The sequence below is a fragment of the Notechis scutatus genome, chromosome 2 (genome assembly GCF_049901735.1).
Source record: "Notechis scutatus isolate UNSWTSFEM ecotype Mainland chromosome 2, rNotScu1.2, whole genome shotgun sequence".
Classification (NCBI taxonomy): Eukaryota; Metazoa; Chordata; class Lepidosauria; order Squamata; family Elapidae; genus Notechis; species Notechis scutatus.
In genome coordinates this window covers 90549012-90693190 of record NC_142010.1, presented here as the reverse complement: position 1 = coordinate 90693190, position 144179 = coordinate 90549012, and the positions used below count along the sequence as shown (strand labels likewise).

General features: G+C 39.2%; 1 protein-coding gene across 2 annotated transcripts; it reads left to right on the top strand.

Moving 5' to 3' along the window:
• Window positions 1-55062: 55062 nt before the first annotated feature.
• Window positions 55063-140235, top strand: UBTD2 (ubiquitin domain containing 2). 2 transcript variants are annotated; one of them, XM_087955443.1, is made up of 3 exons: window positions 55063-55180; window positions 115113-115349; window positions 134406-140235. In XM_087955443.1, the coding sequence occupies exons 2-3, from the start codon at window positions 115136-115138 to the stop codon at window positions 134801-134803; spliced, it is 612 nt and encodes a 203-aa protein (XP_087811569.1). In that variant the 5' UTR covers window positions 55063-55180; window positions 115113-115135; the 3' UTR covers window positions 134804-140235. The 2 variants fall into 2 exon arrangements, with proteins under 2 accessions (XP_087811569.1, XP_026544061.1); XM_026688276.2 differs by lacking the exon at window positions 55063-55180 and adding an exon at window positions 55677-55888.
• Window positions 140236-144179: the final 3944 nt, after the last annotated feature.

Below are 144179 nucleotides of genomic sequence, written 5' to 3'. Positions count from 1 at the left end.
AGGAAAGGAAAACACCAATTCAAATTATCAAATGGCTGCAACAAGGTTTAAGGAAGCTGACAGCACTTCAGGATCTTTAGTTGATAAAATTAGAGGAATTCTAGAAAATGTGTTTGTAAAATAATGCATTGTGTTTTAAGTGGAAAGGAGAGGGGATGTTTCCTGCTTCTTCTGCAGTACTTGAAAGGGGGCACCAGGAGCATTCAATTCTAATTGTTGAAGCTTCTCCAAATTAAATTTAAATGTAAGGATTGAAAACATTTTCTCATTTGCATCCATAAATCTTACCTTGAGACTTAGATTCTAGAATTCTGAAGCAGAAGGTACACTGACAGCTATCAACAGTTGACTTCAAAAATAGATTAGAGAATCCATCAAAGAATAGAGTTATCCATAGCAGATATCATTATGGTTATAAATTGTATCCAGGGGGCTTCTAAATATACAGTTGTTGTAATAAAACAGCTATTGTAAACTTGTCAGTTTCTTAGGTTTCCTAAAGGCATCTGTGTCCATTGTAAACAAAATGATGAACTGCTTTGGACTGCAGGCTTTTGCTTAAATTCTTTATCTTCTTATAAGACTGACACTGTAAGGAGAAAAATACAGAGGAAGAAAATCTCCAAGAGCATGGACTCTGTAAGGAAGACAAGGGTCAGTTCCTCTCATTCACTTGTGCTATTTACTCTTACAATGGTACCCATATTTCCTTATAAATCATTGAGGCAGAACTACATTTAAGCAAATACGCCTTAGTATTTGTTTTAATGTTTCCAAGTAACCAAAGAAGGCACAAAAAGTCAGCTTATCTGAGTGTCTACGTAGCAATTTGACTCAACAATCCTGCTACCAAACAGAGTGCCTTGCTGCTGAAAATGTCATTCATGCTCTACCTGAGCCATATTGTAAATATCTTAGATCTGACCCGATTCCTATTCTGCTCGTAGGCAGCTTTGCTGATCTCATTTGATTATCTACCATCAAGTTGATATCAACTCTGAGTGAACACATACATTTTCTCATTTAAGATGTGGACTGACTTATAGTGCCCCACCCTTTAAACATGGTTCCATTTTTATATTAGTATAATATCGTAGATAACAGAACCTTCTGAGTAACATTTGCTGGAAATGGATGACTATTTGCCCATAGACCACAAATGGTTCTATGAAGCCCATTTATTCTTCTCGTTGAGTCTGCTTCTCAACAAAGCATAGCCAAAACAAAGTTAGGTGCTGTTTTCATTTTACAATCTTTTCATTTTGCTTTTTGTTGTTTTTTTAATCTCATTGCTTTTGAGCTTATCTAAATTGATGCAAGATTTACACTTTTGTTCGATTTCTCCCCTTTTCTAGCTCTGAACTTGCTCACTTCTGAAGTGCTTGAACAGGCCAGATAACATTACTGATACTAATGTCTAGCATCTACTTAAACTAGCCTTAGCTTTGCTTCCAATAAATAATCTGAAAGATGGAGCTGGTTACTTCAGTTAGAGCACTTGAGAAGGGACAAGAACAAAACAGTCTTCAGGAAGAAGGAAAGATGAGTCCCCACTTTACTTCATGAGCCTATGAATCAGAGGTGGTATTCAGCAGGTTCTGACCAGTTCTGAAGAACCGGTAGCAGAAATTTTGAGTAGTTCAGAGAACCAGCAAATACCACCTCTGACTGGAGATTTTACAGTATCTTTCCCCTGCCACGCCCACCAAGCCACGCCCACAGAGCCTGTAGTAAAAAAAAATTGAATCCCACCACTGCTATGAATGTGCTTGTGTGCCTATTTCTATCCTCTTAAACTAGACCATTCATAAATGAGAATGCAATTATTTCCATCTGTTCAAAAGGAGACACCTGTACTCCTGATCAGGCTTCACCTCACCTGACTCTGGCCTTGTTGCTCTCACTGCAATTACTGTTGTTATTATACACAGACCCTGATGAAACTCCACCTCAGTGCCCTGTTTTGGCTGTTCAACACAAGCTTCCTGTCAAGGTCTCTGTATTCAGCACGTTCTGACTAACTGGTACAAACTGTACTGTCTGCATGGGGGGGGGTGCTCCTTCAGATTTGTAGCTATCTGTTCTTTCCCTACTCACCTGTTTGCATTTAAAGTGTCTGGAAATCCTCCCTAGCTAAAGTTTTTGAACCTAATTTACCCAATCTTATATATATCTTATATTTTTAATATATATATTATCTTATATTTTTCAAATGCAAATGCTTGTTGGACTGAAGCTAAGCACTATTCTGTGACATTTTTTTTCTGTCAATAACCAGAGGCTCTGTTATGGCTGTATTATAGGCTCAGATCTCCATTGACCTGTCATTCACAACAGGTCTTCTGAAGGGTGGTCTACCTACTTAATATTGTCTATTTGAGAAAAGTGTATAACTGAAAAGTTCTTTCCAACTTTTCAATATTCCAAAAGTAGTCGCTTGGCCCACAAATATATATATATGCAGGTCTTAGCATGTTCGGGTCTTTTCCCGTGTAAGATTGAGAGCATCTTGGCAACGTTTCAACGAGGTCCCACTCGCCATCTTCAGGCTGGTGTTTTCGGCTTCGTGCTTCTGTGAGCAAAGCGTGATCGGAGCTGCCGTCTCCCTATATATACTGGTGGGGAGGTTGGCTGTGTTGTCATTTCTTGATTGGTTGATGGAGTTGATGTTTGCAGATTGGCTGGCTTTTTTGTAAGAACATGTGTGGCTGAGGTATTGGCTGTGTGTCTATCAGCCTCCTGTGTTGTAACGACCTGGATAATGGGCTGTGTGATGACCTTCTGAGTTCTATTGTTGTGACATCCTGAGGTTTTGTGGTGTAACCTCCTGAGTTCTGTGATGTGATATCCTGATCGGGTGGTTGTGATGTGATGTTCTGGGTTTTGGTTTGGCTCCGAGTTAGAGGCCTGGATATGTGTTCATGGCGTGTGTCCTAACACACCTAAACAGCACACACCCCAAAATCAAATTCACCATGGAAACGGAAACAAACAAACAACTACCATTCCTAGATGTACTAATCTACAAAAAAAAATGAGATGGCACACAAAGACACACCATATACCAGAAGAAAACACACACCAACCACTACCTCAATGCCCAATCCCACCACCACCCAGCACAGATAAACTCCATGGCCAAAACACTAATTGCCAGAACCAAATGCCTGGTAGACAAGACACACATACAGACTGAACTATGCACCCTGACTAAAGTACCGACAGCCAATGGCTTCCACAAAAGCAAAATCACAGGCCTGATCCACAAAAACACACTGAGACATAATGGAGACCTAGAAGATGAACAGACCTATGGAACAGCTGTCCTGCCCTACATAAGAGGTACTACAGACAAAATCAGTAAGATACTACACATCAAGACTGCCTTCAAAACAGACAGAAAAATAGCAGCCATCCTAAGAACCCCCAAAGATAAAATTGACCTGGAAAATCAAGGCATATATGAAGTCCCCTGCGAATCATGCCCTGCCACATACATCGGACAGACCAATAGAAGAATAAGGACCCGCCTGGATGAACACAAAAATGTAATAAAAAAGTTGGAACACACTTCCTCACTAGTCCAACACATGAAAGCAACAGGCCATAGCATCGACTTCAATGGCACCAAAACCCTAGCCACTATAGAAAACCCCAGCTACAGAATTATCAGAGAAGCCATAGAGATTGAAAAAAGACCTGAAAGCATGAATAGAAGAGATGACTCCACCAGACTGTCAATTATCTGGAAGCCTGCACTCACAAACAAAAAAATCTTGCCAAATGAGGTATATTAAAGGCATATGTCAGCAATATTGGCTAAATGAGTAATTAATAAATGAAAAAGTTATAAAAAGAAACACAATATGCATTAAGCAAACACAATATGCTTAATATGCTTAAAATCAGTGCTATAGTTCAGAACATCTTTTCTTTCTGGATTTAAAAGACAGTCTAGCTAAAGTAGTGACTTGACTGCTAACAGACAGAATCGGGTCCACAAGAAGGTAATTCAATTGTTCTACATCCAGCACTTTAAGGTTATTTGTTTCCTCCTGAGGTCATCATAGACAGGGCAGTAGAGGATAATAGCAAACAATGTCCACAGGAACACAGGTATGTCCAGGGGTGGGATTCAAAAATTTTAACAAACAATTCTGTGGGCATGGCTTAGTTGGTGGGCGTGGCTTGGTGGTCATGTGACTGGGTGGACATGGCTTGGTGGTCATGTTACTGGCTGGCCGTGGCCAATTCAACATCACTCACATCAAGGCACACATCTCCTCGCCTGGCCTCTCGTAACTGTGGGGATGCTGCAACAGTCGTAAGTGTGAAAAATGGTCATAAGTCACCTTTTTCAATGGTCACTCCACACAAGCAAAGTACCAGCAAAGGAGGGGGGGGGGAAATTCCAGAGAAGTTCCAGAGACAGGAAGTCTAGTCCTGCCATGCATGTAATAATGGTTAACGGAGAGGCAGTTTCTGTAAGCAACCCCAGAATGTTTCCTTCCTACCTTCCTTACAGGAATAGGCCAATAATTTCTTCTAACAACTGGTTCTCCGAACTGCTTAGAATGTTAATAACCGGTTCTAGCGAATAGGTGCGAACAGGTAGAATCCCACCCCTAGGTATGTCCCATTGTGCATTTACAAAATCTTCCCTTGAGCTATACCAAAGGCACAGGCTATTAGTGAAGGGATGGAAATACCTTTCTCAGTGGGGTACTGGTACTGATATTTAACCAGACACTGGGCCAGGTCTCTATGTTGTTTATAATGGTGGTATCAGAATGGAGGGGGGTGAAGACTGTACTGCAATGACCTCTCCACTGGTATCTATTCAAAGAACTTATCTCTAATGTTTTCTTCAAGAATGTGGGTGATGTACATTGCTTTCAGGTCACATGACAGTATAAGTAGTACATGCTCATCTGACTGTCTGGCTGTTTACCCAACCATATAATCAGGCAAACTGTAGCTCATTACACAGTTCAGCAAACTGAGTGATTGATGCTATAGCATCACAATCCTTTTCCATTTTATTCACTGTAATAGATCTCAGATTTCATCCACTTGTCAGCCTGTTCAGGATGAAAGTGGAGAAAAACTTTGCTGAGTTCATTTTTTTAAAGCCACCCATTTCTGCATTTCATTATAATAGAAAGAGCTTGACATTAGATCTACATAGGTTTGTAGATGAATAAAGCAATTGTTTTAAAGCAAAAAGAAATTTGAATTTGGGTCATGGATGCACAAGCTGCAGCAGGCAGCGTTATAATAGCTCTTTTTTTTTTTCAAAAACAGAAACATGCATCTATTGGACATTTTATTAACTAATTTAAGAGTGGTGCCTTTTTAATCACTTAGGAAATGAAGCAAGTAAGGCATCAGGTAACTTACGGTATTAATATTTTTCAGGGTTGTTCTACTGTAAATTTTACCAAGAAACTTCTGAAGAAACGTCCCTAGGATTGGGCTTCAAAGCCTGAAACTATGATGATAGAAAAGTATATCTCAAAGTAGGCTTTTATTCTAACTTTGAACTGGGTTCTGCTAAGGCAAGCTTTTCTGCGTGTCACAGATATGGTGTTTTTCAGAGGGATATAAGATAATTGGAGTTATCATTTCTTCAAGTTAGTTACAAATTCACCGTCAGCCTGAAGCACTTGAAACTTTTAAAATGAATTAGTGAAAGGTCACTATAGATTTGAAATTCAGGCACATAGGCTAGTTCTAAAAAGGTTGATTCTGAGTGCTGCAGATCAAAAGACATTAGCAGCAATTCTGCCTCTATTTCCAGGATACAGGTAAGAGAAAGGATAGAAAAAAATGTGGGGGAAATAGGGACAGTTCGAAGCAGAAGGCAACAGACATCATTTTTCTGTCAACTTTCATTTGGCCCATTCTTTTCATTGCTTTGCTTTCCTGAACATTGGATAAAATATTGGAAGAGTTATAATTAGGTTGCAGAATTCCAAATGACCTGTAGATGGAAGCAAAAAATTGAAGTCTCATCTTAATATTTGCAAGATATAGTTGCTCAAGCCATAAAGTTGTTAATGGGTGATATATTTAAAGCCAGAACCCATAAACATATTTATACTTTAAACTATAGTTTCACAGATTATACACAGACTGTACCTATAAAATTAATGATGGTCTTCATTACAACTCTTTCTATAGAACTATTAATTGAATATAATTACGGTACATTGATTTTGACTTGAACTTTAATTGAATTGATTCTGTTCATATGTACTCTATTTTGTATCTTGCTTTAATTATTGTAAGTGTATATCAACAGAAGATGGAGCATGAAATCAATAACAAATACAAAATAAGATGAAAAAGTTACAATCTTGAACCACAAGGCTAGATATTGCAACAGCAAACTTCAAGCAAAAGGCTGGCAGCAGCTGAGCCAGGCTAATCATAACATTTCACAACACATACAGACCGAGATTGCTAGCATTTTTCCAAACATTGTCACTCATTATTGTTTCTACCAAACTTTTTTTAGCAATTAATCAAGAGACCATCAACAGATTGTGGAAAGAGCACTTCTTTGCTTATCTCAACTACTGCTGTAACTTTTTCAGATTGTTTTAGCAGGGATGGAAAAGGTTTAAACACATCACCAAACCTTGATGCCCAATGAGTCCATCCTTTCCACCTAAAATTTGGAAAAGAATTGAAAACATTATCAAGAAATCTTATAGAATGGATCCTTGCCCATTTTTTCTAGCAAAAATGGATAAACATAAAAATATATTTTATTTCTTTTGTTAACTGCCAGATTTATCAATGAAAACATAAGAAAAGTAAAATATATCTTTTCTTGGATCAACAGTATTTGAAAATGTGTGAAATTGCTCTAGCTGAAAAATTAAAATAATGACAAAAACGTCTGAAAAACTACACTGTAAATATACATTTACTCAAATCTGAACACTGTTTAGGAGCTATATCAACAAAGTTTTCCTCTAACAGATTACCTTCATTTCTATAAATGCCATTATGGATACAAACACTAACATGTAAAATGTTTGTATTTTTAAAAATATAGATGTAGATATATGTGTATATCTCTAACTTTTTGATTTTCAGTTGTTTCTATTAATTTTCTTTTCAATTCTATATTATTATTATTTTTTGTGTGTGTGTGTGTGAGTGTGTGTGTGTGTGTGTGTGTGCGTATGTTTTCGTAGATTTTCACGGGTACAGGTATGCAGGTCTTGATACATTCAGGTCTTTTCCCGTGTAAGATTGAGAGCTCTCACAGGAAAAGACTTGAACACACCAAGACCTGCATGCATATATATGTTTGGATATTTTCCCACGTCATTATAGTTGTGCTTTTAAAGTTGTAGCAACGTTTCGGCAGAATGTCATCTGCCATCATCAGGCTTCTATATAGTATTTGTCTGTGAGTCAGACTTTCACAGCCATTTCTGTTTTAAATTTGGTGCTAGCCTTGTGCTGTGTTAGAATGTTTTTTTCTTCATCCTGAGGAGGTGTGTTCCAGCTTTTTTACTGCATTTTTGTGTTCATCTAGGTGGGTACTTATTCTTCTATTGGTCTGTCCAATGTATGTGGCAGGGCATGATGCACAGGGGACTTCGTATATGGAACAGCTGTCCTGCCCTACATAAGAGGTACTACAGACAAAATCAGTAAGATACTACACAGGCATCACATCAAGACTGCCTTCAAAACAGACAGAAAAATAGCAGCCATCCTAAGAAACCCCAAAGATAAAATTGACCTGGAAAACCAAGGCATATATAAAGTCTCTGTGCATCATGCCCTGCCACATACATTGGACAGACCAATAGAAGAATAAGTACCTGCCTAGATGAACACAAAAATGCAGTAAAAAAGCTGGAACACACTTCCTCACTAGTCCAACACATGAAAGCCACAGGTCATAGCATCGACTTCAATGGCACCAAAACTCTAGCCACTATACAAAACCCCAGCTACAGAATTATCAGAGAAGCCATAGAGATTGAAAAAAAGACCTGTAAGTATGAATAGAAGAGATGACTCCACCAGACTGTCAATTATCTGGAAGCCTGCACTCGCAAACAAAAAAATCTCCACACCACAAGCCAGGCAAACACCTGGGCACAAACAGACTCCCTCTGATACCCCCAGCTCAAACACACCCCAACCAGGCACCCAGATGAAACCTAGCTTCCTAATAAATGATAGCCATCCATTTACTCGGAGCCAAGCCACACTAAAAGCCTCCAATACAGGAAACACAATGTTGCCAGCCAATCAAGACAAAAAAATGCTACAAAACAGACAGAAGATATTAGAAACACCAATCAAGCAGAACACATCAAACTCCAAGACCAATAAACACAGACCAAGACTCCCAACCAATCAGGATGAAGAAAAAACCATTCTGGCACAGCAGTAGGCTAGCCCCAAATTTAAAACAGAAATGGCTGTGAAAGTCTGACTCACAGACGAACACAATACAGAAACCTGATAATGGCAGATGAGATTCTGCCGAAACGTTGCTACAACTTTAAAAGCACAACTATAATGACGTGGGAAAATACCCAGACAAAGCTGAATACCATACATACATACATACATACATACATACACACACACACACACACACACACACACACATATATATACCAATATTTCCATTTTGTAAAACTTCAATGAGAGATATTACACTACTGTTTATAAGATAGCAATTCTTTATTCATATCAATATAATTAGAGGTACATTTGCTGCCTATTTGGGGGGTGATCTTTGCTGCTGGCTTAGCAATAGAAGCTATCTTTCATTGCTTGAATTCTTCCCCACTTTTAAAGTTGTTCCTGAAACTAAAATATCTGAAACCAAATAGAGGGTTGGACTAGATGACCTCCAATATCCCTTCCAACTCTTTTATTCTAAGACAGAGGTATAAAAGTCATGGTGTCACATTGTTGCTATGTGGTGTGTCATGACTTTTTCCCCCTTCACTAAACTGAGAGTGGGCGTGGCCTGTGCATGACACATCCAGCCCAAGGGCTGCGAGTTTGACACCCCTGTTTTAAGATGTCTCCTGGGTAAGATCATCAGGATGGATAAATATCCTTTTCTCCCTTGAGTTACAAAATCTGAGAAGCAAAAATGTTTTGTCAGAACCCATGGGCTTCAACCACTAATGTCGTTCTCCAGCGAATCATATGCATGAGCAGCCAGAATCCAGCATATCCTACTAAGCTGGTTAGTCATCCAAAGCTACCAACTGTATGCCTGATGCCTGTGGGCCGTCCTGCTATTTCTGCCTAACTAACATTTCAACTAATGTACTTATTTATATTTTGTAAAAGAGCTTGCTAATAAGCATCTGAGTATTTTCATGCAAGAAAAGAGTTGGGCATATACATGTTTTGTGGTCTTCTAGACCTAGAATTCTTCTGCATCCTGTATCAACCCTCACTATTTTCTGGTTTCCAACTTGTAACCAATAGGGTTATATTTTTTCACAACCTATTTCTTTTATGCTTAATACTGTTTCCGCGTCTTTTCTTCTATTTACTACCTGGACAATTTTCATCCTCTGATATAAGCTTTTGTTTTCTTTATGAACATGGTTTTTCTACACAAGGTGAAGAATAAAATTGCATGCACTTGCCTCATACTATTCTGGCACACCCACAGATTTAGCATTAAACTTTTCCCAAATCTCAGCAGCAGTTTAGGAGGGGGGACTGGGAAACCTCACACAAAAAGCTCAATCAAGCTGCATAAATCATTTTAAGATGTTTTCTTTACATTTGAAGATATACAAACAAGTTGAAGTGGAGCGTGATCAACAGCCCTTAAAATAAAATGTTGCTTTAGAATCACCCACATTAATTATATAGACACTTTATAGCATGACTTGACAAGTGTGCGCACTCATTTTTTTTGTTCAGAAAGCCTAATGAATGCCACTATTGGCAAGTGCATAAACACCTTTGGAGTTAAAGTGAAAAGTATTGCGAGGTTGGGAACATTCTGAACTCAGGTTTAAGTGTAAGACGTATACAAAATCAAGAAGGGAGTCAGCATGCAATCAGCTAGTGGATACAATGAGACATCGCAAACAATAAAATAATTCCTTTGATGCCTTTTTTTTCCCTTACCGTTTGCATGACAGCTCCAAATATTCTTTATCTTGAAGGCCTTTTCAACAATAGGTAGGCTGGAAAGAGGATTCTAAATAAAGCCAAGTACTATTGTGTTTGCTATAAAGAGGTTATGGGTGAAAAGCAAAGAAGTAATCAGCAGAAGAGACTGAACCCTGAGTATTTGTGAGGCAACATATTTATCTCCTAAGTGGCTGGTAACCATCATAAAAGAAACCTCTTTGCCAGTATTCTGCCATTTTGACAGCAATTAGAAACTGAAATTGTTGCCTCAACTTCATGAATCATATTATTAATCTTCAGGTTTTGAAGACTTTCTACATTCCTAGTTCATCCTATAAACATAAGGTATGATTAAAACCCAATCAGGCCATTATAAATACTGTCTTTCTAATGGCATGAAGAGAGACATTTTAGGTTAACATCTAAGATAATTCTGCGCACTTACTAGATTACTAGATTTTTTTTATTCCACCTTCTTTATATATAACTCAAAGTGGCAAACATACCTAATACTAACACGAATAAATAATAATAATTAAACAATGCTAAGACTAATATTAATACTAATATTAAGTATGACTCCACAGAATGCAAATGAAAAATATCTCAGTTTATAAAGTTAATGCTAATAATGCTAACAATGAGAAGAATCAATCCAGCACAACATAGGAAAAAAGAAATTATCTTACCGATAATGCAAGATTGGTAGACTGGGAAATATTTGGCAATGAAAAAGTGGACGGTATACATTAGTAGAAGAAGTCCAACCAAACTAAAGCAAGAATGGCTTCCTTATATACAACATATCACAAGTAAGGTTGACTAAAATACTCAGAATAAGATTTTAGAAGAAGAAATAAATATGTTTAAAAATAATTAAATCATTCCAAAGAGAAATGAGCACAAATCACAGATATTTTATCCACCTATTGAGTCACTCTCAAGGTCTTAGGATAAAGCAGATATTGTTGTTTGATGATATTTCAATATAATGTCATAGGATGTAGGCTCTTATTATTTAAAGGGCTTCAGTTGCACTAATTCGCATGGTAAATATGACTCTCTTGTATTTTATTGCAATAAATAATCACCTGACCAAACTCTAGATCATACCAAGTTGATCAGTACTGTTTCTTTCACAGAGATGAAAGGGGCAAAAAAGGGGGGGTGGCATTTTGGTCTAGTGATTTAAGGCATCAGGCTAGAAACTGGGAGACTGTGAGTTCTAGTTTTTCTTCAAGTACAAAGCCAGTTGGACAACTTTGAGCTGATCATTGTCCAGCAACCCTTGATTAGCAGGCAATGGCAACCTTGAAATCTTGCCAGGACTTGAATGTGCTAAAATAAAATTTAAAAATAGGGGAAAGTGATGCCACACTCTAGTGCAGTCTATAAAACACAGTGTGTGTGTGTGTGTGTGTGTGTGTGTGTGTGTGTGTTCCAGATGACAAAAGAAGAGCCCAAATGATTCATGCCAAAATGTTAAGCAATTTCCATTTCTTACCTGTTCCGCTATAAATTTTGGGTGGGATTCTCTAGTTTCTTTTAAAAGTTTCAAAAAAAATTATGCCTCTTTCAGGGTGAGAAAAAATTCCCACAGACTTACAGAGCAGGATTTGAGGTAATATAATGTGGTTTTCTTTTCAAATTATTTCCAGTCCAGGTTCCAACATCTATGCTTGTATCCTTTGAAAAAGGCAATAACAACAGATGCCATTTGCTCTTATATGACTAACAGAGGCACCTAGAATATTGTAACATCAAGAAGCATTTTGCAGGGAAACAAGTGGTACTTGAGTCACAGTACATCCACTAAGTTTGCATGATTTCCCAGTAGAAATCCTAGTCTGCTTGTCTTCTACATTTATGTTACCTGCTGCAGGCTGCAATCTGTAAGGTAAGAGTCAAGGAGCATCGGAGGAAACCAGAGTCTCGAACAAAAATCACAGGGTGAGATACATTGTTATGGAAGCATGTTCCAATAAACAAGTATATGTGTAAGTGAATGTTACAGACATATTTCCCAGCATTTGCTGAGCAATGTGATTGCTCTGACACCTCAGATCAACAACATAGAATGCTTGTGGAATATATTTGGGAAAGTAAATTTTTTCTTCACATGTAATAGGATTTACCACCAGCTTCTTCTGCTGATCCATGTAGTGTTAGATTGTGTGGAAAGGGAATTTCACAAAAAACAGGAAAAGCCCAAGGGGAACATCAGGTCAGCCAGAAAACAAACTTACATAGGAAAAGGAATCAAATAAAAAGTATTAAAGAATCCCTATAGACAAAAGCCTAAGTAATTAAGAAAACTAGACAAATAGGAAAAGGAAACAAAAGATAATTTAGAAAACCCTTACAAACACAGGACATACCAAATAAGCAAAACAAACAGACAAAAGACACAAAATATAAATTACAAAAGGGACAGACAGGAGATTGCTGCAGAACAAATATGAAAAACTATCTTAAAGCTAAAAGAGATTACAGAAAACCATTAATACAATCTGGCCACCCCGCAGAGTTTGCCCTCCGGCGGAAATAAAGACAAATTCAAACAGGATTTGAAACATTAGGCACAAATACAAACACTCACACAAAATCAACTTACAAAGGGAGAAAAGGGTATAAAAAACCAGGAAAAAAAATAAGAAGCTAGCTAGCCCAGGAACGCAGACTTCTCGTTGTTCTCCGCCTTCCTGAAAAATAAAAAGATTCAGCTTTCAAGCCGTTGTCCGTATCCTTGCGCTGGAACTCTCCCAGCGGGAAAATCGAATCCTCGAAAGAAAGGCATTTTGACACCTTTCAACATGTGCACATTCAAATATTTGCAGGATAGGTAATTTGCCATGGACAGAGAAAGCTTCAATGCTGTGGGAAGCTGATTTCTTCTTGCTTTGGCATCTTTCTGCTCCTAAAATAAAGTTAGAAGCCTGGCAGGCTGAAAGGGGAGCAAAGGGACAAGGAGTCAGGAATGAAAAGGAAAGCAATCTGATGAAGCCTCTCTGAAAGAGGAATATTGACTTAATAAATAATATCCTATTAAGGCAAATTCCAGAGGCAGAAGTGATGACATGCTCTGTGAGCAGGGATGAATAATTATTGGATATGTTTGAAAGGACACAGTTCTCTCCAGCTAAGGATAATCAAAGGGAAAATAACCTTAGTGCTAATCAGGACAGTCAGGCAAGAAAATCTGACCTACGTATTGTAGAGGAATCTGCAAAAGAGTGAATACAAATGGGCCCTTAATAGAATGGTTATGACAAGGAATTCTGCATTTATGACATATCTGGGTGAGAGGGCAAGCATTTTCATGTTTATAAATACTTTTATATAATCACTTAGTATATTTTGTACAGTAGGACGAAATGTAAAACTTAATAATGTTTTTAACTGGTTGAATTTTTAATATTTATTTTTCTTTTTTCACAAGATCATCTACATTTATTTTACATAATGATAATGTCCATATAGACATTAATGTTTAGAATTTTCTAGCCATTTACATTTATTTTTCAAGTTCAAGAGTTTAATTTTATGTATTTTATAATTGTTATTAAAGATTTTAATTACAAAAGTAAAACAAATATAAATTAAGCTCAGAGAAAGGAAAAATAGAAAGAATAAAAATGCAGAGAAAGAAAAAGAAGAAAAAGTAACATAAAGGAAAAGGAGATAAATATATAAAGAAATTACTTCCAATCTTCATCACAAGTGTAAACATTGATAACTCTTCATCCCTGATAAGGTTACAAATATCTCTTCTTCCAATAACCTGTCCATCTATTTATGAATCCATAAATCATCAACTTTTCAGTCATCAGTCAGATATTAGCAAAAAGTCTCTTACCACAGTTTTGTTTGTCCATGGTTAAAATAAAACTGTGGTAACAGACATGTTGCCGACTTTGTAAACTGCTTAGAGGGTGTTATAAAGCACTATGAAGCAGTATATGAGTCTGTGCTATAGCTATCAAGATTGTCAAAGACAAAAGAAAAGAATAAACAGTTGGTTTGTTTCTCCATGGTTAAAATAAGACAGTTCTATAAATCAACTTTTTATTCTTTTCTTTTGTCTTTGACAATCTTGATAGCAATAGCACAGGCTTATATACTGCTTCATAGTGCTTTGTAACACTCTCTAAGCACTTTACAGAGTCGGCATATTGCCCCAACAATCTGGGTCCTCATTTTACCAACCTTAGAAGGATGGAAGGCTGAATCAACCTTGAGCCAGTGAAGACTGAACTTCTGGCAGTTAGCAGAATTATCCTGCAATACTGCATTCCAACCACTGCACCCACAACAAATCTTTCATTCATTCATATTTTCACATAGGATTAGGTCTGCCTTCTATTTCAAAGGCTTCTTTGAAGCTTTATCAAATATTTTTTGTAAATACAGAAAAAAGTCATTATCTAGGTTTTTCTCTTAAGTTTATTTGTAATTCTATTTTGATTTTCAAACCTTTAGCCAACTTCTTTTGTTTATCCAGTACAAAAGAAATGATACAGGGTCTCCCACTTGAGCAGGGTGTTGGACTAGAAGACCCCCAAGTTCCCTTCCAGCTCTATTTTGAATTGAATTGAATTTAAAGTCCTGGTCCTGGTTCTTTTTTTGGCTTGTCATTTTTGTTTCAACCTTAGCTGCATTGTCCATAAACCATACATTTTTTAATTATCCAGTATTTCTGTTCTACTCTTTCTGCATTGGGCACATTTTGTTTCACGTCTATTACTGTTGTTGCTGATATTGTATCAATTTTTTGCCCCATTCTTCAAAAATCTCCTTGACTCTTTCAAATGCTATAACAGTGCTGGCTAACCTTTTTGGGCTTCTGTGCCAAAAATTGTGTCCGCACTGGCACTCGTGTACTCGCATACCAGCACCCAGAAGGCAATGCGTGCCTCCCACACTCCCTCTGCATGTGCGCACAATCCTCCGCCCCCCCCCCTTACCTGCACTGCACCTCACAGCTTATTTTCAGCTGGTTTGAGGCCTTTTTCGGTCTTCCAGAGGCTTGAAAAAAGCCTCTACAGCAGGGGTCCCCAACCACCGGTCCCCGGACCGGTACCGGTCCGCGGAACAAGTCTTACCGGGCCGCTGGTTGCTGGGGCGCCGCCATCTTTTTGATAAAAAGTGCTTCCGGTGAGCTTTTCCGGGTAGAAAGCTCACCGGAAGCACTTTTTCATCAAAAAGATGGCGGCGCTACGCTCGTGAGCTTTTCCGGGTAGAAAGCCATTTCTGCCGAAAAGCTCACAGGAAGCGCTGGCGCCACCATCTTTTTGATGAAAAGTGCTTCCGGTGAGGTCACCGGAAGCACTTTTTCGTGAAAAGATGGCGGCGCCAGTTGATGCTGGTACCGGCCGCGGCGCCCAGCTGATGCCGGTACCGGGCCCTGGTTCAAAAAAGGTTGGGGGCCACTGCTCTACAGGGTGAATAGGCCCATTTTGTCAGTTCCAGTATTAACAGGAAGTGACAAAATGGGCCTATTCGGCCTGCAGAGGCTTTTTTCAAGCCTCTGGGAGACCGAAAAAGGCCTCAAACCAGCCAAAAATCAGTTGCGAGGCACTCGCATGTGCAGTTTGCTTGCAGTTCATGTGCTGGCACAAAGGGCTCTGCATGCCACCTGTGGCACGCGTGCTATAGGTTCGCCATCATGGTGCAATAATGTTTTGTGGCATTTTGCAAATCCCTACACAAACTAAAGACACTTTTTATTTCCCTTTTCCGCCTGGAATCTTTAGTCCCTCTAATGTCCAATTACTGAAATAATAATGTCTCAAATCTCAGTTATGGGTTAAGATTGACAAAACAATTTGGTCCCTTTGAACACCACCTCATGCATGAAGAGCATGATTCATTGTCATTATTATTTTTGGTCTTCTTATCCAGTGCTTCTAGTTCTGCTTGAGTCTGGTGCATTACATTTCAGTTGTGTATCTAATGACTTGAATTGCCCAGATGTTAATTGTTTCTTAGATGGTATTTCCTCCACTGAGTTTAGACTTTAAGATCTCTTTCACTCATAATGAATGGTAAGATAATCACCAAATGACTGCAAAGAATCCATTCCTCACCAGTTAGTTAGAACTTTTATTTATTTGTTTAACTAATCTAAACTCACAATGATTTATACATATTGGTTTATTTGTTTTAGGTAGCTAGAGAGGAAAAAAAATAGTGCCAGAAAATCTGAACTTCCAACATGGGAGGTAGGATTGTAAGTAGGTCTACTCTGCAAGTTATTTTTAGACCTCATGAGAACTTTTCCTTTGGAGTCTAATTGAAGTTTGCTAATTCAAATTATTTCTGTAAATAGGCAGCCTACCCTGGACCAAATGTCTAGAGTTTGATTTAGCTTCTTCTGAGGCAATGTGAGACAATCACTGCCATTCCATTATTTAATGGACTTTATAAAATCTCTTCTGGTTCTTTTCATCATAGCTTTTTTGTTATACCTAAATGGCTATTTGTTGTCGAGTGCATTAGTTTCCAGGGAGCCTAAGATTTGCTATTGACACATCAGGCTATTTAAGCAGGAAAGCCTGATAAAGCCTAATTACCTGTCCGGTGAATATTTGGAATCTTTGGTATTGTGCTTAGGAGAAAGGAGTCACATCTGCCAATCTCTCCAAAATGTTCTATCCAATTTTGTGCGGGAAGCAATACAGGAAGAGGGTTATGTATCTTTGTCTTCAGCTCCTGAAAAAAGGCAAGATTTAAATCTATGAAAGAAGTAAGCAGTGAAATATCTGTGTCTGATATTAAATTGAATTGAATTGAACTTTATTTGTCCAGGTGTGATTAGACATACAAGTAATTTGTCTCATGTGCTGAACCACTCAGTGTATATGCAATGCAACAGAATAACAATAACAACTGAAACGTACAATTAGTATCACTGTACCAGGAGACACCAGTCTAAGAAAAAGAACTTGAAAAAATCATGAAATATCACAACCTGGCCATTGAAACTACACGATTATGGCTGAAACATGTAACAGTGATACCCATTGTCATCGGGGCACTTGGTACCATATCCAAGTACATTAAGAGGAGATTACATGAATGGGAGGGATCAATTCCCCCTATTTTTGCATGTAAGCACAGCTATGCAAGGCGTGCACAAAGAAGTGAGGAATGAGTCAGTTCCTTCCTATTTGTATTCTGCCCGTTGCCATGCAGAAAGATTGTTTAGTTGCAAGTTGCTTGGCAGGGGTAGCAGGTGGGGTGGGGTGACTCTCTTCGACCAAGTATTTCCATTAGGAGTGTAGTAAAATTACTATTGTATCCAGTTCATCCTGTGCAATAATGGTAACAACAAATTGCTGCATCCTTGCTTCTCCTTTAGTATGTCAAGTGGCCATGTGTCTTAATTCATAAAGGAAGGTCTTCTGAAGAAGCACCCTCTGTTTTAAGGGCTCCAACTCTGAGAATCTTAAGAAAGGAGAGCACGACTCTAGATATTGGTTAGCAACAATGACCAGGTGGGTGGCAGAATGAGCCTCAGATCGCTCCCTCATATAATGAGAAGTAAGTTGTATTTCTGTTTAATTATCTTTATATGTAAAAAGAGAGCACTGCTGCATGTATGTGTGTGAGTGTAGGAAGGCCTAGGAAGGAGGGAAGTACTGGGTGCATGTGCATGTGTGAGTGCAGGGAGATCGGGAAAGACTAGTGGGTGTATGTATGTGGCCGTAGGGGGAAGGAAGTTAAGGTACGTGTGAGCAAAGAAAGATGGAGACTAACCTGAGCGATTGGTGACCAGGCTTGCCCATTGATTTCTATGTCTGGTCATAAGTAAGAGTTGGTTGCCAAGCATCTGTATTTCGGTCTTGTGACTGTAGGGGTTCTGCAATGGCTGAAGCTTTGAGGACCAAGCATAAGTCCCTTTGTTCAGCACCATTGTAACTTCAAATGGTTGCTGAACAAATGGTCATAACTGGGATTATCTAGTAATTACACAGTACTTGTTCTGGTTGGGATTGGTAGAGTCCTGTCAGTTCCATCATCTTTCATGACTCAGATTTTGAGAATTCATACCATTATATAGTCTAATAATGGGAATAAAAAAATATTGTAACTTGTGAAGTCACGAGAAACCATGGTTATAAGAGGAGAAAGCAAAACCCAGGCCTAATTTTCCAAGCCAAAGGGACTTCCAGAAAAGGTTTACAGAAGGAAAACCATACGATCAAGCAAAGGCAAGTTTTAGAATTCGGTTGACCTACTTTAATGATCTGTGTGAGAAGGAGAGTGGAAAAAAGTGGCGGTAGGACTTTTAACCACTTTTTGCAAATCATTGTATGCCAATTTAATTGAATTCAATTTTCTATCTCTTAAACTCCTTTGGAATATGCTAATGTATGTGATAAAATGATAAAATAACTTTACCAATCTATAATATAATATACTGTAGTACAATACAATGCAATGCAACACAACACAACACAATATTTCTCATAGTGTTGTCTAATGTCTATATAACAGCCAATGTAGTTTGGCTGTTATTATTATTATTTATCCTTCTTAAATTATTAATTCCCCCTTTTACTGTTACTACTACTACTACTACTACTACTACTACTACTACTACTACTATAAAACTTTTATTCATTAAACATGAAAGTCAGTCAACTGAACAGTTAAAAATATATCACAAATGTATCACAAATATCATTGACTGCCTCTGATAGTTGATATGGGTTGCTGCCAGCATTCTAGGTATCAACCAAGTATCTTCTTAAAATGTATATTGTTCTGAGTAGCGCAGTCTTTTGCAGCTTCACTGGCACTACAGCAGGAAGCTGCAACCTCTTGATGTCTTTTGCAAAATTCTTGGACATGGTACCAAGTGCCCCGATGACAATGGGTACATGTTCCAGCTATAATCATGTAGTTTCGATGGCCAGGTTGCGATATTTCATGATTTTTTCAAGTTCTTTTTCTTAGACTCTGCTATCTCCTGGTACAGTGATATTAATTGTATGTTTCAGTTGTTATTGTTATTCTGTTGCATTGCATATACACTGAGTGCTTCAGCACAGGAGACAAATTACTTGTATGTCTAATCACACCTGGACAAATAAAGTTCAGTTCAATTCAACTCAATATCAAACACAGATTCTCAGAGTTGGAGCCCTTAAAACAGAGGATGCTTCTTCAGAAGACCTTCCTTTATGAATTAAGACACATGGCCACTTGACATACTAAAGGAGAAGCAAGGATGCAGCAATTTGTTATTACCATTATTTCACAGGATTAACTGGATATAATAATAATTTTACTACACTCCTAATGGAAATACTTGGTCAAAGAGAGTCACCCACCCCACCTGCTACCCCTGCCAAGCAACTTGCAGCTAAACAATCATTCTGCATGGCAACGGGCAGAATACAAATGGGTACAAATAATCATTTTGTATTGGAAAGGAACTGACTCATCCATCACTTCTTTGTGCACGCCTTGCATAGCTGTGCTTACATGCAAAAATAGGGGGAATTGATCCCTCCCATTCATGTAATCTCCTCAGTATTTCAAATATTCATTCATTACCCTTCCGTGGTGACGCATGATCAGTATCATGTTCCATTTTGATCGTTGCCATTCTGTTGGATTAGACATTAGCCCTTACAGATGACTGCCTGTTTCCACAAAAGAGTCTGCTCAGGAGCAAACCAGTAAGCATGCCAGGCACTGAGGGAGCATACAGAGCTACCTGACTTTGTCACCCAGTGCCAAAAGAACAAGATGGTTCCAAGATAACAGATGGCAGAGACCTTTCAGTCCAGGAAATAAGATACCACATGGCTGTAAAGACCCAGAATTAGAACCTTGGCATGGACATATATATAAAAGGAAGGATTCTTAACTGTTTTAGATGGAGAACACCTTATATGTATGACATCTTTTTTTTCTTTTTCTTTTTCTTTTTCTTTTTTTGCTATAATTCTGTTGAATCTGCATAAGGAGCATGAAATGGGGGGAATGTTTTCATTTTTCACTTTAAGGACTCTCTCATCATTCTCTTGGTATAAAAAGGTAATTGTGTGCCGCTTAATCAATAGAGTCACATTTGAAGAAGAGACATCTGTCTGCAAAGAAGAGCCAGTGTGGAAATCATGTCCTAAAGAACTGGTGGATGGAGACACGAACTGTTAAGAGAAAGGGACTTAACTCTTCTGACGTTCCCACCTGATTTTTCCATCACACTCCTTATGCTGTCTTCAAATACAGCTCGGGCTGGTATAGTTGCTAGCCAGGAAACAGGTAAATGCTTGCCTGCTTGTATAGCATCCTATCCTAATTTTATGTAGTCACTTGAGCAGAAGATGAGAACCAAACAAAATGTTTCAGCTTCTCCTGGGACAGTTGGAGAGAAAGATGCCTACTTGCTTTTCATCTCTGAATTTTGATTTCACAAACTCTGTTGTCTGCAGGTGGCTAGGGAATATGTTTTCCTGTCAAATCATTTCCTGCTAGGTTCATCAGATGCCAAAAGATAGCCAACAGTTTGCTAAAGTATTTGTTTTCTTTTTCCAAGGACTCATACTCATTTTAAGTATCATTTCTCTCTGGATGTTCATATTAGCTTACATGCAGGTGGAGAAACTAGCTGAAGAAATAGTGGGATTGTAGTTGTTGGAAATTTTTTTAAAAAATGAAAGTATAAAGCAAGGAAATACTATACTCAAGCTCTTTATTTTTCTTGTACTAAGTTGTAATCCAGATATTTAAAATCAGAAAAGTCTTCTTGTAGAATGCTGGGAAATCTAATAACCCTTGATAGTTAACTCTTACTGCTACTCAGAATAGTTCTTTGTTCTTTGTTGAGTTCCATTTTCAAAAGCTCTCAAATTCTACTTTGCATCTGCCAGGTACTTCCTCCAAATTACAGTTGACATCCTAGGCATCAGAAAATTGAGAAGAACAGAAATAGGCCACTTTTCAGTGAGAAGATCACACATGCTGCTATTCCAAATATGAAAAACGAAGAAGAAATGGCATTGCTTTTATGGGATGGAATAGAGCAAGAACAGTACTTGGTTACAATGCAATCAATGATCAAATAATATTGAGTAGTCTTCATGGAGAACCCTTTAATATGACAAATCATTCAAGTTTATGGTCCAACCATCAGTGCAGAAGCATGATGACTTTTATTATCAAATTCAATTTGAGATCAACAGAACATGCAAGCAAGATGTTCTGCTTATGATTGGAGACTTGGAGAGTAGGCTGCCAAACTTGGAAAGAGGAAAGAAGAAAATATAGTTGGATTGTATGCTTTAGAAAACCAAAAATAAGCAGGGGACCAATGTATCAATCACTCCAATGAAGTATTTGTAACTGACACTATTTTCAAACAGTCAAAACAATGCCTCTATACATGGGCATCACCTGATGGGGTATATAGAAATAAAATTGATTATGTTGTTGCTAAAATGAGGTGGAGAACTCATCAATGACATGGCCAGGTGCTGACTGTGGAAAAGATCATGAAATTCTCATGTGGAAGACTCTTAAGCAGGGGTGGGATTCTACCAGTTCGCACCTATTCGCTAGAACCAGTTGTTAACATTCTAAGCAGTTTGGAGAACCAGTTGTTAGAAGAAATTACTGGCCTAATCCTGTAAGGAAGGCAGGAAGGAAACATTCTGGTGTTGCTTACAGAAACTGCCTCTCCGTTAACCCTTATTACATTCTTGGCAGGACTAGTCTTCCTATCTCAGGAACTTCTCTGGAGTTTTTTCCCCTCCTTTGCTGGTACCATTCAAAGTTACAATGGCACTGAAGAAAGTGACTTATAACCATTTTTCACTATTGCAGCATCCCCACAGTCACAAGAGGCCAGACAAGGAGATGCGTGCCTCGATGTGAGTGATATTGAGTTGGCCACACCCAGCCAATCACATGACCACCAAGCCATGCCCACCACCTAAGCCATGCCCACAGAAGCAGTTGTTAAAAATTTGAATCCCACCCCTGCTCTTAAGCAAATATATATATACGGACGGACACAATACAGAAGCCTGATGATGGCAGATGAGATTCTGCCGAAACGTTGCTACAACTTTAAAAGCACAACTACAATGACGTGGGAAAATACCCGAACAAAGCTGAATACTATATATATATATATATATATATATATATATATATATATATATATATATATATATATATATATATATATATATGTATATATGTATATATATTTCTGAGGTTCTCGTATTGTATGTGGATCTTTGGTTATTCGGGTTTTCTCCCGCGTAAGATTAAGTATCTAGGCAACGTTTCGGCGAGGTCCCACTCGCCATCTTCAGGCTGGTGCTTTCGGCTTAGTGCCAGTGCAAGCAGTTCTCTGAGAAGCACAGAGCTGAAGACAGAAGCCTGAAGATGATGAATGAGACTTCATCGAAATGTTGCCTAGATACTTCCAATCTTACGTGGGAGAAAACCCGAATAACCAAAGATCCACATACAAATACCCGTGAGAACCTCAGAAAACATATATTTCATTATATATATATATATATATTTCATTCCAAAGTTGAATTGATGTGCTTGAATTGATTACTACTGTGGCATTCCCTAATGGACAGAAAAGACTATGAAACAAAATTGACAGACCTACTCCAAGACCCCACATACAAACCCATAAACACAGACCCAACCACATATCTGGAAAAATTAACCAAGAAGAAAATTATTTTTTTATTTATTTATTTTATTTATTTATTTGATTTGCCAATTGTTTACAAGATAATAAGTATAAGTGTATACATAGTTGTGAATACATGAAATGGGTACATATAAGAAAAATAAAAGAAGAATAAGAGAAGCAATAGGACAGGGACGGTAGGCACGTTGGTGCGCTTATGCACGCCCCCTACAGACCTCTTAGGAAAGGGGTGAGGTCAATAGTAGACAGTCTAAGGTTAAAGTTTTTGGGGTTTGGTACTACAGAGTCGGGTAGAGTATTCCAGACATTGACCACTCTATTGCTGAAGTCGTATTTCCTGCAATCAAGTTTGGTGCGGTTAACTTTGAGTTTGTATCTATTGTGTGCTCTTGTGTTGTTATGGTTGAAGCTGAAGTATTCATTGACAGGTAGGACATTGCAATGTATGATTTTATATACCATGCTTAAATCAGACCGAAGACAGCGTAATTCAAGGTTTTCTAGTTCTAGAATTTCAAGTCTGGTGGCATAAGGTATTCTACAATGAGTAGAGGAGTGGAGAACTCTTCTTGTGAAATATTTCTGGACTTTCTCAATTGTGCTAATATCAGATACGTAATGTGGGTTCCAGACTGATGAACTGTATTCGAGTATTGGTCTAGCAAATGTTTTGTATGCTCTGGTTAGTAGTGTGATATTACCAGAGAAAAAGCTACGTAGGATTAGGTTAACAACTCTTAATGCCTTTTTGGCTATGTAGTTGCAGTGGGCTCTAGCACTTAGATCATTAGAGGTGAGTATTCCAAGGTCCTTTACAGAGCTTGGGTCATCAACAAGATCTTGACTATTCAGCTTGTATTTTATTTTCTGATTTTTTTTGCCAATATGTAAGACAGAGCATTTATTTGTTGAGATTTGAAGTTGCCATTTGTTTGACCATTCTGATACATAGTCAAGATCTTTTTGTAGGGTAGCAGTATTGTCTGTGGTATTGAACAGCTTTACATCATCAGCGAAAAGAACGCATAATTGCTCTTAATATGATCACAGAGGTCGTTTATGTAGAGTATGAAGAGAGTTGGTCCTAGAACACTGCCCTGGGGGACACCACTATTGACAGGTACAGAATTTGATAGGACGCTCCCAATTTTGACCATTTGTTGTCTGTTTGCCAGGAATGCTTCTATCCAGTTATTCAGTTGTCCAGAGATACCATAGGATTTTATTTTTAGGAGTAGTTTGTCGTGTACCACTGAATCAAAGGCTTTACAGAAGTCTATGTAGATTGCGTCTATTGCTTTGCCCTGGTCGAGTTGTGTCGTCCATATGTTTTTGCAGTGTAAGAGTTGCAGATTACAGGATAGTTTTTTTCTGAAACCAAATTGTTTATTGGAGAGTAGGTTGTTTGTCTCTAAGTGGAGGATGATGGATTGGTTAATAATTGATTCCATGACTTTACAGGTGACGCAGCATAAGGAGATAATTTTCAACTAGGCTTGGGTCTCCCTTTTTGAAGATGGGGATGACTGTGGCTTGTGACCATAGGTTAGGCAAGGAGCTGGTCCTGAAAGATTTTTCAAAGATTATGCTTAGAGGTTTGGCTATGGCAGTGGATAGCTTTTTAAGAAGTAGGCACATATTCCATCCGGTCCAATAGATAGAGATGGTTTTAGATTGCGTAGTGCTTTTTCAACATTGTCTTCTGTAAAATCGATATGTATTAGATCATTGTTGTTATCTGTGGTACGGCTAGGAAATACTGGGCATGATCCATTGCTGTTTACAAATACTGAGCCGAAGAATGTGTTAAAGATGTTGGCTTTAATGGTGTCGTCGTTGCAGTCTTTACCATCAGGTCCTATCAAGGGTGGGATAGACCTTGAGTCTTTTAGTTTGTTGTTTACAAAATTGTAAAAAGCACGGGTGGAATTGGTGCTTAGAAGGTTTTCCTCTTGTTTAATGTGATAATTGATGCATTCGGTCTTTATCTGGTGGCATAAATTTTTGTATCGGCTTTTGAAATTGGCAATTATAACCAGCCACATGAGCAAAGAGATCCAACAGACGATCATCCCAAGAGAAAAATCTTCCAGATGCCCCAAACTATACGGCCTCCCAAAAATACACAAAGAAGGCATACCTCTCAGACCCATAGTCAGCTCCAGAGGAGCATCACTACAAAACCTAGCTAAACACTTAGCAAAACAGCTACAGCCCCATACTGAAACTGCAGCTTCACATGTACAAAACTCATACCACTTCTTGGAAATGATCAAAGATCTACATGTGGAGCAAGAAGATCTGCTTGTAAGTTTCGACGTGGTTTCACTATTCACTCAAGTCCCAATAAAAGAGACCCTTGAAATCATCAAAAATAAATACCAACCAGCTAAACACCTCATGGAACTAACAGAACACTGCTAAACCAACACATATTTCATATACAAAGATACAAACAAATTGAAGGAGCCCCTATGGGATCACCACTGTCACCCGTCATTGCAAACCTGTTCATGGAAAAATTCGAATCCAGAGCCCTGGCCAATGCCATCCACAAACCCAAACTATGGTTAACATGCATCGATGACACATTTGTGATTTGGCCCCATGGAAAAGAAAACCTAAATAATTTCCTAACACACCTAAACAGCACACACCCTAAAATCAAGTTCACCATGGAAACGGAAACAAACAAACAACTACCATTCCTAGATGTACTAATCTACAAAAAAACAGATGGCACACTAGGACACACCGTATACCAGAAGAAAACACACACTAACCACTACCTCAACGCCCAATCCCACCACCACCCAGCACAGATAAACTCCGTGGCTAAAACACTAATTACTAGAACCAAACGCCTGGCAGATAAGACCCACATTAAGACTGAACTATGCACCCTGACTAAAGTACTGACAGCCAACGGCTTCCACAAAAGCAAAATCACCAGCTTGATCCACAAAAACACACTGAGACATAATAGAGATCCAGAAGATAAACAGACCTATGGAACAGCTGTCCTGCCCTACATAAGAGGTACTACAGACAAAATTAGTAAGATACTACACAGACATCACATCAAGACTGCCTTCAAAACAGACAGAAAAATAGCAGCCATCCTTAGAAACCCCAAAGATAAAATTGACCTGGAAAACCAAGGCATATACAAAGTCCCCTGTGCATCATGCCCGGCCACATACATTGGACAGACCAATAGAAGAATAAGTACCCGCCTGGATGAACACAAAAATGCAGTCAAAAAGCTGAAACACACTTCCTCACTAATCCAACACATGGAAGCCACAGGTCATAGCATCAACTTCAATGGCACCAAAACCCTAGCCACTATAGAAAACCCCAGCCACAGAATCATCAGAGAAGCCATAGAGATGAAAAAAGACCAGAAAGCATGAATAGAAGAGATGATTCCACCAGACTGTCAATCATTTGGAAGCCTGCACTCACAAACAAAAAAATCTCCACACCACAAGCCAGGCAAACACCTGGGCACAAACAGATCCCCCCTGATACCTCCAGCTCAAACACACCCCATCCAGGCACCCAGATGAAACCTAGCTTCCTAACTAATGATAGCCGTCCATTTACCCGGAGCCAAGCTGCACTAAAGGCCTCCAATAAACACAATGTTGCCAGCCAATCAAGATACAAAAAGAGCCAAAAAACAGACAGAAGATATTAGAAACACCAATCAAGCAGAACACAGCAAACTCCAAGACCACTAAACACAGACCAAGACTCCCAACCAATCAGGATGAAGAAAAAACCATTCTGGCACAGCAATAGGATGCCCCAAATTTAAATCTGAAACCACTGTAAAAGTCTGGCTCACAGATGAACACTATACAGAAGCCTGATGATGGCAGATGAGATTCTGCCGAAATGTTGCTACAACTTTAAAAGCACAACTACAATGACGTGGGAAAATACCCGAACAAAGCTGAATGCCATACATACATATACATATACATATACATATACATATACATATACATATACATATACATATACATATACATATACATATACATATACATATATATATATATATATATATATATATATATATATATATATATTATCATATATATATATATATATATATTCATATATATATATATATATATATATATATATATATATATATATATATATATATATATATATATATATATATATATATATATATATATAATGAAATGTTCATGTGCAGGAAGAGGTTCCAAACTTGAATTGATGTGCTAAAGGATGTCAATGAACAGATAGCAACCTAATGACACAGTAGCAAACAAATTGGTGAATCTACAGTCCAATATAAAAAAAGGCGCCTTCATATAATATACAAACTATTGGACAATATTCTTAATTTCATATGCTAGCAAAATAAGGCTTAGGATTAGCCTACATACATTAAAACGCTGTATAGAAAAAGAGATGCCAGATGTTCAAACTGGATTTAGTAAAGGCCAAGGAAATGATTGCTGATGCATGCTGGATAATTGCAATGGTATGTGGGTATGTGTGTCTCCCTCCTGTCTTCCAATGCCATTCCCACATACTATCACAACAACTGACAAAGCCAAAGAGTTAAAAAAAATACTTCATGTATGCTTCATTGATTATAAAAGGGCTTTCAGTTTGTGCGTTCAATCAAGCACTGGCATGTATTCAGAAATACAGGATTCCCAGAACATCTCATTGTTCTCATGAGAAACTTATGTGCAGATCTAGAAGCCATAGTATAGACAGAACATGATGAAACGAATGGGCTCCAGGTTGGCAAAGAAGTGTCACAGGCTGCATATTCTCTCCTTATTCAACCTACATGCTGAATATATATCACGAGAAGCTGTATTGGAAGAAGATGAGCATGGTTTTAAAAGTGGAGAAAGAAACATTGATAACTGCTGGTGTTCCTCAAATTGCTTCCCTCGGTGTTTACCATTAACAATATGGAAAGGCAGAGAATACTGGCAGCAGAAGTTGTGCTCTCTCCCAACCAAAAACATCTTTCCACACACACCCTTATCTTTCCCCACCACAAAAATCACCAGGAAGGGGAAAAATTAATGGAGGTGTAAAAGTTCATTCACCTGAATCAACTTAATTTCACTAGTTCCTTCTCCTTTATTAAACAAATAATTGGTATTTCTTATCTCAAAATTGCAATTATACTTAAAGCTCATTATAATTCTGTTAATGAACAAATTTCACGGCTGTCTTTTTTTTTCCTCTCCGTGGATTTCTAGAAACTATTTTTAACTCTTTTCCTCAAAGTTAAGAACATGTTTATTTCATTAGTTAGTAATGTTTTCCTTATTGTTTGGCCCAAATTGACAATCTCCACTTCATTGGTTAATTTTGATTATTTACCATCAAGTTGTTGTTGAATCTTAGCAATCAGATAGATTCTCTCCCAGGAGGATCTATCCCCAGTCTGTTTTTTCAGACTTCCAATGGTGCACCCATTGCTGCTTGCATTGAGTCTGTCAAGCACCAGGGAAATCAAATGAGTATAGAGATGTATTGCAAGCTTAAGAGCTCTACAAAAATCTGAGCTACTAACAGTCAAGGAAATGAGTGGGAATAAAAAGCATTCAAGGTGGGCCAGACTTGGATCTCTTGCAGGCACACAGGGACTCATGACTTATGATGTATTTGATTCCTCTCTCAGACTCAGCCTAGTCATCTCCTATACCAAGGGTGTCAAACTCAAGACCCAGGGGCTGGATGTTTAGATCTGGTCCACAGGGCCGCTCTGGAAAAAGCAAAGGACTGGCCCGCAGTGCTGCTGCCAGTGAAAACTGAGCTCGCAAGGGCTGCGGGCAGCCCTCGCGAGCTCTGTTTTCATTGGAAGAGTATTCAGGCCACCACATGTGGTCCCAACACAAGTGATGTTAGATAACAAATAACAAATAATCAGAGTTGGAAGGGACCTTGTAGGTCATCTAGTCCAACTGCCCGCCCAAGCAGGAGACCCTACACCATTTCTGACAAATGGCAGTCCATGTTGAGCTGGCCATGCCCACCCTGACTCCCTGAGGTCAAACACACTGGATGAAATTGAGTTGACAGCCCTGTACTACACTATCCATCCTTGCAGTGGATTATCTAAAGCAGTGATCCCCAACCTTTTTTATGCCGCGGCCCGGTATCCCCAACCTTTTTTATGCCACGGCCCGGCTTTCTACCCAGAAAATGCTCACCGGAGCGCTGGGCGCCGCCATCTTGTTTTGATGAAAAAGTGCTTCCGGTGAGCTTTCTACCCGGAAAAGCTCACCGGAAGCACTTTTTCATCAAAACAAGATGGCGGCGCCCAGCAAACCAGCAGCCCGGTAGGACTTGTTCCACGGACCAGTACCGGTCCGCGGACCGGTGGTTGGGGACCCCTGATCTAAAGGGCATCCTAGGAAAAGTCTAGGAACAGTCACAATTAATGTCCTAGATGGATCTGTGCAAAGACTGTCTTGGCTATGGCTGCCATCTTCATACTCTTCATTAGTTCAGCATAATATCTCCATGGGAACTTTCTAAAGAATAGGTTGTACACAGTAATCTTTTCCCATAGCTACTAAATTTTTAGAATATTTTTTTAAAAATATAATCAGATGAAACCCCTGAAATTTTTCAGAATGGCTGTTCTCTAAATAATCTACCATCTCTAATCCTCTTCCACTAAGAAATAAAGTAGGTGGACAGGTTTGATGATCCCCATTGTAGACTATGATCAAATCTGTTTTCAAATCTCATATTGCTTTTATGATACATCTTCTGCATTTAGATCTCAAGCCAGCTTTAAATCTAATCTAACCGTCTCTGAATCTTGACTTGGAATCCAAGCCAATCTAATTCACATATCCCTAGTGTCTAAACTGTGCAGTTAATAATGTGCCCATAAAAAAAGCTATCATTTTTCCTGTTTCACTTAGACCCTGGATTAAATAAATTAAAATAATGCTGGATTAAGGAAGAATCGCTATTATCTCACGTAATAACAAGTCATTTTCCAACTCACAGAAAGGAATAAAAAGGCCTAACTTTTACCAAAGCGATTTATAGATAATGTACCTGGTCGATATTGAATTGTGCTAGGGCTATATGCATGGTGTTTGCAGGATGCTTACAATAATGTGCAAAGTGTGAAGCTTGATTTAGTTCTTGAAAATAGCGTTATATCACTTTAGAAAATGCATTTAGCTGTTGATCTTCCCAGTTTGATAATGTTGTAATTCTAAAAGAGAGATTAGTAATTTTCTGTCTTCCACATCCTCACTAACCTTTTGAGCTGCTCTTAGTTCAAAGAGTCACTATAAAATACAGTATGTGCACCAGTGGCGGGATTCAAAATTTTTTATTTCCAGTCCTGTGGGCGTGGCTTGGTGGGTGTGGCAGGGGAAGGATACTGTAAAAATCTCCAGTCAGAGGTGGCATTTTCCGGTTCTACTCAAAATTTCCGCTATTGGTTCTCCAGAACTGGTCAGAAGCTGCTGAATGCTACCACTGATGTGCACAGCCCCCTCCTCTGCTACTTGTCTATCTAACCCCACTCCTGAGTTAGGGCATATGCTTGACATTTTATGAACCAAAAAAGGAACACTGCTGTCTAACAGACAGAAATCAACAAAATTGATGGAGAAAAAAAACCCAAAACCATCCTCTCCTGATTTTTGTTTTTTACGCAATATCTAAAATAACAGACTGCTCATAAAAAGTGTTTGGAATTCTGTTGTTTGGAAGCAAGAGGGGAGAAGACTGATTATTTTGTACATTTATTCATTGCAGCTATTTCTCTGCCACAGGGACTGTAAATTAGACCCACTTTCCCTAGGAGGTGAACCACTAAATGGCATGTTCTCAAGTATTCTCAAGCTTTACTACTTATATTCAGAACCAAGCCAATTCAGGAGGAACATTTGTTAGAGGATATCCAGTTGGAGTTGACATTTTCTTAGCAAAAAAAAAAAAAGCCTTTGGAAGATGCTGTAATGACTTTCAATCCAACATTCTTAGTTGTCTTATGATCTGATTTGGTTGTAGTTTGTTGTTGTTATTGGGGGGGGGCTTCAAGTGAGCCTTGACTCGACAAGTCTATGCAGCCTTTTTGTAAGATTTTTCAGAAGTGGTTTGCCACTGCCTGTTTCCTAGGACTGAGAGGGACCAGTCCAAGATCAACTAGCTGGCTTCATGAATAGAACTCACAGTCTCTCAGCTTCTAGCCTGATACTTTAACCCAGTGATGGGCTGCTGGGGGTTCACAGGGGCTTGGGAGAGTCCCTGGTTAAGACTCTGCAGGGCTCAGAGAGCCCCCAATAACCTCAGAAAGACAAGCAGCAAGGGAAAGCTCTTAATAGGCTTAATTTAATTTATGGGCTTTCCACCAAGAGCATTTCACACCTCGTAAAAGTGTTGCAAGCTAGATAAACAATCCACTCAGCACTTGTGAGGAGGAGCCATTGAGAAAATCAGATAATATACCCACTAGAAACTCCCTCACCCTGCCTCCAAGGGGATTAATTCCCAAATAATAAGAATCACGTAACTCACCAGAAACTCCACTAAGACTCCAAGATCCCTCTCACAGTCATGCTGTTAAGCGTGGTTTCACCCAGTCTTTTATTTAAGTATTAAATGCACGAAATAATAAACAACTTTTTGATATATATCTTTTTTAGGTACTTAGGGCAAAGAAGCAATGTTGAGTTGGCCACGCCCACCCAATCACATCACCACCCGATCACATGACCACCTAGCCACACCCACCCAGCCACATGACCACCCAGCCACGCCCACCCAGCCAGTCATTAGGGCAGAGAGCCTCTTGCTAAAAAATTTGGAGCCCACTCCTGCTTTAATCAGTATACTAAACGGGCATCCTGATTGTGTTTTTAATTCTGTCATAATTCTTAGTTCTTTCAAAGGGTTTCTTGCTCAGTCCTGACTTAACTTTAATCTTGACCAATGGTTTTGTCTCATATATATAATTTGTCATATTGCCAACCCTAACCCAGCTTTGATTGGGCCCCATGAAAAACATTCTATTGGATTTACCCATCTTGATAAGCCAAGGTTTGTTGAGGAAGCCACATTGACAATGTTCATAATTCATAATTGGCTGTAAATCATTTTTTTTTCTAAATCTCAATAGCCGGGTTAATATAAAACTCAAAATTAAACCAAACTATGTTATGAAATGACAAAATGTGTACAAATTATATTATGTTGGGTTTAGAGAAATAAACTGCTGAGGAAATGAGAAATGATATAATGAAACCATTATATCGGCTCGTTTGAAGGCTCAACGGAGTTTTACTTGAAAAAAATCACAGGGATGAAGCTGAGATAAAATTTACCTCAAGTTGATGCAGATTTCTTCTAAGGGCATGATATTAATTATGTAGCTAGCTGGAGACTAATAAAAAAAGTGTAAGAAAAATAATGTTGCTTTTGATAGCTGGGTTGTACTCAAACTTCACCAAAGTTTGGAATGATAGAGAAATTGAACTCGAAGGAGTGTAATGATACAGTTGGAAACCACTGCTTTTCTGTGCAGCATTTAGAACTGCAGTTTTATTTTGTTAGTAGCAACATCAACAGCGAGAAAATTTGGGCTGTCTGCTCAGCCAACAATGCCATGTGAGTAAATGCAAGTTGCTTGGAGACCCTTCTTCTGGACTTCATGTTCTAAGAGTTTGCTCCATTCTGAACCCTTAAGAGTGCGCTACAAAGAAGAAAGTGGGATTTGTTTCATGTGTGAACAAGCCAACTTCCATGCAGTCAAAGAAGATGCCTCCTCTTAAGTTTTATACTTTTTTTAAGTTTGAAATAAGAATGTAGATCTTGTTGCTATGATAAGGATTTGTAGTAATCATAAATATTATTGCACAAGGTATTTGTACCCAGATGACACACTGTTTAAATGAAAGATGGGCTGTTTGTAAAAATAAAACAAAATATTAATTTTTAAAAAGTTTACACTTTCTGACATTAAAAAAAATGTGAATGCATTTATCTAGCAGATGTAGCAAGACAGAGTGCTGATGAAATCGATCAATTAAGCAGACAAACAAGATTTAAAAACCAAAAATAAACGTTCATCTGAGAAGGAGGAGGCATAATTCAGCCAGTTCACTACATTAGCAAACTGACAGTCTTATCTGGGCTGGCACATTGAGTTTTCCTTGTTTCATTGTCATGATGATGTGTCCTTCTCACATTATCTTACACAGTATACTAGACTGACAGAGCAGAGCCTCTATCATTCCTGATCAGCATGAAAACTCAGTTTTATGCAATTATACCACCCTCTAGTGGTCACTGACTGAAGGAAAAGTATTGCTTGCATTTACAGAAGACATTCAGAACATTCAATAACCGATTTATGCAGCAAAGACAGCAAGTGACTCAGGTCAGTTGAAATCAGAAAGTAGGAAACGTCTATGAACATTGCTTGTCACAGTAGAATTTACATGCAATGGGTGTTTTGTCCTTTTGATGCGCTTAAGGACCAGCCAAGGCAAATCATCAAAACCATTAAAAAAATGAAAGTTATAATATTTAGGATATGTCATAGATGGGCTAATGCCAGTTCACACCAGTTCAGGTGAACCGGTTCTTAAGATTCTGCACAGTTCAGCGAACTGGTAAATCCCACCACTGGCTGGCCTTGCCCCCAGCCATTTTGGAAGCATTTTCAGGCTGTTTGTCAGGTTGTTTTGGGGGCCCAAAAAAACAGCCTGAAAATGCCCCCAAAACAGCCTGAAAATGGCCAAAACCTGCCAAAAAATGCCCCAAAACAGGCGAGGACAAGGCCAGCCAGTGTTGGGATTAGCTCCAACTGGCTGAATCCTACCTGTGCCTTTGGTGTGAGTGGCCGGGAGGCAGGGCTGGGTGTGATGAGTGACGTCACCAATTTTTCTGACCCGAGCCTCGTTCAAAGCAAACAAACACCAAACAGAGATAAAAGCAAAACCTGTTTAATGCTTCTCTGTGAATTCCATTCATTCACAGTAAAATGCTATTAAATACTAATTGTCCCACATAAAAAAACAAGCCTTGCCAAGGTTGCACAAGGTTGTGCAAGGCTGCCAAGAGCACTAGATTAAATTGCAAGGAAATAATCAAAATCAAAAGTCTCCAAACACAAACCAGGATAGTCCAAAATTCCACAAAACTTGAAGTGCAAGAACTTCTTTGCTTCCTGGAGCAGCACGGGGGCTGGCCTCTGAGGGCTGGCTTTTATCCTTTAATGGAGGGGCCATCACCTTACAGCCTTACATCTCAAGTCATCCGTGCTTCTGCAGCTGCTCTTTCCTTCGAGCATCCCTGTGCACATGCGCACTGGGCACAGGCTCCTCGGGGTCCTCTGCATCACTGCTGCCAGCTTCCGCAAGCTCTGAAGGCTCCACTTTCTGATAGTCCTGGCCCCATCCCTGCATCACACAACAGGCCCCTCATCCGAGTCCTCGCTCTCTGAGACGTTAGCCATCCACACCTGCTGCCAGAGAACCACAACACCCATCCAGTCACATGACCAACTGGCCACGCCTATTCAGCCAGAGGACCGGTTTTTAAGTTATTCAAATCCCACCACTGGGACATGTGATGGGACATCCAGAAATATACAGCACTTAATCTTCCAAAGAAAGAGTGAAGGCAAACGAGATCCAGGCAGAAGAACATCATGGCTTCAAAATCTAAGGGACTGGTTTGGACAAAACTCAACATCACTTTTTTATGTGGCTGTTGATAAAAAATAGAATCGCCAACATGATCACAAATGTCTGGTGATGGATATGGCAGGAGGAGGAGGAGGAGGAGGAGGAGGAGGAGGAGGAGGAGGAGGAGGAGGAGGAGGAGGAGGAGGAGGAGGAGGAGGAGGAGGAGGAGGAGGAGGAGGAGGAGGAGGAGGACCAACAGCAAAGGAACTAAAAGAAGGCTCTGTATAGGGAAGAACTTGTGATACAGTTTAGGAAATCCATCAGGATTGCACATGGCAGATGCATAGTTTTAAAAGGAATGCATGTAATGCTGAGACCATTGTAGTAGCAAGGTGGACTACCACAAATGGAAGACCAACCCAACAATGTTGAATATAAAATCATGCAAGCAATGGAAGGAAGTTACAGGAAACGAAGTAGCCCACCAAAGAAAGTAGAAAACCATAGTTGGTGCAGGCCAGTACAATTGCTATAATCATCAGCCAAACTCTCCCAGTGATTGGGATTGTTGTGGGTGAAAATAGGAGTAGGAAATACTACTTTCTTGAGGCTCTGAATAAAAGGCAGATTATAAATATATTTTTTAAAAACCTGCTCACATACTGTGTGACCCATTCTATGCTTTTTATAATAGTATTGGCTTCTTAGTAAACTTTGGAACAACAGACTATATTGTCTATAGATTAATCTCTTTCTTTGCCCTAAAATGAAGTCCAGAAATAAACAAACTGCTGTTCTCCTTTGATCAATAAAACTTAGTTAATTCCTGAGGGGGTGGGGGCTAATATGATTAAAGTTTCTCTTTCAGCCACCAGAGAGATCCTTTCGTTGTGGGTCAATAGATCCCTTTGTCCCTGAAATTTTAGTTGAAGTGGTGGCATTCTGTGTTTCCTCAAAAGATTTGCCAGACGACGTATCCTATTAGTCTTGACAAACTACTGGGCACATATGTTGCAAATATTGTCAGAACATTTCCCTTTTCTGAAATGAGGAAATGAGGAAACACATTTTTCCAACCTTCAGATAGAAAAGCTGTAGATCAACCAATGCTCTATGGACTAGGTATCTTGATTTGATCATTTTACTTGGTCTGAATGCAAATAGAGGCTCTTTGAATACAAAGAGAGGCTAGTGCTGTATCTGGTGTCAAAAACATCACTGCTGCAAGTCAGGGTGATTGAAAGCCCTCATTGTATTTGAGGTATATGTTTATCTCTCATAAACTCTTTTGCACAACATTCTAAATATTTCTGGCAAATTGGATCCAAGCATTATTTAGCCTGCCTAAATAAATGATTTCTTTTTCTCTAATAAATTCCAGCAACACCTTTGTTAGATCGTGGGCAGAGTGAAGACGCAGGACATCCGAAGCACTTTAATTCTTTATTCAGCTCCAGTAAAAGCAATGCAATCGGCTGAGCCATGGCAACCCCTTTTAAAGGGAGCTGTCTGTGGCTTCAGCCACTGATGCACGCTTCTTTTTCCCCGCTAGAACTTCGAGACCAATGATTGGTCCCTACATCAGCCTGTTCAATATCTAACAACCTTCCAATATTTTTGCTTTGTTCTGTAAAACATATTAAAGAGACTGTTAACAAAGAATGGCTTGAAACTGAGAATTGTAGGAAAAGTCTGTAATAATTCATCGAACTTTAGTGAGCATGCATTCAAAGAGAAAATAATGCTGAGTTATGATATCCTTTATTTGGTCTTGGCTGACTGAAATGTGCATCAGCTTTGAGACTTGTTCAGTATAGTACAGTTACATATAAGTTGTGTAAGTAAGCATGTTGTTTGTTTTTCGGCAAACTTTGGTAAAAAAAATAATAAAGTCATGCTTTGGTAATATGAAGCCCATAACTATGTGAGCCAAAACACTTTCCTGTCATAAATTATGGTCTCTAGTAGAGATGCTTAGATATTCTATGCAATTAATTATAAAGGGTTTTTTTTCCATAATAGTCAGATGATGCCTGTATTTTCCCAACAATCACACCAATCTAGATTCAGAAATCAAGATGACCAGTAGATGAGAGCAAACTACAAAGTTTAGTGGTCTTCCAGATTTATGCAGGTAAAATATGGGAAAATATATATGTACTCCTGAAATGCCAGCTTGGAAGAAGCAGGGAAATAAAGATCACTGAATTCCTATTGGTATTTCTGTCTGTTTGATTTATAGAGTATGCACAGCATAATGGAGTTTGCCTACTTGTCATGTACTATTTGATATGCTAAATCAGAGCTGTTTGGTTTTGGCCATCTGCTTTTTCATGAAACCGGTCAATCTGTGCCAAATTCCATCTTAACTTCGAAGATATCTCTCCTAAATAAAATCTAGCCCTCTGGAAGCTTTAGTTCACATTAACGGCAATTCAAAACATCTAGTTTCTTGTTTCTGGACTAAATTTTTATAAATGAAAGGTGCCAACTTAAATATCTGCAAACCAGCTATTTTGAACACCTTAAAGCAGTATAGTATGAATCTGTTTGTTCTGTCTGTAAATTATTTCTTTAAAGTTAGTCCTTCTGTAATTGTTGGCCAAATTTCACATGCAAACTTTGTTTTTCAAATAAAAAGTTAGGACTGTTAAATTGGAAAAGTAATAAAGCAACGTTGTTGATGAGATAGCTATTTCTTCACTGTGCGAGTTGCAGGAAACCGGGCACATTTTAGCAGTAAACACATTTTGCAACAACTTTACAAAGTTATGAAAATGCAAAAATATCATGACCGAAGTTTTTTTATTGAAAAGATGCAAAATCAATTTGCAAAATCATACAAAAATAGAAAGGTAGGAGTTTTACATTTTATCTTTATTATTTTTTAAAAAAGCAAATGACATTGATATTTATGTGGCACAATATGTTATTTTTTTAAGGCTACCAGATCTGAGCTTCAAGAAACTGGGCAACCTCTAATACCAAAGAGTTAAAGGTCTCACTGCATCTAGCTATCATCCAGATTTTTTGCAGCGCAAATTAGGTAATGCTTAATTTCCTCCCTTTGCAAGTTGATAAAATCAAGTTACTTATTTGAAAATTAATCATATTAAGCTCAACTGAACTTCTTAATGAGGATACGTCAAATTCCAGCTGTAATTCCTAAATCTTCGAGGCCATATTGTGTTCTATCACTGCTTCATTGTTTGTAATATGTACACAATACTGAGAATAGCTTGTGGCAGTTACCATGTGATAACCATGATGCCACTAGATGATAACCATTGATTTCCAATATTTTTTTAAAAAACTAAATATGAAAATTCCTAAGATAATATTTAGATGTTTTCTATGCTTTCATGTGAGCTCTCATGAGGTTTTGGCTATGGAAGGGAGAAGTGGGGTGTAGTCATTACTTTACATATTGCACAATGCTACCCTATTTAGCTCTTGTTGTTTCCTTAAATTTGTTTCTCGTCATTTCTGATTGAATAAAACCAGATCATTTTTTTCCTCTTTCCTTTGGATGACCAGCATCCTCAGCATATTGGTAAGAATTGAAGGTCAAATTGCATAAATTGCTGCCAAGCTCATTTATATATTCATTACTGTATAGCCATGAACAACCTCAAACTGATACCTAGCCAGGATATAGCAAGAAGTGAGTTAAAAGCCCCGGTGCATCTGAAGGATGTTGAATTAGGAAAGAGTGAGTTGTAGAAAGAATGATGTGGCTCAAGAGATCTCACTGAAGTTTGTTTGTTTGTTTTTGTATATTTCCATTTCAAACATGGAACTCTGTAACTAATACATAAAAATTTGGCCGGTTGTTTCAAAAGTTTTCAGGACAAATTTATAAAAAGTAATTTCAAAACTACCAGACTTAAGAAGACAGATTCTCTCTCATCATGGACACACAGTGAAACATTCTTCTGTGTAAAACTGTTGACAGAAGCCACACCATAAGGTTAACCACTCTGCAATATGATTGAAATAAAGAGAATCTCATTGCTGTTTAGGACATTACACAAAGCAGCTGAAGCCAGATTTTAATTAGATGGACAATATTTCATTTATTGCCTTCATTTTTCTCCCATATGCTTAGAAAGCCACACAAGTAAGTAGACCAGTGTCTATGTTTCTGAGCAAACGGAGTCTTTTTTTTAAATCACAAAAATAGCTCTGCATTTCATTGGTTCACGTCCCTTTTTCTTCTATCCTTCCTTTTCCTGAATAATGCCTAATCAAAAATCCAGATTTATTTCAAATTTCTAGGTCAATGTTTATTTGGCTTTGACTGCATTACCAATATAATGATGTCCAGCCATGTAACTTTCCAATATTTATTTACAACATTGCCCATCAAGACAGTCAGCAAAGAAAATTGACATTTATGATGGAAGGGATCCAGGATGGAAAATTCTACATCCATAAAGGAAGGTTCACATGCCCCCTTTTCAGGTTTTCCAGATCCAAACCCCAGAAGATAATAGTTCTAGAAGAAAGTTGGGTTATTTTTCATGGAAAAAAGATATTTGAGATTTTTGTAGAAGAATTTTGCCTGCTACACATACCAATGAAAAATGCTATCAACCCAGTATTTTAATGTATGCTACAAGGCAGCAGTTGCAGGTTATAAATAGTTTCTTTTTTAAGTCTTTACTGAAGATTTTAAATACACCCAATTGGGGCTTAGTCAATCAACCAAGATTAAAACAAGTTCTGATGCCATATTATGTGAATCTAATTGTCAATGTCCACATAGAATAAATACACACATAGAAATTATATTATTTGTTTTAGCTAGCCTTCCCAGGTCTTTAAATATTTTGGAGAACACACTTTATCTGTTAATGTACATATCTTAATTTCTGTGCTTGGCAAGCCATTTGGTTGGTTGGTTGGCTGATTTGTTTATTTATATTTATTTCTGCTTTCAAGTCATTGTGCACTCTTGGCAACAGTCTGGACTAGTCCCTGCAAGTTTCTTAGCAATATTTTGGAAGCAGCTTGCTATTGCCTGCTTCCTAGGGTTGAGAGTGAGTGCCTGGCCCAAGGTCACCCAGAAGGCTTTGTGCTCAAAGTGGGACTAGAAGTCATAGTGTCCCCATTTTTAGTTTACTACATTAACCACTGCACCAAATTTGGTCTCATCTTTTAAATATATTCAAACTATTTGTTATGAATATTTTTGTTACCCTTCCATTGTGTCCAGATCTATCAAAAATGCTATTAATTATGATATCTTAAGCTTTAAATAATTGATACATTAGATTTATGATCAAATTAATCAGTGCTGTTTTAAGCAATATATTGGAAAAGAGAACTATTTTAAACAATATTCACATGTGTATATGACTCAATCTAGGGGGCAGACTCCATAAATCAAATATATTCTGTGCAATTGGCACCTGTTGCTGCCATGATTTAGAAGAAAGTTAATACTAATGGGGCAGACAACCTGATTTCCGGTCAAAGTTTATCATAATAGGCTTCTCCTGTTGGCTATGAGCTGAATCTATGTTTAAACACACTTACTGTGGCTCTGTCAAATCAATGAGACTTAATAACTAAACCCAGTAGATTTTTGTGGGTTTATACTAAGCATAATGCCCTACAGCAACTAGTCTTTTGAACATTGATATGAACATAAGTAAACATTGACACAAAAGCAATGGTGTTTACTTGTGAGAGAATGTATCAATATGAATAGGCTCAACACTGACTAGGCTTTAATTTACTACATGTTTTATCCTGAGCATTTGAACAAAATATTTGCTACCACACTTCTACAAGACAGACTTTGAGACAATTATTGACTCAATGTGACCCACTAAATTTTATAACTAAATGATTTGAAGACAGGCTTTTGTAGCACTGTGCAATACTAAGAGTTAATTCTTACAAACTGTATATACATACCCACAGGGGTAGGATTCAAATTTTTAACAACTGATTAGGTGGTGGGCGTGGCTTGGTGGTCATGTTATTGGCTGGGCGTGGCCAACTCAATGTCACTCACACTGAGGCACACATCTCCTCGCCTGGCCTCTCATGACTGTGGGGATGCTGCAACAGTCGTAAGTGTGAAAAACGGTCATAAGTCACTTTTTTCAGTGGCATTGTAACTTTGAATGGTCACTCCACACAAGCAAAGTACCAGCAAAGGAGGGGAAAAAATTCCAGAGAAGTTCCAGAGACAGGAAGTCTAGTTCTGCCAAGAGCGTAATAAGGGTTAACGGAGAGGCAGTTTCTGTAAGCAACACCAGAATGTTTCCTTCCTGCCTTCCTTACAGGATTAGGCCAGTAATTTCTTCTAACAACCAGTTCTCTGAACTGCTTAGAATGTTAACAACTGGTTCTAGAGAATAGGTGAGAACTAGTAGAATCCCACCCCTGCATACCCACCATTCCCTTTCAGAGTAAGCAACAGCATGCCAATTGCAAAAAAAGAAGAAATAATAAGCCAAAGACATTAGGCATGAGAAAAAGAAAAGGAAAAGGAAAGACAGCTAAAACTAATGTACACCAACTCCATCTATTATTGTACAAAGCTTTTTATCCTTTACTTATTTTTATATTTCATATGACATACCAACTCTTATTTCCATATATCAATGTATTAAAAAGTACTCTTCCATAGGTATAAACTTTTTTTCACTGCTTTTAAGAAACAATCATTCCTTTCAGCAGCCCACTTACCTTTCTACCTCTATTTACCCATATTTTTCCATCCATATGCCCACCTTTAGGTAACATTCTGCCTCAAGTACACAGATTTCTACACTTTTTGATGCATTAATTTTCAGGCCCATATTCTTGTCGCTGAGTATAATTTAGTCTCTAAAATCTACTGCAAACAATACAGGTTGTCCACCAATAACATACAAAGTACATGGACATTCATGTGTACATCCAACACACTTCTAACATCACTACAAGAATTCCCAATGCTTTCATCCATAAATATGTTAAACCACCAAGAAAATCACACACCCCAACCTTCTTGATCTTTCACAAAGCTTTAAAACATGGCAATGTACTGCCTTCTGGAACTCAGAATGTGTTAAGGGGCCCATTACTCTGCCTGTTAATTAGTCGATTAATCATAATAACAGTTGCTGTTTGCACTTATTTATTTTCTGAATGTTTTTATTGTTTTCATGTTTTTAATCTCTTTAACTGTTTTATAGTTTTAGGATTGTAAGCCGTCCAGGGTCACTTGGTTGACTTGGGAGGCTTTAGAAAATGAATGAATGAATGAATGAATGAATCCTCTATCAGTGTTGAATCATTTGCTAAACATGACAATTGTTATCATGAAATCCCTGCTTTCATCCTATACCTCCTTTACTTCATTCAGCAACCAACATTCAATATCATAAAATATTTATGCAAAATGTCCCATAATTCAATCCTGGATGACAATGTCATTCTCTGAAGGCTGAGCTTGTATTGTGTAATCATGTTTGTGGTAAAAGTGGTCTTTTTTCCCCCCATTTGTGGCAGCCTGGTCAAAATATGCTAAACTAACCGGCAATGTCCTTACCATTAATAGGGAATGCTGCTTGGGATATGCATACTCTCTTATTCAAAAAACTTATACGAAAGCCTCACTTGCCACATTTTTTTCTCTGCTTTAAAGAATCCCCTGTCTTCCCTTATACTTCTGATATCACCAATCTATCAAATGTTGGTGATATGTCTGGTGAAATTATATATAGCAGCCTCCTTCTTGGTCATATTTTTTTCAAAAAGCAATAGCGTGCAGTACTGTAAATAGTATTTCACATGCTTTGACCAGAAGAACTTGCTATTCTACAGCAAAGTGTCGTTTATAGGTGTATGTAGGAGACCCCTATATCTAATTCTAAAACTGAGAACTTTCTGATTTCTCCCATTTTTAAAGAACCTTTTTGAAAAGTTCTTTTTTCATGCTGGATCAGCAGCTGGAGTGGACATGGACTGAAAATGTAAGGTCCATTGCCCAATATCATACGTAAGTCAGGATGTGTTTTGGTAATTAGCTGTTCTCCCTTCACCTTCTGCACCAATAAGGCAAGCTCTGATATGACAGGTAGGATGACAGTAATCAGAATTTCCAGAGATGAGTTCATACTTTTGGGGAGCACAATGAGAGAGAATATGTTTTATGATGAATTATATCTTTTAAGTTCCGCTTTCTTCTTTGACACTATATAGCAGGGGTGTCAAATTTGCGTCATGATGACATCATCACATGACGTATCGTGACTTTTTTTCCCCTTCGCTAAACTGGGCATGGGTGTGGCCAGCGCATGACCCATCTGCCCCACGGGCCATGGTTTGACAGCCTTGCTCTATAGGATCATGTAAACTACCATTTTCCTAATCTGAGAGTATTATATTTAGTTTCATAATGAACCAATTATAGGTTTAAAAAATTCCAACCACAGATGGTAAAATCCCTGATTATAATCCATTTCCAATAAAGCTTCAGCCTCTTATTTACACCAAATAGCCAATAGAAACATTGGCCAACTTTTCTGGTTTGTACATGACATAAGACCATTGTGTGCTTAAATTCAGATTCTGAATTTAAATTAAATTCTGATTTAACTAATGAACCAATGTGGCTGAAATGAACATGTTAACTGTGAATCATGATTCACAAATCAGTTTTCAGGTTCAAATAACATGTTAAGCCTTAAACAAACAAACAAAAACAATTTGGACAAAGTGTTAATTCAGTATCCCTGTTTTGAACACTTAGGAAAAATAACACAGTTGAAATGGGTAATGTTTTATATAAAAATGGCATTTCTATTTGCCGTCTGTTTCCCACACTATCCATCCATCCATTATATTTCTCTTTCTCCCTCCTTTATTTGGGGTTTGGGAGATTTGTATAATCTGGCTTATGACTCCTGCTGAAGCCAGTGACCTTGTCTCTTGTTTATTTTTTATTTTTTATTTTGTCAAGCGATTATTAGATAACAGGTATAAGTATAAACAGGGTTATGAATACATGAAATGGATATGAATAAGAGAAAAATAAACAATAGGACAGGGACGGTAGGCACGTTGGTGTGCTTATGCACGCCCCCTCATTCATGAATGTTCTCATTCGTAGTGTGCCAGAGGATGGAGAGAAGACAGAAGGGAAGAGAGGAGGAGGAAGGGGAAAATGCTCAGACACAAGGGTGATGTCTTTTCTCTGAGGCAGTTACTAGAGAGACTGTTTTAATAAAATTGGGGTCCTGAGGCATGTGGTTTATCCATGAAGGTATCAGAAGTCCTTCTTCCTTTAAGCTCTCAGAGCAGAGAGATACCCCAAGTTTGACATGACTTCCATCTCCAACCTTCGCAAGAGTGGGAGAGGGCATTTCATTTTCTATCCATGCTCAGGAAGCCATGTCCACAAACAATTTTATTTGGGTACCTCAAAAACATGCCATTTTCTTACCTCTGCCCATTGTTAAAATATTTTATATCATTGCTAATGACAGACAGAATCCAGAAGATAAGTTTGCCCAACGTGGACTACAGGTAGTCCTCGACTTACAACAGTTCATTTAGGTGACTGTTCAAAGTTACAACCGCAAGAAAAAAGTGACTTGTGATTGTTTATCTCATTCATGACCGTTGCAGCATCCCTGTGGTCATGTGATCAAATTCAGACGCTTCATACTTATGACTATTGCTGTGTCCCAAGGTTATGTCATCCCCTTTTGCAACATACTGACGAGCAAAATCAATTAGGAAGCCAGATTCACTTAACCACCATGTTGCTAATTGGACAACTGCAATGATTCACTTAACAACTATGGTAAGAAAGGTCGTAAAATGGGGTAAAACTCACTTAGCAAATGTCCCACTTAACAACATAAATTTTGGACCCAATTTTGGTCATAAGTCGAGAAATGCCTATATTCAATTGCCTTTTCAAAATCTTAAACCATCATCTGCTATTTCTTTTATAGGAGAGGCCTAAAGTAGAGCCAAGGCAGTACAGGGGTTAATAGTAGAATTAAGAGCAAGGAAGACCAATGTTCTAGTTCCTTCAACCACGGACATTCACTGGGAGAGGAGAGGAGAGTTACTTCCTCCTATTTTGTGCTAATGCAGAAGCACATTTATGACCACCTAATTGCCTAATGTGGAGGTATGAAGGAAAGAGATTTAAACAGATACAAAGTGAATTTTTTTTATTTCCCTCATACAAAACATCACATTTACCACAAGAGGGAAGCAGAGATCCGTTTTAGATTGTTAGCCTTCCATGCCTGATAACAGGCTGCAGTTTGCGGTGCTGAAGCGTAGTTGAATCTGTCTGAATCTGGACTAACCCTATCCGAGGGTCAGGGGACAGCTGCCTTAAGCGGTATGCTATATGAAAGATGGGGAAAATATAATCCCCCCCCCCCCCCAGCCCGTGCAATATCTACTTATATAAAACTTAGATATTTACAGAGACCCAATAAGATGTAATATTTAAGGTGTCAGGAGACCTGAATTCTAATGCACCCATCAGTCTCAGAAACTCAGTAGCTCATTGGGACATTCTACCACACAAGGCTGTTTTTTGTTGTTGTTTTTGTGGGGAAAATAGGAGAAGGGAGTTCTGCCTTGAGATCATGGGGGAAAGGTAAGAGATAAATGTAATAAATATCTTCAATTTGCCCTATTTTGGGTTTATATTTGAATCGATGAAACCATTAAAAGATGAAACATAAAATTAGGAGCTCATTTCTACTCAGTGTGTCATGGCAAGTATTCCTATTTATTTATTCGTTCATTCATTCATTTATTTATTCATTTATTTATTTATATTTATTTATATTCGCCCATGGCGACTCAAGGCGGTTTACACAATGTAAAATCATATTTAAAATAAAAAATAAAAATAAAAACAATAAGAACTAACAAAAAAATCAAATAAATTAGTAAAGTACAATAGAACAAAATTTGGGAAAACAAAACAAAAACAAAAACCAACTCCCAACCCCCCCACCCCGACGATAGCGGGTCACACTAGCCATTTTATGGGTTCCATCCCTCTCTGGGTCCGCCGCAGGCCCGCTGGCAAAACCAGGACTTCTATATACCCAGAAAATTCCCATTGTCTGAAACTGTTCCTATGTCTAGGAAATTTCCCCAGAGTTCTTGGTCTACCTCACTTTATGCATCATTGTGAATCCAAGGTGGATTTCAACAGGCAGCCTGGTAAGAACAAAACCAACCCAGCTCATTGCAGTATAGCTCCACTTCAGTGTGGGCTAGTTAAATAACAGTGGCTTTCATAGCTGAAAAACAACGTAAGGTCATAGCATAGACATCCCATGTAAACTGTTGTGATGCTACAAAAATGATGAAATGTGTGTTATATCACATATAAGTGTTGTCAAAGTTCTGACTAACTACCTGATTTGCTTGGGCTCGTTAGTTGGAACCTTGACAGTTGTCATACATATCTATCCTTTGCTCTCACAGTAAATGCCCATGGGACTTGGCAAAGTAGTTTACACATAGAAATGCTTTGCCTTACATAACTTGGAAAGATGGCTTGGAAGATGGCAAAACCAGTCCTACCTCATATAGACATATTAACTTCACTCAATATGAGATTATTCCTGCTTTAGCTGCACAACTCTAGGATTGTATACATACATCCACCAACACAGAGAATAGTGTTGACACAAAGCACTCTAACCGCTCCAATGCGTCCTCTAAAATCTTCTTGAGGATTTGAAAGCCCTTCAGGGCAAACATGAAGGCATGTGAGAGCAAAGAGATAACTTAGTGCACAACAGGGGGTTCTTTCTGTGTTATTGAAGGCAACCAGGGCTTCTTTTGCGAATAAAGCCATCCTCCCTTCCTCCCTCCGTGTGCACATGTATGCGAGAAAGAGTGAATGAACAAATGACAGCTTTCAATATGTAAGAACCTTCTGCACCAGAATCTGATGCCCCCAGGAACACAGGGTGCTCAGTGTAAGTGACTCTTGCTTTAAGATTATAAAACAAGCTACATTAATCAACTTTCTGTTGTTGATCTAGTACTTCCCAGATGACATGCAAAGGAGTTTATTTTCTAAAATCAGGTAGTTTTTCTTAAAAGCCTTAGGATTCTTCATGGTGAAATCTCCTTATATCCATATGTAGATGTTCTCTTGTACATAAATAGAGCGAGGTGGGGGAGAGACAGTGTCCCATATTCCTTCTTCTTACCTGTCCTCAAAATCCTGTGGTGTTATAAATGCTTTTGGCTGAATTTGTTAAAGCACTCACATAATTAGGAACTCTGAGAAAGTTCCTTGATTGCCGATGTTCTTTGAAGGTGCTAATTTGAACACACTTCCAGGGCTTTTTGTAAGGTTCTGCCCTGAAAGCAATGGGAATGAGTGAGGCTTGATGTATGTCCACAATCCCTTCCTGCTTTAGTTCTATCTGCAGATAAACTGCCTGCAGAGAGCTTTTTTTTAAAAAAAAAAAAAAATCTGGGTTAAAAATAAGCCATCTGTAAGTCATCATTTCTTATTTCTCACTACAGTGCTGAGTCGAGTGCAAAAGATAAGATGGTTCATCTATTTCTGCTGCCTGGGCAGAATTTAGATTTCAGCAGTTTGTCTCAATCCAGCATGAAAAGGTGTTCTTGCAGAAATGTCCAAATGGGATAGTTATCTGGGGCTGTTGCAGCAAGCAAAACCATCACTTTGATGGAGCCTTAGAGACAAAGCATCTTTGGAAAGAAAGTCAGCTGCAGTAGGTACAACTGATTATAAAATATATATCCAAGAGGAAAATATCTGTAAAAGTCTTGGCTTAATAATGTAATTTCTGGGTATCAAGAAGCTTCCCTCTGTTTTTTCACTTTCTATACACAGACACAGAAGCACAGAAAGACACACACTGGGGGTCAGGATAGAAAGAAAAAATCTGTGGTTTAGAACCATAATGGAGCCTGCCTATTATGACCGTCATAAAACAGGTCACTCATGTAACTGATGCTATTTTATAATATTTTTTGGTGGTCATTAAGAGAATCACCATGTTAATTAAGTGACTGCTTTGGTTGTTAAGCAAGGGTTTGCTGTGGGCATGGTTTTGTCAAAAATCGGAAATAATGTGACTGTGTGATGCTGCAGATTTGGTCACGACTGCAGCAGGCAACCATCAGAACTTTAATCTGGGTTTAAGTAGTCCCCAGGTAGGTCAGTCGTAACTTTGGCCACTAAGCAACTGCTCATAAGCCAACGACTATCTGTACTATGTTTATATCTGTCCAAAGCTCAAGTGTACATTCTCCATAAGCACGGAGAGCACTTGTGATGACTTGTCTCAATTGCTGAAGAGGAATCTTCTTATGTTTGATGAAGTGGGCAATAATAAACACTTTTGCTAAAATAAATTCATTCTCCTTTAAGAACTCCAGATTCTTTCATTTTGTTCTTTCAGACAACACTCCTTTGCATCCAGTCTCCTTCAAGCTCAGGAAGGGAAATGTGGCCACAGATAGAGAAGCACTGGAGAAGCATGTGCCAAGACAGCAGCTTTGTGTGTGTTTGTTACATTGTTGGCTCACTCAGTTGTATGGAAAAATCAGATGCAACATCCTGGCAGGATGGCTAATTTGCAATGCAGCCCTTTCATGTGCCCTTAATAATATCTTCAAGCCTGGTTCTAAGAATGTTCACTTGACTTACAGAGCCACTTCATATTGTAATAAAATACTTGTCTCCCTCCTGTAATTAAATTCAGTTGCAAATATGTCCATGTTGGTACCAAGAAAGCAGAACTGCACCATAGAGAAAAAATTATACAAAGAAAGCACTTCCATCCAACCTTTACATATTTATCTTGCTGGAGAAGGGCAGTGAATAGCCCTGTAAGACTGCTAATGACAAATAATTAAAAAAAAAGTTGGTCCTCTTCAGCTGCTACATACTATTTTTCTTGGAGCTGCCAGTATACTTTCAATCTTGTTTCCCTAAAATCTAGAAAGTTGCTTTCTTTAAAAAAAAAAAAAGAGGCCAATTGACTTCCTTCTTCATCTTCCTCCAACAGTGCTCGAGGCATCTCTGTGGCTGCCTTATGTCCTGAAGCTCTTCAGAAAACCAAGGACCTTCAGGAGTGATACACAGGAAGAATGACAAAAGTTTGGTCTAATGGTTAAGGTAATAAATGGGAGACCGTGAATTCTAGCCCCATCTTAGCCATGGGCATTTTTGTGCCAGTCACTCTCTCTCTCTCAGCTCACAGGGCTATTGTTCTGGGAAAAATAGGAGGAGGCTATGTTGGATAAATTTGCTGCCTTAAGCTATTTGTAAAATGAATGAATAAATGAATGAATAATAAATAAGAAGGAAGGAAAGAAAGAAGGAAAGAAATGTGGCTTTAGTGAGACAATTTTTCCCCAAAGTTTCAATATTTGGTGAACATACTATAGGTCTGCTGAGACTGCTTTTCAAAATGTCATGAAAGCAGCTATTCAAGCAGCTAGGATGATTGAAATCATGAAACATAATGGGTTACAATAACTGTTGTAACCTTAATGCTTATTACATGGTTGCACGCACGCAGAATTTTTCGGGATGTAGAGAAGATGAGGAAGAAGAAAAACTGCTGGTACTTCAGGACATTAAAAGCAAATTAGAACAAGATTAGCCATGCTGATCCACAATGCAAAAAAACAACAACTAGTAATTCAGTAGTTGCATAATATCTTTATCAGAACAATTTTGACCATTATTCTGTGATGTTAATTCCTCACAAGTCAGACTAAATCAAGTTAAGACTTAGATCTTTCAGCCTAAGAATTATTTATCATAGGATTTTCCACTGTTACAAATCATATTTTCACTTTAGATTATGGGTAAGAAGAGGAAGACTTAACATGACATCAGATTTCACTGATAGTTCTGTGATTTACTGCTTTGCAGTTAATTTTTGAATATATAAATGTATCAGATAATGAATTGTATTTTATCTCAGCATTAACTTGTATGCTTCTTGCTGCTATAGTATAATGTCTTGGTTTCAGTCCAGGAGTCAGATGAAGGTGAGAATGCAGAGGTTCACTAAAAATCACCCACCCACCCCCAAGCTACATTGCTCTGGAGATTTTCATGACCCAGTATTTTTTCTTCTTCCATTCATTCATGTACAAGACTGCCTGACAAGTCCCTACAGTTTTCATGACAATGTTTTTCAGAACTGGTTTGCCATGGCCTCCTTCCTATGGCTGAGAAAGGAGGACTGGCTCAAGGTTACCCAGCTGATTTTGTGCCTAAGGGAGGACAAGAATTCACAGTCTCTTGGCTTCTAGCCTGATGCTTTATTCAAAACACCAAACTGGCTCTCTGTTAAAATTTACATACCTAAAAAATTTATCATTGATGTTTCACTTCCCAAGGTGGTAAGCAATTCCCAGGGAAGCACATTGCACCTGAATAATAATACCCTTTCCTTATATTTTATCAATAAATATGCATGCATACCATAGTGGACCAGAATTATTCTTTTAAGACCTTGTATATTGGATATCCAGATCACATATTGATTCTAACTCAGAAACCTGAGAAATGTTTTATATTTTAATTTACATTGCTTGCAGCCAATTTAATTCATTATGTGGTTTCTAAAGTGTTAACTATTTTTTTTTAATCTTCTGTTACCTTCTACTTATGAAACATCTTCCATTTAGCAAAATATCAGAAGCCAGATGCAAAGAGAATCTAAATACTATGCTACCCAGTTTCCACACAGTGGTTAAGTTATGTCATCAGTTCTGTCAGAACTTAACATATAACATACTAACATGTGAGCTTGATAAAAAAATTGTTATGTATATTACTCCCACAGTTGGACAAAACTGAATCCAATATACTTGCTATATATATATGGACGTGTTGTTTCAAATACCATTCCTTATTTTTTCAAGTCTTTGGTCTCTGAACTCAGTTCTACAGTTATTAATGAGGCAGAACAAACAAAAATGTGAAGTCCTTCACTCAGAAGACAGAAATCAAATGTGTAGGAACAAGAAAGGGTAAACTGTCTTGGTGTAGACAACAAATAAAGAAATAAAAATATTCAAAGGAATTTGAATGTTTAAGTGATGCTCACATTAATGAGGCAGCTTACAAGACAAACACAATTTTAGCTGCATCATTTCCAAAGTACACTACATTCTGCCTTTACAAATGTAATGTTACTATTGTTATTGTTGTTACTGTTATCATCATCATCTGACCCCACTTTGAATACTATGTCCAGCTCTGGGCGTCATGTTTTCAGACTGATTCAGTGCAATTAGAAGAGATGCCAGAAACAGCAATGGGTATATTCAGGGATCTAAAAACTAAGACCTATGAAGAAAAATGGAATGATCTGGGGATTGAATCTTCAGAAAAGATAAGGGAAGGAGTATAATAAACACTTTTCTAGCATCTGAAAGAATGCACAGACAGTAAGTCGAGACCTGTTCTCTTATCATTTCAGAGGGTACAGAATAGTGCATTTAAAGTTAGAGGAAGGTAGATTCTGATTGCAAACATTTGACCCCAAGGGAAGTGATAAATTTCCTTTCACTGGTTGTGTTCAAACTGGACAGCTATCTGTATAATACTGCAGACTAAACCTCAGACAATGGCTGAAATGTGGCCTTCTAAAACAATGATTTTATGGATTTCCCCCATTCATCAGTTCAGTTGAAGTCCTATCTAGCCAACTTGAGACAGCACAAACAATAACACCTTAAATTTTTCTGCACCTATTGCTCATCCATAGGATTTCTCTCTTCAAGTATGATTTCTCTCTATTTCAAGCAATAGTAGGCTATATAAATGCTTTGAAAAAATAAATGAATGAATAAATATAATAATGTGGAAAACATTGAGGGGACAATGCAGCATGAAGTCTGACCTAATTATCTCTGGGATTCTCTACTCTGATTTGTCAGCATTTTCTAATATTCCTCATTTGGCATCTCCTAACTAAAATAGATAATCCTTGCTTAATGATCCCTATTATATTATTATACACAAAAAATGACAGTGTACACAGCAAACAAGATAACTATGCTGGGTTTCGTATCACAAATCACTAGTCGAACACTTCCCAAGGTTTAGGACTGTGTGATGTATCAGCGGATTATGCGAGCGGATCCCAGTAAGGTGGCCTTCTGCAGTTGACCAATGGTGATTTTGTCAGCGCCAATTGTTTTTAAGTGCTTGCCTGTCTTTAGGCACAGCACCCAGTGTGCCGAGTACCACTGGAACCACCTGCACTGGTTTATGCCAGAGTCTCTGCAGTTTGATTTTCAAGTCCTGATATCTGGTGATTTTTTTCAAGTTGTTTCTCGTTGATTCTGCTGTCACCAGGTATGGCAATATCGACGATCCACACTTTTTTCTTCTCCACATGATGATTCCTATGATGATGATGTTGTGAGATGAAGCAGTAGTTCAGTGAAACATCCTGTTACCATCCCACTTAGCGATGACAGTTCCAGCAGTCCCAGTTGTTGAATGAAGTGAATGACCCATGGTCATTAAGCAAGAAATCATGTGACTGTGACTTGCAACTTCCAACCAGCTTCTCCATTGACTTTGCTTGTTGGAAGTCATCTGCAGTTACAAATGATAATTATGTGACGGTGGGACACGGCAACCATCATAAATGTGTAATGGTTGCCAAATGCTCAAATCACAATTACATGGCTGCAGGGACACTGTGATGGTCATAATTGCAAGGAGCAGTCACAAGTCACATGTTTCAGTAGTATCGTAACCTGGAATAATTGTATGATTGTTAAGAACTATCTGTAATAGAATTTTAAAAGGAGAAAATATACCCAGGTCGAAATAGAGGCAGCGTGCCCCACAAACGTGCAATGATTGAAGTACAATAAATCAGTAGTTGAAACTGATTTGACGCTGGTCTCCTTTGCGGATGTTGATGGGAGAAATAACAAAAGAAACTGGCAAAGAAGCAATGAACTCCTAACATGACATTTCTTATTGTTTTCCAGATACTGCACTGAATCAGAATGGGGCTGCTACAGCTAAAGATAGTGTAATGACTTTTTCGGAGCCATTTCAAAGCACTGTTAATGCAAAATTATGCTAATATGTCCCCTCTTTGTCTTCAGATAAAATACTAGGGAAGAATCTACTTTTTTCTGCTTTGCTGGGAAGAATATGGTTTCAAAAATATGGCAGGTGGGATAACGGGTCTGAAAGAAACTCAGGAAACATGGTGTTAACAAAGAAGACACATAGTTGAATAGCTAACTGATAAGAAAGGTGGCTTGCCCACACTTCCAGAATAGGCTTGGAGTTAAGCTGAGGGAGGGAGGGAGGCAGGGAGGAAGGGAGGGAGGGAGGGAGGGAGGAAGGAGGGAAGGAAGGAAGGAAGGAAGGAAGGAAGGAAGGAAGGAAGGAAGGAAGGAAGGAAGGGACTTCTGTTTACATTCACAATACAGCCCGACTTTGTCTCCAAGATCACAGGTACAAAAACTATTAGATTTTAGACATCTTAAACCTACTGTATAATAGGAGAATCCAGTTTAAAGAAGGAAACAATATATGTTTATGCCAGTGCACTTGGTGATGACTTAAGGTTGTTCACTCACAGCTAGGGACAAATTAAGTAAAATCATGCAAGGGGTGGGGAGGAGACAGTGTCTGGTTTTGCATGGAGGCATTGCTGCATAATGAGTTTGTGCCAGTGCAAAGTCGGCTCTAGAGTTGCCTAATCAGGTGGCGTTGGGTAGTTTGAAGAGTTTAATTAGCTTTTTTCTGGCTACGAGCTACTCATCTGAAATTGGAACAAGCAGGAGTTTTTTTCTGCAAAGGCTGGTGGAATTTGAAGATGATTTGCTGATTGAAAGAATGTCTTACCTTGCCCTGTCAACCCATTGCTAGCCTACAGAAACTTAATCCTTTTCTCCTTCCCACCCCAAATAAGCCTTTCTTCCTATTCCTATAGACTTCTTATCCATCCCTGGCCATCTGCAACCACATTAAATGTTCTGAAAGAAACACTGGGGTGCAGAACCACTAGACAGCAATGGTGGCACAGTGGTTAGAGTGCAGTATTGCAGGCTGACTCTGCCGACTGCCAGGAGTTCGATCGTAATAGGTTGATTCAGCCTTCCATCCTTCTGAGGTCAGTAAAAGTGAGGACCCAGATTGTTGGGGGCAATATGCTGACTCTATATAAACTGCTTAGAGTGCAGTTACAGTCTTGCTCCAGTCTTGCCTGTTGCAGACTTTCATTTTGTTACTCAAGGTTATTCCTTTTATCTTTTACATTGCATCTCAATGCATACAAGGCTATACCAAGAGTAAAGACAAGGAAGTAGGGTAGTAGGTGTCTTAGAATCGCTTTGTCCTGCATCTTTAACAAAACAGGTTCTACATGCAGGGCTTCAATAGATGTACAGAAGCTGCAGAAAGGATGAGAAAAATCAGCCATATGCAGAAAAGAGGCAAAGAGATCTGTGCAGTTACGCCAGGAAGTTTTGGAGGTAAAGCCTGTTTCTCCAGTAGGAAAAAGGCAGCTGTATAACCTTCTCCCTTCCTTTCTCTTATAGTCTCTGGACTTGGATAGTGGAGTTTGGGCCTGAACACTTTTGCCCTAGGGAGAACTCATATGGCAAGTTTGTCTTGAGGTCCCTGAAAGCTCTGCATTTGTCCTGGACACATAATTTAGGGAGGTCAGAGAACTATATTTTTTTACTTTTAGGAAACGAAGTTCGGGACGTTCTTGTTATCTGAGGATGTAAACCAGATCAGATGGCACAGCATTCACTGAATGCCAATTTTTGCAATCTCCTCTGGTTGCACTTCTTGGCATCCAGAATGCCAATTTTTGCACTCTCTTCTCCTCCAAAATAAAGATTGACGCACACTAGCTTCTAGTTTTTCATCATTCAGAGACATGATAGGAGATATTCAGAGCATTTTGAAGCCAGCTGGCTTCAAAATGGTTTAGAATAACTGCAGGGTGGAAAAGATGCCATTCACACATCCCCCAAGTGGAGTAAAAGATGAAAAAATTGTGAATACTTATTTATAACCTAACTTTCTGTTATTATTATTTTTGTACTTTGAGTTGACATCATCTGTCCATCTAAAGTCGGGGATTTAAACCTACAAATATCCCTGCTGAATTCACACACACACACACACACACACACACTAAATCAAGGCTTCCAAGGAAGCAACAAATGATAACATGACAGGCCTGACAATAACTGCTGTTCTGAGTAGGTAAACACCAGTCTTGATTTGTTTTTAAATAGTTATCTGCATCACCTCTGTTCTATTCTATTCTATTCTATTCTATTCTATTCTATTCTATTCTATTCTATTCTAATCACCTCCAGTAAAAAAATTACTTGGGCAAAACCAGCAGGGAAAATGATTGTGATAGAAAATAACATATGAAGCTCCAGATTGAACAGTGGAATCCTTGGTGCTCTGCTCTCCTTAAATAATTCAGTTTTAGGAAGGAAAAAAATGCCTAAAAGGAGGGGCGGAACAGATGGAAAATCTTGCATATTTGATATCGGCTGCAATGAACTCGGGACGAGGAGAGGAAAGGCGGGTGCTGCTGGGATCTTTTCTCCGGATTCGGGGTGACGACAACGGGAGCCACCATAGCAGGTAGCTGTGTCTGGGGGGTGAGGGGGAAGGTAGGGCAATTCTCCCCGCAGCTCTCGCGGGGGTGGGCTTTCGTTTTCAAGGGGAGAAGCGGAGAAAAGGGGCCAGCTTGGAAAGACAGTTGGGGCTCCCGCTGTAACGAGCCCGAAAGGGCGAGGGCAGCAGACACCCCCCCCCAGAAGGCGCCCCGCCTCGGGCGAGAGGGGCAGCCTTGAACTCTTGCGCACAGCCCCCGCCGCCGGCTCTCTCTCTCTCTCTCCCTCCCTCACGGGAAGCAGACCAGAAAGGGAGGCCCTCCCGCCAGAAGGAGGCTGCGTAGGGGCGGCCGGGGAGCCGAGAAAGGCCCTCGCCGTGCCTGGAGAGAGAGCGGCTGTCGGAGCGGCACGGAGGAAGGCCTGATTGGTTCGGCGGAGAAGCTGCCGCGCTCGCAACCCGCGCTCCCGGCCCGCGCGGGGGGGGGAGGGAGGGAGGAGGCGGGCGCTGAGGCGGGGCCGGGCCGGGCCGAGCGCAACGAGGAGGGGGCGTCGGCTCCGCAGCCAGCGCGCCTGCCCGACCGGTGGCAACGACGACAACGACGGAGAAGCTCGAGCAGCGAGCAGGAGGAGGGGCGGGGGGTCTCCGGGCCGGGACGGCCGGGCCCCATGGGCGGGTGTGTGGGCTCTCACCACGACTCTTCGGGCAGCCTCAATGAGAACTCGGACGGCACCGGAGGTGAGAGCGGCGGAGGGGCTGGGCTGTTCTTGGCCGAGGCGGGGAAGAGAGGCGAGCAGAGGCAGCTGCTTCTCACAATGAGGAGAGGGAAGCCGAGAGGAGCCCTCGGCGGCCTCCTCTTCCTCTCCTTTTTTCATCCGGCGGTCTCCCGTTCTTGGGAGACTTGGCCGCCTATCCTGCCTTCCTCCGCCCGAAGAGAGCGCCCCGCTTCCTGGAAGTGGTCCTCCTCCTCTTCTTCCTCCTTCCAACTTTCCTCAACTAAAAGGCTCAGCGGGCGCTCTCCAAGAAGGAGCGGGACCTCCAAGGGACCCGGGCAGGGCTGGGGCAATACCCCTGACCTGAAAGAGACGGTGGGACTGAGAGGGAAACTATCCCCCCCCCCCCGCCTTCCGTCTCACCCACTCCAGGGATGGGGAGAGAATTGCTCTTCTCTGCTCAAGGTGGGCTGCCTCTCTCCCTTAGTCTCGCCCTCTTTAAGGGGAAAAAAGGACACTAATAAAATCGTGACTCCTTTCTCTTCCAAAGAATTTGAACTGTAAGAGCTGCTGCTTCTGCTTCTTCTTCTTCTTCATCATTATTATTAGAAATATAATGCATGTTATTGATAACTTCGGATTGCCAACCTCTTAGGGGATGAGCATTCCCTTAGGAAAGAGTCATCAGTGTTCACCTATAGTTCAATGATTTGTCCTTTAATGTAGTGACATTTTGGGAAACTAGTCTGTTGTAAATGTGGCTTTTCCTAAAGCTCCCCTGCCCTCTGAAACTCCAGAATACCCTGAAGCATACAAAACATCTAATTGTGCCAGAGAATTGAAGTTTTTAAGTTAGAATATTTCTTTCCCTTAAAGCAGGCTGCACTCAAAAGTTGCTGGGTGCTGCAGCTGATGTTTGCCTGCTTGTAACTTTGCATACAATTGTATGATAATCAACTGAGGAGGATAGTTTTTCTCCCCCCCTTTTAAGATTGTCTCCTCTTCTGCCACCTGGAGAGCATTTACCACCCACTTAAGGGTTATGCCTCCTGTTGTTTCCAATAAAACAATGGCTGCTGTTCTCCTTAGTGGTATGGCGTATAGCTATGGAACATCTATTAAAGAAATCGAAGGGTCCGCTTAAGTTATCATAACAAGGACAGTGAAATATCACAGGCTCAACTACTCTCAAATCTAATAAAGTGTAAGTTGCCATTCAGATGGACTTAGAAAATTCACCATGTCTGAGTAATGTCATCCATTGTTAAGAAACTGCCATGCTGGTTAGGTATTATGAGGCAATGGAAGGTCATAGAAGAAATAGTCTTAGATGTGATTTTTTTTTTTTGCTTTTATATTCATCTTGTAGCCTAATAAATGGTTAAGTATTTCTTTAGTAAAGGGTATCATTATATTAAAGACTATAACCTTTTGCACAATGAAAGCATATAAACGGTTGATCACAGTGGGATTATGGATTCTTTTTGGCCTGGATTTACCTATCAAGATCTTATGTCTATATTCAACTTCTGTTGGGCATCATTTTGTATTGAAATAATTATCATCTAATATAGTACTTGCATTTTATGGATTGCCCAATCTGTGTGAATTATATGCAAGGTTTAAGGTAAAAATAATCCCTGAAGAGAGATCTGATATTTAGTTGATAATGTGATTCTCAGAGGTAAATCTCAATTTGTTGAGTATTGGTTGCGCAGTAATATATTTTAGAGGGGTTTTCCCCGCTTATTTTTATTTAAATACCATCAAGTATTTAGGTATATAATTGCATATCACAATGGAACAAACCGGGGGTACAGTAGTTTTTCTATTTTTTAAGATGAAATAATTGTAGTATAATGTACGAGCAAAAATGTCACATTCTCAAAATTTTGTCTAAATTTTCTGCTTTTCAGTAATATACATTTGTGATGAATGCCTAATCTCACTAACCATTTCAAGAGTAGCACTGTGTTGAAGTTAGAAATCATTGCCATTACAATACTAGTTCAAAAACAGATCTATTGAAGTTGAGACTGATTACTATCCTACTAGGTCACTTCTGTCTCTAATTTTACTTGCAGTACTTGATCAATTTACAGGTTCTTGCAAATTATTGCAAACAGATCTTGCACTTTAGAGTTTTATCTTAGACATTTCCAGAATATAGCTTTAGGTTTTTTAGGGCTCTGAATTATAAGAAATTATTCGTATTCATTAATTCACTACTGATTTGTGGCGATCCTCAATCTCAATTTTTCTCTTGAGACTGCAGTTAAATCTACTAAATGCAATAAAGTATTATAGTTAGCTATGTATCATAATGTATATATGTTTAATATGCAGGCAAGAATTTGACATACAGATATCAAAGTATGTCTTTCTCATTGGGTTGTCATTTTGGACTTTATGCAGTTTTTTTTCCATGACAGATCTGAATTCAGCTGGATTTCTTATGTGGAGTTGTTTGGCAATTTAGTTGATAAAAGGCATAAGAGTTGATACATCTGTGTTGTAAACTGTTGTTCAAATACAGTGGGATTTAAAGACTAATGATGCCATTATGTGGTTTTCCTATGTTACAAAAGGAGTATCAGCTGAAACCTAACATATAATTGTTCTTTTTTGCATATTAAATTTAAGCTGGACATAACAGGTATAAATTGATAGCTTGGCCGAAAGAAATGCCTGTCGTGTTATTTGTGTGACTAAGACCTGAAGTGTGTTCACACAACCAGAGCACTGTTGAATGAATTTCATGTGGTTTCTCCAATCTGCTATTACAGTGATATAGGCCAGCATAACTTATATTACTTTTCTGTTCTGAACAGATTCAGTGGTTTTGTGGTTGCTCAGTTTTTCTATTGCAATGTTTGATAAACTCTTTTTTAAAACCTATATTAAAACTATTATTGCCTTTGGCAAGTATTAATAGCATTAAGGCCTTCTCTTAACTGTGCAGAATGGAAAAAAAGCTATTTATTAGTTTACAGAGACAAAAAATTACGTTATACATTAAAAATAATAAATGCAATGAAGAATTAACATGTTAGAGTGGTGGTGGTGGTAGTAAACATTAAATATTGACTCTTTGTGGACCAACTTATGTAGCTCAGATCCAAACCTGAAAACAAATTAAGACCAGTATCTTCTCACAGCAGTCACAATTGTACCCAATATAATAACTTTCAAAGAAATTTAAATAGACCAGTCTGCTAATAGAAGCTCCGTTTCATGCCAACTTACACATAAGGATAAGAAATATAACTCAGACCACCACATAACGCACAAAGAGCAACATAGCAATATGTGATGTACAAAACTATCTTATTGTCTTAATAATAATGTGATGTTACTGAACTTTCCCATCAACATCGTTGAGGATAAATCTTGCTAGTATAAATGCCCTTCTGTACAAGACAGAGAGGATGTAAGAAAAATACACATAGTGAAAGGTCTGATACAGAAACCCTTGTAACAATTGTTTGAAACTTTGAATATGTTCTTTAAGTCTATATCATGACTCTGACCTTTAAGATATCTTTCTCTGGCCAAGCATTATTGGGAATTGGTGTGAAAGACTAGAAGGATAAATCAAAGATTGTACTATTTTTCCCAGAGATTATTTTATCAGCAAGGATTGCATGGGCTACGGTCTGACCTCAGAAAAAGTTGTTCTAACCTGTATTTCAAATGTCCAGTTCTCATATGGGCCTCCTCACAAACACAATCCATTTCCAGCAGTATAAGATAGTTTGGCACAGATTGAGGCAAGTGAAGCATAGTTCTTAACAATTTTGGTTTACATCAGTGGTTCCCAAAGTGGGCGGTACCGCCCCCTGGGGGACAGTGGGATGCCTTAGGGGGGTGCTAAGAGGCAAGGGGGCTGGCAGGGGGGCCCTAAGAGGCATCAGGGGGGCATTCGAGGCGCCGGCCCTGCAGGTTCACTCATTGACTGTAGCACCGGTCCAGAGCCGGCGCCTCCAATGCGGAAGCGGTAGCACATTACATGCCGCCACGGCCGCATTCGATGCACCGCCCCCCTGCCGCCTCTTAGCGCCCCTCTGCTGGCCCTCTTGAGGACGCTGAGAGGCGTCAGGGGGGCATTCAAGGTGCCGGTCCTGCAGGTTCACCCATTGATTGTAGCACCACTCCGGAGCCAGCGCCTCCAATGGGGAAGCGGTGGCACATTATGTGCATCTGCGGCAGCGTTCAATGCACCATTCCCCTGCCACCTCTTAGTGTCCCCAAGGGGGCTGGCAGAGGGGCGCTAAGAGGCATCGGGGGGCGTTCGAGGCACCAGCCGGCCTGCAGGTTCACCCATTGAGGCTCTGGCTCCGAAGCAGTGCTACAGTCAATGGGTGAACCTGCAGGGTCGGCTCCTCGAATGCCCCCCTGCCACCTCTTAGCATCCCCAAGGGGGCCAGCAGAAGGGTGCTAAGAGGTGGCAGGGGGCAGCGCCTCAAACGCGGCCGTGGCGGCATGTAATGTGCCACCGCTTCCGCATTGGAGGCGCCAGCTCCAGAGCAGTACTAGTCAATGGGTGAAACTGCAGGGCTGGCCGGCGCCTCGAACGCCCCCCTGATGCCTCTTCACCCCCCTCTGCCAGCCCCCTTGGGGATGCTAAGAGGCGGCAGGGGGACGTTCGAGGCGCCAGCCCTGCAGGTTCACCCATTGACTGTAGTAATACTCCAGAACCGGTGCCTCGAATGCGGCAGCACATTGAGAAAAGCCTCTGCCACTGCTTTTCCAAAGTGCCGCTGCTGTAGCATTCTGTCTGTCTGTCAGTCCATCTGTCCATCCATCCATCCAAAAGGTCTGTCTGTTTGCCTGCCTGCCTGCCTGCCTGCCTGTCTCTGTCTCTCTCTACCCATCCATCCATCCTTCCATGTTCGAAGTGCTGGCCCCGCAGGCACATCGGGAAAGTAGAGGAAAGCCAGTCTGAGAGGGAAGGAGGGAGGGAGGGAGGGTGAGAGAGAGAGAGAGAAAGAGATATCAGGGACCTGATGCATCAGATTGAATGAGGCCTAGTTTAGACTGAGGCCCTTTTCCACATTGAAACCTCTTTGGCTTCTATTAAAGGTTTTGTGGACGAAACATGGTCAAGACTATCAGGAAACTCTCACATTTTGTTGAGGCTTTAAACAGGATCCATTGGACCAGATCTCCATTCTAAAAATTACTTTTCCCCAATGTATTACAGTGCCAATTCTGAAGAAGGCAAAACCAAAATGTACTGGCAAATTACAAGGAGAATACACACATGCACACACTCCCTTCTAACCTTGCTGGAGCAGGTGATTGGACTAGTATAGATATCTCATTATCTTTCTCCTCCCTCCCTCCTTTCTTCTTTATTTCTTTTTCTTTCTGTCCCTTCCTTCCATCCCCCCCTCTTTCTTTGTCCCCTTTTCTTTCTTTCCCTTTTCTCTTTATTTTCTCTCTCTTTCTCTCTTCCTTTTTTCTCTCTCTTTCCCTCTCTCAGGCTCATCCCTTTGGATCAGGGGTCGCCAAACTTTTGGACCTCAGGGACCACCAAACTCATAATTTTAAATCCTGGAGACCACTAATATGAATTTTGACTGACGGTGGCTTTCTGGCGTTGGTGGGAGGGAGGGAGGGAGGGAGGGAGAGAGAGAGAGATCATCCAACCTCTCTCTCCCCCTCTCTCTCACACACACAGGCAGGGGTGGGATTTAGATCCCTGATCTAAAGCTGTCAAAACTCCAAAAACTGGTCAAGTAGCTCTGGGGAGGCCAGTCATAAATTAGAACACTTGCTAAACAACCGGTCATTAAGTGAGGACCATTTGTATTTGGTTTGCCAGTCACCTGTCCACGCCCACCCAGTCATGTGACCAGCAAACCACACCCTCAAATTAGGCCACACCCATAGAAATTTGAATCCCACCCCTGGGTGGGGGGCACCAAGGATGAGTTTGTAGCACCAAGGGGGCAGTGGACCGAAAAAGTTTGGGAACCACTGGTTTACATCTTTGCAGGCAAAGGGTTGTGTGCCATACAGCAGAAGCCTTAATACTTTGGCTCTAAATAATTTAACTGCTGCAGGGACAAAGTTGTTATCATTACAGCTAGTGTATCTAATTATAGTGTTGGTGGCCTTTTCAGCACGTATTATAATTTCTCAAGTTTGCTATTTCAAAGCAGTGAAAGACTGAAAGTAGGTTCCTAATATTTGAAAATGTTATTTGGCTCAGTTTGGATACCATTGATTTTTCCAGTTACAGTGCCAGTTAACATGTTTATTTTAATTTAATTTTATTTGGTTTGTCAATTGCTTACAAAATAATAAGTATAAGTAAAAACATAGTTATAAATACATGGATACATATAAGAAAAATAAAAGAAACAATAGGACAGGGATGGTAGGTACGTTGGTGTGCTTATGCACGCCCCCTACAGACCTCTTAGGAAAGGGGTGAGGTCAATAGTAGACAGTGTAAGGTTAAAGTTTTTGGGGTTTGGGGAATAAACCACAGAGTCAGGTAGAGTATTCCAGACATTGACCACTCTGTTGCTGAAGTCGTATTTCCTGCAATCAAGTTTGGTTGTCTGAAGGTAAATAAGACCACTACCATTTTAGAGTAATTTGTAGTTATTTGTCATAGTAGATTGTTAATGCTATAAATATAGATATAAATGAATGAATGAAGAAGACAGCCAAGTACTTTATATATGAGTAATCCTTTGACCTTTTGCTGGCTTTCTGACATATGCCTAGCCTGTTCGTGATTCAAAGTACTCCCAACAATTTAGTTTCATTTTTCTTTTACTCTTAAAGTATCCTGAGATGACCAGCGGTTAGTAGCAAGAAATAGAAGCATATAACTAAACAAGATGGATAGGATGTTAAAATAACAACTATATGAGTTAGATGTCTAGTACTCTGTTTCTCTCATCTTAAAAATATTCCTAAGCCAAGTATAGTCCTTGGACTATAACTAACCAGAGGTAAATCTATGAATAGGATTCCAAAGTTAGATGTCGGAATAGGAATAGCAAACATTTTAAATTGCTAATTGTGCTAGTAATTCTGGATGTGTTGGAATTTTTTTATTAGCATTAATCAGAACTTTACTTTCTTCTCTCTCTTTTTTTAATGTAACTCCAGTTCTTAATGTTGTGCTGTTAGTATAATTTTTTTCATAAAAATCAAGAAACACAACGTTGAAATTATGATCACACTTTGGACACTTATTCTGCCAAATTGACTGTGTATCTCATTCCTTCTTACAAGTTCACATTTAGAGATGTTGTTGTTTTAAAGGAAGAAAAAAGTAATCCTGTTGCCATGTGTAAGAAAAGATGCTATATAAATAACTATTTTACGTGTGTGGTTTAATATATTGCTTTTCTGTAATATCATTTGCATGATTTCTAGAGTAAGATTAGAATTTATATAAACTCTTGGCAGTTGCAGAATGTTAACGTGGCTTCTAAGCAGTAAAGGGCATAATCCCAAAAAGATTTCAAGATGTATTTTCAAGCTTTCTGGTACATATCTAAATGTTATCAAGGAAACTATTTCATAACTCTTCTGTTTTTGTCTTAAAACTAATTATTTCCAAGTAATCTTGTTATGATTTCCAAGGTCACCTAAAATCTGTTCATCCAGGATAGGCATCTGTTCTTAATTCAGAATGGGTGGCCCACACAACTCATTGAGATTTGGATAATTATTACCACAATTAGAAGAGAAAGGTTGGAGAATGCAGCACAGTATACAATATGATGGACATGATTGTGAAATGCTTTTTCACAGTATTTTTTTGTGTTTTCCAATTGTCTAAGGAAAAGACAAAAATCCCAAAGTACAGTTGCATGGTTCAAAGCATCTGGATTTTTGGCTTTTAGAAAAACTAAAACTGGATTTTAGTGAACATACGCTCTTAGTTTAGTAGTTGGAATATCTTCTACCAAAGTTATGCATTATTTATTATAATGGAAAGTTTGCATAGTTTAACATTACATCCCAGTGTTACTTTAACTGCTAGTATAATTCTAGTTTGCCTGATAAATGTGTATTCTACTCTGCAGGTCTGAGACTGTATTCTTTCAGTATATACTGACAATTTACAGAAACTGAACAAATCTTAAGTGATGATAAAGTAATTATTTCTCTATGATCTCCACATTCCATCCGAAGTAAACTTCCAGCAACTATTCTATTCTCTTATTCCAAATAGAAAATAGACAAGCTTTGAAATCAAGTGGAGGGTCCCATGCTGAAAGTATTCATTCATTAAACATATATAATTTTTAAAAGGTCTTTCAGAGATTTAATTTAACAAGTGTTCTTCTTTTTATGAACTGAATTTTTAAAAGGAGCAATAAATTGTTTTCGTTAAATATGTATTCATCTTATGATCACAAAGAAAGTATTCTACCTATAGGGTTTCATAGTTATATTCTAGTTTTATTGATTAGTAAGAGCTACTGAGAGGTGAGTGTATGTATTTTTGTTATAGGTTCTTAAGCTGTATGATAGAAAGGCAAGATGTCCATCTAAGTAAATGGTATTGCAATCAAACCACAGATAATAAATATGCTTGCTCAGATGTAAATTCCACTGCGTACAATAGCATATTTCCCTAAGAGGATGTTACAGTATTAAATAGCCTGAGCCTTGCTGTGAAATCATTGCAGTTCTTTAGAAGTAATCTAAAAGTATCACAGGTTCCAGCAGTAGAGAATAGTAGCAAACCTCATAGGTAAACATTTAACACTTCAAGCATTGTTTATATGCAGTTGAAGAAATATTGTGTATTCAACAAGCAGTAATATACACATTGAAACTGTGTGGATTAAAGTTTGGAAATATTTCCTAAGAAATAATAAATGTTGCTTCAGTTGGTTGCAACTTAACCGTAAATAAGATTTTATTTTTCAGCTTCTGTTCAGATAAAAACACTTGGAAAGACAGGTGTGTGTGTGTGTAGGGAGAAAATGGTCAAATTCAAGCATCTCAGGGAAGTAGCCATTTAAAAAATCTAAATGAATTAATTCAACAGAAATGGGTTTATTCCCATTGGAACACAATACAAGAATTAACAATGCCGTTCCATCTACTAATAATTAGACAGCTGCTCCACAATATTTTGGTACATAATTTAAAAGTAATGGCAGCTACAAACACTTCTGCAAAAGATTCAGGTAGTGAATGAGAAATACTTTAAATTTTGAAAATACATAGAAGCCAAAAAAACACTAATCAAATTTAGCAAAGGCAAAGAATTAAAACTTGATGCATAATTGTAGCTTTCAATTATCATAAAAATCATAGAATTAGAAGGGACTTCAGAAATCTTTTTATCCAATCCCTTGTTCAGTGCAGGATCCACTTGAGTAATATTTTTCATCCTTGGCTCAGCCCCATGACTGGGGACTTCTGGGAGTTGAAGTCCACACATCTTAACATTGCCAAGGTTCAGAAATGACCATCCATACTGAAAACTTTAAGTGAAGAAGAAAAATGGAAGCACCCTCTGGAGTACCCTTCATCCATATGTTTTTGCTGCAGATGCAAAGGAGTCCAGCCGATAGTGCCGGATAAATGGAGAAGGCAAAGTCCAGGTAGTCTCCTCGATAGGTGCTTGGGTGGCCCAGCTGCCGAAGTTGCTGCACTCTGAGTAGAGTGTGCTGTCAGTTTCTTGGGAACTGGAAGGCCCAAGATCTCATATGTGGTAGAAATGCACGCCCTGATCCATCTGCTCAACATGAGAGCCTTAGTCCCCAAGAAGACAGGTTGGAAGGACACAAATATTGCTTCAGATTTGCAAAAGGGAACAGTACATTTTACATAAATACGAAGCGCCCTTCTCACATCCAATGTGTGCCACTTATGTTCCAACACATGTTGAAGCTTGGGACAAAAGTCAGGTAGTATTATGTCTTGTGCCCTATGAGATCAAGAATTAATTTTTGGCACAAAGGAAGGTTCCAAACGTAACACTATCCAGTTATCATGGAAAATACAGAAATCATGCCTCACAGAAAGGGCTTCCAGCTCTGAAAACCCCCTGGCCAATGTGATCACCACCAGAAGAAAACCTTGAGGGTCAAGGGACGAAGGCCCACCATCTGTAAAGGTTCAAATGGTGGACTCGTCAGGGCCTGCAGTACTTTAGGGAGATCCCAAATGGGATACCTATGGACGACGGAAGAATGCAGATTAGCTGCTCCCTTCAAAAATCTGAGGGGTGATGTGAAAGGGATGAATACCTATCCCATGACAGGACTGACGCTAAGACCGCCACCTGTCGACGGAGGGTACTTGGTGGGAGCCCCTTGTCCAACCTGTCCTGGAGAAACTGCAGCACCTCTGAGACCGATGCTGAGGTAGGGTCTCGGGACCTCTCAGAGCACCACCCACAAAACTTCCTCCAGGTGGCATCGTAAAGTCAGTTGGTTGACGGTTTACGAGATGCCTGGATGGTATTAGTGACCCTGTCAGAAAGATTGGATGCTCTCAACGATTGCCACTCAAGCGCTATGCAGCCAGTTGGAACCACTGGGGTTCCGGATGTCGCAGGACCCCTTGGCTGAGTGAAATCCTGTTGGCTGGGATTCTCCACGGACTCTGAGTCGACAGATTCACCAGGTCAGTGAACCAGGGCCTCCTGGGCCAATGCGGTGCCAGAAGTACTAGCTCCTCCTTCTCCATCTTCCGAATGACAGCCAGAATGACCGGAAGGGGGGGAAGTCATAGAGGAGACTTGGAGGCCACTTGCTCCGAAGTTCATTGGTCCCCTTCACTCCCTGGGTTGGAAACCTGGAGAAGAAGAGCCTACCTGTGCATTCTGGGGAGTGGTGAATAGGTCCACCACTGGGGGTCCGAATATGAGGGACAACTCTTGGAATAAGGATGGGTAGAGACTCCACTCCAAGTGGTCCACTTGAGTTCAATTCAACCAGTCTGCCTTAGAGCTGTCGACCCTGGAGATGTGGTCTGCTTTGAGGGACAGAAGGTTCCTCTTTGCCCACCTCTCCAGACGTTCTGCTTCCTGCGTCAGAGTCCTGGACCTGGTCCCCACTGCCTGTTGACATGGGCCTTGATGGCCATATTGTCTGTCATAACCAGCACATGGGACCCTGATACTCTGTCTTGGAAGCATCTCAAGGCCAAGAAGTTAGCCCTGAGCTCTAGGAGGTTGATGGGGTGAGACTTGTCTGTATGAGGCCAGTGACCCTGAGCCATCTGGCCCTGCAAATGAGCCCCCCCAGCTGTAAAGGCTGGCATCCGTAGTGACTACCATCCTGTCTGGTTCCTTGAAAAGGTGCCCTTTCGACATGGCTTGGGATTGCCACCATTGAAAGGAGAGAATAAACTGCGGAGGAAGCAGGACCCTGCTGACTGAATGGCTGGTCCCTGCCCGTTGAAAGAGGAGGAGGAACCATTGCAGGGTTCGGGCATGTATGCATGCCCAAAGCATGACGTCAATGCAGGGGATCATCTTTCCGAGCAGCTGTGACAGGAGAGACAGAAGAATGGTGTGAAGCAATCGAACTTTGTTGATCAACTCGTTGAGGCTCTCCTGTTGCTCCGGGGAAAGGAAGACCTCACAGCGAGTCATGTCGATTACATCCCAAGGTGTAGTAGGCGGGTCGTTGGTAGAAGATGGCTCTTGATGAGGTTTATGGAGAATCCATGCTCCTGCAATAATTGTATCATGGTCCGAAGGTTGTGGTCGGCTGCCTGGACAGAGGTAGACAGGATCAGAATGTTGTCCAGGTAGCATTGGACCTTCACAGGCAAGGCTCAAAGGTACGCTGCCAAGGCTGCCAAGACCTTGGTAAAGACCCATGGGGCCAATGAAAGGCCAAACGGAAGGGCCTGGTATTGATAGTGCTTATTGTTGTAACAGAAGCGGAGGAGCTAGCGATGAGGGGGCCAGATTGGAATATGGAGGTAAGCCTCCATGAGGTCTATGGATGAGAGGAGATTGCCCTCCTGGACACTCTGAAGGATAGAGTGTAACATCTGCATCTTGAAACGCCTGTAGGGAATGAATCTGTTCAGGGACTTGAGATCGAGGATTGCTCTCCACCCTCCCGAGGCCTTTGGGATTACAAAGAGGCGGGAGTAGAAACCCAACCTCCACTGGTCCACAGGAACCATCTCTATGGCTCTGATGTCCACCAGGTGTTGGATGGCCGATTCCATAAGAGCCCATTTGGATCTGTCCTGAGAAATTGGACAGAAAACAAAAAACATTGGAGGAGGGGAGAGAAACTCCAGGCAAAAGCCAGATGATACAGTCCTGAGAACCCAGGTGACCATTGTTGACTCCTCCCATCTTGAAGAAAAAAGGTCAGACCTCCGATGGGAGGGGAACGGATGCAGTTACTTAGAGTGTCAGAATGAACGACCTCCTCCCCCTCAAAAGGGCCACTTACCAGAGAACTGTTGCCTGGCTGCGCAGTCAGGGTGTTGTTCCTGGCCCTGTTGTCTTTGGCCCTGAGGGAATTGAGGGTTGGCTTCAGGATGGAAGGTGGGAGGCCTGGAGTATGGTGTCTTCTGGAATTCCGATCTTTTGTTGGTAGATGACAGCACCTTTCTTTTATCCATGGTCTCTACCAGGTATGTTTCCAAGGCTATTCTAAAGAGGTTTTCTCTGGAGCATGGAGCAGCTGCCAGGTTCCACTTGCGCTGTGAGTCGGTCTGTCAGTTGTGCATCCAGAGAAGGCGCCTCGCAGACACAGAGGAAGCCATTGCCTTAGACGTGAATCTGGCGGAGCTTGGTGTAGCGTTGGCTGTGAACTCTGCTGTGGCTATTATTTTGTTGAGGTCTTGGTGGGACCTGGCATTGTTGCTTGGTAGCTGGTCTTGGAGTTGGTGTAACCAACGTATTGCTGACCTCGTAAAAAACAAGGCCACAGTGCAGGCGTTTACCCCCCAAGCTGTGGCCTGGTGTGTGCGTTTCAGAGTTTGCTTTGATCTCTTGTCATCAGGCCTCAAGACATCCTCCGGTTCTGTGGGGATTCTGGAGGATGCTAGCTATCACCGGAGCATGTACTGCTGGTACTGATAGGGCGTTGGCCAGGGAGGGTCCCACATTAAAATATCTCTTGTCCTGGGTTGAGGGGTGAGGCCCAGACAGAGGAGTAGCACATTGATCCCTCACCAAGTCCAAGAATAATAACGGGGAGGGGAGCACCTCATTTTGGACCACAGGTTTAGAAAATAATAGGTCCCCTTGGGCCGTAAGGTCCACCTGTGGTTCCGGTGCCACCTCCTCCGGACTTAGTTGCACAGGAGCTAAAGCCTTGTGGAGTAGGCGCCTGAATAAGGAAGGCTTGAAGACAGCCACTGATGTGGGTTCTTCGGCCTCGCCTCTTCTTTGTCTGAAAGATGGGAATCCCTGAGCTCCCCCTCCTCCTCCGACATAGAGGATTTGCTATGCTCTGAGGGATATAAGAAACCTCTGTCCTCACGTTCTTCCCCAGCCAGAGAGAGTGGAAGAGTACATAAAATCTGGGAGCTTGGAGATCTCCCTCTGCATGGGAGGGTTTTCCTGATAGAAACAGGAGAGAATGCTAGGGCCCCACCTGCCGGGCAGAGGAGCTGCTGGAACCCCTAAGTGATGCTCTGCCTAACTGCCACAGAGACCATGGATTGGATATCTTGGGCCTATTGTCTGGGGGGGGCACTATTGGGTGAAGCCCAGCCGCGGTGGGGGTAAAAGAGGCCTCCGCCATAGGCCTATGTCCCCCTTGGGGCAAAAATCCCTGAGGATTGTAAATTCCAGTATCCCAATTAGCTGGCCCGAAACAAGGCCCAGTCCTGCTCAGGTCTTGGGGAAGCGAGGCCTCCTCAGGCCTCTCCGGGGACCATGCTTGAAGGTGGCTTGCTAAACTACCTTCTGACCCTCCTGCTCTGGGGGCCTGATCTGGGTAGGCCTGAGACTCCCCTGACTGAGAAAGGCCCTGTTCCTTTAGTTGTTGGAAGTTATTGGCAAACTGCTTTTCTAATGCAGGATGCCTCCTTCTTTCAGCTCTCAGTTCTGACTTGGAAGTCTTTTTGGAGGCCAAAAATCTTCTTGCTGCCTCTCTTTTGGCTGAAAGGACTCTTTGCTGCCTTCTCTTGAAAGGCCTTCATGATACTTCAGAGCCTTGTGTGGCATCCATATGCAATGATCCTGGCTGGGCCCATTTCACTAGGGGGCCTCTTGGAGATAAACAAAAGGAGATCTGATACCCATTCTCCTTTCAGGCGCAGCTCTACCGGAGCCCCGGGAGCTGCACTGATGGTATTGATGTCTTTTTTGCAGAGATCTGTTTGATTTTGTCTATAGACTGCTTTTTAACTGGCAGAGACACTAGCTCCTAATGTCAAAGAGCTGAGTCAAAAAGCTGGGGCTCTCAGCAGAGGCTGGCTTTTTATAGTAGCAGACTCAGCTTGATGACATCAGAGGGTGGAGTCATATCCCAGTGCTGGACTCTCAAAGCAGCATGATGGAGAACATGAGTCTTCATCCAACTTACAATGATGCTGATTACAGCATATTTGCCTTCCTGAGTTAGGATCTCTAGTTTATGTTGTTCATTTCTTATACTCTATATATTGCTTAAGAAACACCTGAAGTTTTGAGTGGCTTCTCTTGGCTCTAATTCAGCGGTCCCCAACCTTTGCAGCCTGGTGGCCCAGTGTGGGGGAGAGGGGAAGTGGATCACTTGAACAGTAGGCTGACACAGCTCAACTTGCACAATCAGTGGCCCAGCATGTGTACACACATGCTTGCAGCTCACCTTGCACAGGTTGAGCTACGCATGCTCATGCCAGCCCACCACTCGTACAAGTTGAGCTTCACACACCTGCGCTGATCTGCCGCTTGCATGACCCTCTTCCCCCAACAGGGCCACCAGGTTGCAAAGATTGGGGACTACTGAATTGGATCATGTTATTGATAGGAAAATTGATAGCCCCCTTAAAGTGAAATAAATGTCAAGTTTATGACTTATATAAAAGAAATTCAGTTTTAAAATGCACAGCTCTCAACTTCATTTTAGCATGCCATGAATTAGCTTTTTGAACATCAATAATTTAGTGGTTATTTAAAATCACTATATCATCATTGTTTATATGCATTATATATCTCACAAAAAATAAAATAGTCTCATGTACTACATAGATTTATATTAAACACAACATGTAGAATTTGCATGTATAAAATCAAAATGGCCACATGATGCCATATTGTCCCCAATAAAATGACTTTGGCAATTTTCAAGCTTTGTTTTTACTTCCCCTCTCAAAAAAAAATTAAAAATGTTGTGAGATAGTGAAAGATCTCTGTATTTTCACATGAAATGTCCTGTTTGACTATTGTATATATATATTTTTAAAAAGGTACCATATTTCTTTATTATTCCCATGACCATGATTAAATTATGTAATGATACTTGTCATCTGAAAAAGGTTACAATTGAACTTCAATTGAACTTCATAATTTATTCAGATAGAGTACCTTTGAAGTAGTAATCACTGAGACTTCACTTCAGGAAGTGTTTACCTTGGGATTTATAATTTCCATGCAAGTTTTATTCTAAGAACAAGTCATGTCATCTGTTTCAGTCTAATTACAGCAAATTAGACCCCATAAATGTTTAGTAGTCAACCAGTTAGTCAGTCTCCCTCCCTCCTTCCCTCTCTCTCTCTGTAGATGGGGGGGGATCTTATAAGCATGGATTATTAGCATCACTCTTGAATCTTTGAGTGAGTGGGGAGGGAAAGATAGGAATCGAGAGTCTTTGTTAGCAGCAGTATTTACCATAACAAGAATTTTATAATTAAATGATCTTTTAAAATGCAGTTGTGTCAGTCCCTAATAGCTAGATGTTACTATGCACTCATTTTGTTTCTTCTGCAGAACATACTGCATATGGATCACTTTTCACATGTGCATTTTTTCATTGAGGGGAAAAAAACCCTTCCCTTAATTAGGATGGAAGTCCATTGTGAGGATCCATGACCCAAATTTTCCAAGCTTTTGTGAGCTCTTTTGGTTTTGTTTCTAATGTTTGTACTAGAAAGGCAAAATAATTACTCAAAACAGATATCTCTTGATATACTAAATATTATGATAGAATAACTGCTAATCAGTTTTCCACAAAATGTAAGGGAAGTATTCAAACTAGTGTGATGTGCTACATTTCCCCAAAAGAAAGAATTTAAGATAACTCAGCTCCCCCTAAATAGACAATGGGAAAACAGCCAAATAAACAAACAGATCCTGTGCAACGTCTAGCTTCTTCATCCTATCAACCAAGGATAACAACTGATTCTCCCCCCCCCCCCATTAGAGTGTTCATGTGACACTCTAATGTTACCTTGATCAGAAGCCAAGCTTCCACTAGGGAATGATGGTACGCTGACATTCTCCGAAGGAATAGAGACACCATAATTGAAAACGTCCGCTAGAAGTCACATTCATGCTCGCACAATCTTCCTGAATCAAAGGAAGATTGCAAGATAAACCACGTGCACTCCATATGGCAGCTCCTCTTAAGTAAACTTTAGAAACAGAAAAAAGTTTGAAGTTGAGTTGGGAACATTCCTGTCGGGAGCACCGAAACATTTCCAGAATGAAAGGATTAAATGGTGACATCACTGTTGCCCAGCTGGGGGCTCCTTTCATGTCCTGTTAAGTTGACCCACCAAAGTGACACCCATACTTGCAGTTGCCTGCTTTTGAGTTGCTTGATCCGCAGGAGCTGGAGCATGTATGTCCTGCAGCAGCAATCAGGTCTGAAACACAAGCCTGCCGATAATCAGCCTAATATCCTAATCTCATGAGCCACCATGCTCTCCTATTTGGAAGTTGAGCTGTTGAGAGACTTGGGATTCCATCTGAACTCCTACTTGCAAGGAAGCTGGCACAGACACTAAGCTCTACCTTTCCCATATCTTAATCACTTCAACAATCAATTAATTTACAGATGAAGAGAGATTTCCTCTGGGGCAAAGATAAAACCCCTTTTGGTGAGTTAAACCTTTTGGAATTACAAAAATACAAGAAAGAAATACTTTGATTTAAACTTTCATTGAACAAAAGGCTCAGTAAAGAGAAGATTTGATAAAGTTTTAAAACTGATAAGAAGTCAATGTTTTTGTTCATTTTTATTATTTTTAGTTTTGATGAAAGTGTTCGTGGCAAAATTATACTAAGCCAATAAAGGAGACCAGTCCTGCATGGGAATTCTTGTTGTTTATTCTTAAAGAGGATATTTAATTGGCAGATTTTGCATAATAGAAGATAAGGTAAAGAGACAGTGATGTTTAATTCTCATATTATAGTACATCATGTTAAAAAAAGACAAAGAATCAAGTCCTGCAGCAACAATTTAATTCAAGATAAAACAGAAATAACAGTTTTGAAAGACAAATTGGAATTTTATATAAGGGAAAATAATATATCTTCTTGATTGAAAAAGAAAAAGACCCCATTTGAATGAATTAAATTAGAAGATGTTATTTTTAACAGCAGAAATTTAGATTGAATTCTGTTCAAAAAGTGAGAGAAGTGTTAGAAAAAGAATTGGAAGAGATGAAAACAGCTTTTAGAGAGAACTACACAAAAATTACAACAAATGCTACAGGAATTTGATTCCATGATACTTCAGGTATTAACTTTTCAAATTTTGGGGCTGGGCATGAATTACAAATGTTTAACACCAAATATAGATATAACACATGCTCCCAAAAGGGAGGAAATTATTTGAAATAATTAAAGCAGACTCCTATTAGAAAATAAAGCATAAAATATTTGAGCTATAAATCTGTGGGTAAAGAATTTTAGCAGATATCAAAAAGAGAAATGGAGCTGTTTGGTACATTAATTCCCAACTATATCCAGAACATATGTGAACTGATGAAGAAGGCATATTTGTTGCAGTCAAGTTAATTTATATGAAGTAAAATTATGGTGCTGGGTATTTATGCCCCAAATGAGGATAAAGTCATTTTTTACAAATGACTTATGGAAAGACTAATACACTTTTCTAGTGAAAATTGGTGTTTGATGGCATATTGGAATGAAGTGGTCCCCTATCAACTGGATAGGACTTCTGAGAAAAATACTTTATATAAAATTACTCATGGTAAATTACAAAAAAAGTCTTCTTTTATTTGATAGCCAATTTAGGATTGGCTGATAAATGGAGACAAAACAATGGCAGTTCAAGAGAGTATATTTATTTTTTAGGAAGACATAGATCTTTTCTATCTTTTCATATTGGTTTCAAGAATAAACATGATTTGGATTTCAAAAGACCTGACAACTAAAATTTCCAGAATAGAGATTTTACCAAATACTTTTTCAGACCATAAATCATATGAATCTGTTTTATAAAAGAAAATTTAGTTTTTTCAGATGGAGACTAAGATGATTATTGAAAATAATGGTTGAGGGGGTCCTCAGTATTCTCTGAGCTTGTTTCTTTTCTTGCAGACATTTCATTATCCAAACCAACTAGGTTTGGATAATGAAATGACTGCAAGAAAAGAAACAAGTTCAGAGTACCAAAGACCCCTCGTCTCAACCCTGAGCTACAAATATTCTCCTTCACATTTATTGATATAAAAAAAATTAAACTTTTTTAAACAATTTAAATAATGGTACTGATTTGAGATGCAAATAAATCCTTTTTAGGAGTTATTTGATACAACATAATTCTAAACTTAAAAAGGCAAGAGAAAATGCAAAATATTTTGGATGAGATAAGAAGAATTAAGGAAATCCCCAGGAAATATATTTCTCAACAAATAAAGATTTTACAACAATAGCCATCCACATTAACAATAAGAGAAATGGAAATAAAATTGAATTACATGAAACAGAAATTTTGAATTTGCAAATAAGCTAGGGAAATAGCTGGTCTATAAATTACAAAGAGGAAAATGATACTGAAATTACAAGGTGGAGATGATGTTCTGTATAAACATATTTTATTTAGTTTTATTTATTTATGAGAAAATAGAGGAATATGTCAAAAAACAAAAATTACCAAAGATTACAGAACAAGGACAAATTCTAAATTAACTTATAAGAAGAAGAAAAAAATTTCAAAAGCTCAGAAATTGTCTAGAAACTGTAAAAGTACTTTGACTCATTGCTGAAAATATGAACAACATGGACATTTTATCATGAACAATAGACTTGTAAAAAGCAAAAAAAAATGGATTACAAATAAATATATTAATTCAGAAGATTTTTAAAGACAAACATTTATGACTGAATGGAAACTCTTGATAGACATTTTGCATGAAATAGAAAAAGTGCCATTATGACTTGTCATTTTGATGATCAAGAAAATATATATATTAGAAGAAAGTGAGCTTTTTTTGTAATAGAGTAGGAGATAATGGGTGGGAGGGAGAGGAGAGGGAGGGAAGGAAGGAAGGAAGGAAGGAAGGAAGGAAGGAAGGAAGGAAGGAAGGAAGGAAGGAAGGAAGGTCAACTCAATGGGGAAGCTAGCAGGCCAGAAGTCACTCTTCTTCCCACTAATTTTTTTTTTGCCTGCCTGTGATTATTCTGTTTGTCCATTTAAGTAAGGATATATTTCTGAAACAATGATGCAGCAGGTCGTGGAATGTCCAGCATATGTGCATCTCCCTCCCTCCCTCCATCTCTCTCCCCCACCCAAATAACAGAAGCAACACTTGTAGAATATAATAAAAACTAGAATACAATAAATAGACCATCTGCATAACACAAACTAATGTGTCTCTAACACAAACTCTTTATTACCTGCACACAAGATTGTATCCACATAACTCTTCCTCCATTCTAGTGCAATGACCTACATCCAGATTTCTGCAGTATGGTACAGATAGTCATCTGAATATCTAGCTGTGTTCTAAATAATTCCATATGTTAAAATATAAATGCATTTTCCAAAACAAGCAAGTGCTGAATCCGGATTTCTTTTAGTTATAACTGCATGTCTTGCTTAATTCTGAGAATACAAGGTTTAAGCAAGTTAATTCAATGTGTGTATGGTTTTATATTTCTTCAGTGAAATATATGCTAAAAGCTTCATAATATGTGATTTGCATTAATTGAAGGTGTACTGATAATGAACAATGGATATAACACTATATAAAATATTAAAGAGTAATGAATATCAGTACAATTATATGGAAAATACACAATAATTTCCTTTGATCTGTCTTGCCAACCTAATCTAGGATCATTATATATAAAAATATGCCGGGGTCAGCATTTTCAGATCAATGACTGACTCTTAAAAGTACTGCTTATTCCAGTTTTTGTTACTCATAGGTATGGTAGGTGTAGTGTCAGTATTAAATTACAGTATTTTTCCTAATTTTCACAGCAACTAAAGAACATCGAGTGTCTCACTCCCAAATACATCTTTAGTTAATACGCCCAAACATACATTTCCAGATTTTGAGAACATACAGATTTCTATCTCTGGTTGGTAGAACCACACTATGTCATAACACAATTTCTAAATCCTATCATCCTATTTAGTAATCTTTTTATGATATATATATATATATATAAAGCTGTTCCTTGGCTGTTACCCAGCAACTTATCATTTAATAAATATAAAAAGTAAATGTGCTTTTCTCCTCCATGCTGCTGTGAGAGCCCAGGGTGGATATGACTCCTCCTGATGACATCATCAAGCTGGGTCCGTCTAGTATAAAAGTAGCAGCCTGTAGGAGAAACCCCTCAGCTTTGACTCAGCTTCTTTCGATGACCATAAGCTGGTGTCTCCGAAAGCAGTTTAGTTAGCAGCAAAAGCAAAGCTATCTTCATCATTGGCATAGCTCCCGGGGAACTGGTGCAGCTGTGCCTTCAGGAGAGTGGGGCTCCACGCTCCTGCAACGCCGAGGATTCCACGTTTTCTTCAACCGAGGGAGACTGTAAGTAGGGAGTAACCCTTGATCCTCCCCCACAGTCTCCCCTCAGTGATTTTGGCCGCCACGATCGTAAAGATCGCATCGGCGATAACAGCGCCTCAGCTGATCGTAAAAACCGCAGTTTTCACTTTATTGCCGATTTTGCCATTCGGGGCTGTTTACAGCCTAAGGAGCGATTTAACCATTGCGTAGCCTGTAGCTCTTGCGAGCGGCCAATTTGGAGGCTTCTTCAACCACGAGTGGTGAGTGGCCATTTTGAAAGCTTCTAAAAAAAATAATGAACGGCCATTTTAGGTGGCATCATCCCCCAAAGGCCAACTTCTACCATTCATAAGCTCCTATTCAGGCTACTGCATAAACAACACATAGTGTGGATCGCTTCCAGCACTTTTGTGTCTGTTTATGCATACTATGGATCAGGACAAGGCCCACACAGAGCCTTCAGGCCTGATCTCTCAAGGCCCCAAGCTGGCAAAAGAAAGAGAAGAGACTATGCTCCCAGTCTGTTCAAAGGGAAGTGGCGGCCAAGATTAGGGCCAAAGCTTTGGGCCCTAAGAAAACATCCCAGACCGAATTAAAGGCAGAGAAATGAAGGCATGCAGCCTTAGAAAGGCAGTTCAACAAAACTATTGAACAAATGAGGGGTCAACTACAAAAGGCTTCCCAACCAGCCAATCCTCTAGTTGTTCAGCCAGCTACTTCTAGGAAGAGGGAAGATACTTCAGCTCCTCTTAGCCACCTCCAATCCTGGTTCCCAGAGCGACCTGAAATCCAACCAGGACCTCAAGACTTGAGCAGGTCAGGTCCCAACTTCGCCCAGACTCCTTGGGCTCTTTCTTCTTCATCTATCCCATCCGTGGCCCAAAGCAGCTCTCAATCAAGACCAGAGGCCACTTTTACTCCAACAGCAGCAGGTCTTCGGCCCCCGGATCCTTCATCGAGTGGCAGATCTTCTGACATCACCGAAGTAGTCTCCTTAGCCATCAGACAGGGTCTGGCAGAAGGGCTTCAACACATCTTCAGGCCTTCAGACAGACCTCAGCCTTCCTTGTCCTCTAGCTCAGATTCCCCAAAGGGGACTACTTCGCCATGTAGAACAAAGGGCCCATTTTACCTATGCGGAAGGAGTGGACCTCACTCAGGGAGAGTATGAGGAATCATCTGAGCACAGCCCCTCCCCTGATTCTGATCTGGAAGAGGGAGAAATCTGGGACCCCAACCTCTTGGAGGAAGATCTGAGGCCCGAGCAGCCTCCTTCGGCTTCTGTATTCAAATCCGCTTTAATCAAACCTCTCCTACACAAGGCACTGGTAACAGCCCAGTTGTCAGCGGAGGAAATTGCCCCCGAGCCTCAAGTGGTACAATCGGGGCATGGGGATTCCCTCTTCTCCCAACCCACTGTTCATTCAGTGGTCCTTCCTTCCCCCATCATCTTTCTTGACTTAGTCAAGAAACAATTTGCCTTCCCCACTTCAGGCCCCCGCCCATCGTCCCAAGATAGGCAGTTCTACAATGTGGGTCCTTCCTTAGCTACGGCTCTGGCAGTTCCCCCAGTACATGCCCCAGTTGTGGCCTCCTCCTCCTCAAGCACTCCAACTGAGCCTGAGGACGTACTAAAGGCAGAGGATAAACGCTCCAAACAAACACTGAAGCGTAACCATCAAGCCTTGGCTTGGGCCATCCGGGCCTTGACTGCTGCATCATTTTTTTACAAGGTCTTCCATCTGCTGGCTATACCAACTTCAAGGCCGCATACCTCCATCAGACTGTAGGTCACATCAAGATCTCAATAAGATCATAGCAACAGCAGAGTTCTTGGTGGACGCCACCCTCAATGCTGCCAACTTCTCTTCCAGGGCCATGGCATCATCAGTGGCAGCTAGGAGACTGCTATGGCTACGAAATTGGCCAGCTGAACCTTGACGAAAGTGGAAACTAGCTTCTGCCCCATGTACCAGTGAGAAGGTGTTTGGAGATGCCCTTGACCCATTTGTTGTTGAAACAAAAGATAAAAGGAAAGTCCTTTCATCTACAGGAAAGAGGACAGACTTCTGCCCTACCCCATACCGCCCTCACTTATTCAGGCCCGAAAACACTTCTCGCTTCTCCAGACCTCAGAGAACATATTCTCAGCGTCAAGATCAAAGCCATGAGGCTACCAGCAGACAAGCTGCGGGTAAATGGCCCTTTTGTGGGGGAGGGGGTCACTCCTTCCATCGCTCTAAATCAGGGGTGGGCAAACTACGGCCCGCGGGCCACATCCGGCCCGTTGGTCTGTCCAATGCGGCCCGCCCTGAAAAAAAATTGCTGCCATTGGTCTGTCCAATCCGGCCCGCCCCTGAAAAAAATCGCTGGCCGTGGCGTAATTGCCCTGTGCCGCGTGCCCCCAAAGCTGCAAAACAGTGCGGAGCGATCTAGGGGTAGGAAAGAAAAGAAATTTGCAAAGGCCTCGGCTGGGAGTTCGAAATCACCTTCGAGTGCGACCTCTCTGAAGGTGAGTCCCCGCCGATCCCCCTTTTTTCCCGGGCTTCCAGGCTTAAACTTTGCAAAGGCAAAGCTTGCAGGCTGGAGCGTCTTCCCGCCGAGGAGCGGGAAGGGTTCCACCCGGCGGGCGGGGCGGGCTGCTTGGAGCCACCTAAAGCTAGGCCGCTGCTGGTGGAGCTTTGCCCTGCCTTGGTGCCCGTTTCCCGGCTCGGCGGTCCTGCTCGGGCAGCACTTTAAAAGCCTGCTCCCAGCACCCGAGCAACTTCCCAGCAACTTTCGACTTCGTTTTAACTCGCGGGCGCCGCACCTGGCCCCGAGCCGCGTGGCGGAAGGGAAGCCTAGCGGGCGGGCGGGCAGGCTGCTTGGAGGAGGCTCCGGACTTCCCCTCCGCCAGGCGCGGCGCCCGCGAGTTAAAACAAAGCCGAAAGTTGCTGGGAAGTTGCTCCGTTTTCCAGGGCTTTGCAAAGGCAAAGTTTGCAGGCTGGAGCGTCTTCCGCCAAGGAGCGGGAAGGGTTCCACCGGCGGGCAGGGCAGGCTGCTTGGAGCGGGCTGCTGTGCGGCTCGGGGCCAGCGCGAGCGCCCACGAGTTAAAAGGAAGCCGAAAGTTGCTGGGAAGTTGCTCGGGTGCTGGGAGCAGGCTTTTAAAGTGCCGCCCGAGCAAAGTTTAAGCAGCCCGCCCGCCCACTGGGCGGAACCCTTCCGCTCCTCGGCGGGAAGACGCTCCAGCCTGCAAACTTTGCCTTTGCAAAGCCCTGGAAAACCGAGCAACTTCCCAGCAACTTTCGGCTTCCTTTTAACTCGCGGGTGCTCGCCTGGCCCCGAGCCGCGCGGCAGAAGGGAAGCCCAGCGGGCGGGCGGGCGGGCGGGCTGCTTGGAGGAGGCTCTGGGCTTCCCTCCGCCAGGCACAAGCGCCTGCGAGTTAAAAGGAAGCCAAAAGTTGCTGGGAAGTTGCTTGGTTTCGGGGCTTCCAGGCTTAAACTTTGCAAAGGCAAAGTTTGCAGGCTGGAGCGTCTTCCCGCTGAGGAGCAGGAAGGGTTCTTCCCGGCGGGTGGGCGGGTGTTCTTAAACTTTGCTCGGGTGGCACTTTAAAAGCCTGCTCCCAGCACCCGAGCAACTTCCCAGCAACTTTCGGCTTCCTTTAACTCGCGGGCGCTGCGCCTGGCCCCGAGCCGCGCGGCAGAGCGGGCAGGCTGCTTGGAGGAGGCGACCGGTGGTGCTCCGGCAGCAGCAAGAGGCAGTTTCGCCCGGGCTCCGCTCAGGTGTCCGGCTGGGGCTGTCAGAAGTTGCTACCGCCAGCGCAGCTCCGTGCGGCTCCAGTCCTGTGTTGCCTTGGGAAGGAAAAGGCAAAACCAGGAGCCGCTGAGCCTGATGCCGGTGCCGCTGCTCCCGTTGCAAACCACCGCCGTGGCTCTTCCTTTTTGCCTTTCCTTCCCGAGGCAACGGGATTGGAGCGCGGAGCCGCGCCGGCGGTAGCAACTCCTGACTCAGAGGGCCTCCGAGGGGAGGGAGCCTCCGAGGGGAGGGGAAGGAGGAGAAGAGGGGGGAAGGGGTGGGCGATTCCCAAAAAATCTTGTGCTGACCCGGCCCGTCTGTCAAATTTTAAAAGTCAATGCGGCCCCGAGCCAAAAAGTTTGCCCACCCCTGCTCTAAATAATCTCTCGTTCTCCCCTCCTATCGGAGGTCGTTTGGCCTCCTTTGCTTCCAGATGGGAGGAGTCAACAACAGACCCCTGGGTACTCAATAGAGTAAGGTTGGGGTTACAATTAGAATTTCTATCACCACCCCCAGAAAAATTTCTACTCTGCCCCATTTCCCGGGACAGTTCACGAAGGGCACTTAGTCACCTGGTCGATATAAGGGCCATTCAACCAGTCCCTGAATTACAATGTGGATGTGGGCTTTATTCTCGGCTTTTTGTGGTTGCTAAGGCCTTGGGCGGGGTGGCGAGCCATTCTTGACCTAAAATTTCTGAATGAGTTTTTCCCATATAGACGCTTCAAAATGCAGACTCTGCATTCTATTCTGGAGAGCATTTGGGAGGACGATATCCTCTCTTCCATTGATCTCACGGAGTCTTACCTCCACATTCCCATCTGGCCTCATCATCGCCAGTTTCTCTATTTCTGTTACCAGAATTCCCACTTCCAGTATCAGGCCCTTCCTTTCGGGCTCTCGTCTGCCCCAAGAGTCTTCACAAAGTTACTGGCGGCATTGGTGGCTTCACTTCGGTCTGTTCCAATGAGGATCCAATGCTACTTGGATGACATCTTGACTCTGTCGTCCTCCACCCACTCTGCCCATCAAGATCTTCAAACCACTCTCCATTGCCTCCAGTACTACAGTTTTTCTATCAACTCCAAGAAAAGCCATCATCGACACAACTCTGTGCCAAATTTTTCTGTCTCCAGCCCGAGGGCAGAGCCTTATCGAGATCATTCGACAGGTCCAACGTCAACACACTGTCTTCCTGTCACTGTTGTCCAAACTTTTAGCAAAATGATCTCATGCATAGGCATCGTTCTGTGGCTACACTCACGGGCTCTACAATGGTTCCTGTTCCCCTTTCAATGAGCAGGAACCAGCCACACATCTGCCAAGGTCCTGCTCTCTCTGGAAGTCCGCCGTTCCTTCAAGTGGTGGCTTTCCCTAGCCCTTTCGAAGGGTCTCCCGTTCAAGGAACTGGACAGACTGCTCATCACGACCGATGCAAGTCTCCTGGGTTGGGGAGCCCACATGGAGGGTCTCATGGCTCAAGGGATCTGGTCTCAGACAGGACTGGGCCCATAAACTGGCTAGAACTCAGAGCCATTTATCTAGCCCTGAAACATTTCAGGGACAGGATAGTGGGGTCCCATGTGCTAGTGTTGACAGACAACATGGCTGCAAAGGCGCACGTCAATTGGCAGGGGGCACAAGGTCCAGCGCCCTCATGAGGGAAGCCAAAAGGTTGGGGAGTTGGGCAGAGAGTCATCTGCTGTTTATCACAGCAGACCACATCTCGGGAGTCAACAACTCCCAGGCTGATTGGCTGAGCAGGAGCCCAGTTGACCATGCAGAATGGTCCTTTCCCCAGTCCATTTTCAGGGATCTCTCCCTCGGGTTCGGGACCCCAGAGGTAGACCTCTTCGCCTCTCCCCAAAATGCTCAAGTAAACAGATTTTTCACCAGGTTTCCTTGTCAGGGAGCAGAGGGGACCAATGCACTTCGGAGCAGATGGCCCACCGGTCTCCTCTATGCCTTTCCCCCTCTTCTCATCATTCCGGTGGTCATTCGGAAGATGTTGGAGGAATGGGCAGAGCTGATTCTCCTAGCCCCCCCATTGGCCCAGGAGACCCTAGTTTGCAGATCTGGTGAACCTGTCTGTAGCCACTCCCTGGAGGATTCCAGACCACATGATCTCAATACATCAGGGGACACTGCTCCACCCGGATCCCGAAAGGTTCAAATTGACCGTGTGGCGCTTGAGCGGTAACTGTTAAGAGAAGCCAATCTCCCAGACCAGGTCATCCTCACTATCCAGGCATCTTGTAAATATTCTACAATGCGTATGTACAATGCCACCCAGAGGGTTTTTTGTCATTAGTGTCACAGGAAAGGTCTCTCTCCTACAGTAACAGGGGTACCACAGGTCCTCCGTTTCCTCCAGGATGGCCTTGACAAAAGTCTGGCTCCTAACACTTTACGCCGTCAAGTAGTGGTTCTTGCTTCAGTCATCTCCTGGGATTCCTTTCCTTCCTTGTCCCACCATTCTTTAGTTCAGAGATTCTTAAAAGGGGCTTCCAGTCTCCGCCCTCCTGTGGCTCACAGGTTCCCATCCTGGGACCTTCACAAGATCCTCCAGGCCCTAACAGAACCTCCCTTCAAACCCCTCAGAAAGGTCTCCCTTCAATTCTTGACCTTCAAGGTGGTTTTCTTAATAGCCATCACTTCAGCTAGAAGGGTGTCAGAGTTGGCTGCTCTATCTATACAGCAGGACCTCTGCACTTTTCACGACAATAGAGTTGTTCTTCGTTTAGACCCTACCTTTGTACCCAAAATAAATTCTGTATTCCACAGATCTCAAGACATAGTAGTTCCTAATTTTTGTTCCCGTCCACACCACGCCTTAGAGCGCAAGTGACATACCTTAGATGTTAGAAGGGCTCTTAGAATTTATATCAAATGCACCTCAACGTTTAGGAAGACAGAGGCTATGTTTGTATCATTTTCCCCTTCCCACTGGGGGAACAAGGCCTCTTCTGCCACCTTAAGCAGGTGGATCAGGGCTTGCATCGCACAGGCCTACAAAGCCAAAGCTCTGCCAGTACCACACAGCTTGACAGCACACTCCACTAGAAGTGCTGCAACTTCAGCTGCCTGGGCCACCCAGGCACCCCTAGAGGAGATTTGCACAGTGGCTCCATGGACATCCCCATCTCCGTTCATCAGACACTACCGCCTGGATTCCTACGCTTCCACAAGCGTGGCTTTTGGAAGACGGGTTCTTCAGCGAGTGATGCTTACTTCGGAGTGAGAGACCAGATGAGGACCCTCCCGAGGACATGAAGGCTTTGGTATGTCCCATCCTGGGCTCTCGCAGCAGCATGGAGGAGAATGGGCATTGGTAAATTTATCTGAGAACACCCTTTCTATTTATGCTGCTAGAAAGCCCAGCCCCTCCCTTGTTGCATCTGGATTGGGATGAGGTATGTTATGGTTCACGATTCTGTTTTGGCTTTCAGAGACACTCACTAAAGTCTGTCAAGTACCTTCGCTAAAGCTGGGGGATTTCTCCCACAGGCTGCTACTTTTATACTAGACGGACCCAGCTTGATGATGTCATCAGGAGGAGTCATACCCATCCTGGGCTCTCTAGCAGCATAGATAGAAAGGGCGTTCTCGGGTATATTTACTAATGCCCATTCTATACATAAACAGTAGACTTGATTTTGGAAGAAGAGGGAAGCTTCTCCAATCAGGTAAAAGTTGGTGTTGAACTAAGGTGATATTGTGATAGTAGATGTAAAACAAAAATCATGATGCTGTCACATTCTTTAGTGGCCAGCTAGAGAGCATTAAAATTACTAGCATTAATAAATACATCTGGGAGCGTTGGAAGGATGAAAGATGATTGTGATATCACATAAAACAAAAACATTTACATAAAACATTTACTGTTTTTGTAAATAGTATATATTAACAAAATATATAGTATGTATAAACATCACAGGTCATGTAATGTACCTGGAATTAATATAAAGTTGACAGACATGCTCTGATAAGCATCTTAGTTCCAATACTTTGTTAAAGTTTTCAATTATATGGTTTAGCAGTTCTCATTATGCATATTTCTCATTGGTAGAGAGGTTTATCTTCTCAAGAATTAGAGGCACCCTAAAATATATTTGATGTATAATACAATTAGGTGAGGTTTTATTTGGAACGATCCTTATCAATGGTGGAATAGCTTCAGGCTAATAGAAGACAATGTTCTAGCAATAGCATCACTAATAAGAATGTGAAAAAGGGGGTACTAAATGTCAGGCTTCACACCAAAACCTGGTAGTAAATCATGGGTCTCCAGACATTTAACCCTGAATTTATTTCTCAGCTAGTTTTGGCAGCAGCCATGACTAAACTAGACTAAAAGCTTTATCACAGACAGAATTAAAGCTACAGACACAACAGTTGATTGCCCATAGCAGTGCAAAGAAGCCACAGACAGACTGCATGAAGTTTTCTCCTCCTGCCTTTCTAGATTAGTGGATATTTACATACAGTTTTAAATATTGAGCCTGGAAATACTACATGCTTTTCACCTCCTTTCCTTCTGGACTTGAGTAGTTGGAGGATAATGGCTCTATATTTACTTTGAGTTAAACTGAGAAGATCACATTTTTTCAGGCTCTATCCCTTATCCCTCTTTTCTCCTGACTCATGAAAGCCGAGAAGACAGGATTTCCATTTCAGAACTCCTCATTTTCAGAAGGAAACCTTTGTCTTTTATTAGATTTCAGAAACTACTGGGAAAATAAGTAGTTATCAGTGAGATATGTTCAGATTTTGTTTCATCTTAAACCCAAAATAAGCCAGTGTGTTCCAAGCGTCAGTTTTGTTGAACCATGGTTGACCCAAACTAATTCAGCAGAAATTTTAGAACATGATGTTTTATTCCAGACTCAGAACAAAACAGTTTTTCCTGTCTTGTAGGATAATTATACTTTCCAAATGTAATGAATTTGTAAAAATTCATTTACTCATGGGGAGTTGTATAGTTCATATTGAACAAGGAAGCCTTATCGGTTTACTTGAATTTTTGAAAGGTCAGCAGGCAAGGACTAAGATACACAGCATTGCAGTGCTGTGGCTGCTGCAGTTTCTTCAACAAAATCTTGAGATTCTTAGGTTGAGACTGGTATAGAGAACACTAATTACACTGCTCAAAAAAATAAAGGGAACACAAAAATAAGACATCCTAGATCTGAATGAATGAAATATTCTTATTAAATACTTTGTTCATTACATAGTTGAATGTGCTGACAACAAAATCACACAAAAATTATCAATGGAAATCAAATTTAGCAACCCATTGAGGTCTGGATTTGGAGTTACACTCAAAATTAAAGTGGAAAAAAACACTACAGGCGGATCCAACTTTGATGTAATGTCCTTAAAACAAATCAAAATGGGGCTCAGTAGTGTGTGTGGCCTCCACGTGCCTGTATGACCTCCTTACAACGCCTGGGCATGCTCCTGATGAGGTGGCAGATGGTCTTCTGGGGGATCTCCTCCCACACCTGGACTAAAGCATCCCCCAACTCCTGGACAGTCTGTGGTGCAACGTGGTGTTGGTGGATGGAGTGAGACATGATGTCCCAGATGTGCTCAATTGGATTCAGGTCTGGGGAACGGGTGGGCCAGTCCATAGCATCAATGCCTTCATCTTGCAGGAACTGCTGACATACTCCAGCCACATGAGGTCTAGCATTGTCTTGCATTAGGAGGAACCCAGGGCCAACCGCACCAGCATGTGGTCTCACAAGGGGTCTGAGGATCTCATCTCAGTACCTAATGGCAGTCAGACTACCTCTGGCAAGCACATGGAGGGCTGTGTGGCCCCCTAAAGAAATGCCACCCCACACCATTACTGACCCACTGCCAAACCGGTCATGCTGGAGGATGTTGCAGGCCAGCAGAACATTCTTCACGGCGTCCCCAGACCCTGTCACGTCTGTCACATGTGCTCAGTGTGAACCTGCTTTCATCTGTGAAGAGCACAGGGCGCCAGTGGCGAATTTGCCAATCTTGATGTGGCAAATGCCAAACGTCCTGCACTGTGTTGGGCTGTAAGCACAACCCCCACCTGTGGACGTCGGGCCCTCATACCACCCTCATGGAGTCTGTTTCTGACTGTTTGAGCAACCACATGCATATTTGTGGCCCGCTGGAGGTCATTTTTCAGGGCTCTGGCAGTGCTCCTGTTCCTCCTTGCACAAAGGCGGAGGTAGCGGTCCTGATGCTGGGTTGTTGCCCTCCTACGGCCTCCTCCACGTCTCCTGATGTACTGGTCTGTCTCCTGGTAACGCCTCTATGCTCTGTACACTACTCTGACAGACACAGCAAACCTTCTTGCCACAGCTCGCATTGATGTGCCATTCTGGATGAGCTGCACTACTTGAGCCACTTGTGTGGGTTGTAGACTCCATCTCATGCTACCACTAGAGTGAAAGCACCGCCAGCACTCAAAAGTGACCAAACCATCAGCCAGAAAGCATAGGAACTGAGAAGTGGTCTGTGGTCACTACCTGCAGAACCACTCCTTTATTGGGGATGTCTTGCTAACTGCCTATGCTTTCCACCTGTTGTCTATTCCATTTGCACAACAGCATGTGAAATTGATTGTCAATCAGTGTTGCTACCTAAGTGGACAGTTTGATTTCACAGAAGTGTGATTGACTTGGAGTTACATTGTGTTGTTTAAGTGTTCCCTTTATTTTTTTGAGCAGTGTATAATAGATTCTGTCCCATTTACCCAGCTAGTTCATGGTCTGGGCTAATCAGTATATCTGGGTCATAATTTGGTTCTGGAGCAGGGCATTGGCAACTTGGATCACAGGTTGGCCCTGTTTAAGAGAAAGGACCAGGAGTGTGCCCAATCTATCTGATAATATAGGATAGGTAGGAGTTCTTAGGGGAGAGGTGGTCCCGTAGATAACTTGGTCATGTGTTACATAGGGCTTTAAAGGTAATAATCAGCACCTTGAATTGCACCTCGAAGGAAACCAGGAGGCAGTGCAGTTTGCTGCCTAGGGAAGTCAGATAAGAGATAGCATCGTCCACATCTTGATAATGGATGGAGTGAAAAGTTCACAAGAGATTCTACTTTCTCAGTGGTAAAGGAGTTAGGAGGAGAATTGTACTTTCAGACTTGCAAGATTCTGTTAATGTAAACTTACAATAAAGTAGAATTAGCTAAATGGGTCTAGCTTCTATCTAGTCTACTGGTAAAGTTGACAATCCATCACTGCACTCATTGCTACATTCTGGGCTAGTTATAACGTTGGTGTAGTTTTCAAGGGCAGCCCCATGTAGTGTGCATTACAGTAGTCCAGTAATCTGGCCCTCCCAGGTAAACCAGACAGGAAACCTGACCAGCTGACCTAATTCTATTTTATTGCAAGGCAACATTAACAGAATCTTGTAAGTCTGAAAGTACAAATTTTTAACCATCTTTTTACACTCTGATCAGGCTCTTCCTAAGTTTCTTTCTCTAGCTGTTAAGCAACTACAAACTTCTCCTCGTCTGTTCATTCTCTAGGCAGTATTTCTTCCGTTCATGCCTCACGGTCATTCCCATAAACCATTACAAAGAAATGACCAAGGCGTGAGAGGCCATGATCAAGGCCTCATGGTCCAGGAATTGGCACACCAGATGAATCTGTGCGAACATTCTCTAGCAGTTGTTGCACAAAAGAAGGTACAAGTCTTGGAGGATCCCTGAATCTGACACCAACTCTGTGCAACCCTGTCCAGAATCAAAGATAAATGTCACCTGAGCATGGGGACCAAAAGCCAGAGCCTCTCCATCTTGTCAAGGTTGAATTGAAGACAGTTCTGGATGACCTTTTCTGGTGGTTTTCTATAGGGAGGAGGAGGAAAACCATTGTAACATTGTGCATATCCCACTCCTAATTCCTGAACCCAGTCTAGAAGGATAGCATGGTCAGTGGTATTGAAAGGTCTGAAAGGTCCAAGAATGCCAGAATGATTGCTCCACCCCCACCCGAGCCATCCAAATGTCATTGACAAGTGCAACCAATGCCATGCCAGTGCTGTAACCCAGCTTGAACCCAGACTTGAAAAGGATCCAGATAATCTGTCACATCCAGGGGTGGGATTCTACCAGTTCGCACCCATTTGCTAGAACCGATTGTTAACATTCTAAGCAGTTCAGAGAACCGGTTGTTAGAAGAAATTACTGGCCTAATCCTGTAAGGAAGGCAGGAAGGAAACATTCTGGTGTTGCTTACAGAAACTGCCTTTCTGTTAACCCTTATTACATTCTTGGCAGGACTAGACTTCCTGTCTCGGGAACATCTCTGGAGTTTTTTCCCCCTCCTTTGCTGGTACTTTCCTTGTGTGGAGTGACCATTCAATGTTACAATGGCACTGAAAAAAGTGACTTATGACCATTTTTCTCACTTACAACTGTTGCAGCATCCCACAGTCATGAGAGGCCAGGCGAGGAGATGCGTACCTCGATGTGAGTGATATTGAGTTGGCCACACCTAGCCAATAATATGACCACCTAAGCCACACCCACAGAACTGGTTGTTAAAAAAGTTGAATCCCACCCCTGGTCACATGCTGTGCTAACTGTAGCTTGTGCCAAGCTATGTGAGTTCATCCTTGATTACAGACAACGGCTGTTCTCTGTGTGATGGAGGTAAAAGTGGACAATGAAAAAGGTAGGTTTCATACCTGAAGTAAATTATCTTGGCAGTAAGTCATAGGTCTCCAGCCCATAACCTTAAATTCACCTCTTGACTAGAATTGACAGCAGACTCCTATAAATGACCCAGCCAGATTAAACATTTTATTGCAGACAAAAATGAAGCTGCAAATACAACTGGGCAAATAAATCATAGATTTTACATGTCTGTGTTTCAAACCTACCTTCTTTCTTATTCGATTCTGAAGAAGTGAATATTTTGCAAGACTCTTGATGGCCTTTGGAGGCAGTTGAGATACATTAACATAACATATTTTCTCTATTATGAGCATAACTGATTCCCATCATGCCTGGCTCAGCACTGACAACTATAATAATGTGCATAAAAGCTAAACACCACACTGACTCTAGGTTTGAGTCTAATTTTAATGTAATTCAAACTTAAGTGTTTTATAATGGATTCTTTTTTTATCTCTATATTGTTTTCAGTGCGTTAGATTAATTGTAAGGAGTTGCTTTCGTCACAGAACCATTTAGAATGGTGCAGAATTGCTGTTATAGAAATTCTTTGTCAATTTATGTAAACTTCTCTGAAGTTAGGACCATCTCTTTAAGAAGACAGCAGTATTTGAGAGCAACACATTTAGGTTGTTGTAAGAAAAACTCGGGAAGGTAACATGGTTTTCCCCCCAAAATAAAAATGATTTTTTTAAATGTAAAGAATTGTTGATCTACATTCCTTTTAAAGATTGTCTAAAATGATGACCAACAACACATCTGTTTTCATTTATGAATTTTATAAAGAAGGATTTCCTTTTACTGATTGTGAATCTCCCCATTATTTGTACCTGATAAAGCTATAATATTTGATCCACATTTAGAAACCATATAACGAAATGAGTAATTTTTCTCCTTGAAAGGTAACTTTACTTGGAAAATTAAGTTATTGGATCAAATTATATCTCTTCAGATGCCTATTACATATCAGGAATAGACTTGGCAATGTCTTTTTTTTAAATATTTCCTTCCATATAATAGTTTAGCAAGCATTTATAATGGGACGAATATGTATCTTTGAAAATGTTATCATTGTATTCAATTTTACATAACTCTGGTATTTTTTCCTGACACAGTGTGGACATAAGTAAAATACAGTACATATTTATTCATTCTCTACTGGAATCAAGAAGACAGTTTCATATAGGTAATATAATACATCAAGCTAATTGCTTTGTAAAAAGAGCTGGGTTTTTTATTGATTCTCCATTAAAAATAATAAATTTCAAACCAATTTATGATAAGCCCATGATGTTGAAAAATACTTTACACACTTAGACAATACTTCCCAATCCCTAAAAACGTATATTCCTTTTTTTTTATAATTTCTATATGTTATTCCAGCTATAGTAAAAATATCTTTATAAGATATGCTATAATGTAAATTTCATTTGCAGAAAGAATATAGTAGTAATTATAATTTACAAAATTGCATTACTTGATAAAACGACTCTGAAATTCCGACCTCTTTTATGTACAGCTGTTACTATAAGATCAGATACAGTTTCTTTGAACACAGCTAAATTTTGCTGTATTGTCTATAAATTAGGCAGACTTTGGCTGCCGATCAACAATCTCACCACTAACTGTAATATAATAGTATGTCTTGTTTTATTTTATTTCAATGTTTTAATTTTTATTCTGGATTGTGAACATAATAAAAGATTGATTGATCACTAAATTGCAGAATATTAAATGTATTTATTTTGAGGCCGCCCAATTCTTTGATCACTGAGTGGCTTAAACTGAAAAGAGCTCCTTGGCTGCCTTATCCTAAAGTCTTGGAAAAGAATCAGGTTTTTAGTAGTTTCTTAAACATTATAAGGATTTATTATTTACAATTCAAATGGCTACAATGACTTATAGAAATAGTAATTCCTTCATTAGAGCATTAAAAAAGATACACAAAATTGGATCTTTTCATGAGGAAATGAAAATTTAAATTAGGGCCATGTGGCATGCAACTAATCACATGTTGTTCAATACAGTTTCCAATATCCTTGTAAGAATAAATACTCACACAGTTGATATGCACACACATGTCAAAGTTGACACATCATGATATTTGGGTGACTCACCAGTATTGACCAACACCCAACAATGACTATTTCTGAAAGTGTGCCCCTTTCTTGCATGATTTTTGGAGGCTGCTCAGGCCATATGAAAAGGGAATGTGTTCCCTGTGTGGTCTCCAGTGCCCCTGAAAATCATGCAAGAATGGGAAATGCTTTTGTGTGGTTTTTGGAGGCTGCAGAAGGCTGTACACAACCCAAAGCAGCCTTGGGTATGCCTCAGGTGCCTGTCAACAGAAAGAGAACACTGCCTGAAGGTAAACAGTGCATGGCAGATCCCAGAGAACGCTAGGCCACAGAGGCAATCATGCCATTCCCAAAGCTCAGGCAACTTAAACAATGGCGTGAGGTGGCCTCTTGAGTTTTAGGCCCAGCCTTGGTGTTGCCGCTGAATGCCACTGTTCAGCATGGCCTAGATGAGGGAAAGAAAATTGTTTCCCTTTTGTTTGTTAGAATCAAGGTAGGCGTTGTTTGAATTTTTGACTCTCCAAGCCCAAAAGATTCACCATTATTGCCCTAGATGAAACTATCACAAAACTAGTGAAAGATTAAGCCATTTCTCTCAACTCAAAAGAAAAAGGCTTTTTCCCATTACAGGCAAGAAAAAAACAAGAAATGTAAGAATTTAAACCTTAATTTCATTAAAAGCAGGGCTTGTGTTTGCTACACAGCGCTTGGTAGAATTTATTAAAATATATTTAACTGCTTCTCTCACCAAAATAGTCTGGCAGGGAACAGTGATAAACAGCATTCCAAAATAAAAATAATGTTACCAATGTAACAAAGAAAAACAGCTTAGAATAAAAAGAACTACTGAATAGTATTAAGCACCTGGCCCCCATGCTTGCACAGAGTCATGTATTCAGTGGTGTTTGCAAGCCCAGCCACATTGGGGCCAATCTGGGTGCCCCAGAGGCCACATGCTCCAATCAAGAAGGCATACTGGTATTCTGCAATATGTTACATATCTGTGTGTAAAGTCTCCCATGAGATAGTATGTGTGCATTGCTATTTTTGTGAAAAAAGGGGCTTCATTCACATGCAGATGCAATGGCAATGCTAGCTTTGGCCATGCTCTATTTTGGTATGCAACTCACAGGTTTAAAAAAAAAAAGTTTTGCTTTTTTTCTTACCATAATGACTAGGTGACCTGCTTCAAAACTTGGGCTACTTTCATTTCATGCAATTCTTCATCTTTAAATTGGACTGCCTTTTAAATAAATATAGCTTCAAGCAGAAGATAATCCTCTTGACACCTCCTCAAATAGAAAATTTCCTTGTAAAGTAGATAAATGACTACATATATAATGGGATAATATATACCTCCCTCCTATCCTGCTCCCATCCGCCCAATCTTTTAATTGGGTCATTGTATTATTTTAATTTGTTAAATGATTTGTAAAAATATTAAGCATTCATTTTTAAGTTGCTTTATTCTAGAAATACCCAACTGTACTCTTTTGGTAGTAGTTATTCAACTAAGATAATTAAGACAATAAGCAGTCTAGTGAGACTGAGATAATTGCTGAAATGGATGTTTATTTTAAGAATATTTGGAATTTTATTTCGGTATTATTTTGAAACCAGTTTAGTTAAATTGTCATTAGTTTCTTTATGTAACTTTGGTTCTGGTTTACACAACATCCTTAAAATGATTGCATGTTCATTCTTGCTTTGGATTTATATAATATATTGAATCATCAACTGATAAAATCATAATATGTAAGGTTTCTTGGAGATCAGTGTACCCATTGTAGAAATTTGCCATAATTTGCTACCACAGCAGCGCTAACAAATCATGCAGCTTTGCTTAAACATATGCAATGAAGGAAATACATGCATCTTTTAAAGACGTCTGCTCCATTCTTGAGCTCCTTTTACCATTAGGAATCTTTTTCCAATATCTAGCCAAAATCTGCTTGTAATATAAACCCATTTTTTTCTTGTGCTGTCTTAAGAAACAACTCTGTACAACTACGCCCCATTTTATGGGAGTGACAGTCTTTCGGATTCAGTTTTCATGTTCCCCTGCAGTCTTTGCTGCTGATATCTCAAACCAATTCATTTTTTCCTTCTTTATCATCTTGATTGCACTCCAGATTGTGCACTTTCTAAAATGTGTTGCCCAAAACAAGGTACAAGGTATAGAATAAATTATTTAATGGCCTCTGTTTATAACACACTAAACCACACACACACACACATACACACAGAAAGAATAACCTCATTGAACCACAAAGTAAAGCAGGTATATGGTACGGATGCAGTTACCACATTTGTAACTGTTTGCATTAAGCATCATGTTTGAATAGATCCTGTGTATACAGTTAATAAAAATATCCTTTTGTGTTATTTATGCAAAACAGATACATACAAAAATATTGGTACTTGCATCAATGGAGAAAATTGATTTTTATTTAGTTCTCTAGGCTTTCAGATTAGCTTACTTTGAACAGCAGCAATATGCCAAAAGAATTCCCTGCCAAAGAACTTTGATCTAGATGTTTTTAATTTTTTAATGCATTGCTGCTTATTTTATATTACAGAAAATAATGGTGTAAAAATATGAGAATAAATTAGTACTACTTGTATAGTAGGCCCTCAGTTTAATGGACTTCAGTTAAGTGTTTTCCACTAAAAACACAAAAATCTATATTTTTGGCTTCTTCACATGATAAAATATCATTTGTGAACTTCATAACTAGCTGATGATGGTTAAAGCATTGGACTAAGAATAGAGAAAACCAACCTCAACAGACATTCACTGGATGATTTTGAGTTAGACGTACATTCTCAACTGAAGCTACCTTATATATTGTAATAGGGAAAAGAAAGACAACATAATATATACTGCCTCTAGTTCCTGAATAAAAGGCAGTGTATAAATCATATCCAACATGTAAAAGTCCATTTCCACTTTATAGGCGGATAAAATACATAAAATATATAGGCAAAAAACTCTGTCTTTTATATTTTGTTATATAAAATTCCATTGATATCTAATAGACATTTCTTGTCCTATCAGCCTGTAAATCAATGTTTTACTGGAGACTGAAATTGATTACTCGAAGAGTCTAACAACACTATTGTTGTTGTTTAAACCTTACTAATCCTTGCAAGTCTGTTAAGAAAAGGAAAGCTAGAGAAAAAAAAATCAGTTTCTCTAAAATGTCTTAACTTTTGATTTGAACTATTAACCTTTCAGTAGAAAAAGCTACGGACACGGTGGCTCAGTGGCTACGACGCTGACCTTGTCGATCAGAAAGGCTGGCAGTTCAGTGGTTCAAATCCCTAGCACTGTGTAACAGAGTGAGCTTCCGTTTCTTGTCCCAGCTTCTGCCATCCTAGCAGTTCGAAAGCATGTAAAAATGCAAGTAGAAAAATAGGGAGCATTTTGGTGGGAAGGTAACAGTATTCCATGCGCCTTAGTCATGCTGGTCACATGACCACAGAGATGTCTTCGGACAGCGCTGGCTCTTCGGCTTTGTAATAGAGATGAACACCACCCCCTAGAGCCAGAAACGACTAGGATGTATATGTGAGGGGAACCTTTACCTTTAGAAAAATCCTGGCTTATCTACCAAAACTAATTTATACAACATTAAGAATTTACATTTTAAATGCACATATACTGTGTTTCCCCAAAAACAAGACCCTGTCTTATATATTTTTTTGCCACCAAAAAAGACACCAGGTCTTACTTTTGGTGGGATGTCATCCACTGACTCACCTCACTTGCACATGTTGCCCCCGGCCTCCTTTTTGCTGTCTGAGGCCTTCAGGAATTTCTTCTGCGGCTGGCAAGGCTTTCCTGAAGGCCTCTGCAGCTGATAAGAGACCTCTGGATTGATAATAGGGTGTTGCATAGGGAGATACATAGCTGAATAGATTGTGAACCCAGAAAGAGGCAGAGACTGTATATTTGAACCTGTATATAAACCCCAGCCTTCCTGGGAACCATGACTTCTGCCCATGAGCAGAATTCCCTTTTGCAAAAGCTTCATAATAAAGCGCTTATATATTGTTCACGTGTCTCCAGTTGTCTGAATACCTGAATGGTTGATATTTATCACAACTTTAGACTGGATTTTCCTCATAGAGAAAATGATAAAAATATTTTGGTAAAATCTTCATAATAGAAGGGCAGTTTATAGTCCTGATACTGAAATATGACATCTCATCTTAGCTGGTGTTCTTTGTATATTTTCACGATGATAAAGATGTTCTCAAGCTGAATTCAATTCCTGCTGATTGCATGTTTTCAGCAACAATGCTTTCTTGAAAGCAATAGGGAAGTGGCTTGCTATTTCCTTCTTTCACCATATATGTTTGAATTTCCAGTCTAGGCTAGGAAAATGAAAAATTATAGCAACCTCTACCCAAACACTAGCCTGATAATCTATAGTAAACTCTATCCAAATACTAACCATGCCTATTCCTAACTATTAGCTAAATTTTATATCATAATTTCTATATTTGCATAAAATGAGACAATATTTTGACAAATCAAGCTTTCATTAGATAAACTATTCATAAATGTACTCCATGTATTCGCCCTAGGATGCTACTTCTAATGCAAGCAAAATGATGTGTTTATTATATTCAGAAGAGTTATTTGGCTTACTCAGTGAATCAAATACCAATATTGAGAATATTGCCAACATATACAGCAAATAATTTCTAAACTGTTTTGTCTCTCATAGTGTTGAAAAGATACTGTTGGAAGGGAATGAATTGTGTGTATTAATCCATTTTTTCATAATATGTCAGGATTTCCTAGAATACTACTATATTCTTAATATATTACCTGTAACTATATATTGTTCCAGATAACATTGCCAGTAAACATGTGCAGTTATAATTGATCTGGGCTCTTTTAAGTTTGTCAGATAATCAGTAATAGGAAGCATGCTCTTCACACAGAGAGATAAATACACTATGTATATGTATATCTAGATATGTATGATTGGTATATTCAGAGCCAGATTTCTGTTCATAATAAATATTTAGGGGTACAATTTATATCAACATTCATTTTTATAGCATCCCTTAGTCATCTAAGTTAGCATTGCTATTTTATGAAAAAATACTTTATGAACTAAAGAAAACGTTTCATGAATCTTTTAGAACTATTTTTCTTCAAAAATCCTCCTTCATAATTGTCCTGGCCCCATTGGATTTCGGGTCTGAGAAGGAGGAAGAGCTGGGGTTGGTGCAGGGGGCTGGTGCAGTCCCTATGGCTCAGGAGAAACAACCTGAGAGAGAGGACGAGGCAGTGCCAGGTCCATCAGGCCTCAGGGAGGAAAGAAAGGCTCAGGCTGATCAAGGAAGGGGGAAGGAGATCGAAAGGGCAGGCAGTGCAGCAGAGGAGCGACAGAGCTCTGGAGCTCAGCAAATACCTTCCCTACCTGATCCCCAAGTGCAAAGAATGGAGAGAAGGCAGAGTCAGTTCAGGGCAACCTGACTACTCGGGAGGAAGGCGCCCCGCTCCTCCTCACGAGGTTCACCTGAAGAGTAAACTCTTAAGGAGATGTCGTGAGGAGAGGCTTTTGCCAGGAACAAGTGCTTCTTTTCAAATTACACTCCCTCTGCTGTGAACTCAGACTACTTTGTTTCAAAGATTGTTTTTGCCTTGTTTTGAGGACTGTTCTTGGCTTACCCTAGCCCTGAAGATTCATTCTCTTTTCAGAGCTGCCTTGCTTTGGACCCTGTCTTGTTTCAAAAAGTGCTCTTGGCCTTTTGGTTTGAACTGTGCCCTTGTTTGTGAACTGCGTTTGTCTGTTGTTTCACTGTGCCCCTTTGGGAAAACTGTTCCTTGCCTTGCTCCGAGCCGTGACCTTGCTTTCTGTCTGGACTTTTGCTTTGTGGACTGGTCAGGTAATTTTGGGGCTGTTTGGGGAGGGACTAAGGGTGGAGCCTGATGGGTCAGTGGAAGATCAATTATTTAACCAGTTCCAGGAGAAATAAAAGACTCTTGGGAGGCCTGTTTAGTCTTGCCGACTGGGTCATAACAATAATGTTTATAAACTAATTTTCATTTTCTGTTCCCCTTCCTATTATGATTTGATGCAACATTCTTGCATACTGTACTAATATTTTCAGGCTCCTGCTTCCCTCTACTGAAACTACAAAGAAGGATCAGACTTATTCGCTTAAATTGTTTAGCAATCTAAGTTTATAATTGTGATTAGTCTATAATTATTTGAAATAGATGTTTTTAATCAATGTTTTGTAGTTTGTTTTTGTCAGGCAGAAAAGTCCAGGCCACAAGTTAAGTGCAGTTAAACGGATTTATTGCTTGTGCCTATGAATAGGAATCCAGTGAACTAATGGTCAGCAATATTTTGGTACTAGATAAGGGTTAATGAAATTCAAGAATGGCTGGACATAGTCTGCTTGTGGCAATATAGGGTCTTATCTAATATCTAGTCTAGACTGATTCCTCTTTTGACTCTGCTCGCAGATTCTGCCACTCCTTTTCCTATAGTTTTACAGAAAAAGTACCGTAGTAAAGATTAAATGATTTGTTAGATGCAGATAGCGCGCAAGCTATGATGAATTAAAAATGGAATTTTCGAATCTATTTGCTGTCATGCTGGAGTTTTATTCACATCATTGTAAACACTGGTTTAATCTGACTCCTAAAAGCACCTTGTAATAATTTATAGGAATGGCTGCTTCATTTTAGGCTTGTAGCTGTCTTTGAGGTGTTAATAAGCTAGTGTTGAACAAGTGTTTTAATATAGCCCATTACACATGAGAAATGCCACACTTTGAGACTGACTATGCCTTTAATTCCTTTTATTAGCATAAGAAGGATGTTCCCTAAAAGCAGTCTGGCATTTGAGATGCCTATTGAATAAATTATTTTACAATTGTACCTTGAACAGGATGCTGGTCTTTCAGCAGTTGTGGATGATCACCAGTTGCAGGTACTCAGAGCGAGAGTTGCTGTGTCTGGTTACGAGACTGACAGATGTTTTAAGAAAATACAGAAGCAGTTTCGACAAATTTTAAAGCACTTTATATGTGAGCCTTCAATTATATATATATATATATATATATATATATATATATATATATATATATATATATATATATATATATATATATATATATATATTTGTTTTCTTAAGTTTTTGGTACTTACATGTATGGTGTTCGGCTTGGTTCGGGTATTTTCCCACGTCATTGTAGTTCTTTTAAAGTTGTAGCAACGTTTCAGCAGAATCTCATCTGCCATCATCAGGCTTCTGTATTGTGTCCGTCTGTGGGTCAGACTTTTACAGTGGTTTCAGATTTAAATTTGGGCAGCCTATTGCTGTGCCAGAATGGTTTTTTCTTCATCCTGATTGGTTGGGAGTCTTGGTCTGTGTTTATTGGTCTCGGAGTTTGCTGTGCACTCACAAACAAAAAAATCTCCACACCACAAGCCAGGCAAACACCTGGGCACAAACAGATCCCCCTGATACCTCCAGCTCAAACACACCCCAACCAGGCACCCAGATGAAACCCAGCTTCCTAACTAATGATAGCCGTCCATTTACCCGAAGCCAAGCTGCACTAAAGACCTCCATTAAAGTAACACAATGCTGCCAGCCAATCAAGATACAAAAAGAGCCAAAAAACAGACAGAAGATATCAGAAACACCCATCAAGCAGAACACAGCAAACTCCGAGACCAATAAACACAGACCAAGACTCCCAACCAATCAGGATGAAGAAAAACCATTCTGGCACAGCAATAGGCTGCCCCAAATTTAAATCTGAAACCACTGTAAAAGTCTGACCCACAGACGGACACAATACAGAAGCCTGATGATGGCAGATGAGATTCTGCTGAAACGTTGCTACAACTTTAAAAGAACTACAATGACGTGGGAAAATACCCGAACCAAGCCGAACACTATATATATATATATATATATATATATATATATATATATATATATATATATATATATATATATATATATATATATATATATATATTTGTTTTCTTAAGTTTTGCGGGTACTTACATGTATGGTGTTAGGCTTGGTTCGGGTATTTTCCCCGCCATTGTAGTTGTTCTTTAAAGTTGTAGCAACGTTCAGCAGAATCTCATCTGCCATCATCAGGCTTCTGTATTGTGTCCGTCTGTGAGTCAGACTTTTACAGTGGTTTCAGATTTGAATTTGGGGCAGCCTATTGCTGTGCCAGAATGGTTTTTTCTTCATCCTGATTGGTTGGGAGTCTTGGTCTGTGTTTATTGGTCTCGGAGTTTATTGGTCTCCCCTGTGCATCATGCCCGGCCACATACATTGGACAGACCAATAGAAGAATAAGCACCCGCCTGGATGAACACAAAAATGCAGTCAAAAAGCTGGAACACACTTCCTCACTAGTCCAACACATGGAAGCCACAGGTCATAGCATCAACTTCAATGGCACCAAAACCCTGGCCACTATAGAAAACCCGAATCACAGAATCATCAGAGAAGCCATAGAGATTGAAAAAGACCAGAAAGCATGAATAGAAGAGATGATTCCACCAGGCTGTCAATCATTTGGAAGCCTGCACTCACAAACAAAAAATCTCCACACCACAAGCCAGGCAAACACCTGGGCACAAACAGATCCCCTGATACCTCCAGCTCAAACACATCCCAACCAGGCACCCAGATGAAACCTAGCTTCCTAACTAATGATAGCCGTCCATTTACCCGGCCAAGCTGCACTAAAGGCCTCCATTAAAGCAACACAATGCTGCCAGCCAATCAAGATACAAAAAGAGCCAAAAAACAGACAGAAGATATTAGAGACACCAATCAAGCAGAACACAGCAAACTCCGAGACCAATAAACACAGACCAAGACTCCCAACCAATCAGGATGAAGAAAAAACCATTCTGGCACAGCAATAGGCTGCCCCAAATTCAAATCTGAAACCACTGTAAAAGTCTGACTCACAGACGGACACAATACAGAAGCCTGATGATGGCAGATGAGATTCTGCTGAAACGTTGCTACAACTTTAAAAGAACAACTACAATGACGTGGGAAAATACCCGAACCAAGCCTAACACCATACATGTAAGTACCGCGAAAACTTAAGAAAACAAATATCAAACCTCTACGGGAGGAAATAAACAGCCAGATCAAAACCTACGAAAAACTGGAAATTAAAAGAGCAGGAATACTATGTGACCTCCAATTCCTACGCAGCTGCAGAGACAACAATACTACACCAACCTGCTTCAAATTAACATTTCATCAAAGCACAGCAGCCACCAAACGTATCCTGAAAAGAACTGAAATGGCTTTACTAAGAAACGAGCTCCACAATAAGAGATTCCGATTAGATCAGTTAAACAAAGATTTGCTAGCACTACACCTGGAACTGAGCAGCAAAATCCACCCTCTACTTTGGGACAAGATAAAACAACTTACAACTTGGAGAGCTGATTCTGAAGGCATTTACAAACAAGAAAAATTATTGAAAAAACTAAAGAAATTAGAACATGACAAGAAAACCCCAACAACTCACAACAACACCTGAAACAATTAGTGCACAACGTTTCCAACAGAGAACTCACCAAAACAGAAACAGATGTCCTAACCAAAGGATTCAATTATGCTATAGCACCCCAAAAATCCCCACAGAATCCATCATATGTGCAGTAGAATCCAGCCTAACTAAATTAAATACAGATGAAGCTGATAAAATAAGACACCAAGTTACCAACATCTTATGCACAAGCAAACCACCAAAAAGCAACTTACAGAAAAATGAAATCAAAGCACTACAAACCCTGAAAAGAGATAGCAGCATAATCATCCTCCCAGCAGACAAAGGGAATGCCACTGTAGTAATGGACAGAAAAGACTACGAAACAAAATTGACAGACCTACTCCAAGACTCCACATACAAACCCATAAACACAGACCCAACCACATATCTGGAAAAATTAACCAAGAAGAAAATTATAACCAGCCACATAAGCAAAGAGATCCAACACGCGATCATACCCAGAGAGAAATCTTCCAGATGCCCCAAACTATACGGCCTCCCAAAAATACACAAAGAAGGCATACCTCTCAGACCCATAGTCAGCTCCAGAGGAGCACCACTACAAAACCTAGCTAAACACCTAGCAAAAGAGCTACAGCCCCATGCTGAAACAGCAGCTTCTCATGTAAAAACTCATACCACTTCTTGGAAATGATCAAAGATCTACACGTGGAGCAAGAAGATCTGCTTGTAAGTTTTGACGTGGTTTCACTATTCACTCAAGTCCCGATAAAAGAGACCCTTGAAATCATCAAAAATAAATACCAACCAGCTAAACACCTCATGGAACTAACAGAACACTGCTTAACCAACACATATTTCATATACAAAGGACAAAGATACAAACAAATAGAAGGAGCTCCCATGGGATCACCACTGTCACCTGTCATTGCAAACCTGTTCATGGAAGAATTCGAATCCAGAGCCCTGGCCAATGCCATCCTCAAACCCAAACTATGGTTAAGATACATCGATGACACATTCGTGATTTGGCCCCATGGACAAGAAAACCTAAACAATTTCCTAACACACCTAAACAGCGCACACCCCAAAATCAAGTTCACCATGGAAACAGAAACAAACAAACAACTACCATTCCTAGATGTACTAATCTACAAAAAAACAGATGGCACACTAGGACACACCATATACCAGAAGAAAACCCACACCAACCGCTACCTCAACGCCCAATCCCACCACCACCCAGCACAGATAAACTCCGTGGCTAAAACACTAATTACCAGAACCAAACGCCTGGCAGACAAGACACACATTAAGTCTGAACTATGCACCCTGACTAAAGTACTGACAGCCAACGGCTTCCACAAAAGCAAAATCACCAGCTTGATCCACAAAAACACACTGAAACATAATAGAGACCCAGAAGATGAACAGACCTATGGAACAGCTGTCCTGCCCTACATAAGAGGTACTACAGACAAAATTAGTAAGGTACTACACAGACATCACATCAGGACTGCCTTCAAAACAGACAAAAAAATAGCAGCCATCCTTAGCAACCCCAAAGATAAAATTGACCTGGAAAACCAAGGCATATACGAAGTCCCCTGTGCATCATGCCCGGCCACATACATTGGACAGACCAATAGAAGAATAAGCACCCGCCTGGATGAACACAAAAATGCAGTCAAAAAGCTGGAACACACTTCCTCACTAGTCCAACACATGGAAGCCACAGGTCATAGCATCAACTTCAATGGCACCAAAACCCTGGCCACTATAGAAAACCCGAATCACAGAATCATCAGAGAAGCCATAGAGATTGAAAAAAGACCAGAAAGCATGAATAGAAGAGATGATTCCACCAGGCTGTCAATCATTTGGAAGCCTGCACTCACAAACAAAAATCTCCACACCACAAGCCAGGCAAACACCTGGGCACAAACAGATCCCCCTGATACCTCCAGCTCAAACACATCCCAACCAGGCACCCAGATGAAACCTAGCTTCCTAACTAATGATAGCCGTCCATTTACCCGAAGCCAAGCTGCACTAAAGGCCTCCATTAAAGCAACACAATGCTGCCAGCCAATCAAGATACAAAAAGAGCCAAAAACAGACAGAAGATATTAGAGACACCAATCAAGCAGAACACAGCAAACTCCGAGACCAATAAACACAGACCAAGACTCCCAACCAATCAGGATGAAGAAAAACCATTCTGGCACAGCAATAGGCTGCCCCAAATTCAAATCTGAAACCACTGTAAAAGTCTGACTCACAGACGGACACAATACAGAAGCCTGATGATGGCAGATGAGATTCTGCTGAAACGTTGCTACAACTTTAAAAGAACAACTACAATGACGTGGGAAAATACCCGAACCAAGCCTAACACCATATATATATATATATATATATATATATATATATATATATATATATATATATATATATATATATTTGTTTTCTTAAGTTTTCGGGTACTTACATGTATGGTGTTCGGCTTGGTTCGGTATTTTCCCACGATATATGGTGTTCGGCTTGGTTGGGTATTCTCCCACGTCATTGTAGTTCTGACGTGGGAGAATACCCGAACCAAGCCGAACACCATACATGTAAGTACCGCGAAAACTTAAGAATATATATATATATATATATATATATATATATATATATATATATATATATATATATATATATATATATATATATATATGAAGTGAAGGTAAAGGCATGCTAGCGAAGCTTAATTTACAGAAATAATAGTCTTTGAAGTAAAGAAAAAAATTACAATAATATCACACTGCTATGAATGTTGATTATACATTTAGTAATTGCTGTTTAATTTGTTAGTTAATAATACTTCATAGAACCATAGATTTGGAAGGGTCCTATGAGGTCATCAAGTACAATCCCCTGTACACTGTAGGTTTCACTATTCCATCCTGATATATTGGTCTGTTTGAACACCTCCAAGGAAAAAGGAGGAAAAAAAACACGCTATGAGGTAATCTGTTCCATTTATTTAAGCTTATGCCTATCTTCCAACAACTGTTGAACCAGTTCAAGACTAAATGGATTAGAGAACAAATAAAAATATATAATATCATCAAGAGCAGGGCTGTCAAACTCTGGGCCATAGGCCAGATGCATCACACGCTGGCCACGCCCCCGTCCGGATTAGCAAAGGGGGGCGAAAGTCCCGATATGTTATGTGATGCCACAGTGACGGCGTGAGTTTGACACCCCTGGTCAAGAGAGTAAAACAATTTAAATGGAAATTGGCTGGTCACAAAGCAAGAAGAACTGAGGCAGGTGAACCAAAGGAGTCATAGAATGGATTCCAGTTGATTAAAAAGCATCCACGAAACAGACCTAAAACAATGGATCGACAACATAATCAAGTATTGCAGGCCCAATTGGCAAAAGAAAGCTCAGGACCATATTTGTTGGAAACATGCAGAAGAGCCTTTGTTGTGCGGTACATAGAGAATGGCTAAAATGATCAAGATGACACTGGTATTTAAATGACAAAAGTAATGTCGGAAAATGCAATGCAATTAATAAAAAAAAAAAGTAGAACTTGAAACTCTTGTGGAAATAAAGGACTGTATTTTGATCTCTCTCTTGCTCCATCTGGTACTTAACTTCAGCCATACTACCTTGCTTAGTGCTTTATTCAATCCAAAGTAGAATTGATTCTTGTGGGAGAGGAGTCACAATAGTTTCCCACTAACTTTGTGGCTTTGAATTTTTACTCAGAACCAGATAAAATGAGTTATTTATTTTTATTTTATTTATTTGTTTGAATTTATTAGCCTCCCAAATCCAATAGATTTTTGGTAGTGTTCAAAATGAGAAAATCCATATAAACAAAACATAAAACCAAATGTACAGGCCAGACTATAATCTTATAAAAAACACAAATCAAACAAAACAGGCTGATATTACTGTTCATGCTGCATTTTCACATTTTGAACCAGCTGTTAGCTTCCATGTGCCTTCAAGGGCAGCCTTTTATAGAGCACATTACAATAATCAATCATGAGGTGACCAGAACTTCAGCGACTATCTGAAGGGCCTTTCAGTAGAAGAAATAGTGCAATTGGTACACAAGAAGAACCTGTGGAAAGATTCTCCTGTCATAACTGCCACTTGCTCTTCAAGATGTGCTTCCTCTTCAAGCAGCTGTGCCAGTCCAAAAGGATCCCAAAATTGTGTACTTGTATTGGATGAGGAAGTGGAGTCCTATGTAAGACTAATAATGGTAACATCTTCTATTCCAACCCAAACAGCCTCAAGATACTGAGTAAACACAGCTTCACTGCGCAACTTGAAGTTGAGATATAATATTGGATATCATCAGTATACTGATTATACTGAACTTTGAATTGGCATATGATCTCATCCAGTAGTTTCATGTACACATTGAGCAGGATGGGAGAGTCTTGAGCCTTGAGGGAGACCACATGTGAGGGGCTGCAGATGCATTATCCCCCACTCCATCAACACTGATGGAAACTGACCACTGACAAAGTTGTCAACCACTGGAGTGCATTCCTGCCACTCCTAGCCCTTGCAGCTGGTCCATAAGAGGGGAATAGGCTGATCGGAGGAGTTGAGGAGCAACGTGCATCTGTAAATGTGGGTCAACTGCCAAGATTTTAATCATATGTTGGGGTGGGGTGGGTGTGCTGCAATGGCTATCACTTCAAAGACCAAGCCGAAGTACCATTTGTTCATTGCACCATAACTTCAAACAGTTGTTGAACAAATTGTTGTTTAGAAAGGTCTACCTGCATTTTTTATACATCTGAAAACCGTTGAAGATCAAAGACTTTTTTCCCTGAAAAAATACCATCTGCCTGCCACTCTAGAATAGTTACGAGATTTTGAGGTTTGTACATGCTTCTGCTGTGAAGATGTGAAGTTCCTATAAGATGCTATGCATAAATAGCTTTTTCAGACATATGAATAGAAGTACAGGAAGTCTGCAGGTTATGAAGCTCCAGGTTATCAACAACCCTACTTGTTATTATAGTATTCCTTTCCACAAAACATTTGAAGAAAACCTATTTACAGTGTTAGCTATTTATAGAAATATCCTGGGCTTATAATAAGATTATCAACTGATTTTATTTTATTTTGATTTATGGATGAGATGTTAAAAGTTTTAGGATTGTTTTTTCCCAAATAAATGTCACAGTAATGATTACAAGAACTGAAGTAGGAACTTATCTATATATCACAATTCTGCATTACATTGCTGTGTGAGAGATGAGAAGGCATTGGGTTGTTTCAACAACTTGGTATTCAGTATATGGCACAATAATTCCATGGAAGTTTGAGATATGGAATTTCATATTTGGTATGCATATTCTGCACATAGTTTTACATTTCTGCATCTGTTTGCAAAGCAGAAGGAAAATGTAAAATGCAAATATTAATTTGACATTGGAATTAACTTAGTACATATATTATGCAAGACTTGGTTTATTTATAAATCCTAAATTGGCAGCCATTTGTAAATGGAGCAGAGTGCAAAACACATTAAAATATGACAATCTTTTCAGACATTGCACTTTATAGCCTAAAGCTTTTTCTTATCAACATTACAGCTGATACAAAATGTTCTGCCATTTTATTCACTACCATCCTGAATTATAGACAGGATATTAATCTAACATACAACTTTCCCATACTGTATACTATAGAGATTCACCACAAGGTCTGGTCTAGTTGTTGCTTGTGTAGACTTCAGAAGAACCGTTAACCATTGAACTATATAACATTTCAAAATATCCATTGAGGTTGCTCCCTTGATACATATTTTTAAATGGTATGTTTCTTCATCATAATGAATATGGAATAACAGAGTTGTAAGGGACCTGGGAGGTCTTCTAGTCCAACCCCCTGCTCACACTGGAAACCCTATACCATTTCAAACAACTGGTTATCCAATCTCTTCTTAAAAACTTCACTGTTGGAGCATTTACAACTTCTGGAGAAGAGTCATTCCACTGCATGATTTCTTACAGTCTGCAGAGGAAGCACATCTATATAGTGAGCATGGGGAAGTAGTATATCCTGAGAGAGTCCAACTCAGGATTGATATCGCTGCTAAAAAAAAGTAAAAAAAAAAAAGAGCTGGCACTGAATTATTACAATCCAGAGATCCATTTCCAGCCACCACCGTAATTCTCACCATTGTGTCTAGAAAAAATTCATGGTGACCTTAGAAACCTTGCTCAGTACTTCTCATATCAGGATTTGGCTTGCCCTTGGCACAATCACTTTAAGTGACTCTGTGGTTTCTTCCCCAAACCCCAAAAACTTTAACCTTAGACCAGTGGTCCCCAACCTTTTTTATACCACGGACCGGTACAATCCACGGACCGATCCACGGACCGGTACCGGCATCAGCACGCACGACCAAGGCAAGGCGAGCCGAGCGACTGGCCAGCCAGCCATCCCCTGCTTCTCCCTGCCACCTTCAACTCCTCCTTTGTACCTTCTCGTAGTCAATGGGCTTTTCGGGCTCTTTCTTAATCTCCTCCTGAGTAACACGAGACTCCACCGCCATCGGTACGGCTCTTCGTTCGAATCCGCCCCCCCTTCGACGAAACCAAGGCGTGAGGATTCCTTCAGCACCCAAACGCCGCTTTCCAACCTATGACCGACAAGCTCACTCGGAAGCACTTTCTCAAGCGCCGTTGAAACAAGATGGCGGCGCCCAAGCAAAATAGGCGGCCCGGTACAAAATAATCCACGGACCGGTACCGGTCCAGAGCCCGGTGGTTGGGGACCACTGCCTTAGACTGTCTACTATTGACCTCACCCCCTTCCTAAGAACCCTGTAGGGGGCGTGCATAAGCACACCAATCATGCTTACCGTCCCTGTCCTATTGTTTTTTATTTTTCTTATAAGTATCTATCTCATGTATTCAAAACTATATTCTTATACCTGTATCTTGTAAGCGATTGACAAATCAAATAAAATGTAAAAAAAATGTAAAAGTGATTATTAAGATTCTCTTTCCCTTGTCCTTAATGTGCGATTGCTATGTCAGTTAAGATTTATGCAAAAGATGTGTGTTTTCAACAGATGTTGAGATTTTTTCATTTGAGACGAATGTAAGCATTTTTCTGTTTCCCAATTTACAGAAGAGTAGGTGTGTTCAATATTGTTGGCCACATCTTACTTTTTTTTAAATAAAAGGGGGGGGGGATAAATTAACTTGTTGACCAGGATTTAGCTGGGAATGGAGGAGGGGTTCAATAGATAGGATTAAGAGAGATGCATTTATGCCTTGTTACAGAATTAAGAGCTTTATAATTTTATTGTAGGATCAAATGTCTTGTATCTTCTTAGGTACATACCTTGTTGATACAAATTGGTTTTGAAAATAGATATCCTGTATAGTACACATCAAAAAGCAATTGTTTTATTAAGAGAGTGGATTTATCTGATTGACAGTCTGAATGTGATTGATATTTTTCTTCCTGAATATCATTTGGAACAGATATAAGCAGCATCTTGCTATGCAACTATGTAGAGCAGCTATTTTAAATTTCAGCTATATTTATTAATGTGTGGAGAAACTGCAATGTGACTCAAATCCTCTAGTATTTATATCTTTCCAGGCTTGGCCCATCTTCTCTAGGATTTCACATTACTCTTTCAAAACACAAATGCACACACACTCCATTATGCGATTAAGGAAAAAGGGCAATAAGCTTGTAACACTCCATTCTCCTTATTTTTCTGCGGGTGTTGCTGTTACATAGAGATAATAAAGTGTTAGCCCTGGCCAAAGAGAAAAGATTTTCTGCTAGATATACTATGTCCTAAGACAAAAGACGGAAAAGCTCTATTAATAAATTCCCAAAAAATAATTTTACATGAAGCAGAAAGAGAATCATTTTAAGAGAATGTAGCCATAGCAGAAGTTCAGTACTATGAAATATGATCTTTTTTTGCTGTGCTCCAGATCTCTTAAGTTTAAATGTAGTTTTTTAATAAATATGGGAATGTGGTTTAATAGATAGGATCATGATTTTGTAAAGTGAATGATGAAAATCCAGATAGGATGAAAGAAAGAATTAGCCAGGAAAATGAAAAATGTTTGCAGCTCTGCTCAATGCTAACGAAGCATTGTTTTGCTTTCCTTTCCTTACAGCTGATTAAAAAATATAGTGTATGGTGGTAGTTTAAAAAGTTGTGTATCTTTTCATTTCTTCATAGATATAACCTAAAGTTTTATCTATTCTCCACTTGTTCTAAAACTAGAGAACCCAGTCAAAAACTTTAAATGTGTTATATGCTATATTGAGGAAAGTGAGCCAAAGCTACCTATTCCTGTGCAAAGCAGAATTTTAAAAAATCTAAAACAATCTAATCATACACCTTGCTGCAACTTATTGCAATTAAAGTTATACAGTACTACCCTGTTTCTCCAACAATACGGCCTCCCCCAATAGGAAGTCCCAGCATGTTTTATAGGCATGAAATGAAATTAAGCCCCTCCCCCAAATTAAGGCCTATATTAAAACATGCGAAATGGGGTGAAATGGTGGGGGTCTTGCCGTTAGGAAGTACTTTTATTGCACACCCAGATATGGTGCTGCCTGTGTTGACCCCGATACTAAGTGCCTCACCAACGCCGAGGTCAACATCCAGGCCGTGCCGCCCGCCCACCCAAAGATGCAAGGGGGGAATTAAGTCACCCGAAAAGACGGCCTAGCCATTTTTGGGCTCAAAAAAAAATAAGACCCGGCCTTATTATATGAGAAACACGGTATGTAGACAATGAATATATATTATAGAGCAATAGAAGTACATATTATACTATAGTCGTAATGTACAATTATTTTGGAAGGTTGGAGAGATTGCTGTTTCAAAAACAATATATTCCCAGCTCCTGTTGTGGTTCGCTGGCAGCCTGTGCAGACGGCAGCGGAATCAGACAGTGGGGGAGAAAGGGGATCAGTCCGTGAGTCTGAAGAGGACTCGGAGGAGGGTCCTGTATCCGATACAGAGATGGGGCCAGGACCATCTGGGAGTGGGGTACTGCCTCCGGAGCCTGGCAGCAGCAAGGCAGAGGAGGGGAGCCTGTTCCCAGTGCGCATGTGCACAGATCTGCTAGAAGGCAAGAGCAGCTGAAACAAAAGGGGCGACTCAGGAGTAAGGCTGGGAGGTGATTGCCCGTCCCATAAGGTGTAAAGAACAGGCAAAGATGACAACATCTTTGCAGAAAGCAAAGTCGTTCGTTCAGTTCAGATTCATTCTTGAAGCTCTTTATACTTTGGTTGGTTTTTGTTCTAGTTTATTTGACACTTCTGTTATTGGCAGCACTTCACAGGAAAGAAAGGTTATCTCGAAGGACTGTTTGAGATTCATTAACGGCTGGGAATGAAAATAATTCCCAGCGTTGCAATAAAACAAGACTTGTTTTTAAAATAAGCGTGTGCGTAATTACAGTCTAGGAAGCCTTGGTCAGAACAGCTCTATATGAACGCTGTTAGAGATTTAATCAACTGCATAATGAAAATGGATGTTATTTGTTTCTAAATTGTTCCAACAGTACCATTAAATGATATGTTCCTACTTGGCCTATTACTGATAAAGAGATGAAATTTGAAGAATTAAGTGAAAATAAATAAAAACCAGTTGTAAAAAAGAGCTTACCTGTACTCATAGTATTTAGTAGCTTTATAACATGCAGAATAATCTTTGCAACATGCTAGATACATGTTGAGAATGTAAGAGCAAGTGCTGAACATTGTAACAAGGTTGAAGTTGTCCATTCATCATTTCTGAAATACTTGTACTCTTTGAGTTTATCTTCAGAAAGAAGATTGCCTATAGTAGAATGTGGGAATGACCTTGGGGAAAGAGGGGAAGTGATGCTGCCAAGGAAATAATCAGACAAGAAAAGCAGGAGTCCCCAGTGACTTAATGGTCAAAGAAAGAAATTTGGAAAGGATTCGCCCGAGAAAGGATCAAGCAGTTAAAAGTGGTGGTAGGATTTTTTGTAGTTTCAGACTTGCCAGATTCTGATAATGTAGCTTTACAATGAAATAAATTTAACTCATCTACTTGTGTTTCCTGTCTGGCATCTATTTATTGAAGCACGTGCTTTCTGAAACTGACACTGAATGTTTTAAGGGAGCGGTTTTCTGTAAACGTTAGCTTAATTTGCATTTCAAAAATATATCTTATTTGATTTCAAAATCAACAGAATTTATTTATATTTGAAATGATTTTTGTTAATCTTTCTCCTCTACATGGAACCAGAGAAGAGATTAATATTTGCCTGTACTTACTTGCTTACTTTGATTTTTATGAAACATTGCAAGTAAGTTTGTTTTCAGTACTCTTGGCTTACAGGTAGTCCTCACTTCATAAACCTAACTGGGATCAGCAACTCCATCACTAAGCACAGCAATCAGTAACTAAAACATCACATGACTGCCTTGCTTAGCAGTTCTCTGTTGCCTTTGTTAAGTGAATTCAGCATGGTCATTAGGTGAGGACCCATCCCAGTCCAAGCCATTCCCAACTTTGTCCCAGCCTGGAGTCTTCATTCTTACAAGGCAAGGAACTTCATCCTCTTCAATTCCTCCCCACTCATATTCCCTTCCTAAGGCACAGCAAGAAACCCCAGAGCTGCTGGTACAACTCCAGAGCTGTGGCAGCAATATAGTGTGATTTGTTTATTTGTTTTGTTTCATTTGAAATCTTTTCTAGTTTTTTGTGGTGCAGAAATTAAAAAGGTTTTGACATTCTTTGCAAGCTGAAATAATTCCTTGGGATAGAATGCATGAAATGCCTCTGTAATATGCTATATACTTTCCCTAGGCATTGTATATAATATCTAAGCATTATGCAAAACCAACAAGAACTATTTAGACAAAAATGTGAAAAGAGAGTCGTGAAAAAGTTTAGGGTTAAGGTTAATACCATTTATTGAAAAGACATACATGAAAATGAAAGAAGAAATACAAAATAAAGTACAGGACTTTCTTACAGAAAAGAACAAGAGAAAAAGATCGGCATTGATCTATTTGCTCCAATAAGAAAGTATAGAACAGCATTTTAGCGGGAATATTTTATATTTTGCCGGTTTGACTTTGGCATTTCATAGAATGCCTAGGAAATGTGTGAAATATTAAGCATTTCATGCTTTGATGTCCCATTTTTGGGATTCTGTAGATTTCCTAGGCATTCTATAAAATGCCTAATTTCACACATTGACAGTAACAATGTACTGTATATTAGTATCTTAGTGTTTAGGCGTAATTGAGTCTTCTTCACATTTTGTGTTTGTTACAAACATCAACAGTCTAGCATAACTGTTAATAAAGCAGCTCTAAAAGAACTGCTTTTAATCATTGCCGGACTTTTGCCTTTACAAGCTATTAAAAAGACATTATTCATAACGTAATTAAACACAGAAACAGTGTTAAACTTTTTCACTGTATGACTTGTCCAATCATATTAAGGACAGATGAGACCAGCATTTATTCTGTCAAAGCTGATTACATGCTTCAAGTTATTGTGCAATATATACAGAAGACAGCAATCACAATTATTGTTTCTGTATGAAAATCCACCATTGTCAAGGTATTTTCCGTGAAAATAAATTGAATTAGTGATAATATCTAAGCCATCAGAGGTGCCTAATTTCATAATGGGAGTATTCCCAATTAAGAATAGGAAAGATAGCATAAGAAATTTTAGTCTGTAGCAAAAAAAAACAAAAACCCAAATGTTTCAGATATGATATGCAGGTTAGCTTTGACAAGTTATAGAAAACAAAGTAGTGATTTCATTTGTCATATTCTGGGATAATCAAATGAGTCATTAGTTCTAAACGTGCCATCCATTCTCTTTTAATAAAGGATTGATCTGTCTTCATCACAGTAAAGTTCTCACCATAAAGATCATAGAGGCACTTATCTCATTCTTTAAAAATAAAGATCTAAAGATCTCTGTAAAACAGTTATAAAATCATTTCTGAGCTTTTATCAGTACATAGTCAGACAGTAGTGAACCTTCTCAAGATTGGCTTTGCTGTTCAAAATCACTCAAAGATCATAACAAACATCCTGGGATCTGCAGACATGTCCTATTTGACCAAAATCAGCATTAAAGATTCCATTACCAAAAAGGCATCAAATAATGATATTGACAAGAGGCTAACAAGACAGAACTGATTAAGAAAAACATTGCTTGTTCCAAGTATGCCCGAAAGTGAACCTTCCATTCAATAGTGGAACTATTGAGCTACATGAATATAATTATGTCTGATAGGAACACAAACATTGCATTCCACCATAACAACCTCATCCCAGCTGTTAAGCATGAAGTGATAGGATAGTATCATGACTTGGAGGTGTTTTTCTCCTCAAGGCCTTTAACATTTGCCATTATTGAAGGAAGCATAAAACTCCATTTTGGGTCAGAAAACTCCACTGGAGAACATACAAGCAACTCTGCAATATAATGGTTAAAGGAGAATAATGCATTGTTTTAGAATGGTTAAATGACAGTCCAGGCATAAATCTCACTAAAAATATTTTGGCAGATCCTGAACAAGCATTTTATGTTTGAAATCCTTCTAGTGTTAATTAAGTTGAAGCAGTTTGCCATGAAGGAATGGGCCAAAATTGCTTCACAATATTGTAATGTGAGAGACTGATTACAAATTACAGGAAGCATTTGTTTGCAATTGTGGCAGCTGAAGAAGGTACAGCCAGCTATCGAATGTAAGAGGAACATTTTCATACTGGTAATTGCATGTTGGATATTTTTTGTTTATGAAATAAATGAAGCAAGCTCCACATTTCAACAGGACCTATACGAACTGATAAATTTTAGTTGTTGATATATATAATTGTTAAGTGGACGGAGTCCCGGGTAAGGAATGCAGTGTGCTTTGGGGTTGGGGGGAGATCCTGAGAGGCCCAGTGCAGGTCACACACAAGTGGAGGCTGAGTTGTGGACACGTCTTTCCACTCTGATGCTGAAAATCTTCTCTGGTGAACTCCCCTGGGGCACTCTCTGCTCCTTCGTTGAAGTCTACTGCTCTCTGGCACTAAAAATCCTCCCTCATGAAATCGGGGCAAAATCATTTTTTCTGTACCACAGGAGGAATGGGGAGGCCCAGCGTAGGCCATACACCAACATCTCTGGTCAGAAGGCTGAAAAGTCTTCCTGCCAAAATCCATGCAGACAGCATTGATTTTCCAGGAGAGCCAGCAAAGAAGCCAACAAATAGCAATCACATGATTGAGGGATGCTTGACAACTAGTTGTAAGTGCGAATGGGTTGCCAAAGGCCCAGATTACAATCATGGCATCCTAAAAGATGTTTTGCAATGGGTCAGAAGTGCTTTATGGGTCATAAAGTATCCTTTCCAAGGGTATTGTTAATTCACAGTTGTGAATGACTAAGCAAATAGTCATAACTTGAAAGGACTGTACAGAAATTCAAAGATATTGACCTCACCCCTTTCCACCCATTTCATGTATTCACAACTATGTATACATTTATACTTATTATCTTGTAAACAATTGGCAAATCAAATAAATAAATAAATAAAATAAATAGAATCTGAAAGTGGGTGAATATTTTTTCATAGAACTGTTGCATTCTCTCCTCATGTGGAGAGTGGATCTGATGAATATGTTTCTGATTTTTTTTAAGAAGAGAGAAACAATGTTTCTGTGGATGAATATATTGAAAGTGCTTTATATTAAGAAATGTTTCTTAGCTTTTAATAAATAGCAGCTCCAGATTTGGTGGCATGTAATCTACAGAGGCTTATTTCAGTTCAAAACAAATTGGCCTCTGTAAGGCAGGATAAGAAATGACAAACTGGAAATGAGAGATTGAATTAACAAAATTATGTAGGTTTTCCATTATATTCAAGATACGACAAGAGTTTTAGTGAAAAGCAATTTGAAAAAAAAAAAGTAATTCCAGTACCATTTACAAACTTTTTTTTTTTTTAATATGATTTGGGAATTAATAAGTATATAAGATGTAAAGCAAGATATGGCTTTTTTATTTTATTTATCAAATTAGGTAATAACTCTATAGACAAATGAAGGAACCATCCAGCACAATACTATTGTAGATAAATAATTGAAATGAATAATAATGTGTACAAGAGCTGTTTAACTGATGGACAAAAACTCAAAAACTGTTGCTTGAACATGAATATTCTGCCCTTGAGAAGACAGGCTTTACTTCGTTCTTTCTTTTCATACAGTTGCCCTTGGCCGTAATCAGCCCATGAAAAAGGAGAAGCCGAAATGGAAAAGTGATTACCCCATGACAGATGGACAACTGCGTAGCAAGAGAGATGAATTTTGGGACACCGCACCTGCTTTTGAAGGCCGCAAGGAAATCTGGGATGCCTTGAAGGCTGCATCGCATGCGTTTGAGAACAATGATCATGAACTGGCACAAGCAATCATTGATGGTGCAAATATAACTTTACCACATGGTAAGTATATTCCTAATGGATGTAACTGTAGCACTTGTGAAGAGAAAAACACTGTGAGAGTATTAGTGTAGCCCATGCTTCCTTTTTTGTTTTCTTGGCCTCCTAGACCAGTGATCGCCAACTGGTGGGCCACAGCCCACTGGTGGGCCTCAAGAAAATTTTGGTGGTCCGCAGAGAAATGTCACCCCCAGAGCACCCCCCAAAGCAATTAATCCAGGCTGTATGGGAACACAATGCTGCGCCACCCACATGGCCCAGGGGAACCCTCCCCACCCATTCACTCCTTACCTGGTAAACTTGCCTGCTAAGTTGCTATTTTTCCTTTTTTTTCCCTGACCATCAGCTGTTCTGCTGTGCCGGGAGATTTAGATTAGCTAGAAAGCAAAAAAATCATTAGATTTCTTGCTTTCTAGCTAATCTAAAAGCAGAGGTAAAACTTCCTTAGGACTAAAACTTCTATTTTTCAGTGCAGACTCGGGTAGCCAATGGCAGATAGATAGATCTCTGAGTGAATCTGATTCTTTGAGCAACTCAATCTGCCTGCCTGCTTTGTCTAATTTGTAAATCTAAACTTTGTAAAAGTTGCTCTTTTTTTATAAAAAATTCAATATTTACATAAATATTTATAATATTTGCATACAAGCCATACCCAGCCAGTCACATGACCACTAAGCCATGCCCACAAATTAGGCCATGCCCACAGAACCAGTTAAGAAATTTGAATCCCACCCTTGCCTCTGTGTGTTTGTATGTGAGAGAGAGAGAGAGAGAGGGAGAGGGAGGGAGAGAGAGAAAGGTTAGATTAGATCTCTCTCTTTCTCTCCCACCAACGTCAGCAAGCCACCGTCAGTCAAAATTCATATTAGTGGTCCGCGGGCTTTAAAATTATGAGTTTGGTGGTCCCTGAGGTCCAAAAAGTTGGCAACCCCTATCCTAGACCACACTGACTTAACTGAAACAACATAACCCCCAAAAATGTTATTTGATATTAGCTTCCTTTCAGTTCATGTTATTAAAATTTACTATAAAGGTTTTTTTCCCCTAGCTTTGAAAAATTGTTGGGTTATTAATATACACTTGAACGAATACAATTCTGAACTTCTCCATTTTGCTTTGTTAGGCATGAGGGAATGAGGGAGTTTGCAGTGTGCTATGACATGTTTTCATACTTAGCCATCTGCCTGTCAACTGAAAATCACTTAAATAGTGAAGAAACTCTGTCTAAGGTAAAGGTGATTGAAAGTTGGTCAGAGTAATGAAATCTGAATCTGGGATGGGTGGATGGACTGACTGATTGATGAGGCTGGATTTTGGAGGTAAGCAAAGGAGTAAGGATTTTTGAAACATTACAAGACCATTAATGTAAATCCAGCTGGGTATAAGTGCGTCTTTATAATTCACATATGTTCATGAGATCATAAGAAAAGCTCTCCTATCCTCCTTTTTCAAACTGGCAAAGATTATCAGTGAGTCTTGGTCCTAGGATAGAGTATAATTTGCAGTATTATCCTCCGTGAAATTTGTCTAATCAAACTGTTCCAGTTTTGTTAAACTTTTTCATCCCCCCCTCCCTGGGAAAAAGATCTTTATATCAGCAAATGTTTAACAGGATGAAATGCAGGATGAAGTTTAAAGATGCTAATAAAGTAAACGTTTTATAAGATTCTTCAGTCCATATTCTCAGGCAGTAACTGCAAAACATACCAGGGGGGAATTGTTTACTATGTTTTTCCGTTCCTTCATCGCACATGTTTAATAAGCACGTTTTGCACTGTTTTTATTTATTAACAATTCTGAATAAGAACACCAAAATCTTGCAAGATTGATAATGTCACAAGAGTTTTTGTTTTTATTACTATTTGCACCCGCAGTTCCTTTGCAAACCAGCAGTGGTCACCCTCTCATTTAGCTACATACTGCTTTTTACAAAAACTTTCCAAAACAGTTTACTCAAGGACATCCAATATGTATCATAAAGGTGTTTACAGTCTGTAATGGGAGCAGATTTGCTTATGTAGATCTTCCATTCTCAAAGAGTTATTTCCCCTTACCTTCCACCTGATTAATTATTAGATTCTGTCTTGTGGAGTCCTTCTGAGCATGGTTGTTTGCTTCCAGATGTTTCATTACCCAACTGGGTAATATCAATGATAAGAACATCAGAATGAGATTTTTTTCTTGCTTGGAGAACAATCCTCAGTCCCAAAGAAGATCTCCTTTTTTAAATATATTTGGGATTTAGTCAGAAGAAAGGGATGGTTGTTTTGCCAATTCTTCTCCAGGCCCACATATGAGGTGCTTTACTTCTTCAGACATTGTGGAAATTCTGCTTTGGGGTATTCTGAAAGGAATTGTTTTTGTTTCTTGTTACTTAACCTTCACTGTGATATAAAACATTTAAGGTTTTTTTTTCTGAATTTGGAAAGCTGATTTACCATCATGCCCTGCATTTCAAGTAACAATGCCTCATTTTTATGGATTCTAATAATGTGGTATTAAGCCACAGAAGTACCATAGTAAAATTTATCAGAATTATCTGGCAATCAGCCAGTCAATTGTTGGTGAAATTCAAAATACTTTGTACATAAATAAATGTATATGTTTGCAAGAATATTGGCAAGTGGAATATGCAGAGTAAGACAGTGTATTTCGGTGGTGTCAGGTAATGAGAAATACGACTAGAGACCAAGGACAGGTCACCTTGGAGGGAATGTGCCCTTGGAATCTGGTATTGATCTTGTGTTTCAGGCTTTGAACTCTGTTTACCTGGTCAGTAAATTTGTGGAGGCCCGGTTTTAGACTGCTGGTTTAAAGTCCAGATCTGCTTGTAATAAGGCTTGCCTTATTGGTGACTTGATTCTTGAAGAGAAGTCTAATCTCACTTGTATCACCAAGATGTAGCTGAGGGCAGAGGTGAGGTTCCTCTCTTAGAAATGTGCTCAGCTGGTTATCAAGTAAGGCACCAGCCTAGACTAGAGGATAGGGAGGCAGTGTGGCTGTTGTCATCAGAGAATCTCTGATAACTTCCAGAGCATTGTTCCAAGAGTGCCCTTTTTCTTAGGTTGGGTTTGAGGAACCAAATGGGATTGCTACCGTACCAGTTTCCCTGATGTGTAGCAGCTTCTCTGCCTGATTTCCTGGACTTCACTGCAGGGCTGAAGATGGAGCTTCCCAGATTCATAGTTTTGGAGGACTTCATTCTGTGATCTCTAGGGTGGGGGGTAGGAGTTCATGGAATTGATGACTATCATGGGCCTGACCCAGATCATCCGGAGTCAAACAATCAATTTGGTGTTCTTGTCGGAATAGTGCCTATATGATCTGGAATTGGTGGACCTATCCTACATCCCCTTGTCAAGGTCACATCACACCTTGGTGGCTTGGTGAGCTTCCTCCAGAGAGGCAGGACCTACTAGATCAATCCCACCCCCCAGCAACCGATGGACTCTGATGGATTTCAAAAAGAGCTCAGTATCATAAGTGAAGATCTGCTATGTAGTCCTGCCAAATCCCTAGTTGTCATCTGGAATAGGGAGGTGACTGGGGCTTTAAACAGGATTGCACCCATGTGACCTCTCCCAACCCATGGACCTCAGGACCCTATACCCATGGCATACAGAGGAATTGAGAGATATGAAATGGATGAAGAGACATCTAGAGCACCACTAGCAGAAGATGAAAAACATGCTTACCCAAATACAGATAAGAGCTGCTATCAAAGCCTACTTCCTGACAATTCAAAGGGTGAAACATGAATACTTGTCCACACTAGTTGTGTCTGCAGATAATAATCACTTTCTATAAGGTGACCTGCTTCCTTCTGGGGAAGGATGATATCTGGTGAATTAAGCAGTGTCATGACCTCCCTCTCACAATGCCTCGAGTCTGTTAAGAGCTGGATGGGAACAACAGGCTGAAACTGAGCCCTGGTAAGATAGAATGGAGCCGAGTTTGGGGTTCTTTGGTCCATGGAGAATCACTATCTTTGGTTTTGAATGAGGTTGCCATGCCCAGATGGACCCAGTGCACAATCTTTGGGTTCCCATGGATTCAAGAATCCTGCTCAGGGAACAAGCAACAACCACGGCCAGGAGGTGTATTTCTTTCAAGTGTAGGCTGTGCACCAATTACACCCTTCCCTGGACCAACAGATCATGCATGGCCATATCTTAGTCACCTCCTGTCTTGACTACTGTAATGCGCTCTATATGGGATTGCATTTGAAAAGTATTCAGAAACTTCAGTTGGTACAAAATGGAGAACCTGCATGGTTTTGTGCAAGTCTACATTTGCACATTTGACACCGCTCTTAAGAGAACTGCATTAAATGCCGATTTGCTTCACGTCCAATTCAAGGTGTTGGTCATATCTTTAAAATCCTAGATGGCTTGGGGTCAGGTTATTTGAAGGACCATCTATTCCCCAGTTATATCTCTCCAAGTCACCAGACCAGAGAGGTGAGGTATGTTATGTGTGTCCCCCCCCCCCCCATATTAAAGAGGTCTATTTAGTGGGGCCAAAAAGAAGGCCTTTTCCATAGTGGCCCTCTTCCCTGTGGAAATAAGATTGGCCTTCACATTTTCCGAACTCCATGAAGGCATGGTTTCGCCAGCAGCCCTGGAAATTTTGTTTGAATGTAAAAGGGGGTGGGGGGTTACAGGTATGTTGGGTATATACCATACATATATACATGCATGCATACATACATACATACATACATATATACATACATACATACATATACATACATACATACATACATACATACATACATACATACATACATACACATATATACATATACATACATACATGCATACATATACAGTATATTACAAAGCCCAACATGTTTCTGTGTATGTGTGTGTATGCACGCATGTATAAATATTTTTAAAAATCAGGATTTATTTACTTTTATTGATAAAGATAGTAAGCATGCTCTTCTTTTTTTCTCATAAAACAAATAAGGTCAGAACTTTCCAGAAGAAAATTGCAACAATTCAGTGAATTGCCTCTCATAACTTATAAATATTTAATTTAAAAAATATTCTTTGACTTAAAATTCATAAGAATATTAATGTACATCACACTAATTGTGTAGTTATTTTTCAAGGTAAGCTATATTATGCAAAGAGTGGAAAGTGAGTAAGAAATAGTAATCAAAACAAATTAAAGACGTGAAAATAAAAGAAAACATAGCTAAATCTAATTCATAACATTAATAACTATTTTTGCAAACTATGCTTGCTTCTACTATAACCATAGACATCACTTGCTCTTCTGTCAACTTTTCACCTCTTTCTCTTTGAAGACCATGCCAAGTACATTTAAGCCAAAAATTCCGTTTATCATACATTTTTCTTAAAACAACAAATACAATAGACTTTCTTTTTCACATTTATACATTTGTCAGTGATATGTTGAATATAAAGTATTTGATTTGCATGCCTCCTGCCTAGTTCAAAACCCCGCTACAGTTTTTTGGCTCAAATTACTCCTATCACAGTCTTTTGATCAGAATTCTGCCAAGCATTTTCCAAGACAGTTAACAAACTGATCCCTGTTTTTTGGTTGTTGCTGTTTTTGCATTCTTTCACCTTACCATTCTTTTTTGTATAGGGGAACACAATGTCATTCATCCTATTCTCATGTATAGATTTAATCTTCACAGATGTGTTAATCAAATTACACTGGCATTCCTAAAGTAAACTAGATACATATTTTAATATTTTCTAGTTAACATTCTCAAAACCTACAGTCTTCATCATTTCTTTACACTTTACTATATATAGCATTAGTTTCATTCTGTTCATGCATTATTACTTCAGTTTCATCCCAAATAATTTAATCACATCTATTTTTAATTATAGTTGCCCTGCAAAAATACTTTTGTTCATCCCTGTTTTCCCATTTTCTTATTTTCGTCAAAACTACACTACATTTTTGCTTTTTTTAAATCTTAAATGTTTCTTTTTTATTACATTCTCCATAATTAGCATTTTTCCCTTTGTATGCATTATCTTTCTGTCATCATTAGTTATATTAAATATTTCCATATCTGCATTATTTTTCTCATCCACAGCCTTTTTCACTGGAGAATAATTTGCATGTATCACCAATTCATGTATTTCTGTGTTCACATGTACCTAAATGACACCAATTTATATTTTCTGGAATAAAGTTTAGCACTTTCATTTATAATTAAACATACCATCACTTCTGTACATGTACTTATCAGTTCTTTTTCACATGATCAGATCATCTTCATTCACATCTATTGCATTCTTCTGTTTAATGTCATACATGATTCATTTTCATTTGTTAATTCATTCTATTGTTAATTCATGCTATTTACCTTCCACTCCTTTTATATTCAAAATTGCAAACTTCATAAGCCATCCTAATCACCAGACATGTCCACATTTATTGTCTTTCATGGGGACTTTACCTCTTAAATTATATTTATCCTCTTTTGAAGAAACATGTCTAAAGCTAATTATTTTATCTTGGTTTGTTCAGAGGAAGGACAGAGTAGAAGAAATAGAAATGTTTGCATCTTTAATAGCTTGGGAACAAGTCATATGAGGGATTGTCTCGTCCCAATCCACTAGAGCGGGAAGGCAAGGAATATTACAGGTCCCATCTACTAGGAAGGTACATCTGGTGGGACACAGAAGACGGGCCTTCTCCGTGGTGGCTCCCTCCCTTTGGAAACTACTGTCAACAAACAATTGAACATTGAAAATCAGTAACAGGCAGGACAGCTCTAAATTAAGTTTCAACAACCTGGCCATTGGTTTAATGTAGAACAACATGTGGTATGGTTAGGAATTTGGCAAGAAGAATAGAAGATAGTGATTCCTCGTGGATAGTCATAGAACTGCTTAGGAAGAAAATGGAATGTAAATATATCCTAAAACATAAATTACAATAAATGACTCATTGATATTCATTCCTGTTATAGATTCTAAAGACAAAACATTTTTCTGGAAACTGGTAAATGCCAATTTGGGTGAAGCTAAGAACATCCTAGAAATTAGAATATCCAAAGAGGAAAGGGAGAACCATTATACTAGATTATTTGCTCCCTGCCCCACTTCTGTTAGTTCTCCAATTAATCTAAATCCTAATGATGCTACATGCTTCTCCCTCCCACCCCAAAGAAGAAATCAAATCTCTGATCCTGGTACTGCCATTAGGCAAAGCCCCAGAAAAAGACTATATACCTGATGATTTATTAAAAGCTAATATCACGTGGTAGAAACCTGATTTGGTTAAGCTTTTTAATAATATTAATTTCTCTTATAAATCCTCTGATAAACTTCCCCAGGGCTGAAATATAAGAACAGTGATCACAATATATAGAGAAGGTAATGGTAGCCACTCAGGGAGCTATGGACAATTAATCTGTACTACTAAAATGTAAGCAAAATATCTAGCTAACAAATTAGAGAATTGGGTCATTGATAACAATGTGCTTAAGAGCAACAGGCAGGAATTTCAGCAGGACACTCAACAACTGATCATGGTTTGTATTGGATCACTTATAAATAAGCATGAAAAACATGCCAATAGGAAGGTGTTGATTCTGTTGATTAAAAACAAGCTACAAATTAAGTTATTATATTCCTGTTATAAATGTAGTCGGGCCACACCCTGTATGCCAGCTGCACAATCCACATTCTTCTCAAGTGAGGGATGCTCTTTGTTACAAACACAGATCAGATCTTCCTGCCCCTCCAAGTGCTGAAGATAACAACAACTTGGTCCTTTTTAAAATGAAGGATATAATTCACGACAAACAGTGAGCCACATTGGAGAAGAATGCAGCTCACAGCCTCTGCATGAGGTTTAGAATTCCAAGATACCGGGGATGACCATGTAAGAGATAACAGAGAATCTTAACTGCAAGATTAATTTATTTCTATATGAGCAGATACGTTCAAGCAATAAATTTTGTACCATATTTTTATATCATGCTATTGTGTTGTGCTAAAGTGTAATGTTTTGTTGTGGATGTGTGTGTGGGTGTGTGTGTGTGTGGGTGTGGGTGTGTGTGGGTGTGTGTGTATACACGCACACACACACACATATATATGTATGTATGTGTACATGTATGCATGTATGTATATGTATGTCAGAAAAACCAGATTTTTCAAAGTCAGCTTTGAATCATGCTTCAACTTAACGCATGAGGGAATTTTCTCCTTTCAGCTCCCTCCCACTCTTCATTCCTCCCATTCATTCCTTTTGTGACATGTATATAAATTGGAATCATTCCAGTGTCTTTTCAGAGACCTCTAACAGTTTTGTAGATCGGCACCATCTTGTGGACTCTTTGGAGCCTTGGTTTTTTGTTAATGTTTCCTGCTTAATTCAGTTACTAGCTACTGGATCCCCCTGATTTGAACAACTCTGTAACTTCTTATTTCAATATTGAATGTTTGCATTTTAATCTGTAAAGTTAAACTTATTTTTTATTTTTTTATGTTTTTATGCTTTTAATAAAGTTTGATTTCATTTATTTCTTAAGAGATTGTTTTATTTCCCCAAGACAGAAGAAGGGGCTGTATCTTCTAGCCACATGCCTATGAGCCATGGGGCTTAGAGGAGATATTTCAGCTTTAATATTTTGACATTTAAATTTAGAAAGGTAATGCAGATTTTGAAACCTCTGTTTCACATTATAAGATTAAGGGGTAAGTGCCAGATGGGCACCCATTGGTAGATTGATGGGGGCAGCAGGAACTACATCCTACTTTCCCAATGCTGGACGTGAGGCTAGAATTCTGGGAGGAGAGACTTGAGACTACTACTCACAAACTCAAGACAATTGTTGTCCCATTTTCTGCTTTACATAAACACATCAAGCTTGATTTCTGATGTCCGCATGTACAGTTTCATACAATTTTCTTGGCATCAATACAGAATAGATTCTCCACTAACTTCCAGAAGGCTTTTAAACTTCCCAGTCTAGTCTGCAACCTAAGATTATCTAACCATCTGTTTCCAAATATTTTAGGATAGGGAGTGACTTCTCTCAGTCACTCTCCCATGGTCATTTCCTGCCTAGATTATTGCAACACTCTACATGGGGCTGCCCTTGAAAAGTATCCAGAAGCTTCAGCTGGTAAGAATGTGACTGCACATGAAATTTTGGGCACTCCAAGGATGACACATATAACACCTTCACTGCATGAGCTGCACTGGTTGCTGGTTTGTTTCTGGGTCCAATTCAAGGTGTTGCTTATTGCCTTCAAAGCCCTACATGTCATGGGGCCAGGATACCTGCAGAACTGTGTTACATTGACCCATCCCACCCACCCATGTTACGGATGCTATCAGTTTTGTCTGGCAGGTTCCAGGAAGGGAGTCTTCTCTGCTGCTACCTCCTTTTAGAATATCTTCCCCCGAGAGATGAGATGGGCCCCCACATTCCTGCTCTTCCAAAAGAGTTCGAACACCTAGATCTGCCCACTTGGGACTCTCAGAGAAGCAGACAAACTTGGAGTTGGTTAGCACCTTAGAGACCCTCCCTCACCTTTTTAACTTTAATTATATTCTTCTTTTAACTGCCTCCTATTGAAATCTAATATTTTATATAGTATTTATGTGTTTAATTTTACACTGCCCAGAGATGCTCTTTGTGTGAGATGGGTAGTCTCTAAATTTGATAAATATTACTGAATTTATATGGCCATCAGTCTCGCTGCCATAACTCTAGGCAGCTTACAAGATTGAATTTTTTTAAAGAAAAGCCCACAGAAGTCATTAAAACCATTAAAATATTAACCAAGTCCAATCCTTTTTCTTTCCAAGATGAGCCAGAGGCTGCCATTGATCATTTCCAGCTTATTTTCTATCAAATAATTTCGATTCTATACTTATTCACTCAACCTCTCTGATAAAAGTGTCTCTGAGCTTTATGTATCTTCTTCCAGCAGGTGAGATTACATTCCTTATATGTTTATGAAAGAAAAAGAGTGCAGTCTCCAAAAACCTCAGCATAGCTTGTAAGCACTCCAGTGTTATTAATGGAGAATGATAGAAGCAACAAAAAGTCCATAGATTTTATAATGATTGCAAGAAAAAGTATGTTTATGCAATGGAGATTCTTTAATACTGGGATTTCTCAAGGGTTCTTCACATTGTCAGAAATTTTTGATAACATACTAAGCATCTAGTAAGTGATCAACAGCAAACTTTGCCTTTCTTCAAATAGCAAGTTGCTATTTTAGAAGTCAGGGATTTTTCTAATTCTTCTGCAGCAGAATTTCAGCTGTGCCTACCTTGCCACAAATCATAGCAGCTTGGCATTGTTACTGCAAATTGATGGCAACTAAGAGGGAGTTCTGGAGAGACATGAATATGGGAAGACAGGAGGCAGGCCATCTGCTCTACATTGCTGACTCCTGCAATAAAGTTCAGGTATTGTCAAAGTGACAGATCTGATCATTGTATATCAAACTGTTGAATTTTTAAAATAATACTATTCACAAGTTCAAATTTTAACCATGTTGATGCAGGATTTTATTATCTACCTTGAGCATTGTCTTAAATGGAAAGTGAGTTATAGTAATTAAAATATGTAATTTACTATGATGGAGATTAGGAAAAGGAATTGATATTCCTAATTATTTTTTCTATCAGTGAGCTCTAAACAGTTCTTACTGGGTTTCTGTTAGGCTAGTTGTAATCCTGAGACAAACTTTATTTTGTTGCACTATATGAAATAAAATAATAAATGGTTTCATTAGTATTGTTTATTTTTGAAATAAAGTGCACACACGGAATATTTCTCTCAATTGATACTGAATAGTATCAATGGGTCTTAATAATTAAAATTAGACTTTAATAAAAATGCTGAAATTCTACGGAGATTTCATGAATAGTTCTGATATTTTTAAAACTTTATCTCATGATTTGTACATGCAGTTTGTAAGGTTTATAGAGATTACAAATCTTCATTTGCTTCTTCTTAAGATAAATGATGGGTGATTGTCCTTATTTGGTTGAATGATCACAAACTTAATTTCATGTAAATTAATTATCTGAAAAGAACAGGAATGTGCTTTAAAGATTTTTGGGTTGATCTTCCATGATACAAACAGAAGGGGGGGGGGGGAGCTTAATAAAATGGCACAGCTGTTAGCTTTTGAAGCTGATAATATTGCACTAATATCCTGCCAGGGAAATTAGATGTAGCAATCTGAATGATAAATTCCACACAAACTGATGTAGAATTAATTAGATATATATTTGCATATTTTGTGAGCATGCTCATAAAACATGAGGTGGGAAAAGTTGCTCCCTGCTGCAAACAGAAACCCTGACATCCAGCAGTGGTGGGAATGGGAGCAATTTACTCTTTTTATTGCACACAGGAATTTTAGTTTGGTTTACCAGTGGTCCCAGTAATTAGGAAATGTTGTTCTGAAATCCATTCTTGATAGATAAATACACAGCACTAGATCTAGATTAGATCTGATAAAAGTCTATAAACTGCTAGATTTGTAAGCAGATTTGGTGATTATGAGTTTTGGCGGTTTTATTCAGAAATAGAATCAAACTATTTGTTAGAATGCCAGTACTATACAGTGGACATCTTAAAACCAGTGAAATGTGTACTGAAACAAATTATTTAATAATAAATACATTAGAACTTCAGACTAAAAAGGCTTTATGTAGCAAAGAACTATTAAATAACAATGGATCGGCATACACAGTTCTGTTTTTAATGGTTGAATTTTGATTTTAATTTAATTTAAATCTCCATTGACTTATAACAATATGGGCAACTTTCCTCTCTCTCACAAGGGCCCCATTTTTTTCCTTGTTGGAGGATGCATAATAAATGGTACTGAAACTTCAAAGCTTTCAAAGAACCAAAAAGAGATTGGGAAACCACTGCCATGCTTATATACAAAAGTGTGTTTTGCACCTGGATATTTGTAAAGAAGAATTTGTGAATTACTCTTCCTTTACTTTCATGATGTAAAGTTATTGCATCATTACAAATTGTGAAGTGAATCTGACTTATAAATTGTAAAACTCATTTTCCATAATACATCTCAGTTCTAGAATAGTGGTCTAGAATACCGTTGCAGCAATGAGAATTTGTTCAGAGAAAATGGGGAACAAAACCTGGAACACAACTTGAGAAGTGGTGAGATTTCAGTGTGTGGCCATCTGTCAAGCTACACAGTAATAAGGGGATAGGTTAGCAGTGGCTGATGATTTCTGGTGTGGCATACAAATCTTATATATCTAAATCTGTAGAGCATCTGTAGAAGTGTATGTGTTAGGGAAGTTCAATATTTTATCAATATTATTTAAATTTCTAGTTATTTAAAATGAAAAGTTTTGTTTCATGGTAAGAGAAAAGCCTAAGATATGTATCTTTTAATAAATGATTAATTGCACCAACCTAATCCTAATCATTTTATTCTGAGATGGTTTGCCAAATTCATTTGTCATGATATCACAAGTTTGAGGATTCCTGCTTAAGAAATGGACCCCCAACATTGCAATAGAACATTACTTGCTGCATTGATTAAATAATTCTTATGTTGTATCTCTGTTAACTGCAAAACAAGATTCAGCCTAGAACTGTGACATGTTTTCAGAAGTCTTAGAATATTGCTGACTTTCATTTCAGCACTCTTTAAGAACTGTCAGAAGTATCCTTATAGTAATGAGAACTTCTGCTAGTATCTCTTTTCTGTTATTGGTACTCAAGCAATGAATTCCATGGGAACTGTCCCAGCTGTGGTACCCAAACGCAAAGCTTTCCCTCTTGCCTCTTTCAAGAGGACAAAAAAAATAATAGAATTGGCATTCTTCTTTTCTCCAATTATCATCAATGCAGGAAAAATAAATTAAGAATAAGTATTAGGAAATCTGTCCCCTATATTTATTTCTAAACAGTACAAGCTGACAACTCTGTCATGGATTGTGTTTTTTTAGAATAAATTGCAAATCACCTTCTCTCAGCAAACTGTTAAGACATATATGGAAGAGGATGAATTGGTGGAACTAGTCTTACTAGTTCCTTCATATTTCATGAGCCTTAGTTTTCAGCCATAGTAGTATTCTAACCTCTTCCTCCAGTCCCTTTTCTTATAACTCATAATATTTTATAATCTTACGACAACTATAATGACTTGGTGTAATGGCCAGGCACCTAAATTTTGTTCACATGACTGCAGAGGTACTGCGGTTGCTGTACATTCAATTCAGACAGGAGTCGTAAGTCCCTTTGTTGAGCATTGTCATAATTTCAGTCACTGAATGAATGGCCGTAAGTCAAGGACTGTCTGCATTTCCCCCAATATTTTATTTCTTGTAATACCAGTCACACTTAAATAAGAAGGAAGGAACTTGGGACTGCAGGATCTTGCATCAGAAATACAGAGAACAAGAAGAAGAGAAAGTGACTTTTGCTTAGGTTCACTCTGATATAAGCCAGAGACAGTTTCATAACATAGGTATTTAACATAGGTATTTACATGGGACAAAGTTGTGAGCTATATAAGCATAGACGTCTCTTGTTCTTCACAACCAATTGAACAAATCTCATTTATCTTGAATCTAGTTAAATGAATTTAATGCATTTTTTGTTTCTCTCAGTGTCCTCAAACATCATTATATTTTATAATTTATGAACATCATTATTTTATAATAAGCTGTGAAAAGGAAAGCACTACAGAGAGTGATTAATTCAGCACAAGAAACCATTGGTTGCCCCCTAACACCACTGGATGATATCCAGCAGAGTAGGGAAGATACTTAGGGATGATTCACACCCTAGCCTCTTTTCACTTTTACCATCGGGCAGACACTGAAGTATAGCCAGCCGGACAAATAGGTTTAAAAACAGCTTCTACCCAGGAAAGTAAACACAATATAGCACCACAAACAGATTAATATAACGAATTTCACTGGTGCCAGTGTAGTGTATAATATGCATATACCATGATACAAGAACATACATCAGAGTAATATACATGTTGCACAGAATATGATGTACATATGGAAACGTATGACTAGTCTTTTTTCCTAACTACTTGTATAAGGATTATTCTTTATATTATTCATGTTGTCTTGTATTCTTGTATGGACTGCATCAGTAGAGGATAAACCAGTTTTGTTGTATACAAGATATACAATGACAATAAAGGCTTTGAATTTGAATTTAATTAGACCTAAAGATTTTCATCAGTTGATATATGTACTGGATGATCATTCTTCTGTCTTGTAAAAACAGGTGGGATAATTTTCATAATGCTAAGAAAATAAAATATACCATAATACGTGGTTTATAGTATAGTCTATAACTAATCAGTTGTTTCTAAGCTTTTGGGATGCTGCTAGTTTTTGTCGTGCTTTTTATAATCTTAAATGTTTATGTGAAGCCTCATGATATATGATATATAGAGTGGCTATACAAGTTGTTGCCATTTGTTTTTGCATTTTTAATAAATATCTTCCAGTTGCTTATATTTCCTTTGAGTTCTTAATATTTAAAGTGTCACATTAAGAACTTACTTCAGTATTACAAAGGTTCAAGTCGATTCTATAAATGTCACATCCATCAGCTATTGAAAATGCAAATTGGGTTTTGCTTCACCTTTTCTTGGTAACATTTATTAAATTTCAATTGAGCAACATAGGGAATTAGCATTTTCAATTCTGGGAAAGGATTGCAAAAACCTAATGTTTGTCTTGTTTTAATATATATTTCTTGAAATTCTCTTCCAGAAAGAAAGTATGCTCACCTAAAGACCTGCTGAGTATTGAACTTCAGCCCTACTTTATTTGTTATTTGTTACATTTTGCATTTTTCCCACAGTATTATTTTATTATTTATTTGTTAAATGTATTTGCTGCCTATTTTGCCTTGAGGCTAACTCTAGGCGGCTTACAACAATTTAATTTTTTTTAAAGGTGTTAAACTTGTAAAATTATTTGGCATTTTGGTGACTTAAATGTTTAAGTTGATGAGCCAAAGAGCCTCAAATGAAATAATTGAGGAAATTCAAAAGACTAGATTATCATGCACAACTTTGAAGCTCCAGCATACTTTTCAATATTCAGGGTAGCTTTATTTTGAATACAGTAGTAACAAATCTCACTAATTTAGACCATACCTTCATGATAGGTATTCTTATTTGTTTTATTAGGAGTTTAACATAATGGGGTGACCCCCTATTTACTTTATGGACTGGTCTGTTCCACTGTGCTGTGAATAGCGAAGCCTATTCAGTCATTCATCAACAGAAATATTTAAAACCCCAGATAATAATACAATAATAAGCAGGCCTTGTGTTAGAGTTAATAGCATTGCTATCATATGATCATCATATTGTCTCATGCAAGATATTTTAAAACAAGCAAGAGCAAAATTTCATCTCTTTAGAAACAGAGCAGGAAAGAAACCAGTTTGAAAACAGTATTAGAATAGTCTTCCAATAGTGATGAAATATCTTGCATCAATAGATTAATACATCAGATAATACATATATAATAAATACAGTACATTAAACATAGTCTTTGACTTACTACTATTTTTTCAGCAACAGTTTAACACTATTATGTTAAACAGTATAACATTATTATGAAAGTATGATGAATATGACCAATCCTCTGAGTTCTTTCCATTGCAACATTCGCATGGTGCTTGGCAACTGTCTTGCATTTGCAATGTGTTGCAATCCTCTGCAATCATGTGATATCATGCCATCCACAGCCTTCCCTGTCAGCTTCCCTAAAAAGTCAATGGTAAACTGGCAGGGAAGGTCACAATTTGTTGTAATAAATCCCTCCCTGAATCTCTCTGCTCTTTTCTCTCGCCCTTGTGCACCCTCCTCAATTCTCACTACATCTCCCTTGCATCCCCCATACACTCTCCCTGAGCCTTGCCATGGCTCCCTCATGCTATCCTCTCACACACTCCCTTGCATTTTCCTCCACCTTCCACCCAGCATTTCCCATTTATCTGCCTGCCAGCCTCATTGTTAATTGCCCGGGCCTTGCAACTTTCTGCCAGTTTCTCCATTAACTTCGTTGTGGAAAGTCAGCAGGAAATTGTCTCACCTAACTATTGTGGCATTCAGTTTACAACTGCATTGCTTTTTTAAAAAAAAAAAAAAATTATTTTGAGTTTTCATGAAACAAAACATAAATAAAACATATTTTTTAGTGAACAGCATGGTTCCAGGTTTTTACATCTCTGTACAAATACAATCCCAGTTACATATTCATTTTTCATATTTAAATTCATATCATTACCTCTACTTTATATATTCTATATTAATTTTTTCTCAAATACTTCCCTCAGGCTTATTTCATAGCTTTCCCATTCATTTAGTCTATTTCATTTCCCTTTCAAAAATTTTCATATCTTCCTAATAATTGTACTTTTATCTGTCCTGTTTACAATTTCATCATATATTCTTATTTTATCATTTCCACGAAATACCTCATTTCAAACATTACAAAACAAGGTTTCCCCTTTAGTTACCAACTAGAGTATGCCACCTTCATATTATTTTCCTTTCAAATCCCATTAATCTTTCAACTTTTAAATTGTCCCCTTAAACATTTATAACATTCAACTCCTAATAGCTATATTATAATATATATCACTTTTCAGTTGGATTCCGTATGGTACCTTCCCCTTAAAATACCTCCCATACACTTTAAACTTCAAAATAAGAAAAAGAAATTAATCTATTCAAATTCATCTTAGAAACTGATATTGATCTCAATATAAACATTCTCATAATTCATTTCAACTATATAGGTTATTAAGAATAATTAATATACATATTTTCATACATCTCTTTTTCCCTTATAGTCTTTTTACAATAATTAGATTCCATTTATTAACTAGTAAATTTCTCATATTTTTCTCCCTTTCATCTTTATTTCATTTATCCCTATATTTAATTTAACTGTTAACAAGCATTCCATTAATAAACAATACCAGCTTCAACTTTCCACATATATTTTCCTATTTTCTACATAGTTTATTATTTGTAATGTATTTATACTATCCCTTGTCACCTTGCAGAATCCTCTCTCTTAGCTTTTTTTTAACCATTGTCTCTGTGTCTTTTAAATAAAACATTTCCTTTTATTTTTTTTAGGTTTCAATTGTTCTTTACTTCCTGATTCTGTTTCTTGTAATTTCTTTTACCCTTTATTTTTCCCCTCCTTTTCTCACTCCAGTTTTTGTCCCCCTCCCTTTTTAAAGCTTCCTTCTGTAATCCTCTTTTCTACTTCTTCCTTACATTTTGTTTAGTTTTCAAACTGTTCTCTTTTCTAATTACTTCCTCTAATCCCCAAGTTTTAATTCCCTTTTTCCCCCCTTTTTGTTTCAACCCTCGTTGTTCCATTTGTTTGTTAAAGATGGCCTCTTCTTTATTCAGCTCTTCATCTTCTGGTACTCCTTGTTGTTCCTCATGTTCTAAAACCACCATTTCTAAAAATTGTAACGCAAATCCAAACAATTCCCCTTTCTTTTGCAGCTTTTTTTTCATTTTTTAAAATTCCATTTTCAGTTCCAGAAAAAGCTCTGCCATCTTTAAACACTTCTAACCAGCACTTTAAAGCAACCAAAATATAAAAATTATTTCCCACAGTTATTTTTAATTAGTTCATCTAGCAATCCAATATCCAAAATTTCCAAAATCACCAGATAATCCCAGAACAGTTTATTCTTACTTCTTTCTTTGTTTCAAAGTTCAATGCTTCACTTTCACTTTCTGGAGGCTCTATTTTATTGTAGCAAGGTTTCACTTACTTTGTATCCTTTAAAGATCCTTTAAAAATTCACAATTAATTCCTTTTACCACCAGGTGGCACTCTCTGCTATGTCCAAATTCCACCCTTTTTCTTCCGCTTTTTTTTGTCTTTAATGGCTTTTAAGTTTCAAAATTCTTTATTTTTCCTTTGACACATTCAAGTTCAGCTTTAGATTTGCCTATTTAGTGTCAAGATCGTTTTGAGCAAATATCTTCAACAGGCTTCTCTTCTGAAGTTCAAAGCCACTTTCAGCTCTCAAATTTCCCCCTTTCCCCCCCTCTTTTCTACCACCACTTTAAAAGTCTTTCTTTAAAATTCTTGATTATTTTAATTCTGGGGTACCTTGTATTTAGATATTACTACTGCTTAGCCCGGTCATTCAAACTGTCCTCTTTTTCTCCACTCCTGCACCCTGTTGTTCGATCTTCGGGGTGGCCATCTTGACCACCACTACTGCTACCTTCGAAGAGGAGTAAATGCCAAGCCAAGGAGGGGAGATCTGGCTCCCCTCAACCCAGCTGGCAGTCTCCCCCTTCTTCGCCACCTCTACGGAGTGGCCTCAGCCCCAAATCCAGTAGATCGGGGCCCTCTGGCAGAGAGCACAAACCGAAACTGCAGACAATCGCGGATTTTGGTCCGTTGCCGAAGAAGCCTAACCAGAAGGTGGTTTGCTTAGAAACATGGGTTTCGGTCTCAAGTGTTATCGTAAGTCGAGAACTACCTATATCCTTTTTAGATGGTACAATAATTTTAAATACTTCAGCATTGTGAAATGTGACCTATTTTTCTGTATATGTAAATCAGAGCCTGATATAATCAAGCTTTCAGTGATAGGCCACCACTTAAAATACACAAAGAGTGTTCTATCACATACATTATCTGTAACTGATAATACTGTGCCTATTTATATCCTCCGAATATGATAAAATACTCCTGTGATGCTAAAAGCAAATTAAAATAACCTGTGTAGGTGAACAAGGCTTGAAATTAATGTACCATGTGCTCTAATACCACTGGTGTACAAAGGTTTGTACTTCCTCTACATTCATTGCTTACAACTTGCCATTGATAAATTAATCTTTTTTTCTTCCAAAAATAGCATATACCTACACTTTAATACTAGAAAATGTTTTTACTTCTGAAGAGGATGAAGGATAAAAGCTGCTTGCCAAGTAATTCGAGAAATGCAACTTTGGTTTAATTTTTTTAAAAATGTTATTTACTCAGTTTTCCCCCTTTCTTCTAAAGGTGCTCTGACAGAATGCTATGATGAACTGGGAAACAGATACCAGCTTCCTGTCTACTGCCTTGCCCCACCCATCAACATGATAGAAGAGAAGGGTGACCTAGAGACTCTGGATTTTCCAGATCCACCGCCTAACTCCGGTCATGAATGCCAGCTTCGTTTACGTCTCTCAACAGGCAAAGACCTCAAACTTGTGGTCCGCAGTATGGACACTGTGTATCACATGAAGAGGCGACTACACACAGTGGAAGGCGTAGAACCTAGAAGTCAGCGATGGTTTTTTTCAGGCCGGCCACTCGCAGACAAAATGAAACTGGAGGAACTGAAAATACCAAGGGATTATGTGGTGCAAGTAATTGTGAGCCAGCCCTTAACAAATCCTGTCTTGGTGGAGAACTGATTTTTGCCTATATGCCTCTTCTTTCTTTTCCCTGCTCTTCTATCATGTGGGGACTTTTTCACTTTCCATTCTCTCCTGCAAATGGTTTGGTTCCAAGCAAAGGCCAGCAAACACTCCATCTGTGATGGAATTTAGGTAAAAACATACATGAGCAAATATACGCACACACAAACCTTACGTATAAACACACAGTCCCTGTTCCTAAATTATCCTTGGAGGCTTTGTTCAATTTAGTATTTCTTGACACCACTCTTAACAAAGTAAATGGAAAAATGCTTGTGATAGAGTGAGCCTGAAATTCAAGGTTGATAATGCTAAAACTGTGCTTTGAACTGTAAGTGATGTATTGATCCATGAAGGTGAAAAGCACTTTTTAAAGGATTAAACCAAATGGAACTGTTTCATGAAATCAGTGTCACTTATAGTTCAGCTGATCATTGTAGCTCCCCTGGTTAATCTAGCATGCTGTGATAGTTGTAGGGGTTCTTTCTATTAGGGTTTTATTTACTGGCTCAATAAGACTCCTGCTTAATAGCGAGTAGCAAAGAACTAGAGGTACACTCCAATAATGGTATATTCTCAAATTCAGGTTTTACTACATTTTGGTACATTCCAATTTAGCAACAATTTGCTAGGGCTGACTTCAGGGTGTATAAATACTGCCGTCTGACAAATTAGGCAATAATTTATTAAATACATAATTTCTTGTCTACTGTAAGCTGTCCACTATAAGGAAACTTGCTGTACAAACCTCTGTCACCAATAAAAGGGCCTACCAATAATTCTACACTATTATGATAGATGAAAAATCAATTATTCAAAGTTTACCAGTTTGAAAATATTAAAGGCACAGGACATCTTTTATTTAATATGTTCAGCTCTGATGTTTAGAACAATAGTTTTGAATCTTCTTTACCCTCAAAAATAGCAATGAACTAATTAGGAAAAAAGCACAAGCTGGTTTCATACACTTTTCTAATAAGAGTTTGACTTGCTTGATAGCATTTTTACCCACTGATATTTGTATTTTCTTGCCATAATCAAGCCTGAGGTTTTTATTCCTACTCAGATTAAATATACATATGTATGTATGCGCACACACTCAGACACACATACACTGTCATTGTACACAGAATGAGAGAAAATTATGAGAAAGGATTGGAAAAAAAAACCCTCACTAGCAGGTGAAAATATTAATAGCCTGTATAGCACTAGATCTTTCCAATATACCATTAGACCCATAAGTACATTTTTGGGGATTCTGCATTGCATGTAGAATTACGTTATTTTCCCTGAATTCCTAAATAAGTTGTAGAGATGGAAGCTTGCATTAAGACTGGGTTAATTTAGTTTGTAAAAGCAGCATATATACCCCATAAACATTTAAATAAGAGAGCATCTTTCAAGTGCTCTTATCTTCCATGACACCTGTTCATACTTATGCATTTAACAGTGTATAAAGAGTGCCTGTGGCAAATAGATTATAACTTTTTATAGTTGATAGGTTTTAAATGATGTTGTCATTTATCTAGACCTCAATGTGAACCTTAGCAATATCATACAGGATTTTTCCCTTTAGAATCTGAAGGTAAGACATTCTTTAGGGGAGTAGGTACAGTATATCCTTTTAAGAGTGTTTTGAGCGACGTTAGTAATTATTCTCTCTAGAATAATAAATACATTGGAGAATGGCACTGATAAAATGTATCAGAACAATGGGCATATTCATTAAATATATTATTTTAAAGTGGGGCCTGTCTTTGGGTCTGCTCCTTGATTCTGATATGGTCATGTGCTTGATAGTAATGTCATTATTTCTGATATGTTTGCTGGCTAAATACCAAATCTAATTTATCTTTCTTTATGCACATGGACCTTACAGTTACAGAACTTCCAGTTTTAATTAAACTGATTTTTTAAAAAAAAGATACAATGTGCATTATCCCGATTTTTTCATTTGGAAATCAGTTTTTATATTTACATGAATGTATCATGCACCACAACTATAGAACTCTTCTGGTTGTTGTCTATTACTGTCTGATCTAGATTAGGGTCAGTTAATAATTAAAATGTTTTTTATAGAAATATTCCATAAACAATAACTGTTTTCAAATTGTTAAGTTTCCCATTTTCTGAAATTGTTGTTGGCGTCCCATTAATATTAAGAGCCCAACAGGCATTGAATGAATTCAAAATCCTGCATATCACTAGGGATATTTTTTAATATTGTGACTAAATGAAGCAAAGTCTGGATGTGCTTTAAGTGAAATTTAAATTTCTACAATGTTAGCATTTTCATTTATTTGGGCAGTGCCTGAATAAGGAATATGCACTACATGCTGTGCAAGTTACAGGATTATACATCAGGAAAACTATGACAAAAATTATTATTTAGCACTTTTTATTTTTTTCCCAGGACTATTTAGAAAAGGAAGAAAAATTGCAGCTTTTATTAAGGAAAAGGTGAAAGTATATATATGATGATTTTTGTAACTAGTACTCTTTTTATGTATTAACCAAGTTTATCAAATTAAGTTTCCTGATTGTCCCTCAGTGAATTATATTTACAGTACTATTGCCACAAACATGGGGATGGGGTGGTGGAATCAGCACAAAGGGAGTGAGCACCAGCTTCTTCCTGTCAACTGAATTAATAGGTAAATCGAAAGAGCCAAGGAACAGCCTCTGCTTCCTTTCCTTTTTCTCTTCATTGAGATAAGAGAGCTGTCCTGTTATTCAGAGAAGGAAGTTGATGCTTTTCAGTGTTGATGCATCAGAATTCAATTGTGGATCTTCAACAGCTGCCCAAGAATGCTGGCCAATATGATTATAGACCTTTTAGAATTACTGTAATAATTTTGTAAAAACAACATCTGGAATATAGTCAGCTGTAAAGCGCTCATCAGTAACCCTACTGCTCAGAAGTAATAACCATCAGAATGCATTAAAATGATTTCTGTGGGCTTTTATGAACAGAATGCACATTGGAACAATTTTTTTTAAGGCTCTGATCATTTTTCTCTAACATGCTTATAAAACAGCATGGAAGGCACATTGCAAAACATTCCCTGAAAAAATGAAGGATACCATTCTTACAATTAGAATACTTTGGAAGACAAAAACGAATTATAAAGTTAGAATTTGGTTAACGCCAACAAAAGATCAATTTGGGGCAGGTGCATGATAATTTAATTCTTCTTTTGCACTGATATAAGATCTATTCATAAATAAGGGATATTTAATATCTGGTTTAATTCATGCATATCATGAATAATTTTTACTTTGAATAGAAATTGTTTCTCAGAACAAAGGAAGAGTCTGGTGAGTCTATTGTTTCTTTTTCTGCTCCACAGAAGTTTATAATATATCATTACCACCATCATCCGACTCTTAAGAAATAATAAACCAACTACTATAGACTTTTAATGTTGTTAATCTGCAAGACAGAACAATTTCATTTGTTGCTTGAACAGAGGTTCAAGCAAGCACTGTGTTAAACTATATCTATATGTAGTCAAGATTCTGATTCACTGTCAGCTCAGTGTCTACAAAATGTGCCTCCCTTTTCACTCCTATGTAAGGTAGTATATCTTACAAAGATATAACACTTGGCCTAGTTATCAAAAGCAAATAAGAGTTTTCCCAATAGCCATATCAAATTCCCATAACATTTCTAATTAACATTCTTTTGCTGTTGAATTAGAGCTACAAATATATCCAATAGTAACTCTGTTTGAGCCCTTGTCTGGCAAAGGTGTCAGTACTATATGCTTCAGAGTTAATGGATAATTTATAATTTGCTTGTTCTGGAATAGTCTGAAAGACAGAAGCAGTGCTTGTACTGCATTGTGTACAACAACATAGCAACAAATTAATGTAAGATTAGACAATGTTCACTGTGCTTCACTATGCTGCAGAAAATGTTGTCAGTAATATTAAGGAAATGGTCATATAAAAATAATAATTATCTCATCTCTAAAGAGATGTTCAAAAATAATTTGATAAAAAAGTGTTAAAAATAAGTGATGGTAAATCCCTCCATTTTATTAATAGTATGGTTTCACAATTCATTACATAAATAATTAGGATTTATACATAGATGGTAAGAGCAATATATTTAGTTGGGAGATAATGTTTGTTTGATAACACATGATATAATCAACTGACAAGGTGCAGAAAAGTTTTTACAGAACTGCTTTCATTTTTTTAAACATTGAAACCCAAACATAAATTAATGCAACAGCTATGTGTATATGTGTACACACACAGACATGCACGCAGGTGCATTGGAAACATTGACATATTAGTGTTGATTTTTTTGCTTAATTTTGAATGTTATAATCATATACATCACTTTAAATTCTTGGATGTTCTAACACAAACACTCCTTACGTTTGTTTCATTTTTACATGATTGTGCATTCATAGTGTTTGCTTATGATTATGTGGAGCTTTCCTTGAAGTGCAGTTTCTTCATCAGTCTAGCAATGTGCTTCACTTACAAATGCCTCCCAAGTGTGCTTTAAAAATTCCATTTCTACCAAACAATATGTAAATAGCAGAAAGAAATGCTGTGCATGGGAGATACAAAAATGAACCAATCTACATTTCAACATTTTACGCAAAGCAAGAGTATATTAAACTAATACTAGCAATTTCTATTGGCTAGCATCCATGTTCACAAGATTAGTTGGCTGATTTTTAAAATAATGATGTAGCCATAAACTATTCATTCTTTAATTGAACTCTTTTGTTTCCTTCCATCTCATTTTGAGAGTGGAATATTGGAAGGCATATTGGTAGATGTATAGAACTAAAAAGTATAAAAGGGGTTGTTTTTTCTCCTTAGAACTTGCTTCATAGTTAATTTTGAACAACAGTGATGGGTTTCCACATGGCATTAATAATCCATGAAAAATTATGTTCATGCCTTCTGATTAAGGTCACGGGGTAAATATTTCTGGAAATAGTGCAGATGGTTTGCAAACCAGAACTATGCTGTTAAACAGAAGATCCAAATATTGCTTTTATGAAGAATAGTAAAAATGTATCTGTTTGAACCCTTTTTCTTTCCTGGTAGTTAAATCAAGCCAAAGATGGAAGTCAGCTTAAATTGTATTTTTGGTTTTTCTGATCTGAACTCAACAGATATACAAATCATTTCTGGGGCTTTAACTGAAATAATGAAATTGCCTTCTATCAAGGGCCTTCGTTGTGCCTCTCTTCTCCATATCCTGGGAATGTTAAGAAACTGGAGACAGCCTTTCGAGCAATTGTTCTCTAGGCAGCTGGCAGTGTATAATGACACTCTTTTTCTGATGTGCTGAGCAAAGGGCTCAAGTTTAATGTCCTCTTTGCCTCTTGGTAGTAGCTTCCAAAGATGGCTGGTACCATCAATTTGTATTTCTTGAATAAAATATCTTCTCTTTTTCTGGTAAATCCTTTTTTGTACACTGTTTGTTGTGTGCCATGTATCTAAGAAGCATTCGTGTTCTACATATGGTTAGTAATGCAGTACACAATTTAAGTGGCTAAAAAGAAAGTCAGAGGAATTACAGTGATGTGACACCTTCCTGTAGCTTTTATAAAATTAAAAAAAAATAACTTTATGCATGGGTTGTATGAACCTTTTTTAAGAAGTTTTTTTTTTTTTCATTAGCCCAAGAATAAATTCTTGCTCTCTCTGACCACAGCTTATATTCATGCTGTATCTCTGTCACGGCAGTAGTCCTTGGCTACCGATTCTGACATCTCTGAGCACGAATAGTTCTATTTGAACAATGAAATGAAAAGTATAAATGAAACTTTTTGATTTCAAAAAGGTAAGAATGTATATTATAGAATGCTACGTGTTAAAAAGAAAAACGAAATGCCTTTTAGTTATTTTGGGGAGGGCTGAGCAATAAAGCTAATACAGGATATGTCTTGTTTTAAAATACAAGTTCTGTGTTCTTTCTCTCTCAAACTAGAGCTAAATTATTTAGTGATTATTTCTATCCTGCCTTGCTGGAGTCTAGGTCAGCAAATGCCCTTGTATATACAGTATTATTATAGCAAGGCACTGGTATGCCTAATTGAAAATTCTAAATCTGTTTAGAGCATTCAAAGTACTGGATACATAGTATCATTACTCCCTTATGTCATTTTTAGCTTCTACTCGAGAGTAGTAAGTTTATGAGTGGGAAAATTTTTGGTCCAAATGATCCCACAACCATTGATCATTTTTAGTCAGCAAATCCTTTGTTGCTAATTTGATTATAGAAGTGCCATGGTTATGTCCATGAATGAATATTTAATATATTTACCTTAAGATTTCTATTTTGCTTGCTTACTGTTGTTTTAGTCCACTTTTCTATTACCATCTTCCAAAACCTACCTTTTTTTCCTACGGATCATAAACCTATATCTGATGTTTTTTGGGTTTTATTTACCATGGTGTTTGTGAAATACTTCTTAAAAATCACACATATGAAAAAGTAATAAAGAGTTCAAAAAGTGACACTGCATTTTTTTTTAGGTATGTCCCCATCTTTGGAAGAAAAATAATTCAACTTTACTTCATATAAAAATGTGCCAAAAAGCCACAGCAGCTGCCAGCATGCATACTAATCAAAATGTATGTGTATTTCTAATGTTTTAGAAATATATTAAATATCTCAATGCAAAAATTCAGGACATAGTTTCAATACTATGATGGAAATTCAGGCTGACCATGACATTCTTCCCCCAAACGAAATGTAATTCAATACTCTCTATTCTAAAGAAATGGGAAAGTCCTTTTGCAATTAAAAAAAAAACACCTTTCTTTGAAAACTACTCATGTTTGAAAAGTTTATAATTTTCACTCTTGGACATACTAGTTTATTGCTATATAAGGTATCTCTATAAAAGGATAGGAATATCAATTGGAGCACTTTCCTTATGTGTGGTGCCCAGAATCTATTTATGTACCATGGATATTTGTAGAAGGCCACAATCTGCTCTTTTTAGACATGCTGTCAATCTAAATGAAGTCAAAGAAAGTCCTGCAAATATATAGTTGTGGATGTGGAAGATCAGGCAATGAATCAGTTGGAGAGAAACCTCATCCAACCCACCATCACTCAAAACTAGGCACGCACGCCCCTAACTACCTCAATTCCAACTACAACTGGCCTTAAATGCAAGCTACTCAATGCAAGAAGCCTTGTGAATAAAATACCTGAATTTCTCCTCTTACTAAATACAGCTAAATTCAACATCATATTTGTCTGTGAAACATGGCTCAACGCATGTCTCCCCGACTCCATTACCTCAGTGAGAGACTATCATGTTTACCGATCAGATCGTGAAATCCGTAGAGGAGGTGGTGTTGGTATTTTCTATAAAAAGTCCTTACATCTAAAAAACATCCAAGTTACCCAGGAGCTTGCTCTTCCAGAGACCATCGTCTGTGAACTGTCCTTAAATATCACATTTCGATTCTTACTATGTTACAGAGTCCCTGATTATGACATCGAACATGTAAACAAGCTAAATTCACTACTAACATGGGCAACATCCTGCCCACACACTTTTATCTTTCTTGGTGACTTCTACCTCACATTAACTGGACCCTAAACAAATGTAAAACTGAACCCATACATGCAACCTTCTACAATGCTGTAACAATCCTGAGACTGGAACAACTAGTAACCAACAACACTAGACTAAACAACTGCCTCGATCTCATCTTCTGCCATAGTTTGAATTCAATTTAGGGAATACAAATTAAAGAACCCTTTTCCAACAGTGACCACAGCATGATTGACTTGTCTCAACATACGTCCACACAAAAATCAACACAATGATGTGATCCCCAATTTTAACTTCAAAAAAGGCAACTATGATCTTATAGACAACGATCTCTCATCCCTTGATTGGCAATTTCTATTCACTGGATGCAATACTGTGGAAAACCATTACAACATATTTTTACTTGAAGTCAAAAGAGTCATCAAACTATATGTACCAATAACAATTCCAAAAACCAGAAAAAATCAGATTACCCATAACAATAAGGAAGCTTCAATCCAAAAAGAGATCACTTTGGCGGAAAAACAAATCTGGTCACATTGCCAACTTCAAAAGCTGATACAAAAATTTATGCCACCAGGTAAAGACTGAATGCACCAATTATCACATTAAACGAGGAAAACCTACGCACCAATTCCACCCGTGCTTTCTACAATTTTGTAAACAACAAACTAAAAGACTCAAGGTCCATCCCACTCCTGAAAGGACCTAATGGTAAAGACTGCAACGACGACACTATTAAAGCCAACCTCTTTAACACATTCTTTGGCTCAGTATTTGTAAACAGCAATGGATCATGCCCAGTATTTCCTAGTTGAACCACAGACAACTACAATGATCTAATACATATTGATTTTATAGTAGACAATGTTGAAAAAGCATTACGCAATCTAAAACCATCTCTATCTATTGGACCGGACGGAATATGTGCCTACTTCTTAAAAAAGCTATCCACTGCCATAGCCGAACCTCTAAGCATAATCTTTGAAAAATCTTTCAGGACCAGCTCCTTGCCAAAACTACGGTCACAAGCCACAGTCATCCCGATCTTCAAAAAGGGAGACCCCAGCCTAGTTGAAAATTACAGACCAATCTCTTTATGCTGCGTCACCTGTAAAGTCATGGAATCAATTATTAACCAATCCATTATCCTCCACTTAGAGACAAACAACCTACGCTCTAATAAACAATTTGGTTTCAGAAAAAAACTATCCTGCAATCTGCAACTTGTACACTGCAAAAACATATGGACTACACAACTCGATCAGAGCAAAGCAACAGATGCAATCTACATGGACTTCTGTAAAGTCTTTGATTCAGTGGTACATGACAAACTACTCCTAAAACTAAAATCTTATGGTATCTCTGGACACCTGCATAACTGGATAGAAGCATTCCTGTCAAACAGACAACAAATGGTCAAAATTGGGAGCGTCCTATCAAATTCTGTACCTGTCAACAGTGGTGTCCCCCAGGGCAGTATTCTAGGACCAACTCTCTTCATACTCTACATAAATGACCTCTGTGATCATATTAAGAGCAACTGCGTTCTCTTAGCTGACTATGTAAAGCTATTCAACACCACAGATAATTCTGCTACCCTTCAAAAAGACCTCAATTATGTATCAGAATGGTCAAACAAATGGCAACTTCAAATCTCAACAAATAAATGCTCTGTCTTACATATTGGCAAAAAAAATCAGAAAATAAAATAAAGGCTGAATAGTCAAGACCTTGTTGATGATCCAAACTCTGTCAAGGATCTTGGAGTACTCATCTCTAATGATCTAAGTGCTAGAGCCCACTGTAACTACATAGCCAAA

Bases quoted from the DNA above. Each gene is read 5' to 3' on its own strand.
- UBTD2 (XM_026688276.2), top strand. From the start codon at position 55,819: ATGGGCGGGTGTGTGGGCTCTCACCACGACTCTTCGGGCAGCCTCAAT. The intron at 55,889-115,112 runs GTGAGAGCGGCG...CTTTTCATACAG, and splicing joins GAACTCGGACGGCACCGGAG to TTGCCCTTGGCCGTAATCAG. The intron at 115,350-134,405 runs GTAAGTATATTC...TTTCTTCTAAAG, and splicing joins AAATATAACTTTACCACATG to GTGCTCTGACAGAATGCTAT.